Source organism: Aulonocara stuartgranti (assembly GCF_965226115.1).
Source record: "Aulonocara stuartgranti genome assembly, chromosome: 12".
Lineage (NCBI taxonomy): Eukaryota > Metazoa > Chordata > Actinopteri > Cichliformes > Cichlidae > Aulonocara > Aulonocara stuartgranti.
This window is the reverse complement of record NC_138948.1, coordinates 1,915,855-2,060,033: the sequence shown is the minus strand read 5'-3', so window position 1 is coordinate 2,060,033 and position 144,179 is coordinate 1,915,855. Positions and strand designations below refer to the sequence as shown.

At 39.4% G+C, this 144,179-nt stretch overlaps 5 protein-coding genes and 2 long non-coding RNA genes across 8 annotated transcripts in view; 4 read left to right on the top strand and 3 right to left on the bottom strand.

Moving 5' to 3' along the window:
* The window catches only part of LOC309719490 (transmembrane protease serine 9-like), an 11,090-nt gene extending 4,152 nt beyond the window's left edge, over window positions 1-6,938 (bottom strand). Inside the window, exons 1-5 of the mRNA XM_082555645.1 lie at window positions 6,867-6,938; window positions 6,537-6,675; window positions 5,037-5,175; window positions 4,352-4,618; window positions 4,120-4,262 (exon numbers count right to left, since the gene is read on the bottom strand). Of these exons, the coding sequence (XP_082411771.1) occupies window positions 4,120-4,262; window positions 4,352-4,618; window positions 5,037-5,175; window positions 6,537-6,675; window positions 6,867-6,930 (752 nt within the window). The 5' untranslated portion in view covers window positions 6,931-6,938. The remainder of the gene's footprint in view (window positions 1-4,119; window positions 4,263-4,351; window positions 4,619-5,036; window positions 5,176-6,536; window positions 6,676-6,866) is intronic.
* Window positions 6,939-62,339: 55,401 nt separating this feature from the next.
* On the bottom strand, window positions 62,340-65,865 carry LOC309719141 (uncharacterized protein). 2 transcript variants are annotated; one of them, XM_082555050.1, is made up of 2 exons: window positions 62,745-65,865; window positions 62,340-62,655 (listed from the first exon to the last, which is right to left on the bottom strand). In XM_082555050.1, exon 1 carries the CDS (start codon window positions 65,557-65,559, stop codon window positions 63,241-63,243), a length of 2,319 nt encoding a protein of 772 aa, XP_082411176.1. In that variant the 5' UTR covers window positions 65,560-65,865; the 3' UTR covers window positions 62,340-62,655; window positions 62,745-63,240. The 2 variants fall into 2 exon arrangements, with proteins under 2 accessions (XP_082411176.1, XP_082411177.1); XM_082555051.1 differs by having other exon boundaries at window positions 62,750-65,865.
* A 10,007-nt stretch (window positions 65,866-75,872) lies between these two features.
* On the bottom strand, window positions 75,873-79,535 carry LOC309719513 (granzyme K-like; the record flags this gene model as incomplete). The annotated part of the gene is made up of 3 exons (XM_082555675.1): window positions 75,873-76,025; window positions 76,122-76,391; window positions 79,488-79,535. 3 exons carry the CDS (start codon window positions 79,533-79,535, stop codon window positions 75,873-75,875), a joined length of 471 nt encoding a protein of 156 aa, XP_082411801.1.
* A 4,533-nt stretch (window positions 79,536-84,068) lies between these two features.
* On the top strand, window positions 84,069-88,195 carry LOC309719512 (GTPase IMAP family member 8-like; the record flags this gene model as incomplete). Its single annotated transcript, XM_082555674.1, has 4 exons — window positions 84,069-84,129; window positions 84,995-85,618; window positions 85,935-85,979; window positions 86,967-88,195. The coding sequence occupies exons 1-4, from the start codon at window positions 84,081-84,083 to the stop codon at window positions 88,193-88,195; spliced, it is 1,947 nt and encodes a 648-aa protein (XP_082411800.1). The 5' UTR covers window positions 84,069-84,080.
* A 1,599-nt stretch (window positions 88,196-89,794) lies between these two features.
* On the top strand, window positions 89,795-112,335 carry LOC309719511 (uncharacterized protein; the record flags this gene model as incomplete). The annotated part of the gene is made up of 10 exons (XM_082555673.1): window positions 89,795-89,834; window positions 93,353-94,970; window positions 97,651-97,658; window positions 97,819-97,901; window positions 99,461-99,499; window positions 99,589-99,643; window positions 103,214-103,261; window positions 103,845-104,480; window positions 105,165-106,295; window positions 109,920-112,335. 10 exons carry the CDS (start codon window positions 89,795-89,797, stop codon window positions 111,956-111,958), a joined length of 5,697 nt encoding a protein of 1,898 aa, XP_082411799.1. The 3' UTR covers window positions 111,959-112,335.
* A 27-nt stretch (window positions 112,336-112,362) lies between these two features.
* LOC309719162 lies at window positions 112,363-113,176 on the top strand. The gene is made up of 2 exons (XR_014280159.1): window positions 112,363-112,429; window positions 113,041-113,176. It is a non-coding gene; the product is annotated as an uncharacterized lncRNA (long non-coding RNA).
* Window positions 113,177-118,658: 5,482 nt separating this feature from the next.
* LOC309719158 lies at window positions 118,659-120,570 on the top strand. Its single transcript, XR_014280154.1, has 3 exons — window positions 118,659-119,009; window positions 119,176-119,919; window positions 120,453-120,570. It is a non-coding gene; the product is annotated as an uncharacterized lncRNA (long non-coding RNA).
* Window positions 120,571-144,179: the final 23,609 nt, after the last annotated feature.

Sequence of the window (144,179 nt, the reverse complement as noted above, 5' to 3'; positions counted from 1 at the left end):
GTGCAACACTTTGAGCAACACGTATGAATGTTTCTAGCAACAGCTCACAGTTTCAGTGGGTGTGTGTCCACACTGTCAGTTACACTCATGAGTGTTTCTAAATGCCCCATTTTAATTAGAATATTTATGAAAGTAAATGATCTGAAAGGACAGAGCGTACAAACTACTGACCAATACTTCAGAATACAATAACTGAACTCTATTTCCCTCAATCAGCCACACTAATTATTTGATCCTCTGCTGAAACTGATTACAGATTCCTCATTAAGTGTATGAAGCACACCGATCCACTGAATCAATTCACTCCATGCTCACCTCCTATCACTGTGGGTAAGACCGAAGGACATCAGGGACACGACTGAAGACGTACACTGGGATAGACACCAAGATCATCAGCGATAAGCTTGGTGAGAAGGTGACAAGTGTTGGTGTGATTATTCAGAAATGGAGAAATGTCACTTCCTCAGTCTCTCTATGAACCCGATTACAAGCAAAGACTCTTCAAACGCACCACAGCAGCTTCTAGCTTCTCCTTTTCTCCCTGCAGACGCTCCGGGTGTATTCCTACAAACTGTGTTCCTGCCAGCAGCTCACCTTCACTCAGAGAAACCATCACTGCTTTTAATACAACTGCAGTCAGCTGGAGTCTGCTATGAGCTCACTTCAAGCTTAAACATTGTGAGTTTAGTCTCTGTAATAAAAGAATTTACCAAATATGAAATAAAGTTGTTCTTAAATTAAAGGCATAAACATTAAAATCTGACTCTGTGTGTGAGAGAGATGGATGGATACAGTATCTCACAAAAGTGAGTACACCCCTCACATTTTTCATGGGACAACATTGAAGATGTGACACTTTGCTACAATGTAAAGCAGTCAGTGTACAGCTTGTATAACAGTGTAAATTTGCTGTCACCTCAAAATAACTCAAACACAGCCATTATTGCCTAAACCAAGCAAAGGTGGCAGCAACAAAAGTGAGTACACCCCTAAGTAAAAAAGGTCCACTGTCTCATACTCTTATGTGATTGGGAGTCACTTGGGAAGGCAGTGTAGTAACATCCATTTCATTCAAAGGTGTGGACGGAAACAAAGCAAAACCTAAACTGGAGAAAAAACACAACACAGAACTGAAATGGCAAAGCAGGCAGACGCAGGTAGATGACACAGAACGAACACAGACGACAGAGGGAGACAACCCGGCAACAGGCAGGAGAACACACAGGGCTTAAATACACACAGCAGTAATCAGGGGATGGGAGACAGGAGGGAAGCACACCTGGGTGAAATCATGACTGACGAGGCAGGTGAAACGTAAGCTGAACACACTCACATAAGAAAAGGACCTTCAGAACAAGACAGGAACACATACACGTAATGACACAACACACACAAACAACAGAACATAGGAACACGAAACGTGAAAAAAGGACAGTACAACACCCCAGAATAACAATAAACTAAAACATAAACATGGAGTCACAGACTCTGGACCATGACAAAAAAAGCTAAACATGAGAGGGTTTTGGACAAAGTGTGTGTTCTCCATTCTTTAAGCATCGGTTCGAGCACCGTTTAAGCACCGGCACCGTTTCAAAATTACCGGTTTGGCACCGGTATCAGACAAAACCTAAACGATACCCATCCCTAGTGTCACTGTCACCTCTAACAGACTGTGTGCACGTAGCAGGCTGGTTTTGTCGCTGTAGATCATCCTGGACTGTTTGTCTTCCTGTGTCCTATTTAGACCGTGTTAAAGTTAAAACTGCTCATGTGACAGGATGTGAGTTAGAGTGCCGTTCCTTCTAAAGTTTGGAACATGCAAACAGCCATGAGGGACTCCTTCATTAAACTTTTGCCTAGCAACCTGGACTGAAGCTTACAGCGGGACTAAGGGACCCAAACAGGAAGTTTGCAGCCTGATAAATAAAGGCCCATAAACAGGTGACAAACAACAAACCGGTTGGACTGTGTACAAAACTGAAAGCTGTGAATAATGATAACATCACCTAACATGTCGCGGTCCTGAGTCTTTGACCAGAAGTTTGATTTTTTTTAATTTATTATTTATTCTTTTGGATGATTTACTTTCACTCTGTGGTATTTAGTGTTGAGTATGATAGTCTAGTCCAGGGCCGGTGTCCTGCAGGTTTTAGATCTCACCCTGGGTCAACACACCTGAATCACATGATTAGTTCATTACCAGCCTCTGGAGAACTTCATGACATGTTGTGGAGGTCATTTAACCATTTAAATCAGCTGTGTTGGATCAAGGACACATCTAAGACCTGCAGGACACCGGCCCTCGAGGCCTGGAGTTCCCCACCCCTGGACTAGTCCTTAGTTCCTGATGATGTCAGTTCTTTTCTGTGTCCAGTCTGTGTCCGTCATGTCTCCATGTCAGTGTCACGTGTCTTAGTCCTGGTCTCTGTGTTGGTTTCTTTTCTCTCGTCCTGTGTGCATTGTGTCTCTTTACTCTGTAATTAGTTCCAGTTGTCTTCCCACCTGTTAGTCATCGTCTTGTTAGCTGCTGTGTCCTCAGTTTTCTCTGTTCCTTGTTGCATCATCTCAGCTGGCTGTGTGTCCAGTTTTCTCCTTGCCTGAGTTTTTGTATTTCCTGTAACAGCAACGAGGCTTCATTTAATTTGTCTTTGGTTCCTACTCTGCCTGCACACAGTGCACCATGACACAACAGGCTAAAGTAAATGCATAAAGCATTATCAGCAAAGTGATCACATTCAGAAGCAGGGTCAATCATGCAGTTAGAACAGATGGACAGTTTAATGCCTCGAACAGGTTATTGCTCAACAAGCCAGATCTGTCATTGTCGCTCTGCACGAGTGTTATTGTCCTCGTTCTGTTTTTGTTCTCCTCAGAGGTTACAGTTACAGGACACTGGATCGCTCCTTGTGTCTGTATCACTGTGAAACTAAGCTTAGATTGTCATTTTCATTCTGTGCTCTAAAGACTGACACACATCATGTCAGGGTGTTGTTTAAGGATGTTTGTGGTGAGTGATGTGTTCAGGGTCCAGGCCAGGGGACTTCTTGCTCTGTGGCTTGTGGTCATAAAAAAACACTAAAAATGGAGGACTGAAACAATTCCTCATTGCAAAATAATGTGAAAGATTTAGGAGTTTGGTTTGGGCTCGTCGGCAGGTGAGGCCGAGACACACCGGAGCTCCATCAGCTCATCACACCTCCCTGCATCAACGACTGTGACCTGAGGTTGTGGCTGTGTGTGAGACAAAACTGCAGCCACGTGTTGTTAGAAGTGACAATCGAAAAAAGAAAAGTGTGAAAGAGTGAAGTATGTGGTGCAAAAAACAGGACGCTTTGGAAGAACCATGAATGAAAGAAAGAGCCACGAGCTTTATTCGAAAGTAGAAAGAATAGAAAATGTGTCAGGACAAATTGTTGTTTTAGGATTGTTTGTTTGTTTTTGTTTTTTAGCACAAATATTCAAAGAGCAATAAAATACACAAGAATTTATGCTTAAAAATTCAGCATAAAAACATTCTGGCCACAATTTTTAGTTTCTAACACAGGAGATGGTGACAAACCATGACTGACAGACTGAATAAACTCACTTTGTTTTATGTTCATGGATTATGTGTGATAATTAAAAATAATTGAAAAAGAGAAATTACAAATTAAAATTTGAGTGAAAATAACATCTTTTCACAAATCAGTAAATTGCAGGGTAAAAAAAGCTCATTTTCCCCTGTAGAAATGTGAAGATTGCTTTTGGAGCTGTCGTGATCGTTGCGAGGTCATCACACTTATACAGGGTTGTGTATACACGTGTAATTACAACAGCTAAAATGAAAAACAGCAATCCATAAACCATCACAGTGGCTGTGCCTTTTTTAATACTGAATGGCTAAAAAACGTGTTCAGGTCAGTCCAGTTAATGTTCCCGCCTTCAGTTCCTGCAGTGGAAACGACTGACCGTGACAGCACCGCTACATGTGCAGAATGTGAGCAAGCTAGCAGAAACTAAAAAATGAGAAATGATAAAATGGATAATGGTCTACAGAGACATCACCGAGAGATTTAACATGAAAGCATCAAAGCTCGTAGAGATTCACGCCTGTGCTTTCATGACATTTAAGCTGACTTTAATGTTTCCTTGATCCACTTCAGTTGTTTCCTTGAGACAAACGAGTAGACTCCAGGTTTTTCAATGACACCACAACCCCGTCCAAAAGAAGTGACTCCAACCAGCGCTCCATCGCACAACAGCGGCCCTCCTGAATCCCCCTGCAGCAAGAACAAACACATGACAGTGTTTCAGGTGTTGAGCTGAATGCAAGGAAACAAGGAAAAATACATGTATTCTTCATACGTACCTGACAGGTATCAGCGACGTTTGTACCATCTGAACCAGCACATATCATGTCATCAGTGATAACAGGGTCGTGGTCGTAATAATCACGAGAGTTGCACGTCTGCCTGTCCACCACAGTCACATTGACAGACTTGAGGACGTCTGATGGTCGTTTTGTTTCGGTTATTCCCCATCCAGCCACCAGACACCTGCTGCCAGCTGCCGGGTCTCTGGCTGTGCGTAACTTGAGCCATTTGACTGCCCCGGTTTTCTTTGCTGGTTTGTTAAGCTAAAAAAAAAAAAAGTATACATATAATTAAGTTAATTCTTATTATTAATTATCTAATTAAGTCAATTAATTTAATCTTGTTAAAATGATGTGGCTAACATGTTAACGAGCTAACCAGCCCCGCGTGGCGATCTGTGTTAACGAGGTATTAGAGATTTGCCGCTTTAATGCAGTTTTGGCGTTAACGTCATTTTATTGAGATTAACACTGGCAGCACTAATATATACATAAATATGCAGCATTGTGCTGAACTTTTGCACCATCAGTCATTCACTCATTTATTTTTATATTTTCCTGAAATATCTGCAGTGATTTGTTGAAATGTGTGTGAACGTGTCTAAAGAGAAAATACTTTATTTAATATGAAAATGTTGCATTTTTTCTTTACTTGCTTTTGGACACTGAATCATCTCCTTACCTTGAGCAACATGAGGTCGTTGCCCAGAGCGACACTGGTGTAGCTGGGATGAGGAACGTGTGTCACAACCTCTCGGATCTGTTTAGAATTTTCTTCCCGTTTCTTGATAGAGTGTGCTCCCAAAGTCGCCTTATTCATACTGCAACACACACACACACACACACACACACACACACACACACACACACACACACACACACACACACACACAAGTGATGACTGTTTACATGTTTTAAAAGTTAAAAGTTCAGGTTCAAAAACAATAATCATAATTGTCTCATTGCATGTGTGTTAATATATAGCACAGGGGTGTCGGACTCCAGGCCTCGAGGGCCGGTGTCCTGCAGGTCTTAGATGTGTCCTTGATCCATCACAGCTGATTCAAATGGCTAAACGACCTCCTCAACATGTCTCGAGGTTCTCCAGACGCCTGGTAATGAACTCATCATCTGATTCAGGTGTGTTGACCCAGGGTGAGATCTAAAACCTGCAGGACACCAGCCCTCGAGGAGCTTCCACCTCTGGCCTACAGGAGAGAGGAAAACTCTGAAGCAGCTGTTATACATAACACCTTCAAAGAGGATCAGCTCTACTCTCTAAGAAACAGCTTTCCTTTGGGTTTGTGAATGTTATTAATTTAAATTACAAACATATTTTGTGTAGCATCATTTTTTGGACTGTGATCACGTTCTCGTTTCGTTAAAGTGCAAACCTGTCTACTTGTTTTCTAGTTTTTTTCCTGTCATGTAAAGTTGCAAAGATGTTTATACTGCTCATATCAGTAAAATGTTTGCTGACATTATTTTTTGCTACGATAAATATAAATCCAGCAACATCATGTTGATGTCCTCACTCACAGTCAGTATATCAAAGTGTGCAGACATGTGATCCCAAGCTCTAAACTATCGAAATTTAAGAAGGTCACAATACATTCTCTTCACAGTCTGTTAAAAACAAATATAATAAATATTTAAAGAATAAGAAATGTCTTTTTTTTTTTGCCTGTCCTGTTTGGCACTGTAACAATCAGTATGACTGTCTGAAGGCCAAAAAAAGCCCAACAGACTGACTTTCACAAGTGGATCATTACAGTTTTTGTCATATTGGTCCACTTGATTGTCATAGTTCATTCGATCTTCAGTATTTACTTTTTTTACTTTAAGGTTATTACAGTCAGAATGGAGAGGAGCGGGGAAGGGAAAGACAAAGGAAAGAGAGACACAGCAGAAACACAGAAACAACCAACATGAGTCATCATGTAGCAGTAAATAATAAATATTGAATGCTACACAAGGCCGACAACACACGATTATTTAGAGGCAGCAGCCACCAAAGATAGTGTGTGTTTGTGAGCACGTTTTGTATTCATAAGGTTTCTTCGTGTAACTGTCTAAGAGTGGGTATGGGGCGCCATAGCCCCGCCCCCAGGGACATGAAGTAGGTGTGGTAGAGATCCAGACCCCAGACAGTTCGAGGCTCCTTAAAGCATGGGATTCTTACCCAGTGCAGTGGGCAGCTGTCAGGACCCACTGTGGATGGATTAATGTCCCTCCACAGGAATATTCACCTGTCACATGAGCCATGAAAGGCAGTGAGTGTGGCTCGACTTCTTTCCCATTGATAATCTCAGAACCACGACCTGAAGCAGAAACCAAACATCAGGACGCATAAATCAGCAGATGATGAAGTGAAGAACAGATGAGTGAAACAAACACTGCACCAACTGCTCTGTAGCACTGAACAATATCAGGAACTTTGTGTTACGCTTGTTTACATGAAGATTTAAATTATCAACAAATAAATTAAATTACAATAGAAAACATCACTCACCTGGCTGGATGATGAAGAGGAGCACGCATGAGATGAGAAGACTGAAATTCTTCCGGCAGGACATTTCTTCTTCTTCCTTTGATCTGTTGAATGCACTGAAACCCACTGTGATGCTTTATGTGCTGAGCTGAGGGGGCGTGGTCTGAAAATGGTGGGTAAGATAAATGGACACACACACACACACACACACACACACACACACACACACACACAAAGTGTTTTATTATTCTGATTATGAAATAGTATCAATACTATGAACAAGCACAAGTTAAACCACGCCCACAAAATATAGCAGAGAGCCCCGTCTCGTGAGCCCAGAGTTATTTACTCCAAGAAATCTTTGAGGCTGAATCTCATTTACAGTCATGTTGAGTTACATTTAGAGCAGAAGTGACAACAAGCACAACATATAACAAAAAAACAAAAACAAAAAAAGAACACACAAATGAACACGAACATGTGAGTCACGTGCAACAACAGAGTGACATTAAAAACAGTTCTCCTCTCGCTCGTTTGGTCTGTGTCACTGAAAATGATACCTCAAAGGTTTCTACAAACTGTGTTCGAGAAAAAAAAGGATAAAAAGGAGACAGCTTGAAACAAATGAAAGAGCATTTCTGGAAGTAAATGATGACAAAAGACGCAGTGTCCTAATATTTACAGACGTTGTCAACACAGTTTCACCAAAGGTTGCAAAACTATATCGCTGACAGTTTTTCCCAATCGAGCTGCCACAGAAATGCTGCTGCAGTTTTTTTAAATTGACATTGAAATTGAAAGCCTTTATTGTCATTATACACAGTTTAACGAAATTGGAAACAGCTCTATAAAAGTGCACACATGCTTATAGCACATTATAAAAACTATACAATAATTTAAATATACACTTTTGCCTTCCTTCAGACAGGTTTGCTTAATTGTTTTGCTTCGGTGGTTTCTTAAGCTCAGAAAGAGTTAAAACAAAATAATATATAATTATATAAGGTGACAACAGGCATTGGCAATTATTAGCTTTAAATAATTTCTTTGAACTTTTGCTTTTTCAGGGTGGAATTATTATACAACGTACATTATTAGTGTCTTTAAAAGTCGCACAGTCACAAGTTTACACACTAATGTTTTTATCTCGAGGAGTGTGAAGAGCACAACCAGCCTCGCTCCTCTCAGCCAAAACCAGTACAGTTATAAGAACAAGAACCTTTACAGAATACAGACCAGTGTTCAAACGGTAACATGCTACTTATGGACTTTGTACATGTGTGAAACCACTTGGGCAGCGGTTGTCCTTCTCTCCCGGATCGGCTGGAACTTTCTTTTGGCGCCTTACCAGCTTTGACAAAAGTCCAGCTGGGATAACCACATTTCTCCCAGCTGGACATCTACAAGCTGACGTGTACCATAAACCTACACATACAGATCAGTATCTTTGTCTCATCATCCACTGGAGCACAAACTGGGTGTCATCAGGACGCTACAACACAGAGCGAACATCATGCCCACAGACACAGCAGCCAGGGAGGCAGAAGAACATCAAGAAGGCCCTGAGTAAATGTGGTTTGGAGTGTCTGGACGTCTTTAAGTTGCTTAAAAAAACCCAAAAAACTAACAAGCACGACATCCCAGTGTACTTCAGACCCAGCCATACACTCAGATAAAACAAAACGCCAAAACACAGACTTAACAATGTGGTGTATGCTGTACAGTGCAGCGAGGAATGCTCAGACCTCTGCATCGGAGAGACCAAACAGCCACTTCACAAGCGCATGGCACAACACAGAAGAGCCACCTCCACAGGACAAGACTCAGCAGTCCATCTGCATCTTAAGGATAAAGGACACTCTTTTGAGGATGCCAATGTTCACATTTTGGACAGAGAGGACAGATGGTTTGAAAGAGGAGTGAAAGAAGCATCTATGTCCACTGTGAGCGACCATCTATGTCCACTGTGAGCGACCATCTTTGAACAGAGGCGGGGTTTATGACATCAACTGTCTGCCATCTATAATCCAGTTTTGAGATCCTTCCCAGACGCCTTAACGCCCACTCACATCCTGGGCCATCTGACCTCAGGAATTCGCATGATAAGGTGGGGCCAGGTTTCACAATGAACACACCCGAAACTCTGGCTGATTGGGACCCACACCCAGTTTCACACCTTGGCTCAGGCGATTAGAGGATCATCAGGGGTCCTTTTGTCCCTCTGTGGGGGGTCACTCCCACTAGGTTTATATCTGGGACTCTCCACCATTTGACCTTAGAACTGAAGAAGCTTCTCGGATGAGAGGTGAAACGTCTTCAAGCTACTTAAAGAAGTCCAGACGCTTTTCTTTGCAAGTCCTAATATTGACAAAGAATTGTTGTTGACACGTTTGTTTCACTAAAAGGTTGCAAAACAATACGGTTTACAGATGTACAGATATGTCGCCAGCTGCATGGTTTTTTTGCCCAACTTCAGGCAGTTTCATTATATTGGTTTGCTTCAGTGGTTTCTTGGGCTAAGAAGAGTAAGACATATTACATATTAATTATGTGGGAAATATGTCCAGTGATTATTTAAAAACTATGTAAGGCTAAGGGGGTTAGGGTGCAAAATGTTGAATTTATTTGGGATTTTCTTTAATTCACACAGGATCAAATTTGTACATATTCAGTTAGAATATTGATATAATGTGTGCATGCGGGTGGGCATGCATGTTTGTGTCTGTGTGTGCCTGTTTGTCTGTGTCTATATGTCAGGTCGGGTCTTAGACTCCACCTCTCTGGGAACTCCCAGGCCCTCCAAGGCCTATCTCCCCTCACCACACTCCCTGCCGGTGACTGATGCCCTCAGGGGTCAGTGCGTTGGTGGTTCTGGGTGTCCGGGGCTGGGCGCTCAGGTATGTACCGGCTCACTCCCGGTGACTACTTGGCGGGGGCTGGCGCCTGTTGCTCGGTCAGGCCTCTTCCGGGGCAAAGGGGGCCCTCGGGCCTCCGGGCCTGCGGCTCGGTTCACTCTGGCACAGCTGGCTGCCGGCGGGCACACCACTGCAGCCCCCTCTGGCTTCTGCTCCATGGCTACTGGGTGACCCCTCATCTGGGGTTCTCCTCAGCTCTTCCCAGGAGGGTGGCACGGATGCCCCTCCGGTGGTCCTCCTTGGGCTCTCGCACTCTGGGGCCTCTGGATGTCTGGGCCTTGGATCTCCTCCATGCCTGCTTCATCCCCTGGGGGGCGGGGCTATGGCTCTCTACATCCTCTAACAGACCATTACATTCAATTCAATTCAATTCAATTTTATTTATATAGCGCCAAATCACAACATAAGTCGCCTCAAGGCGCTTCATAGATACAGAGAAAAACCCAACAATCATATGACCCCCTATGAGCAAGCACTTTGGCGACAGTGGGAAGGAAAAACTCCCTTTTAACAGGAAGAAACCTCCGGCAGAACCAGGCTCAGGGAGGGGCGGCCATCTGCTGCGACCGGTTGGGGTGAGAGAAGGAAGACAGGATAAAGACATGCTGTAGAAGAGAGACAGGGGTTAATAACAGATATGATTCAATGCAGAGAGGTCTATTAACACATAGTGAGTGAGAAAGGTGACTGGAAAAGAAAAACTCAATGCATCATGGGAATCCCCCGGCAGCCTACATCTATTGCAGCATAACTAAGGGAGGATTCAGGGTCACCTGGTCCAGCCCTAACTATATGCTTTAGCAAAAAGGAAAGTTTGAAGCCTAATCTTAAAAGTAGAGATAGTGTCTGTCTCCTGAATCCAAACTGGAAGCTGGTTCCACAGAAGAGGGGCCTGAAAACTGAAGGCTCTGCCTCCCATTCTACTTTTAAATACTCTAGGAACAACAAGTAGGCCTGCAGAGCGAGAGTGAAGTGCTCTAATAGGGTGATATGGTACTACAAGGTCATTAAGATAAGATGGGGCCTGATTATTTAAGACCTTGTATGTGAGGAGCTGGATTTTGAATTCAATTCTGGATTTAACAGGAAGCCAATGAAGGGAAGCCAAAACAGGAGAAATCTGCTCTCTCTTTCTAGTCCCTGTCAGGACTCTTGCTGCAGCATTTTGGATCAGCTGAAGGCTTTTCAGTGAGTTTTTTGGACATCCTGATAATAATGAATTACAGTCGTCCAGCCTGGAAGTAATAAATGCATGAACTAGTTTTTCAGCGTCACTCTGAGACAGGATATTTCTAAATTTAGAGATGTTGCACAAATGGAAGAAAGCAGTCTTACATATTTGTTTAATATGTGCTTTGAAGGACATGTCCTGGTCAAAAATGACTCCAAGGTTCCTCACAGTGTTACTGGAGGCCAAGGTAATGCCATCTAGGGTAAGAATCTGCTTAGATACCATATTTCTAAGCTTTTCAGGGCCGAGTACAATAACCTCAGCTTGATCTGAATGAAGAAGCAGAAAGTTAGCGGCCATCCAGGTCTTTATGTCTTTAAGACATTCCTGCAGTTTAACTAATTGGTGTGTGTTATCTGGCTTCATGGACAGATAGAGCTGGGTGTCATCTGCATAGCAGTGTAAATGTATGCTATGTCTTCTAATGATGCTGCCTAAGGGAAGCATGTATAATGTAAACAGAATTGGTCCTAGCACTGAACCCTGTGGAACTCCATAATTAACCTCAGTGTGTGAAGAGGACTCTCCATTTACATGCACAAACTGGAGTCTATTAGATAGATATGATACAAACCACTGCAGTGCAGTACCTGTAATACCTACAGCATGTTCTAATCGCTCTAATAGGATATTATGGTCGACAGTATCGAACGCTGCACTGAGGTCTAGCAGGACAAGCACAGAGATGAGTCCACTGTCAGAGGCCATAAGAAGATCATTTGTAACCTTCACTAAAGCTGTTTCTGTGCTGTGATGAGCTCTGAAACCTGACTGAAACTCTTCAAATAAACCTCTGCAGATGATCTGTTAGCTGTTTGACAACTACTCTTTCAAGGATGTTTGATATGAAAGGAAGGTTGGAGATTGGCCTGTAATTAGCTAAGACTGCTGGGTCTAGAGATGGCTTTTTGAGTAAAGGTTTAACTACAGCTAGCTTGAAGGCCTGTGGTACATAGCTGATCATTAGAGATAGGTTGATCATATTTAAGATCAAAGAATTAATTAATGGCAGGACTTCTTTGAGCAGTTTTGTAGGAATGGGGTCTAAAAGACACGTTGATGGTTTGGAGGAAGTAATTATTGAAGTTAACTCAGAAAGATCAATTGGAGAAAAAGAGTCTAACTTAACATCAATGGTACTAAGAGTAGCTGTAGATAATATTACATCTGTGGGATGATTATTGGTAATTTTTTCTCTAATGATAAAAATTTTATTTGTGAAGAAGTTCATGAAGTCATTACTAGTTAACGTTAAAGGGATGGTTGGCTCAAAAGAGCTCTGACTTTTTGTCAGCCTGGCTACAGAGCTGAAGAGAAACCTGGGGTTGTTCTTATTTACTTCAATCAGTGATGTGTGGAAACCTTTTGAATACAAGCGCGCTGATCCACACAGGTGTGCACACGGGTGTTCACTACTCGTAGACTTAAATTACACCTCTATTGGCTGCTACTTCAAGGCACATTGTGCGCTGTCGGTCCTGCGTGCTGCACAACAACATTGAATATTTAGTATTTACTGCTGTTTACACTTAGCTAGATTAATGTGATGGTGTTGTGTTTAGTATGTTGCTCTGTTTTTTGTTGCTTGTTTTCTCGTCTTTTTCTCTCAACAGGTGATCCAGGAGATTTTTTTTCTTCCCCCCTTTCTCACTGTCCCTCTCCCTTCTGTTTTTCTTTTCCTTCCTCTTTCTTTCTCCCTTTCCTATCCCTCACTCATGTCTGTCTCGTCTGTAACAACTGAAAATAAAATAAAATAAATAATAACAAAAAAAAAAGAATATTGATATAATATTATTATTATAAGAAGCCTTTACTGGGTTGTAAATTCTGTTTCACTGCTACATTGAACCATTTAGTGACAGTACAAAGACCGAGAGCGTTAGAAGGAGTGGGAGCTCGATGAAGTCAGCAAAGGGAGAGAGAGAGGAAAAAAAACAGATAAACGGGTAAGACTTTTAAAAAGCCGACAAAATTATAAAGCCAAGATAGTTTTGCCCACATTCATTGATGACTTCAAATTCTCAATTTAGCATATGAATGAAATTAGCATTTAACAGGATTCTCTCTAAGCATGGCTTGAACAGGTTGGCTGCAAAATATTTTCTCACTGGACTCTGCATACTGCTGTGGCCTGAAACCATGTGGTGAAGTTACACAAGTCAGCAAGTGAAGTAACACTTCAGATGTGATGCATGGAGGCACAGAGTGTTAGGAGTATGTGAGCCTGGAGTAAACATTTAAAGCCAGTTTATTTTCTCTTTATTTTACTTCCTGTAGGATCCTCTGACAGGATCAGGATCTCAGTCCACGTCTTCCAAATGAATTATCAGCTCACCAAAAGTTTTATCAGCATGTTTAAATGACATTAAAGCCTGGAGCGCCTTATTTGTTTTATGAGAGGGAGGCTGAGGTCCTGATCCTCAGACTCAGTTGTTCCCACAATGCAACAAAATTGGACCTGTGGCCAATCACATCCTTCTGTTAAGCCCAGTGTAAAAAACAAACAAACAAAAAAAAATTTATCATGACGTAACACTGGACAAAGTGATTATTTTTGTTTCAAAGGTTTGAGGTTTGTATCAAATGAGGCTTTTTAAAAGGTTAAACCCTTCTTATATTTTACTTTTTTTAATTAAAGTATTTTTTTTAATTCAAATTAGGCAACAAAATATGTATCTCATTTACAGTGACATAGTTTTTTTTTCTTTTTTCCCCTTCCCTTCCTTCCTCTCCCCGTCCTTTTTACATAAAATATATTTACCATCATATAAACAGTCATATATCTATGTCTATACATACACATTTATATACCTAAATAAGTATATTCAGAGGAGGGAGAGAGGAAAAAAGAAACCCAAAACAAACAACCCCCCCCAAAAAAACAAAAAAAACAAAAAAAACAAAAACCCCCAAAACAAAACAAACAAAAAAAAAAACAATACACCTACCCAGACCAATGTATATAATCTTGGAGCAGATATGGGAGGAGGCCATACCTCCCAGTTTAATTAATGTTTTTAATCACAACTTGACTATTGCACTGCCCTTTAGGTTGGTGTAAATCAGGCCTCCCTTTCACATCTTCATTGTTGTCGTTTTAATTATTAATTTTCTGGTTTTACCAGTATTACTGTGAACTGGGTTCAAGCGACACGTTACCCCAAAATTATAGAAAAGAGCCCCAGCTAGTGGTGAAGCCCGAAAACTGAGTGCCTGTGCCACAGTGAGGGTGATGAAAGTGTAACGTGAGGGTTCACTAGATGGTTTGGAATCTCTCTAAATAATTAGGAACAGCAAGATGGAGACGGATAACTTTTTAGCAGCCACTTTACTCTCAGCACACAGCAACAACAACTCACACTTCCTGTGTGCCGCCCTCATGAATACTTCACTGGCCTCTCAGAAGCCAGGAAATCTTATACTCAGATCAAAACAGGGAAAACAACCAGGTAGATATAACACATACTTATTACTGGTTTGAACATGCATGTCTAAACATTCAAACATGTAAACATGTAAATATCAAAACACGTAACCACCAAATAGCTATATAACTCACTTTATAACCTTTGTAAACACCTCTTTGTATATCAAATTAGATTTAAATTTACTTCTACACTTTACATTTTCCTCCCCCCCTCACATAAGAAACGTCCCCGTTTCCCTACAGAAAAGGAAAAAAACAACATGCTGCGAGCAAAGGGGACAACAATAAAACAACAGCAAAACCAAAAACAAGTTCAGTTCAAAACATAGTCCTTGAGGTATCTGGGAGGCACAACTTGACGTCTCCGACATCGCCGTGAAACACCAGATACTCGATGAGGAGTTGAAGGGACAATGTCTGATTGGTGTATCACCACATGGCCAGAGGGGGAAGTCGTTACAGTCTCAGACCGAGGAGAAGGGGACAAAGGAGAGTGGGAATGGGGTCGTGACTGGTTTAGAGGTGGTGGCTGACAAACCTGAGGGTCTGATGAGGTTGCAGGGCTGCGGCCCTGAACATTCCAGCTCCCTTCAGCTGCAGATTTTGAAGCTGTGAAGGGCAACGCACCTGATAATGCAGTCAACTGTGGAATCTGGGGCTGTACAGGTATGTCACCAGCAGGTGAGTTGGTTCCACCTTTAGGAACAGGTGCTTTGTACGGCCTGAGACAATTGTAGTGAACAATTTGAGTCTTGTCTGATTGGTCCAGGAGGTAGCGAATCCTGTACGTGACACCAGGGTTTTCTCCATCTGTTCCAAGGCACTCCAATATCTCAAAGGGGCCCTTCCAATGTGGAGCAAGTTTCTGCTTTGCTGTAGTGGGGTCATTTAACCACACCAAGTCACCCGGAACATAAGGAGTGTGTTTGATGCCCCTATCGTACAATTGTTTCTGCTGGTTGTGGGCACAATCTCTGTTCCATGCAGCAGTGCTGAAAGCAGACTGAAGTCTCTGAGTCAACTGGGTGATGTAGTCAGCAGGAGAAACAGAAGTAGATGATGCTGGCATGTTGGTAGGCAACAGCATATCAGCAGGCATCCGTGCCTCATGTCCATGCGTGAGAAAAAATGGCGTAAACCCCGTGGTAGAGTGAGGACTGGTGTTGTAAGCCAAAGCAACTTGATTGAGGCAGTCATCCCATTCGCCAGGCTGCTGAAGGAGTAACTTAGCTAACTGGTCAATAAGTGTTCGGTTGAACCTCTCGACCATCCCATCGCATCGAGGGTGATATGGGCTGGTCCGTGTCTTCTGGATGCCTAGCAGCTGACACAGATGTTTCACCAGGTCAGATTCAAACTGACGTCCTTGGTCCGTGTGTAGCATTTCAGGGACGCCGTGCTGACAGATGAAGTTGTCAAACAGGCATTTTGCAACTGTTGTGGCACGTTGGTCTGCAATAGCATAGAGATTGACATATTTCCAGTGTTGGGGAGTAACAGAATACATGTACCGCCGTTACGTATTTAGAATACAAAATATGAGTAACTGTATTCCGTTACAGTTACCGTTTAAAAAGGTGGTATTCAGAATACAGTTACTTTGTTGAAATAAATGGATTACACTGCGGTACTTTCCTGTTTCATTTTGTCACGGGTCAGGACTGTTTGGGTTTTGTTTGACAGCTACGTTCTTTCGTTCCAGGCGGCAGCGTTACGGTTGCCATGGTTACAGGGCGACGCTCTCTCTCTCTTTCTGCGACTGTGTGTTTCCTGGGTGAGAGAGGCCTTTTCGTTGTTGTTGTTGTGCTAAGCTAACGGGCAGAATGCTACAAGCATAGCTCTAAAGAATGCAGCATCATGGGCAGTATAGTCCGTGTTGCAGGGAGAATGGACTGCCATACACGTTATGTGTCTGTGAGCGCGAGGAGGGAGAAAAAGGCGAGTGGAAAGGTACGAGTTGTCGTCGAGGAAAAACGGGAGCTGGAAGCATGTAAATATAATAATAACCACTGCAGCCAAGAAGAGTGCCTGACGAGCCCAGTTGTAAGTAAGCTATTAAGACTCGACTGTACACCGTGTTCGTGTTTTCCTCCGAAAACAATAAGTTCCGTTGGAGCAGTCTTTCAACGCCTCTCTCTGTCTCTCGCAAGAAAAGTTGACCCACACAACAAAGTAAAGCTATTTTTCGGCTACGAGCCGACAGGGACCCCGCCGTATTAGTCAGAGGTCCCTTTACTACAGTTCGGAGTCGCGGACCTTCAGTAATAGTAATAAATCACACAGCAATAGTACATTCACGTTGTTGTAAAAAGCATGATAATATATTAAGTATTCCAAAGTATTCAGAATACGTTACTGTCATTGAGTAACGTAACGGAATACGTTACAGAATACATTTTGGGGCATGTATTCTGTATTCTGTAACGGAATACATTTTAAAAGTAACCTTCCCAACACTGCATATTTCAAGAAATAGTCTTGAACAACGAGCACGTACCTGTTGCCACGACTCGTAATGTGGAGTTCAAGTATGTCAGCTGCCACCTTTTGAAATGGCTCCGCAGCAACAATTGTTTTCATTGGAGCTCTGTGATGAGGTGTGGGATTCCGTCTGGCATCACATGGAGTGCATTGTGTGCACCATATTCTGATGTCACGTGACATGAATGGCCAGTAATATAGCTGCTGAGCACGTTCCAGGACCTTATCTGCTGATAGGTGACCGGACACTGGGTTGCCATGCAGGAGCTTTAGGACAGTGTCTTTTAAAGATTCAGGAACAACCAACTGATGCAACACTGATTTTTGGGACGGGTTGAAAGCTTTACGACAGAGTAAGCCATCGTGAAAGGTAAGTCTAGAGTACTCATCCATAGCACTTTTTCCTGAGGTGGGCATTTTTTCATACGCCAGTAGGGTGGTTTCTGACCCTTAGCTTTCCAGCTAATGACTTCTGACAGTACAGGATCTTTTTGTTGTTCACTTCTGAGATCATCTTCAGGCAGCTCAAGCACAAATGTGGATGAAACAGATAGCGCTGCACACTGCAGTCGTGGATCAGGAAAGTCATTGCATGGAATGTGTCTTTGGTCAGTACTGCAGGGACTATGGTTGGGCGGGCCTGCAGGACCTACGCACCTCTCTTCAGGTTTCAAGGTAGCAGAAGCAGTGCAGACTGTGTCCTGCTGTACGGTTTCACCAGTGACAGGGCGACGTGACAATGCATCCGCATTGAGGTGGCGGTGGCCATCTTTATGAATCACAGTCCCCTCAAAAGGATCGAGTTCAAGAGCCCAGCGAGCACGGCGACCAGTTCTATCACTGTCAATGGGTATTTTCCGAAGACCCAGGAGGGGCTTGTGATCAGTGACAATAACAAATGGCTGCTTGTAGAGATAATGACGAAAATGTCTAACTGCCCAAACAATGGCCCAGAGTTCTCGATCATAAGTCGACCACTTTCTTTCTGCCTTTGTAGGCGCATGGCTAGCATAGGCAATGACTTTCTCTTGCTGTCCCTGTTTTTGAGCTAGTACACTGCCAATAGCTGTGCTTGAAGCATCAGTATACAGAGAAAATGGCAATGTGAAGTCAGGGAATGAAACCACTGGAGGGTTTGAGAGGGCATGTTTCAGATACATGAATGCATCCTGGCACTGAGAAGTCCATTGAAAAGTTGCATGCTTTTCAGTGAGAGCATGTAGGGGGACACTGTGGTGTGCAAAGTTTTGAATGAACTTGCGATAATATGAACAAAGTCCAAGGAATGACCTTACTTCTGTCGCTGTTTGTGGAATAGGCCAGGCTTGCACACTGTTCACATTTCCCATGTGGCCCAGAAATTGTACCTGATCTTTGGCAAAACAGCATTTTGAGGGGTTTAGCTTCAAGCCACTTGCCTGGAATCTGCTGAAAATTTCTTCCAGGTGCTGGAGATGTTCTGCGAAAGAGCGGCTGTAAATGAGGACATCATCCAAATACACTAAGCAGGTTTTCCAGGGAAGGCCACGAAGTACCATCTCCATTAACCGCTGACATGTGGCTGGAGCGTTTGTGAGTCCCATGGGCATAACAGTGAATTGGTAAAGTCCACTGCCGGTTGTGAAAGCAGTTTTCTCACGATCCTTCTCTTCTAGTTCAACCTGCCAACAGCCATGTTGAAGGTCCATTGTGGAGAACCAGGCAGAACCTGACAGTGCATCCAGTGCATCATCAACCCTTGGAAGAGGATGAGAGTCTTTGATTGTCACTGCATTGAGTTTCCTATAGTCGAGACAGAAACGCCACGTACCATTTTTCTTTCGCACCAGAACAACTGGGGCGGCCCATGGGCTGTAGCTTTCTTCGATGACACCTGCAGCGCCGCCACCTGCAGCGCCGCCACCTGCAGCTCCCGTGCCTCAGCCTGAGGACGACGCCTCGCCTGGTTCTGCCTCGCCTCAGCCAGATGTAACACAGTAAGGGGAATTGTTGAAAAGAATATATCAATGGGCCAATAGGCTCGACTATAGGAGCACAGGGGTGTGTTCAAATGAGACACAGAGACAAGAATGTAACTCAAAAGAACCAGCCAACTTTAGTGACATAAACCATAAGGTTGACAAGCACAGGTTAAAGACACTTTACAATGGTAGAAAGGAAACTTACAAAAATTAAAAGAAAAGTAAAAACACAAACTACTAAAGCAATGACTTGGCCAAGTGTTATTTTCGGTTTTCAATGTTCGGGTTTCAATGCTCGGGTGCACCCTAGTAACCTGACTCCTTAACTCTTATAGAAACAGATTACACAAATCCAATGTACATTCAAATGAAAATCTCACACTCTTTTCACATGTGGAGAATGCTCTACACAACAGCTCATTATTTAAAGTCCCAAATAAAAAATGTCCAAGGGGTAAAGTCCAAAAAATTCCCAGGGTGTGAAAGAAAATAGGGATGAAAGAATGTCAGTCAGTGGTCTTATGTATAACCAGCTGTGCGTGAAAGTGTGAGTGATACAGTCCTACCACACCGCAAGGTGCAGCAGATCATCAAGTGGAAAAGAAGCGAATCTCAGTCTCTCTAAGTTCAGGTGGGAAGGCTCGCCATCTATTTCACTGGAGGAATCCTATTTCACTGGAGGAATCCACCTCAGGAACAATTCAGCATACAAAAAAAACCTGACCTGTCAACAGACAGGGTCAGAAGAGCAATTCAAATATTAACTAGAAAGTGCATTTTCTGAAGAAACTGCAGTGTGAATGCTTGAATCTGAATGTATGGACTGAAATGAATTAATTGCTGAATTTTGAGTTAAAAATTTTGAATGAGATAAAAAAACAAAAAAACAACCTGAATTTAACCTGAAAACAAAAGTGCTGAACTGCTAAAAGCTGAAGGTTACACAGAAGAAGAAGTTGGAAAAAAGCTGAAAATGTTTTAATTGTAAATTAGAAAAACCTAAGAAATGAGAAAAGAACATTTAGAGTCAGAAAACATCTGAAAGAATATTAAAAGGTCATATTCTTTGAATCACTGAATGACTAAAATGTGATCCCTCCACTTGGACCCACACAGTTTAAAAAGTTTACATCTCTGAGCTTTGAAAGACAAGATGTTGGAAAAAGAACAACGATGGCGACGTTTTGAGGGTAAAATGATGGCTTTAACACTGTGGACACAGCAGCAGTTGAAAGAGAAGTGCTTAAGATGAATCTTGGCACAGTGGCAGGCAGAGCTCGTTAAGCAGGCAGGTGTGAGCCTGGTTGCTATAGTGACCGCACCCAATGGCTCCATACACACGTACACAGACATGCGCCTCACTTTTGCTGCTTAAAATGAACAGAAAAGTCAGGCCCAAACAAATTCTTCCCAAATGAAAAGTACATGTCGTATTGACGAAATTCTTTCACTGTGAGCGACAGCCATGTCTAGTCTACCTAATTCTCAGTTTTCATGCCTGTGGAGTTTATTATATGGACGTGGTGACAGTGGAAAGACACCATGCTCTTCTGATTTTCAAACGAACCTTCTGAGCCATTTTAACATTAGAGTCTATGGAAGAGTTGGAGGGAGGAGGCTGTGCATTGGTGACATTTACGAAAGAACCATAACACCTAGGACAATAGTAAACACATTGGATGAAAGAGGACAGCCATGGCTACGTTTTGAGGGTAAAATCATACCTGTAGAGCAAACGCTGTGGACACAGCAGCAGTTTTAAAAAAGATTTTAAGATTAATTTTTTTGCTCCTCTCACTCTAGCAGTTGAGCTGCCTCACTCTAGCCCCAACATTCCGTCCCATACACACCCATTATAAACTTTGAAACGGGTGAAAAAACATCATGAAACTTAAACTGGAACTGAAGAAAAAGTATAATAGATATTGAAAAGATAAATACAAGTTGAATAGTTGAATGTCTTGTCTTCGTTTTAAAGTTTGAATGGTGGCTCTATGTCAATGTATGTGGAAGTAGTAAGAGTTTAAAAATGAGTAAGTTGAATGAGGATTTGAAGGTTCTCCCCATTGAAATACATTATAAATTTTTGTTGAATAAAGTTGAATAAAATTAAAAATATAAATGTTAAAAATATGAAAAATAGAAGCAGTGTTGTCCAAAAGAATAGGAATCTAACGGTGTTTGAATGGTTTTTCTAAGTTGAACGGTTTTGAAGGAGTAGGATTACAAAAAATGTACGGAATACAGAATAAACTAGAAAAATTTGCATTTCCTGCGAAAATGCAGTGTGGATGCTTAAAGCTGAAGCTGTATGCAAAAAGTAGCTGAAAAAGCTGAAAAGTTGCAGAAATTGTAAAAACTTTGCAGAAGCAAAAGAAGTTTGCTAAAATGGAATAACTTAGCAGAACTGCAATATCTTAGAGGAAACATAATACTTGGCAGAAATACAATAGCATAGCAGAATTTAGCAGAAATATTGTAACTTACCAGAAACATGATAACTTCTCAAAAATACAAGAATTTAGGAGAAATAGTATAAGATAACAGAAAGAATATATTTAGCCAAAAATACTTAAACATTACAGAAACACTATGATTTAGAAAAATAGTACAACAGAGCGGAAATATTGTGATTTACCAGGAGACACTGTGATGAACTATGAATATTGTAATTTTAAATTGAGACTATGTTTTAGCACAAATATTATAATTTGGCAGAAATACTATAATTTAGCAGAAATACTATATTAAGCACAAATCCTATAAAAAGCAGAAATGGTATGATTAAGCACAAATACTACATTTAGTAGAAATACTTTGTTTTAGCACAAATCCCATAAAAAGCAGAAATACTGTACTATGATTTAATAGAAAAACTATAATTAATCAGAAATACTAAATTTAGCAGAAATACTATATTAAGCACAAATCCTATGAAAAGCAGAAATAGTATGATTAAGCATAAATACTACATTTAGCAGAAATACTATATTAAGCACAAATCTTATAAAAAGCAGAAATACTATATTAAGCACAAATCCTATAAAAGCAGAAATAGTATATTAAGCACAAATCTTATAAAATAGCAGAAATAGTGTGATTTAGCACAATAGTAATAAGTTAAACAGAAAAATTGGAAAAGCAAAATGGACAGCTGAAAAAATGCTGAACATGCTGAGGTTCCCTCAAATATACTTGTTAAATGACAAAAATCAGCAAAAAAATTTATGACTGCCACACAATTACAAATATGTACACATGAGGAAACACACATGCACAGAGAGACACACACACAAGATCCAATTCAGTCAACCAGTCTAAATATATTGAATTTGAATCTTACAATGGGATCATCCCATTAAAAGGCTTTCTCTCTCTCTCTCTCTCTCTGTCACACACACACACAAACACACACACACACACACACACACACACACAGGGAGAGAGAAGTAAGTTTCTAGGTCAGCCTGGGAGCTGCTGAATTTGAATCCACCAATCAGAGAGGCTGTGCACTTTTCCCCACCAAAACAGGTGCATCTGTTTACACACGCAGCAGCACAGAGAGACACAGGATTTTTGCAGTCTATTTCTCATAGTGACGACTCCCCTCAAACAAATGACCGTAATTTCCTAACCGTAGGGGCTAGAACGGTCATTCTTACACCGTTTTGTTCAGAAGAGATGGGGGAATCTTCAAGTGTTGACAATTTAATATTAAAATATGAATTTTTAGAGATATATGACATGGATGACTTGTTGACTTAGAAGCCACGAATTCCCCAATATGCAAATTTGAATGCCTGAGACCACATATGTGATTGGCTGGCTGGGAAGCCGTGCAGGCCCTGATTTGTGGATTTGAATTCCTCAGCCCTCAGATATGATTGGCTGGCTTAGAAGCCACGAAGGCCCCAATATGCAAATTTGAATGCCTCAGGACACTTATTTGATTGGCTGGGAAACTGTGCAGGCCCTGATTTGAAAATTTGAATGTCTCAGTCCTCACAGAGGATTGGCTGCCTGGGGACCTGGCAGAAATATATAGAAATACTATTATTAAACATAAATACTACATTTAGTAGAAATACTATGTTTTAGCACAAATACTATAAAAAGAAGAAAAACTATAATTTAGCAGAAATACTATATTAAGCACAAATCCTATAAAAAGCAGAAATACTATAATTTAGAACAAATAGTATAAAAAGCAGAAATACTATAATTTAGCAGAAATACTATGTTAGGCACAAATCCTATAAAAAGCAGAAATACTATATTAGGCATAAATCCTATGAAAAGCAGAAATAGTATGATTTAGCAGAAATACTGTATTTAGCACAAGTACCGAAAAGTACCAGAAATACTATGATTTAGCAGAATAGTAATAACTTATTGAAACACAAATGCACAGAGGGACACACAAACACAGGCTCTAATCCAGTCAACCAGTCTAACTATGTTCAATTTAAATCCTACAATGACATGCTGCCAAATAAGGGCAGGGTCCTCTCTCTCCCACTAAACACACACACACACACACACACACACACACACACACACACAGGGAGAGAGGACTAAGTTTCTAGGTCAGCCTGGGAGCTGCTGAATTTGAATCCACCAATCAGAGAGGCTGTTTACGTTTTCCTGCCAAAACAGGTGCATCTTTTTACACACGCAGCACAGAGACATAGACCTGCTTCTTTCAGTTTATTTCACATAGTGAGGATTCCCCTCAAACAAATGACCATAATTTCCTAACCATAGGGGCTAGAGCGGTCATTCTTACACCGTTTTGTTCAGAAGAGATGGGGGAATCTTCAAGTGTTGACAATTTATCATTAAAATATGAATTTTTAGAGATATATGACATGGATGACTTGTTGACTTAGAAGCCACGAATTCCCCAATATGCAAATTTGAATACCTGGAGCCCACATACATGATTGGCTGGCTGGGAAGCTGTGCAGGCCCTGATTTGTGGATTTGAATTCCTCAGCCCTCAGATATGATTGGCTGGCTTAGAAGCCATGAAGGCCCCAATATGCAAATTTGAATGCCTCAGGACACATATATGATTGGCTGGGAAACCGTGCAGGCCCTGATTTGAACATTTGAATGTCTAAGTCCTCACAGAGGATTGGCTGCCTGGGGACCTGGCAGAAATATATAGAAATATATAGAAATACTATGATTAAGCATAAATACTACATTTAGTAGAAATACTATGTTTTAGCACAAATACTATAAAAAGCAGAAATACTATAATTTAGCAGAAATACTATATTAAGCACAAATCCTATAAAAAGCAGAAATAGGATGATTAAGCATAAACACTACATTTAGTAGAAATATTATGTTTGAGCAAAAATCCTATAAAAAGCAGAAATACTATATTAGGCACAAATCCCATAAAAAGCAGAAATAGTATGATTAAGCATAAATACTACATTTAGTAGAAATACTATGTTTTAGCACAAATAGTATAAAAAGCAGAAATACTGTAATTTAGCAGAAATACTATATTAGGCACAAATCTTATAAAATAGCAGAAATAGTATGATTTAGCACAATAGTAATCAGTTAAACAGAAAAATTGGAAAAGCAAAATGGACAGCTGAAAAAATGCTGAACATGCTGAGGGTCCCTCAAATATACTTGTTAAATGAAAAAATCAGCAAAAAAATGCACAGGGAGAGAGAAGTAAGTTTCTAGGTCAGCCTGGGAGCTGCTGAATTTGAATCCACCAATCAGAGAGCCTGTGTACTTTTTCCCGCCAAAACATGTGCCTCTTTTTACACACGCAGCACAGAGAGGCACAGGATTATTGCAGCCTATTTCTCATAGTGAGGACTCCCCTCAAACAAATGACCATAATTCCCAAACCGTAGGGGCTAGAGCGGTCATTCTTACACCGTTTTGTTCAGAAGAGATGGGGGAATCTTCCAGTGTTTACAATTTATCATTAAAATATGAATTATTAAAGATATTTGACTTCTAATGCACCATAACTGAGTAGAGCGAAGCAAAAACTGCCTTGACTTGCCCTCAAACAACGCTTTGTAACTCGAAATCTATTTGGAGTATCGATATCATTCTTTCACCGTAAGAGACAGCAGGCTTTGGTGAACAGTCATGGAAATTTTCAGGTCTCTGTGGAAATCCAAAAAAAAATTATGACGAGAGAAAAAAGTGGTTCATTTCCAGAGTTTTAAATCTGAAGAAATCTGAGCGAAGGACGAATTTCCTACCCTCAAACAAGTCCAACTCATTTCAGAACGGTAATAGGTGAGAAAGAAATTCTTGAATTGTGAGCGTCAGGGGTGTCTGAAGATATTCGGGGACAAGCCTCATGTCTTAAAGTCGCTTCGTTAAGGAGATATGACGATTCGAATATGCCTCTCATTACAGAAATCCAGCGATGATTTTGAACAAGCTCTCCATTGACTTTATATGGAGAGTTTTGAGACCTTGTGTTGGTCTGAGGAGATTTGCAAAAATTCTATAAATCCCACAACAATGATAGTGACATTTTCTGAAAGCCAGCAAAAATACCTACGTTTTGATGTATAATTTGTGGAAGTTGAGTGAAAATTGAGCAAGTAGCAAGAAGTTGTTCGGACATGAAGTGAAAATTGCAAAACCTTCAGTGGCACACTGGAAGCCAAGAGCATAGCAACCATAACAACGCATGTATTTTGTGAAAAATCACAATTTTGCAACTCAAAACTTTAAGAGGCATAAAAGTAAAACAGTAAAACATTTGAAAAAGCTGAATCATACCTGAATAGCCCAATAATTTGTGAACATTTTAAAGTTTGAATGGTTGTTCTAGGTGAAAATATGAGGAAGTAGTTAAGTTTCAAAAACAAGCAAATTTTAGCAGAATTGCAGAAGTTTCCCATTCATTTCAATGGGACAAATTAAAGGAAAAAAGCTTAATATTTTAAAAAGTATAATAGTTAAAAATAGCAAAAATCGTAGCGTAAATTAGCAGAAATAGCAGAATAGTTTAAAATTTGAACGGTGAAAATCGGCTGAAAATTGTGGAAGTAGTTAAGTGCCAAAAAGTGTACGGAAGCAACTAGAATAATAATAATAACTAGAAAAATTTGCATTTCCTGCGAAAATGCAGTGTGGATGCTTAAAGCTGAAGCTGTATGCAAAAAGTAGCTGAAAAAGCTGAAAAGTTGCAGAAATTGTAAAAACTTTGCAGAAGCAAAAGAAGTTTGCTAAAATGGAATAACTTAGCAGAACTGCAATATCTTAGAGGAAACATAATACTTGGCAGAAATACAATAGCATAGCAGAATTTAGCAGAAATATTGTAACTTACCAGAAACATGATAACTTCTCAAAAATACAAGAATTTAGGAGAAATAGTATAAGATAACAGAAAGAATATATTTAGCCAAAAATACTTAAACATTACAGAAACACTATGATTTAGAAAAATAGTACAACAGAGCAGAAATATTGTGATTTACCAGAGACACTGTGATGAACTATGAATATTGTAATTTTAAATTAAGACTATGTTTTAGCACAAATATTATAATTTGGCAGAAATACTATAATTTAGCAGAAATACTATATTAAGCACAAATCCTATAAAAAGCAGAAATGGTATGATTAAGCATAAATACTACATTTAGTAGAAATACTTTGTTTTAGCACAAATCCCATAAAAAGCAGAAATACTGTACTATGATTTAGTAGAAAAACTATAATTAATCAGAAATACTAAATTTAGCAGAAATACTATATCAAGCACAAATCCTATGAAAAGCAGAAATAGTATGATTAAGCATAAATACTACATTTAGCAGAAATACTATATTAAGCACAAATCCTATAAAAGCAGAAATAGTATATTAAGCACAAATCTTATAAAATAGCAGAAACAGTATGATTTAGCACAATAGTAAGAAGTTAAACAGAAAAATTGGAAAAGCAAAATGGACAGCTGAAAAAATGCTGAACATGCTGAGGGTCCCTCAAATATACTTGTTAAATGACAAAAATCTGCAAAAAAATTTATTACAGCCACACAATCACAAATATGTACACATGAGGAAACACACATGCACAGAGAGACCCACACACAAGATCCAATTCAGTCAACCAGTCTAAATATATTGAATTTAAATCTTAGAATGAGATCATCCCATTAAAATCCTTCTCTCTCTCTCTCTCTCTCTCTCTCTCTCTCTCTCTCTGTCACACACACACACACACACACACACACACACACACACACACACACATACACACACACACACACACACACACACACACACACACACACACAGGGAGAGAGAAGTAAGTTTCTAGGTCAGCCTGGGAGCTGGTGAATTTGAATCCACCAATCAGAGAGGCTGTGCACTTTTCCCCACCAAAACAGGTGCATCTGTTTACACACGCAGCAGCACAGAGAGACACAGGATTTTTGCAGTCTATTTCTCATAGTGACGACTCCCCTCAAACAAATGACCGTAATTTCCTAACCGTAGAGGCTAGAACGGTCATTCTTACACCGTTTTGTTCAGAAGAGATGGGGGAATCTTCAAGTGTTGACAATTTAATATTAAAATATGAATTTTTAGAGATATATGACATGGATGACTTGTTGACTTAGAAGCCACGAATTCCCCAATATGCAAATTTGAATGCCTGAGACCACATATGTGATTGGCTGGCTGGGAAGCCGTGCAGGCCCTGATTTGTGGATTTGAATTCCTCAGCCCTCAGATATGATTGGCTGGCTTAGAAGCCACGAAGGCCCCAATATGCAAATTTGAATGCCTCAGGACACTTATTTGATTGGCTGGGAAACTGTGCAGGCCCTGATTTGAAAATTTGAATGTCTCAGTCCTCACAGAGGATTGGCTGCCTGGGGACCTGGCAGAAATATATAGAAATACTATTATTAAGCATAAATACTACATTTAGCAGAAATACTATGTTTTAGCACAAATATTATAAAAAGAAGAAAAACTATAATTTAGCAGAAATACTATATTAAGCACAAATCCTATAAAAAGCAGAAATACTATAATTTAGAACAAATAGTATAAAGAGAAATACTATAATTTAGCAGAAATACTATGTTAGGCACAAATCCTATAAAAAGCAGAAATACTATAATTTAGCAGAAATACTATGTTAGGCACAAATCCTATAAAAAGCAGAAATACTATAATTTAGCAGAAATACTATATTAGGCATAAATCCTATGAAAAGCAGAAATAGTATGATTTAGCAGAAATACTGTATTTAGCACAAGTACCGAAAAGTACCAGAAATACTATGATTTAGCAGAATACTAATAACTTATTGAAACACAAATGCACAGAGGGACACACAAACACAGGCTCTAATCCAGTCAACCAGTCTAACTATGTTCAATTTAAATCCTACAATGACATGCTGCCAAATAAGGGCAGGGTCCTCTCTCTCCCACTAAACACACACACACACACACACAAACACACACACACACACACACACACACAGGGAGAGAGGACTAAGTTTCTAGGTCAGCCTGGGAGCTGCTGAATTTGAATCCACCAATCAGAGAGGCTGTTTACGTTTTCCCGCCAAAACAGGTGCATCTTCTTACACACGCAGCACAGAGACATAGACCTGCTTCTTTCAGTTTATTTCACATAGTGAGGATTCCCCTCAAACAAATGACCATAATTTCCTAACCATAGGGGCTAGAGCGGTCATTCTTACACCGTTTTGTTCAGAAGAGATGGGGGAATCTTCCAGTGTTGACAATTTATCATTAAAATATGAATTTTTAGAGATATATGACATGGATGACTTGTTGACTTAGAAGCCACGAATTCCCCAATATGCAAATTTGAATACCTGGAGCCCACATACATGATTGGCTGGCTGGGAAGCTGTGCAGGCCCTGATTTGTGGATTTGAATTCCTCAGCCCTCAGATATGATTGGCTGGCTTAGAAGCCATGAAGGCCCCAATATGCAAATTTGAATGCCTCAGGACACATATATGATTGGCTGGGAAGCCGTGCAGGCCCTGATTTGAAAATTTGAATTTCTCAGTCCTCACAGAGGATTGGCTGCCTGGGGACCTGGCAGAAATATATAGAAATACTATGATTAAGCATAAATACTACATTTAGTAGAAATACTATGTTTTAGCACAAATACTATAAAAAGCAGAAATACTATAATTTAGCAGAAATACTATATTAAGCACAAATTCTATAAAAAGCAGAAATACTATATTAAGCACAAATCCTATAAAAAGCAGAAATACTATATTAAGCACAAATTCTATAAAAAGCAGAAATACTATATTAAGCACAAATACTATAAAAAGCAGAAATACTATAATTTAGCAGAAATACTATATTAAGCACAAATCCTATAAAAAGCAGAAATAGGATGATTAAGCATAAACACTACATTTAGTAGAAATACTATGTTTGAGCAAAAATCCTATAAAAAGCAGAAATACTATATTAGGCACAAATCCCATAAAAAGCAGAAATAGTATGATTAAGCATAAATACTACATTTAGTAGAAATACTATGTTTTAGCACAAATAGTATAAAAAGCAGAAATATTGTAATTTAGCAGAAATACTATATTAGGCACAAATCTTATAAAATAGCAGAAATAGTATTATTTAGCACAATAGTAATAAGTTAAACAGAAAAATTGGAAAAGCAAAATGGACAGCTGAAAAAATGCTGAACATGCTGAGGGTCCCTCAAATATACTTGTTAAATGAAAAAATCAGCAAAAAAATGCACAGGGAGAGAGAAGTAAGTTTCTAGGTCAGCCTGGGAGCTGCTGAATTTGAATCCACCAATCAGAGAGCCTGTGTACTTTTTCCCGCCAAAACATGTGCCTCTTTTTACACACGCAGCACAGAGAGGCACAGGATTATTGCAGCCTATTTCTCATAGTGAGGACTCCCCTCAAACAAATGACCATAATTTCCAAACCGTAGGGGCTAGAGCGGTCATTCTTACACCGTTTTGTTCAGAAGAGATGGGGGAATCTTCCAGTGTTTACAATTTATCATTAAAATATGAATTATTAAAGATATTTGACTTCTAATGCACCATAACTGAGTAGAGCGAAGCAAAAACTGCCTTGACTTGCCCTCAAACAACGCTTTCTAACTCGAAATCTATTTGGAGTATCGATATCATTCTTTCACCGTAAGAAACAGCAGGCTTTGGTGAACAATCATGGAAATTTTCAGGTCTCTGTGGAAATCCAACAAAAAGTTATGACGAGAGAAAAAAGTGGTTCATTTCCACAGTTTGAAATCTGAAGAAATCTGAGCGAAGGACGAATTTCCTACCCTCAAACAAGTCCAACTCATTTCAGAACGGTAATAGGTGAGAAAGAAATTCTTGAATTGTGAGCGTCAGGGGTGTCTGAAGATATTCGGGGACAAGCCTCATGTCTTAACTTTGCTTCGTTAAGGAGATATGACGATTCGAATATGCCTCTCATTACAGAAATCCAGCGGTGATTTTGAACAAGCTCTCCATTCACTTTATATGGAGAGTTTTCTGACCTTGTGTTAGTCTGAGGAGATTTGCAAAAATTCTATAAATCCCACAACAATGATGGTGACATTTTCTGAAAGCCAGCAAAAATACCTACGTTTTGATGTATAATTTGTGGAAGTTGAGTGAAAATTGAGCAAGTAGCAGGAAGTTGTTCGGACATGAAGTGAAAATTGCAAAACCTTCAGTGGCACACTGGAAGCCAAGAGCATAGCAACCATAACAACACATGTATTTTGTGAAAAATCACAATTTTGCAACTCAAAACTTTAAGAGGCATAAAAGTAAAACAGTAAAAGATTTGAAAAAGCTGAATCATACCTGAATAGCCCAATAATTTGTGAACATTTTAAAGTTTGAATGGTTGTTCTAGGTGAAAATATGAGGAAGTAGTTAAGTTTCAAAAACAAGCAAATTTTAGCAGAATTGCTGAAGTTTCCCATTCATTTCAATGGGACAAATTAAAGGAAAAAAGTGGAATATTTTAAAAAGTATAATAGTTAAAAATAGCAAAAATCATAGCAGGAATTAGCAAAAATAGCTGAATAGTTTAAAATTTGAACGGTGAAAATCGGCTGAAAATTGTGGAAGTAGTTTAACGGCGAAAAGTGTACGGAAGCAACTAGAATAATAACTAGAAAAATTTGCATTTCCTGCGAAAATGCAGTGTGGATGCTTAAAGCTGAAGCTGTATGCAAAAAGTAGCTGAAAAAGCTGAAAAGTTGCAGAAATTGTAAAAACTTTGCAGAAGCAAAAGAAGTTTGCTAAAATGGAATAACTTAGCAGAACTGCAATATCTTAGAGGAAACATAATACTTGGCAGAGATACAATAGCATAGCAGAATTTAGCAGAAATATTGTAACTTACCAGAAACATGATAACTTCTCAAAAATACAAGAATTTAGGAGAAATAGTATAAGATAACAGAAAGAATATATTTAGCCAAAAATACTTAAACATTACAGAAACACTATGATTTAGAAAAATAGTACAACAGAGCAGAAATATTGTGATTTACCAGAGACACTGTGATGAACTATGAATATTGTAATTTTAAATTAAGACTATGTTTTAGCACAAATATTATAATTTGGCAGAAATACTATAATTTAGCAGAAATACTATATTAAGCACAAATCCTATAAAAAGCAGAAATGGTATGATTAAGCATAAATACTACATTTAGTAGAAATACTTTGTTTTAGCACAAATCCCATAAAAAGCAGAAATACTGTACTATGATTTAGTAGAAAAACTATAATTAATCAGAAATACTAAATTTAGCAGAAATACTATATTAAGCACAAATCCTATGAAAAGCAGAAATAATATGATTAAGCATAAATACTACATTTAGCAGAAATACTATATTAAGCACAAATCTTATAAAAAGCAGAAATACTATATTAAGCACAAATCCTATAAAAGCAGAAATAGTATATTAAGCACAAATCTTATAAAATAGCAGAAATAGTATGATTTAGCACAATAGTAATAAGTTAAACAGAAAAATTGGAAAAGCAAAATGGACAGCTGAAAAAATGCTGAACATGCTGAGGGTCCCTCAAATATACTTGTTAAATGAAAAAATCAGCAAAAAAAATGCACAGGGAGAGAGAAGTAAGTTTCTAGGTCAGCCTGGGAGCTGGTGAATTTGAATCCACCAATCAGAGAGGCTGTGCACTTTTCCCCACCAAAACAGGTGGATCTGTTTACACACGCAGCACAGAGAGGCACAGGATTATTGGAGTATATTTCTCATAGTGACGACTGCCCTCAAACAAATGACCGTAATTTCCTAACCATAGGGGCTAGAGCGGTCATTCTTACACCGTTTTGTTCAGAAGAGATGGGGGAATCTTCAAGTGTTGACAATTTAATATTAAAATATGAATTTTTAGAGATATATGACATGGATGACTTGTTGACTTAGAAGCCACGAATTCCCCAATATGCAAATTTGAATGCCTGAGACCACATATGTGATTGGCTGGCTGGGAAGCCGTGCAGGCCCTGATTTGTGGATTTGAATTCCTCAGCCCTCAGATATGATTGGCTGGCTTAGAAGCCACGAAGGCCCCAATATGCAAATTTGAATGTCTCAGGACACTTATTTGATTGGCTGGGAAACTGTGAAGGCCCTGATTTGAAAATTTGAATGTCTCAGTCCTCACAGAGGATTGGCTGCCTGGGGACCTGGCAGAAATATATAGAAATACTATTATTAAGCATAAATACTACATTTAGTAGAAATACTATGTTTTAGCACAAATATTATAAAAAGAAGAAAAACTATAATTTAGCAGAAATACTATATTAAGCACAAATCCTATAAAAAGCAGAAATACTATAATTTAGAACAAATAGTATAAAAAGCAGAAATACTATAATTTAGCAGAAATACTATGTTAGGCACAAATCCTATAAAAAGCAGAAATACTATAATTTAGCAGAAATACTATGTTAGGCACAAATCCTATAAAAAGCAGAAATACTATAATTTAGCAGAAATACTATATTAGGCATAAATCCTATGAAAAGCAGAAATATTATGATTTAGCAGAAATACTGTGTTTAGCACAAGTACCGAAAAGTACCAGAAATACTATGATTTAGCAGAATAGTAATAACTTATTGAAACACAAATGCACAGAGGGACACACAAACACAGGCTCTAATCCAGTCAACCAGTCTAACTATGTTCAATTTAAATCCTACAATGACATGCTGTCAAATAAGGGCAGGGTCCTCTCTCTCCCACTAAACACACACACACACACACACACACACACACACACACACACACAGGGAGAGAGGACTAAGTTTCTAGGTCAGCCTGGGAGCTGCTGAATTTGAATCCACCAATCAGAGAGGCTGTTTACGTTTTCCCGCCAAAACAGGTGCATCTTTTTACACACGCAGCACAGAGACATAGACCTGCTTCTTTCAGTTTATTTCACATAGTGAGGATTCCCCTCAAACAAATGACCATAATTTCCTAACCATAGGGGCTAGAGCGGTCATTCTTACACCGTTTTGTTCAGAAGAGATGGGGGAATCTTCAAGTGTTGACAATTTATCATTAAAATATGAATTTTTAGAGATATATGACATGGATGACTTGTTGACTTAGAAGCCACGAATTCCCCAATATGCAAATTTGAATACCTGGAGCCCACATACATGATTGGCTGGCTGGGAAGCCGTGCAGGCCCTGATTTGTGGATTTGAATTCCTCAGCCCTCAGATATGATTGGCTGGCTTAGAAGCCATGAAGGCCACAATATGCAAATTTGAATGCCTCAGGACACATATATGATTGGCTGGGAAGCCGTGCAGGCCCTGATTTGAAAATTTGAATTTCTCAGTCCTCACAGAGGATTGGCTGCCTGGGGACCTGGCAGAAATATATAGAAATACTATCATTAAGCATAAATACTACATTTAGTAGAAATACTATGTTTTAGCACAAATACTATAAAAAGCAGAAATACTATAATTTAGCAGAAATACTATATTAAGCACAAATCCTATAAAAAGCAGAAAAAGGATGATTAAGCATAAACACTACATTTAGTAGAAATACTATGTTTGAGCAAAAATCCTATAAAAAGCAGAAATACTATATTAGGCACAAATCCCATAAAAAGCAGAAATAGTATGATTAAGCATAAATACTACATTTAGTAGAAATACTATGTTTTAGCACAAATAGTATAAAAAGCAGAAATATTGTAATTTAGCAGAAATACTATATTAGGCACAAATCTTATAAAATAGCAGAAATAGTATTATTTAGCACAATAGTAATAAGTTAAACAGAAAAATTGGAAAAGCAAAATGGACAGCTGAAAAAATGCTGAACATGCTGAGGGTCCCTCAAATATACTTGTTAAATGAAAAAATCAGCAAAAAAATGCACAGGGAGAGAGAAGTAAGTTTCTAGGTCAGCCTGGGAGCTGCTGAATTTGAATCCACCAATCAGAGAGCCTGTGTACTTTTTCCCGCCAAAACATGTGCCTCTTTTTACACACGCAGCACAGAGAGGCACAGGATTATTGCAGCCTATTTCTCATAGTGAGGACTCCCCTCAAACAAATGACCATAATTTCCAAACCGTAGGGGCTAGAGCGGTCATTCTTACACCGTTTTGTTCAGAAGAGATGGGGGAATCTTCCAGTGTTTACAATTTATCATTAAAATATGAATTATTAAAGATATTTGACTTGTAATGCACCATAACTGAGTAGAGCGAAGCAAAAACTGCCTTGACTTGCCCTCAAACAACGCTTTCTAACTCGAAATCTATTTGGAGTATCGATATCATTCTTTCACCGTAAGAGACAGCAGGCTTTGGTGAACAATCATGGAAATTTTCAGGTCTCTGTGGAAATCCAACAAAAAGTTATGACGAGAGAAAAAAGTGGTTCATTTCCACAGTTTGAAATCTGAAGAAATCTGAGCGAAGGACGAATTTCCTACCCTCAAACAAGTCCAACTCATTTCAGAACGGTAATAGGTGAGAAAGAAATTCTTGAATTGTGAGCGTCAGGGGTGTCTGAAGATATTCGGGGACAAGCCTCATGTCTTAACTTTGCTTCGTTAAGGAGATATGACGATTCGAATATGCCTCTCATTACAGAAATCCAGCGGTGATTTTGAACAAGCTCTCCATTCACTTTATATGGAGAGTTTTCTGACCTTGTGTTAGTCTGAGGAGATTTGCAAAAATTCTATAAATCCCACAACAATGATGGTGACATTTCCTGAAAGCCAGCAAAAATACCTACGTTTTGATGTATAATTTGTGGAAGTTGAGTGAAAATTGAGCAAGTAGCAGGAAGTTGTTCGGACATGAAGTGAAAATTGCAAAACCTTCAGTGGCACACTGGAAGCCAAGAGCATAGCAACCATAACAACACATGTATTTTGTGAAAAATCACAATTTTGCAACTCAAAACTTTAAGAGGCATAAAAGTAAAACAGTAAAAGATTTGAAAAAGCTGAATCATACCTGAATAGCCCAATAATTTGTGAACATTTTAAAGTTTGAATGGTTGTTCTAGGTGAAAATATGAGGAAGTAGTTAAGTTTCAAAAACAAGCAAATTTTAGCAGAATTGCTGAAGTTTCCCATTCATTTCAATGGGACAAATTAAAGGAAAAAAGTGGAATATTTTAAAAAGTATAATAGTTAAAAATAGCAAAAATCATAGCAGGAATTAGCAAAAATAGCTGAATAGTTTAAAATTTGAACGGTGAAAATCGGCTGAAAATTGTGGAAGTAGTTTAACGGCGAAAAGTGTACGGAAGCAACTAGAATAATAATAATAAAGAATAAAGAGAAACAGGAACTCAATAGTGTGGATGCTTAAGCATCCACACAATAATAATAATAATAAAGAATAAAGAGAAACAGGAACTCAATAGTGTGGATGCTTAAGCATCCACACAACTAGAAAAATTTGCATTTCCTGCGAAAATGCAGTGTGGATGCTTAAAGCTGAAGCTGTATGCAAAAACTAGCTGAAAAAGCTGAAAAGTTGCAGAAATTGTAAAAACTTTGCAGAAGCAAAAGAAGTTTGCTAAAATGGAATAACTTAGCAGAACTGCAATATCTTAGAAAAAACATAATACTTGGCAGAAATACAATAGCATAGCAGAATTTAGCAGAAATATTGTAACTTACCAGAAACATGATAACTTCTCAAAAATACAAGAATTTAGGAGAAATAGTATAAGATAACAGAAAGAATATATTTAGCCAAAAATACTTAAACATTACAGAAACACTATGATTTAGAAAAATAGTACAACAGAGCAGAAATATTGTGATTTACCAGAGACACTGTGATGAACTATGAATATTGTAATTTTAAATTAAGACTATGTTTTAGCACAAATATTATAATTTGGCAGAAATACTATAATTTAGCACAAATACTATAAAAAGCAGAAATACTATAATTTAGCAGAAATACTATATTAAGCACAAACCCTATAAAAAGCAGAAATACTGTACTATGATTTGGTAGAAAAAACTATAATTAATCAGAAATACTATATTTGGCAGAAATACGGTATTTGGCACAAATCTTATAAAATAGCAGAAATAGTATGATTTAGCACAATAGTAATAACTTAAACAGAAAAATTGGAAAAGCAAAAATGGACAGCTGAAAAAATGATGAACATGCTGAAGGTCCCTCAACTATACTTGTTAAATGAAAAAAATCAGCAAAAAAATCTATAACAGCCACACAATCACAAATATGTACACATAAGAAAACACACATGCACAGAGAGACACACACACAAGATCCAATTCAGTCAACCAGTCTAAATATATTGAATTTGAATCTTAGAATGAGATCATCCCATTAAAAGCCTTTCTCTCTCTCTCTCTCTCTCTCTCTCACACACACACACACACACACACACACACACACACACAGGGAGAGAAAAGTGAGTTTCTAGGTCAGCCTGGGAGCTGCTGAATTTGAATCCACCAATCAGAGAGGCTGTGCACTCTTTCCCTCCAAAACAGGTGCATCCTTTTTACACACGCAGCACAGAGAGACACAGGATCATTGCAGTCTAGTTCTCATAATGACGACTCCCCTCAAACAAATGACCATAATTTCCTAACCGTAGGAGCTAGAGCGGTCATTCTTACACCGTTTTGTTCAGAAGAGATGGGGGAATCTTCAAGTGTTGACAATTTATCATTAAAATATGAATTTTTAGAGATATATGACATGGATGACTTGTTGACTTAGAAGCCACGAATTCCCCAATATGCAAATTTGAATGCCTGGAGCCCACATACATGATTGGCTGGCTGGGAAGCTGTGCAGGCCCTGATTTGTGGATTTGAATTCCTCAGCCCTCAGATATGATTGGCTGGCTTAGAAGCCATGAAGGCCCCAATATGCAAATTTGAATGCCTCAGGACACATATATGATTGGCTGGGAAGCCGTGCAGGCCCTGATTTGAAAATTTGAATTTCTCAGTCCTCACAGAGGATTGGCTGCCTGGGGACCTGGCAGAAATATATAGAAATACTATGATTAAGCATAAATACTACATTTAGTAGAAATACTATGTTTTAGCACAAATACTATAAAAAGCAGAAATACTATAATTTAGCAGAAATACTATATTAAGCACAAATCCTATAAAAAGCAGAAATAGGATGATTAAGCATAAACACTACATTTAGTAGAAATACTATGTTTGAGCAAAAATCCTATAAAAAGCAGAAATACTATATTAGGCACAAATCCCATAAAAAGCAGAAATAGTATGATTAAGCATAAATACTACATTTAGTAGAAATACTATGTTTTAGCACAAATAGTATAAAAAGCAGAAATATTGTAATTTAGCAGAAATACTATATTAGGCACAAATCTTATAAAATAGCAGAAATAGTATTATTTAGCACAATAGTAATAAGTTAAACAGAAAAATTGGAAAAGCAAAATGGACAGCTGAAAAAATGCTGAACATGCTGAGGGTCCCTCAAATATACTTGTTAAATGAAAAAATCAGCAAAAAAATGCACAGGGAGAGAGAAGTAAGTTTCTAGGTCAGCCTGGGAGCTGCTGAATTTGAATCCACCAATCAGAGAGGCTGTTTACGTTTTCCCGCCAAAACATGTGCATCTTTTTACACACGCAGCACAGAGACATAGACCTGCTTCTTTCAGTTTATTTCACATAGTGAGGATTCCCCTCAAACAAATGACCATAATTTCCTAACCATAGGGGCTAGAGCGGTCATTCTTACACCGTTTTGTTCAGAAGAGATGGGGGAATCTTCAAGTGTTGACAATTTATCATTAAAATATGAATTTTTAGAGATATATGACATGGATGACTTGTTGACTTAGAAGCCACGAATTCCCCAATATGCAAATTTGAATGCCTGGAGCCCACATACATGATTGGCTGGCTGGGAAGCTGTGCAGGCCCTGATTTGTGGATTTGAATTCCTCAGCCCTCAGATATGATTGGCTGGCTTAGAAGCCATGAAGGCCCCAATATGCAAATTTGAATGCCTCAGGACACATATATGATTGGCTGGGAAGCCGTGCAGGCCCTGATTTGAAAATTTGAATTTCTCAGTCCTCACAGAGGATTGGCTGCCTGGGGACCTGGCAGAAATATATAGAAATACTATGATTAAGCATAAATACTACATTTAGTAGAAATACTATGTTTTAGCACAAATACTATAAAAAGCAGAAATACTATAATTTAGCAGAAATACTATATTAAGCACAAATCCTATAAAAAGCAGAAATAGGATGATTAAGCATAAACACTACATTTAGTAGAAATACTATGTTTGAGCAAAAATCCTATAAAAAGCAGAAATACTATATTAGGCACAAATCCCATAAAAAGCAGAAATAGTATGATTAAGCATAAATACTACATTTAGTAGAAATACTATGTTTTAGCACAAATAGTATAAAAAGCAGAAATATTGTAATTTAGCAGAAATTCTATATTAGGCACAAATCCTATAAAATAGCAGAAATAGTATTATTTAGCACAATAGTAATAAGTTAAACAGAAAAATTGGAAAAGCAAAATGGACAGCTGAAAAAATGCTGAACATGCTGAGGGTCCCTCAAATATACTTGTTAAATGAAAAAATCAGCAAAAAAATGCACAGGGAGAGAGAAGTAAGTTTCTAGGTCAGCCTGGGAGCTGCTGAATTTGAATCCACCAATCAAAGAGCCTGTGTACTTTTTCCCGCCAAAACATGTGCCTCTTTTTACACACGCAGCACAGAGAGGCACAGGATTATTGCAGCCTATTTCTCATAGTGAGGACTCCCCTCAAACAAATGACCATAATTTCCAAACCGTAGGGGCTAGAGCGGTCATTCTTACACCGTTTTGTTCAGAAGAGATGGGGGAATCTTCCAGTGTTTACAATTTATCATTAAAATATGAATTATTAAAGATATTTGACTTGTAATGCACCATAACTGAGTAGAGCGAAGCAAAAACTGCCTTGACTTGCCCTCAAACAACGCTTTGTGACTTGAAATCTATTTGGAGTATCGATATCATTCTTTCACCGTAAGAGACAGCAGGCTTTGGTGAACAATCATGGAAATTTTCAGGTCTCTGTGGAAATCCAACAAAAAGTTATGACGAGAGAAAAAAGTGGTTCATTTCCACAGTTTGAAATCTGAAGAAATCTGAGCGAAGGACGAATTTCCTACCCTCAAACAAGTCCAACTCATTTCAGAACGGTAATAGGTGAGAAAGAAATTCTTGAATTGTGAGCGTCAGGGGTGTCTGAAGATATTCGGGGACAAGCCTCATGTCTTAACTTTGCTTTGTTAAGGAGATATGACGATTCGAATATGCCTCTCATTACAGAAATCCAGCGGTGATTTTGAACAAGCTCTCCATTCACTTTATATGGAGAGTTTTCTGACCTTGTGTTAGTCTGAGGAGATTTGCAAAAATTCTATAAATCCCACAACAATGATGGTGACATTTTCTGAAAGCCAGCAAAAATACCTACGTTTTGATGTATAATTTGTGGAAGTTGAGTGAAAATTGAGCAAGTAGCAGGAAGTTGTTCGGACATGAAGTGAAAATTGCAAAACCTTCAGTGGCACACTGGAAGCCAAGAGCATAGCAACCATAACAACACATGTATTTTGTGAAAAATCACAATTTTGCAACTCAAAACTTTAAGAGGCATAAAAGTAAAACAGTAAAAGATTTGAAAAAGCTGAATCATACCTGAATAGCCCAATAATTTGTGAACATTTTAAAGTTTGAATGGTTGTTCTAGGTGAAAATATGAGGAAGTAGTTAAGTTTCAAAAACAAGCAAATTTTAGCAGAATTGCTGAAGTTTCCCATTCATTTCAATGGGACAAATTAAAGGAAAAAAGCTTAATATTTTAAAAAGTATAATAGTTAAAAATAGCAAAAATCGTAGCGTAAATTAGCAGAAATAGCAGAATAGTTTAAAATTTGAACGGTGAAAATCGGCTGAAAATTGTGGAAGTAGTTAAGTGCCAAAAAGTGTACGGAAGCAACTAGAATAATAATAATAACTAGAAAAATTTGCATTTCCTGCGAAAATGCAGTGTGGATGCTTAAAGCTGAAGCTGTATGCAAAAAGTAGCTGAAAAAGCTGAAAAGTTGCAGAAATTGTAAAAACTTTGCAGAAGCAAAAGAAGTTTGCTAAAATGGAATAACTTAGCAGAACTGCAATATCTTAGAGGAAACATAATACTTGGCAGAAATACAATAGCATAGCAGAATTTAGCAGAAATATTGTAACTTACCAGAAACATGATAACTTCTCAAAAATACAAGAATTTAGGAGAAATAGTATAAGATAACAGAAAGAATATATTTAGCCAAAAATACTTAAACATTACAGAAACACTATGATTTAGAAAAATAGTACAACAGAGCAGAAATATTGTGATTTACCAGAGACACTGTGATGAACTATGAATATTGTAATTTTAAATTAAGACTATGTTTTAGCACAAATATTATAATTTGACAGAAATACTATAATTTAGCAGAAATACTATATTAAGCACAAATCCTATAAAAAGCAGAAATGGTATGATTAAGCACAAATACTACATTTAGTAGAAATACTTTGTTTTAGCACAAATCCCATAAAAAGCAGAAATACTGTACTATGATTTAGTAGAAAAACTATAATTAATCAGAAATACTAAATTTAGCAGAAATACTATATTAAGCACAAATACTATGAAAAGCAGAAATAGTATGATTAAGCATAAATACTACATTTAGCAGAAATACTATATTAAGCACAAATCCTATAAAAGCAGAAATAGTATATTAAGCACAAATCTTATAAAATAGCAGAAATAGTATGATTTAGCACAATAGTAATAAGTTAAACAGAAAAATTGGAAAAGCAAAATGGACAGCTGAAAAAATGCTGAACATGCTGAGGGTCCCTCAAATATACTTGTTAAATGACAAAAATCTGCAAAAAAATTTATTACAGCCACACAATCACAAATATGTACACATGAGGAAACACACATGCACAGAGAGACACACACACAAGATCCAATTCAGTCAACCAGTCTAAATATATTGAATTTAAATCTTAGAATGAGATCATCCCATTAAAAGCCTTTCTCTCTCTCTCTCTCTCTCCCTCTCTCTCTCTCTCTGTCACACACACACACACACACACACACACACACACACACACACACAGGGAGAGAGAAGTAAGTTTCTAGGTCAGCCTGGGAGCTGGTGAATTTGAATCCACCAATCAGAGAGGCTGTGCACTTTTCCCCACCAAAACAGGTGCATCTGTTTACACACGCAGCAGCACAGAGAGACACAGGATTTTTGCAGTCTATTTCTCATAGTGACGACTCCCCTCAAACAAATGACCGTAATTTCCTAACCGTAGGGGCTAGAACGGTCATTCTTACACCGTTTTGTTCAGAAGAGATGGGGGAATCTTCAAGTGTTGACAATTTAATATTAAAATATGAATTTTTAGAGATATATGACATGGATGACTTGTTGACTTAGAAGCCACGAATTCCCCAATATGCAAATTTGAATGCCTGAGACCACATATGTGATTGGCTGGCTGGGAAGCCGTGCAGGCCCTGATTTGTGGATTTGAATTCCTCAGCCCTCAGATATGATTGGCTGGCTTAGAAGCCACGAAGGCCCCAATATGCAAATTTGAATGCCTCAGGACACTTATTTGATTGGCTGGGAAACTGTGCAGGCCCTGATTTGAAAATTTGAATGTCTCAGTCCTCACAGAGGATTGGCTGCCTGGGGACCTGGCAGAAATATATAGAAATACTATTATTAAGCATAAATACTACATTTAGTAGAAATACTATGTTTTAGCACAAATATTATAAAAAGCAGAAAAACTATAATTTAGCAGAAATACTATATTAAGCACAAATCCTATAAAAAGCAGAAATACTATAATTTAGAACAAATAGTATAAAAAGCAGAAATACTATAATTTAGCAGAAATACTATATTAGGCATAAATCCTATGAAAAGCAGAAATAGTATGATTTAGCAGAAATACTGTATTTAGCACAAGTACCGAAAAGTACCAGAAATACTATGATTTAGCAGAATAGTAAAAACTTATTGAAACACAAATGCACAGAGGGACACACAAACACAGGCTCTAATCCAGTCAACCAGTCTAACTATGTTCAATTTAAATCCTACAATGACATGCTGTCAAATAAGGGCAGGGTCCTCTCTCTCCCACTAACACACACACACACACACACACACACACACACACACACAGGGAGAGAGGACTAAGTTTCTAGGTCAGCCTGGGAGCTGCTGAATTTGAATCCACCAATCAGAGAGGCTGTTTACGTTTTCCCGCCAAAACAGGTGCATCTTTTTACACACGCAGCACAGAGACATAGACCTGCTTCTTTCAGTTTATTTCACATAGTGAGGATTCCCCTCAAACAAATGACCATAATTTCCTAACCATAGGGGCTAGAGCGGTCATTCTTACACCGTTTTGTTCAGAAGAGATGGGGGAATCTTCAAGTGTTGACAATTTATCATTAAAATATGAATTTTTAGAGATATATGACATGGATGACTTGTTGACTTAGAAGCCACGAATTCCCCAATATGCAAATTTGAATACCTGGAGCCCACATACATGATTGGCTGGCTGGGAAGCTGTGCAGGCCCTGATTTGTGGATTTGAATTCCTCAGCCCTCAGATATGATTGGCTGGCTTAGAAGCCATGAAGGCCCCAATATGCAAATTTGAATGCCTCAGGACACATATATGATTGGCTGGGAAACCGTGCAGGCCCTGATTTGAAAATTTGAATGTCTAAGTCCTCACAGAGGATTGGCTGCCTGGGGACCTGGCAGAAATATATAGAAATACTATGATTAAGCATAAATACTACATTTAGTAGAAATACTATGTTTTAGCACAAATACTATAAAAAGCAGAAATACTATAATTTAGCAGAAATACTATATTAAGCACAAATCCTATAAAAAGCAGAAATACTATATTAAGCACAAATTCTATAAAAAGCAGAAATACTATATTAAGCACAAATCCTATTAAAAGCAGAAATACTATATTAAGCACAAATCTTATGAAATAGCAGAAACAGTATGATTTAGCACAATAGTACTAAGTTAAACAGAAAAATTGGAAAAGCAAAATGGACAGCTGAAAAAATGCTGAACATGCTGAGGGTCCCTCAAATATACTTGTTAAATGAAAAAATCAGCAAAAAAATGCACAGGGAGAGAGAAGTAAGTTTCTAGGTCAGCCTGGGAGCTGCTGAATTTGAATCCACCAATTAGAGAGCCTGTGTACTTTTTCCCGCCAAAACAGGTGCCTCTTTTTACACACGCAGCAGAGAGAGGCACAGGATTATTGCAGCCTATTTCTCATAGTGAGGACTCCCCTCAAACAAATGACCATAATTTCCAAACCGTAGGGGCTAGAGCGGTCATTCTTATACCGTTTTGTTCAGAAGAGATGGGGGAATCTTCCAGTGTTAGCAATTTATCATTAAAATGTGAATCTTTAGAGATATACGACATGGATGACTTGTTGACTTAGAAGCCACGAATTCCCCCAATATGCAAATTTGAATGCCTGAGGCCACATACATGATTGGCTGCCTGGGAAGCCGTGCAGGCCCTGATTTGTGGATTTGAATTCCTCAGCCCTCAGATATGATTGGCTGGCTTAGAAGCCATGAAGGCCCCAATATGCAAATTTGAATGCCTCAGGACACATATATGATTGGCTGGGAAACTGTGCAGGCCCTGATTTGAAAATTTGAATGTCTAAGTCCTCACAGAGGATTGGCTGCCTGGGGACCTGGCAGAAATATATAGAAATACTATGATTAAGCATAAATACTACATTTAGTAGAAATACTATGTTTTAGCACAAATACTATAAAAAGCAGAAATACTATAATTTAGCAGAAATACTATATTAAGCACAAATCCTATAAAAAGCAGAAATACTATATTAAGCACAAATTCTATAAAAAGCAGAAATACTATATTAAGCACAAATCCTATTAAAAGCAGAAATACTATATTAAGCACAAATCTTATAAAATAGCAGAAATAGGATGATTAAGCATAAACACTACATTTAGTAGAAATACTATGTTTGAGCAAAAATCCTATAAAAAGCAGAAATACTATATTAGGCACAAATCCCATAAAAAGCAGAAATAGTATGATTAAGCATAAATACTACATTTAGTAGAAATACTATGTTTTAGCACAAATAGTATAAAAAGCAGAAATATTGTATTAAAAGCAGAAATACTATATTAGGCACAAATCTTATAAAATAGCAGAAATAGTATTATTTAGCACAATAGTAATAAGTTAAACAGAAAAATTGGAAAAGCAAAATGGACAGCTGAAAAAATGCTGAACATGCTGAGGGTCCCTCAAATATACTTGTTAAATGAAAAAAATCAGCAAAAAAATGCACAGGGAGAGAGAAGTAAGTTTCTAGGTCAGCCTGGGAGCTGCTGAATTTGAATCCACCAATCAGAGAGCCTGTGTACTTTTTCCCGCCAAAACATGTTCCACTTTTTACACACGCAGCACAGAGAGGCACAGGATTATTGCAGCCTATTTCTCATAGTGAGGACTCCCCTCAAACAAATGACCATAATTTCCAAACCGTAGGGGCTAGAGCGGTCATTCTTACACCGTTTTGTTCAGAAGAGATGGGGGAATCTTCCAGTGTTTACAATTTATCATTAAAATATGAATTATTAAAGATATTTGACTTGTAATGCACCATAACTGAGTAGAGCAAAGCAAAAACTGCCTTGACTTGCCCTCAAACAACGCTTTCTAACTCGAAATCTATTTGGAGTATTGATATCATTCTTTCACCGTAAGAGACAGCAGGCTTTGGTGAACAATCATGGAAATTTTCAGGTCTCTGTGGAAATCCAACAAAAAGTTATGACGAGAGAAAAAAGTGGTTCATTTCCACAGTTTGAAATCTGAAGAAATCTGAGCGAAGGACGAATTTCCTACCCTCAAACAAGTCCAACTCATTTCAGAACGGTAATAGGTGAGAAAGAAATTCTTGAATTGTGAGCGTCAGGGGTGTCTGAAGATATTCGGGGACAAGCCTCATGTCTTAACTTTGCTTCGTTAAGGAGATATGACGATTCGAATATGCCTCTCATTACAGAAATCCAGCGGTGATTTTGAACAAGCTCTCCATTCACTTTATATGGAGAGTTTTCTGACCTTGTGTTAGTCTGAGGAGATTTGCAAAAATTCTATAAATCCCACAACAATGATGGTGACATTTTCTGAAAGCCAGCAAAAATACCTACGTTTTGATGTATAATTTGTGGAAGTTGAGTGAAAATTGAGCAAGTAGCAGGAAGTTGTTCGGACATGAAGTGAAAATTGCAAAACCTTCAGTGGCACACTGGAAGCCAAGAGCATAGCAACCATAACAACACATGTATTTTGTGAAAAATCACAATTTTGCAACTCAAAACTTTAAGAGGCATAAAAGTAAAACAGTAAAACATTTGAAAAAGCTGAATCATACCTGAATAGCCCAATAATTTGTGAACATTTTAAAGTTTGAATGGTTGTTCTAGGTGAAAATATGAGGAAGTAGTTAAGTTTCAAAAACAAGCAAATTTTAGTAGAATTGCTGAAGTTTCCCATTCATTTCAATGGGACAAATTAAAGGAAAAAAGCTTAATATTTTAAAAAGTATAATAGTTAAAAATAGCAAAAATCGTAGCAGGAATTAGCAAAAATAGCTGAATAGTTTAAAATTTGAACGGTGAAAATCGGCTGAAAATTGTGGAAGTAGTTTAACGGCGAAAAGTGTACGGAAGCAACTAGAATAATAATAATAATAAAGAATAAAGAGAAACAGGAACTCAATAGTGTGGATGCTTAAAGCATCCACACAATAACTAGAAAAATTTGCATTTCCTGCGAAAATGCAGTGTGGATGCTTAAAGCTGAAGCTGTATGCAAAAAGTAGCTGAAAAAGCTGAAAAGTTGCAGAAATTGTAAAAACTTTGCAGAAGCAAAAGAAGTTTGCTAAAATGGAATAACTTAGCAGAACTGCAATATCTTAGAGGAAACATAATACTTGGCAGAAATACAATAGCATAGCAGAATTTAGCAGAAATATTGTAACTTACCAGAAACATGATAACTTCTCAAAAATACAAGAATTTAGGAGAAATAGTATAAGATAACAGAAAGAATATATTTAGCCAAAAATACTTAAACATTACAGAAACACTATGATTTAGAAAAATAGTACAACAGAGCAGAAATATTGTGATTTACCAGAGACACTGTGATGAACTATGAATATTGTAATTTTAAATTAAGACTATGTTTTAGCACAAATATTATAATTTGGCAGAAATACTATAATTTAGCAGAAATACTATATTAAGCACAAATCCTATAAAAAGCAGAAATGGTATGATTAAGCATAAATACTACATTTAGTAGAAATACTTTGTTTTAGCACAAATCCCATAAAAAGCAGAAATAATGTACTATGATTTAGTAGAAAGACTATAATTAATCAGAAATACTAAATTTAGCAGAAATACTATATTAAGCACAAATCTTATAAAAAGCAGAAATACTATATTAAGCACAAATCCTATAAAAGCAGAAATAGTATATTAAGCACAAATCTTATAAAATAGCAGAAATAGTGTGATTTAGCACAATAGTAATAAGTTTAACAGAAAAATTGGAAAAGCAAAATGGACAGCTGAAAAAATGCTGAACATGCTGAGGTTCCCTCAAATATACTTGTTAAATGACAAAAATCAGCAAAAAAATTTATGACTGCCACACAATTACAAATATGTACACATGAGGAAACACACATGCACAGAGAGACACACACACAAGATCCAATTCAGTCAACCAGTCTAAATATATTGAATTTGAATCTTACAATGGGATCATCCCATTAAAAGGCTTTCTCTCTCTCTCTCTCTCTCTGTCACACACACACACAAACACACACACACACACACACACACACACACACACACACACACAGGGAGAGAGAAGTAAGTTTCTAGGTCAGCCTGGGAGCTGGTGAATTTGAATCCACCAATCAGAGAGGCTGTGCACTTTTCCCCACCAAAACAGGTGCATCTGTTTACACACGCAGCAGCACAGAGAGACACAGGATTTTTGCAGTCTATTTCTCATAGTGACGACTCCCCTCAAACAAATGACCGTAATTTCCTAACCGTAGGGGCTAGAACGGTCATTCTTACACCGTTTTGTTCAGAAGAGATGGGGGAATCTTCAAGTGTTGACAATTTAATATTAAAATATGAATTTTTAGAGATATATGACATGGATGACTTGTTGACTTAGAAGCCACGAATTCCCCAATATGCAAATTTGAATGCCTGAGACCACATATGTGATTGGCTGGCTGGGAAGCCGTGCAGGCCCTGATTTGTGGATTTGAATTCCTCAGCCCTCAGATATGATTGGCTGGCTTAGAAGCCACGAAGGCCCCAATATGCAAATTTGAATGCCTCAGGACACTTATTTGATTGGCTGGGAAACTGTGCAGGCCCTGATTTGAAAATTTGAATGTCTCAGTCCTCACAGAGGATTGGCTGCCTGGGGACCTGGCAGAAATATATAGAAATACTATTATTAAGCATAAATACTACATTTAGTAGAAATACTATGTTTTAGCACAAATACTATAAAAAGAAGAAAAACTATAATTTAGCAGAAATACTATATTAAGCACAAATCCTATAAAAAGCAGAAATACTATAATTTAGAACAAATAGTATAAAAAGCAGAAATACTATAATTTAGCAGAAATACTATGTTAGGCACAAATCCTATAAAAAGCAGAAATACTATAATTTAGCAGAAATACTATGTTAGGCACAAATCCTATAAAAAGCAGAAATACTATAATTTAGCAGAAATACTATATTAGGCATAAATCCTATGAAAAGCAGAAATAGTATGATTTAGCAGAAATACTGTATTTAGCACAAGTACCGAAAAGTACCAGAAATACTATGATTTAGCAGAATAGTAATAACTTATTGAAACACAAATGCACAGAGGGACACACAAACACAGGCTCTAATCCAGTCAACCAGTCTAACTATGTTCAATTTAAATCCTACAATGACATGCTGCCAAATAAGGGCAGGGTCCTCTCTCTCCCACTAAACACACACACACACACACACACACACACACACACACACACAGGGAGAGAGGACTAAGTTTCTAGGTCAGCCTGGGAGCTGCTGAATTTGAATCCACCAATCAGAGAGGCTGTTTACGTTTTCCCGCCAAAACAGGTGCATCTTTTTACACACGCAGCACAGAGACATAGACCTGCTTCTTTCAGTTTATTTCACATAGTGAGGATTCCCCTCAAACAAATGACCATAATTTCCTAACCATAGGGGCTAGAGCGGTCATTCTTACACCGTTTTGTTCAGAAGAGATGGGGGAATCTTCAAGTGTTGACAATTTATCATTAAAATATGAATTTTTAGAGATATATGACATGGATGACTTGTTGACTTAGAAGCCACGAATTCCCCAATATGCAAATTTGAATACCTGGAGCCCACATACATGATTGGCTGGCTGGGAAGCTGTGCAGGCCCTGATTTGTGGATTTGAATTCCTCAGCCCTCAGATATGATTGGCTGGCTTAGAAGCCATGAAGGCCCCAATATGCAAATTTGAATGCCTCAGGACACATATATGATTGGCTGGGAAACCGTGCAGGCCCTGATTTGAAAATTTGAATGTCTAAGTCCTCACAGAGGATTGGCTGCCTGGGGACCTGGCAGAAATATATAGAAATATATAGAAATACTATGATTAAGCATAAATACTACATTTAGCAGAAATACTATGTTTTAGCACAAATACTATAAAAAGCAGAAATACTATAATTTAGCAGAAATACTATATTAAGCACAAATCCTATAAAAAGCAGAAATAGGATGATTAAGCATAAACACTACATTTAGTAGAAATATTATGTTTGAGCAAAAATCCTATAAAAAGCAGAAATACTATATTAGGCACAAATCCCATAAAAAGCAGAAATAGTATGATTAAGCATAAATACTACATTTAGTAGAAATACTATGTTTTAGCACAAATAGTATAAAAAGCAGAAATACTGTAATTTAGCAGAAATACTATATTAGGCACAAATCTTATAAAATAGCAGAAATAGTATGATTTACCACAATAGTAATCAGTTAAACAGAAAAATTGGAAAAGCAAAATGGACAGCTGAAAAAATGCTGAACATGCTGAGGGTCCCTCAAATATACTTGTTAAATGAAAAAATCAGCAAAAAAATGCACAGGGAGAGAGAAGTAAGTTTCTAGGTCAGCCTGGGAGCTGCTGAATTTGAATCCACCAATCAGAGAGCCTGTGTACTTTTTCCCGCCAAAACATGTGCCTCTTTTTACACACGCAGCACAGAGAGGCACAGGATTATTGCAGCCTATTTCTCATAGTGAGGACTCCCCTCAAACAAATGACCATAATTCCCAAACCGTAGGGGCTAGAGCGGTCATTCTTACACCGTTTTGTTCAGAAGAGATGGGGGAATCTTCCAGTGTTTACAATTTATCATTAAAATATGAATTATTAAAGATATTTGACTTCTAATGCACCATAACTGAGTAGAGCGAAGCAAAAACTGCCTTGACTTGCCCTCAAACAACGCTTTGTAACTCGAAATCTATTTGGAGTATCGATATCATTCTTTCACCGTAAGAGACAGCAGGCTTTGGTGAACAGTCATGGAAATTTTCAGGTCTCTGTGGAAATCCAAAAAAAAATTATGACGAGAGAAAAAAGTGGTTCATTTCCAGAGTTTTAAATCTGAAGAAATCTGAGCGAAGGACGAATTTCCTACCCTCAAACAAGTCCAACTCATTTCAGAACGGTAATAGGTGAGAAAGAAATTCTTGAATTGTGAGCGTCAGGGGTGTCTGAAGATATTCGGGGACAAGCCTCATGTCTTAAAGTCGCTTCGTTAAGGAGATATGACGATTCGAATATGCCTCTCATTACAGAAATCCAGCGATGATTTTGAACAAGCTCTCCATTGACTTTATATGGAGAGTTTTGAGACCTTGTGTTGGTCTGAGGAGATTTGCAAAAATTCTATAAATCCCACAACAATGATAGTGACATTTTCTGAAAGCCAGCAAAAATACCTACGTTTTGATGTATAATTTGTGGAAGTTGAGTGAAAATTGAGCAAGTAGCAAGAAGTTGTTCGGACATGAAGTGAAAATTGCAAAACCTTCAGTGGCACACTGGAAGCCAAGAGCATAGCAACCATAACAACGCATGTATTTTGTGAAAAATCACAATTTTGCAACTCAAAACTTTAAGAGGCATAAAAGTAAAACAGTAAAACATTTGAAAAAGCTGAATCATACCTGAATAGCCCAATAATTTGTGAACATTTTAAAGTTTGAATGGTTGTTCTAGGTGAAAATATGAGGAAGTAGTTAAGTTTCAAAAACAAGCAAATTTTAGCAGAATTGCAGAAGTTTCCCATTCATTTCAATGGGACAAATTAAAGGAAAAAAGCTTAATATTTTAAAAAGTATAATAGTTAAAAATAGCAAAAATCGTAGCGTAAATTAGCAGAAATAGCAGAATAGTTTAAAATTTGAACGGTGAAAATCGGCTGAAAATTGTGGAAGTAGTTAAGTGCCAAAAAGTGTACGGAAGCAACTAGAATAATAACTAGAAAAATTTGCATTTCCTGCGAAAATGCAGTGTGGATGCTTAAAGCTGAAGCTGTATGCAAAAAGCAGCTGAAAAAGCTGAAAAGTTGCAGAAATTGTAAAAACTTTGCAGAAGCAAAAGAACTTTGCTAAAATGGAATAACTTAGCAGAAATGCAATATCTTAGAGGAAATATAATACTTGGCAGAAATACAATAGCTTAGCAGAAATATTGTAACTTACCAGAAACATGATAACTTCTCAAAAATACAAGAATTTAGGAGAAATAGTATAAGATAACAGAAAGAATATATTTAGCCAAAAATACTTAAACATTACAGAAACACTGTGATTTAGAGAAATAGTACAACATAGCAGAAATATTGTGATTTACCAGAGACACTGTGATGAACTATGAATATTGTAATTTTAAATTAAGACTATGTTTTAGCACAAATATTATAATTTGGCAGAAATACTATAATTTAGCAGAAATACTATATTAAGCACAAATCCTATAAAAAGCAGAAATACTATAATTTAGAACAAATAGTATAAAAAGCAGAAATACTATAATTTAGCAGAAATACTGTATTTAGCACAAGTACCGAAAAGTACCAGAAATACTATGATTTAGCAGAATAGTAATAACTTATTGAAACACAAATGCACAGAGGGACACACAAACACAGGCTCTAATCCAGTCAACCAGTCTAACTATATTCAATTTAAATCCTACAATGACATGCTGCCAAATATGGGCAGGGTCCTCTCTCTCCCACTAAACAAACACACACACACACACACACACACACACACACACACACACACACACACACACACAGGGAGAGAGAAGTAAGTTTCTTGGTCAGCCTGGGAGCAGCTGAATTTGAATCCACCAATCAGAGAGCCTGTGCACTCTTTCCCGCCAAAACAGGTGCTTCTGTTTACACACGCAGCAGCACAGAGAGGGACAGGATTATTGCAGTCTATTTCTCATAGTGACGACTCCCCTCAAACAAATGACCATAATTTCCTAACCGTAGGGGCTAGAAGGGTCATTCTTACACCGTTTTGTTCAGAAGAGATGGGGGAATCTTCAAGTGTTGACAATTTATCATTAAAATATGAATTATTAGAGATATATGACATGGATGACTTGTTGACTTAGAAGCCACGAATTCCCCAATATGCAAATTTGAATACCTGGAGCCTACATACATGATTGGCTGGCTGGGAAGCCGTGCAGGCCCTGATTTGTGGATTTGAATTCCTCAGCCCTCAGATATGATTGGCTGGCTTAGAAGCCATGAAGGCCCCAATATGCAAATTTGAATGCCTCAGGACACTTATATGATTGGCTGGGAAACCGTGCAGGCCCTGATTTGAAAATTTGAATGTCTCAGTCCTCACAGAGGATTGGCTGCCTGGGGACCTGGCAGAAATCTATAGAAATAGTATGATTAAGCATAAATACTACATTTAGTAGAAATACTATGTTTTAGCACAAATACTATAAAAAGCAGAAATACTAGAATTTAGCAGATATACTATATTAAGCACAAATCCTATAAAAAGCAGAAATAGTATGATTAAGCATAAATACTACATTTAGTAGAAATACTATGTTTTAGCACAAATCCTATAAAAAGCAGAAATACTGTACTATGATTTGGTAGAAAAACTATAATTAATCAGAAATACTATATTTGGCAGAAATACTATATTTTGCACAAATCTTATAAAATAGCAGCAATAGTATGAATTGGCACAATAGTAATAAGTTAAACAGAAAAATTGGAAAAACAAAATGGACAGCTGAAAAAATGCTGAACATGCTGAGGGTCCCTCAAATATACTTGTTAAATGAAAAAAAATCAGCAAAAAAATCTATAACAGTCACACAATCAGAAATATGTACACATAAGGAAACACACATGCACAGAGAGACACACACACAAGATCCAATTCAGTCACCCAGTCTAAATATATTGAATTTGAATCTTAGAATGAGATCATCCCATTAAAAGGCTTTCTCTCTCTCTCTCTCTCTCTCTGTCACACACACACACACACACACACACACACACACACACACACACACACACACACACACACAGGGAGAGAGAAGTAAGTTTCTAGGTCAGCCTGGGAGCTGCTGAATTTGAATCCACCAATCAGAGAGCCTGTGCACTTTTCCCCACCAAAACAGGTGCTTCTGTTTACACACGCAGCACAGAGAGGCACAGGATTATTGCAGCCTATTTCTCATAGTGAGGACTCCCCTCAAACAAATGACCATAATTTCCTAACCATAGGGGCTAGAGCGGTCATTCTTACTCCGTTTTGTTCAGAAGAGGTGGGGGAATCTTCAAGTGTTGACAATTTATCATTAAATAATGAATTATTAGAGCTATATGACATGGATGACTTGTTGTCTTAGAAGCCACGAATTCCCCAATATGCAAATTTGAATACCTGGAGCCCACATACATGATTGGCTGGCTGGGAAGCCGTGCAGGCCCTGATTTGTGGATTTGAATTCCTCAGCCCTCAGATATGATTGGCTGGCTTAGAAGCCACGAAGGCCCCAATATGCAAATTTGAATGCCTCAGGACACTTATTTGATTGGCTGGGAAACTGTGCAGGCCCTGATTTGAAAATTTGAATGTCTCAGTCCTCACAGAGGATTGGCTGCCTGGGGACCTGGCAGAAATATATAGAAATACTATTATTAAGCATAAATACTACATTTAGTAGAAATACTATGTTTTAGCACAAATACTATAAAAAGCAGAAATACTATAATTTAGCAGAAATACTATATTAAGCACAAATCCTATAAAAAGCAGAAATACTATATTAGGCACAAATCCCATAAAAAGCAGAAATAGTATGATTAAGCATAAATACTACATTTAGTAGAAATACTATGTTTTAGCACAAATAGTATAAAAAGCAGAAATACTGTAATTTAGCAGAAATACTATATTAAGCACAAATCTTATGAAATAGCAGAAACAGTATGATTTAGCACAATAGTAATAAGTTAAACAGAAAAATTGGAAAAGCAAAATGGACAGCTGAAAAAATGCTGAACATGCTGAGGGTCCCTCAAATATACTTGTTAAATGAAAAAATCAGCAAAAAAATGCACAGGGAGAGAGAAGTAAGTTTCTAGGTCAGCCTGGGAGCTGCTGAATTTGAATCCACCAATCAGAGAGCCTGTGTACTTTTTCCCGCCAAAACATGTGCCTCTTTTTACACACGCAGCAGAGAGAGGCACAGGATTATTGCAGCCTATTTCTCATAGTGAGGACTCCCCTCAAACAAATGACCATAATTTCCAAACCGTAGGGGCTAGAGCGGTCATTCTTACACCGTTTTGTTCAGAAGAGATGGGGGAATCTTCCAGTGTTTACAATTTATCATTAAAATATGAATTATTAAAGATATTTGACTTCTAATGCACCATAACTGAGTAGAGCGAAGCAAAAACTGCCTTGACTTGCCCTCAAACAACGCTTTGTGACTTGAAATCTATTTGGAGTATCGATATCATTCTTTCACCGTAAGAGACAGCAGGCTTTGGTGAACAATCATGGAAATTTTCAGGTCTCTGTGGAAATCCAACAAAAAGTTATTACGAGAGAAAAAAGTGGTTCATTTCCACAGTTTGAAATCTGAAGAAATCTGAGCGAAGGACGAATTTCCTACCCTCAAACAAGTCCAACTCATTTCAGAACGGTAATAGGTGAGAAAGAAATTCTTGAATTGTGAGCGTCAGGGGTGTCTGAAGATATTCGGGGACAAGCCTCATGTCTTAACTTTGCTTCGTTAAGGAGATATGACGATTCGAATATGCCTCTCATTACAGAAATCCAGCGGTGATTTTGAACAAGCTCTCCATTCACTTTATATGGAGAGTTTTCTGACATTGTGTTGGTCTGAGGAGATTTGCGAAAATTCTATAAATCCCACAACAATGATAGTGACATTTCCTGAAAGCCAGCAAAAATACCTACGTTTTGATGTATAATTTGTGGAAGTTGAGTGAAAATTGAGCAAGTAGCAAACAGTTGTTCGGACATGAAGAGAAGACTGCAAAACCTTCAGTGACACACTGGAAGCCAAGAGCATAGCAACCATAACAACGCATGTATTTTGTGAAAAATCACAATTTTGCAACTCAAAACTTTAAGAGGCATAAAAGTAAAACAGTAGAAGATTTGAAAAAGCTGAATCATACCTGAATAGCCCAATAATTTGTGAACATTTTAAAATTTGAATGGTTGTTCTAGGTGAAAATATGAGGAAGTAGTTAAGTTTCAAAAACAAGCAAATTTTAGCAGAATTGCAGAAGTTTCCCATTCATTTCAATGGGACAAATTAAAGGAAAAAAGCTTAATATTTTAAAAAGTATAATAGTTAAAAATAGCAAAAATCGTAGCGTAAATTAGCAGAAATAGCAGAATAGTTTAAAATTTGAACGGTGAAAATCGGCTGAAAATTGTGGAAGTAGTTAAGTGCCAAAAAGTGTACGGAAGCAACTAGAATAATAATAATAAAGAATAAAGAGAAACAGGAACTCAATAGTGTGGATGCTTAAAGCATCCACACAATAAAGAGAAACAGGAACTCAATAGTGTGGATGCTTAAAGCATCCACACAACTAGAAAAATTTGCATTTCCTGCGAAAATGCAGTGTGGATGCTTAAAGCTGAAGCTGTATGCAAAAAGTAGCTGAAAAAGCTGAAAAGTTGCAGAAATTGTAAAAACTTTGCAGAAGCAAAAGAAGTTTGCTAAAATGGAGTAGCAGAAGCAAAAGAAGTTTGCTAAAATGGAATAACTTAGCAGAACTGCAATATCTTAGAGGAAACATAATACTTGGCAGAAATACAATAGCATAGCAGAATTTAGCAGAAATATTGTAACTTACCAGAAACATGATAACTTCTCAAAAATACAAGAATTTAGGAGAAATAGTATAAGATAACAGAAAGAATATATTTAGCCAAAAATACTTAAACATTACAGAAACACTATGATTTAGAAAAATAGTACAACATAGCACAAATACTGTGATGAACTATGAATATTGTAATTTTAAATTGAGACTGTTTTAGCACAAATATTATAATTTGGCAGAAATACTATAATTTAGCAGAAATACTATATTAAGCACAAATCTTATAAAATAGCAGAAATAGTATGATTTAGCACAATAGTAATAAGTTAAACAGAAAAATTGGAAAAGCAAAATGGACAGCTGAAAAAAATGCTGAACATGCTGAGGGTCCCTCAAATATACTTGTTAAATGACAAAAATCTGAAAAAAAAATTTATTACAGCCACACAATCACAAATATGTACACATGAAGAAACACACATGCACAGAGAGACCCACACACAAGATCCAATTCAGTCAACCAGTCTAAATATATTGAATTTAAATCTTAGAATGAGATCATCCCATTAAAAGCCTTTCTCTCTCTCTCTCTCTCTCTCTCTCTCTCTCTCTGTCACACACACACACACACACACACAGGGAGAGAGAAGTAAGTTTCTAGGTCAGCCTGGGAGCTGGTGAATTTGAATCCACCAATCAGAGAGGCTGTGCACTTTTCCCCACCAAAACAGGTGCATCTGTTTACACACGCAGCAGCACAGAGAGACACAGGATTTTTGCAGTCTATTTCTCATAGTGACGACTCCCCTCAAACAAATGACCGTAATTTCCTAACCGTAGGGGCTAGAACGGTCATTCTTACACCGTTTTGTTCAGAAGAGATGGGGGAATCTTCAAGTGTTGACAATTTATCATTAAAATATGAATTTTTAGAGATATATGACATGGATGACTTGTTGACTTAGAAGCCACGAATTCCCCAATATGCAAATTTGAATGTCTGAGACCACATATGTGATTGGCTGGCTGGGAAGCCGTGCAGGCCCTGATTTGTGGATTTGAATTCCTCAGCCCTCAGATATGATTGGCTGGCTTAGAAGCCACGAAGGCCCCAATATGCAAATTTGAATGCCTCAGGACACTTATTTGATTGGCTGGGAAACTGTGCAGGCCCTGATTTGAAAATTTGAATGTCTCAGTCCTCACAGAGGATTGGCTGCCTGGGGACCTGGCAGAAATATATAGAAATACTATTATTAAGCATAAATACTACATTTAGTAGAAATACTATGTTTTAGCACAAATACTATAAAAAGAAGAAAAACTATAATTTAGCAGAAATACTATATTAAGCACAAATCCTATAAAAAGCAGAAATACTATAATTTAGAACAAATAGTATAAAAAGCAGAAATACTATAATTTAGCAGAAATACTATGTTAGGCACAAATCCTATAAAAAGCAGAAATACTATAATTTAGCAGAAATACTATATTAGGCATAAATCCTATGAAAAGCAGAAATAGTATGATTTAGCAGAAATACTGTATTTAGCACAAGTACCGAAAAGTACCAGAAATACTATGATTTAGCAGAATAGTAATAACTTATTGAAACACAAATGCACAGAGGGACACACAAACACAGGCTCTAATCCAGTCAACCAGTCTAACTATGTTCAATTTAAATCCTACAATGACATGCTGCCAAATAAGGGCAGGGTCCTCTCTCTCCCACTAAACACACACACACACACACACACACACACACACACACACACAGGGAGAGAGGACTAAGTTTCTAGGTCAGCCTGGGAGCTGCTGAATTTGAATCCACCAATCAGAGAGGCTGTTTACGTTTTCCCGCCAAAACAGGTGCATCTTTTTACACACGCAGCACAGAGACATAGACCTGCTTCTTTCAGTTTATTTCACATAGTGAGGATTCCCCTCAAACAAATGACCATAATTTCCTAACCATAGGGGCTAGAGCGGTCATTCTTACACCGTTTTGTTCAGAAGAGATGGGGGAATCTTCAAGTGTTGACAATTTATCATTAAAATATGAATTTTTAGAGATATATGACATGGATGACTTGTTGACTTAGAAGCCACGAATTCCCCAATATGCAAATTTGAATACCTGGAGCCCACATACATGATTGGCTGGCTGGGAAGCTGTGCAGGCCCTGATTTGTGGATTTGAATTCCTCAGCCCTCAGATATGATTGGCTGGCTTAGAAGCCACGAAGGCCCCAATATGCAAATTTGAATGCCTCAGGACACTTATTTGATTGGCTGGGAAACTGTGCAGGCCCTGATTTGAAAATTTGAATGTCTAAGTCCTCACAGAGGATTGGCTGCCTGGGGACCTGGCAGAAATATATAGAAATACTATGATTAAGCATAAATACTACATTTAGTAGAAATACTATGTTTTAGCACAAATACTATAAAAAGCAGAAATACTATAATTTAGCAGAAATACTATATTAAGCACAAATCCTATAAAAAGCAGAAATACTATAATTTAGAACAAATAGTATAAAAAGCAGAAATACTATAATTTAGCAGAAATACTATATTAAGCACAAATCCTATAAAAAGCAGAAATAGGATGATTAAGCATAAACACTACATTTAGTAGAAATACTATGTTTGAGCAAAAATCCTATAAAAAGCAGAAATACTATATTAGGCACAAATCCCATAAAAAGCAGAAATAGTATGATTAAGCATAAATACTACATTTAGTAGAAATACTATGTTTTAGCACAAATAGTATAAAAAGCAGAAATATTGTAATTTAGCAGAAATTCTATATTAGGCACAAATCCTATAAAATAGCAGAAATAGTATTATTTAGCACAATAGTAATAAGTTAAACAGAAAAATTGGAAAAGCAAAATGGACAGCTGAAAAAATGCTGAACATGCTGAGGGTCCCTCAAATATACTTGTTAAATGAAAAAATCAGCAAAAAAATGCACAGGGAGAGAGAAGTAAGTTTCTAGGTCAGCCTGGGAGCTGCTGAATTTGAATCCACCAATCAAAGAGCCTGTGTACTTTTTCCCGCCAAAACATGTGCCTCTTTTTACACACGCAGCACAGAGAGGCACAGGATTATTGCAGCCTATTTCTCATAGTGAGGACTCCCCTCAAACAAATGACCATAATTTCCAAACCGTAGGGGCTAGAGCGGTCATTCTTACACCGTTTTGTTCAGAAGAGATGGGGGAATCTTCCAGTGTTTACAATTTATCATTAAAATATGAATTATTAAAGATATTTGACTTGTAATGCACCATAACTGAGTAGAGCGAAGCAAAAACTGCCTTGACTTGCCCTCAAACAACGCTTTGTGACTTGAAATCTATTTGGAGTATCGATATCATTCTTTCACCGTAAGAGACAGCAGGCTTTGGTGAACAATCATGGAAATTTTCAGGTCTCTGTGGAAATCCAACAAAAAGTTATGACGAGAGAAAAAAGTGGTTCATTTCCACAGTTTGAAATCTGAAGAAATCTGAGCGAAGGACGAATTTCCTACCCTCAAACAAGTCCAACTCATTTCAGAACGGTAATAGGTGAGAAAGAAATTCTTGAATTGTGAGCGTCAGGGGTGTCTGAAGATATTCGGGGACAAGCCTCATGTCTTAACTTTGCTTTGTTAAGGAGATATGACGATTCGAATATGCCTCTCATTACAGAAATCCAGCGGTGATTTTGAACAAGCTCTCCATTCACTTTATATGGAGAGTTTTCTGACCTTGTGTTAGTCTGAGGAGATTTGCAAAAATTCTATAAATCCCACAACAATGATGGTGACATTTTCTGAAAGCCAGCAAAAATACCTACGTTTTGATGTATAATTTGTGGAAGTTGAGTGAAAATTGAGCAAGTAGCAGGAAGTTGTTCGGACATGAAGTGAAAATTGCAAAACCTTCAGTGGCACACTGGAAGCCAAGAGCATAGCAACCATAACAACACATGTATTTTGTGAAAAATCACAATTTTGCAACTCAAAACTTTAAGAGGCATAAAAGTAAAACAGTAAAAGATTTGAAAAAGCTGAATCATACCTGAATAGCCCAATAATTTGTGAACATTTTAAAGTTTGAATGGTTGTTCTAGGTGAAAATATGAGGAAGTAGTTAAGTTTCAAAAACAAGCAAATTTTAGCAGAATTGCTGAAGTTTCCCATTCATTTCAATGGGACAAATTAAAGGAAAAAAGCTTAATATTTTAAAAAGTATAATAGTTAAAAATAGCAAAAATCGTAGCGTAAATTAGCAGAAATAGCAGAATAGTTTAAAATTTGAACGGTGAAAATCGGCTGAAAATTGTGGAAGTAGTTAAGTGCCAAAAAGTGTACGGAAGCAACTAGAATAATAATAATAATAATAATAATAATAATAAAGAATAAAGAGAAACAGGAACTCAATAGTGTGGATGCTTAAAGCATCCACACAATAAAGAATAAAGAGAAACAGGAACTCAATAGTGTGGATGCTTAAAGCATCCACACAAATATAATAACTAGAAAGTGCATTTTCTGAAGAAACTGCAGTGTGAATGCTTGAATCTGAATGTATGCACTGAAATGAATTAATTACTGAATTTAAGTTAAAAATCTTGAATGAGATAAAAAAAAAAAAAAGAATTTAACCTGAAAACAAAAGTGCTGAACTGCTAAAAGCTGAAGGTTACACAGAAGAAGAAGTTGGAAAAAAGCTGAAAATGTTTTAATTGTAAATTAGAAAAACCTAAGAAATGAGAAAATAACATTTAGAGTCAGAAAACATCTGAAAGAATATTAAAAGGTCATATTCTTTGAATCACTGAATGACTAAAATGTGATCCCTCCACTTGGACCCACACAGTTTAAAAAGTTTACATCTCTGAGCTTTGAAAGACAAGATGTTGGAAAAAGAACAACGATGGCGACGTTTTGAGGGTAAAATGATGGCTGTGACACTGTGGACACAGCAGCAGTTGAAAGAGAAGTGTTTAAGATAAATCTTGGCAGAGAGAGAGAGAGAGAGAGAGAGAGCTCGTTAAGCAGGCAGGTGTGAGCCTGGTTGCTATAGTGACTGCACCCAACGGCTCCATACACACGTACACAGACATGCGCCTCACTTTTGCTGCTTAAAATGAACAGAAAAGTCAGGCCGAAACAAATCGCTCCCAAATGAAAAGTATAGGTCGTATTGACGAAATTCTTTCACCGTGAGCGGCAGCAATGTCCAGTCTACCTAATTCTCAGTTTTCATGCCTGTGGAGTTTATTATATGGACGTGGTGACAGTGTAAAGACACCATGCTCTTCTGATTTTCAAACGAACCTTCTGAGCCATTTTAACATTAGAGTCTATGGAAGAGTTGGAGGGAGGAGGCTGTGCATTGGTGACATTTATGAAAGAACCATAACACCTAGTACAATAGTAAACACATTGGATGAAAGAGGACAGCCATGGCTACGTTTTGAGGGTAAAATCATACCTGTAGAGCAAACGCTGTGGACACAGCAGCAGTTTTAAAAAAGATTTTAAGATTAATTTTTTTGCTCCTCTCACTCTAGCAGTTGAGCTGTCTCACTCTAGCCCCAACATTCCGTCCCATACACACCCATTATAAACTCTGAAACGGGTGAAAAAACATCATGGAACTTAAACTGGAACTGAAGAAAAAGTATAATAGATATTGAAAAGATAAATACAAGTTGAATAGTTGAATGTCTTGTCTTCGTTTTAAAGTTTGAATGGTGGCTCTATGTCAATGTATGTGGAAGTAGTAAGAGTTTAAAAATGAGTAAGTTGAATGAGGATTTGAAGGGTCTCCCCATTGAAATACATTATAAATTTTTGTTGAATAAAGTTGAATAAAATTAAAAATATAAATGTTAAAAATATGAAAAATAGAAGCAGTGTTGTTCAAAAGAATAGGAATCTAACGGTGTTTGAATGGTTTTTCTAAGTTGAACGGTTTTGAAGTTATAGGATTACAAAAAACGTACGGAATACAGAATAAAATATAATAATAATAAAGATTAGAAGAACAATACTGTGAATGCTTTTCAAGCATTCACACTAATAATAAAGATTAGAAGAACAATACTGTGAATGCTTTTCAAGCATTCACACTAATTATGCTGTTCTAGCTATAATTCACAACTTAGGATTTTGTTTAAATCACATTCAACATAAATTTGCAATAAAAATACTCAAATTTGCAAAAATAAAACATTTCTCTTACACAAACTGCATTAAACCAAGTAAAGTCAGTGCATATGCATATATGTCACATATGCGGCAATTATTAATCAAACAATTGAGATTAATTCAGTTTCTCAACGATAAAATGTGAAACAGACATGAACTAACTGAGACATACAACATGTGCTCACCGATCTCAGCGCATCACGGCCGAAGACAATGGCATAGTGTCTCTCGGTCGGAAAATGCAGGGCTCTAAATAACGTAACAGGACATGTTTTCTCTTTAATAACCGTAATACGACATGAAGGAAAAATAAACATAAGTTGCGCTTCAAGTGTTACCTTACTTCTGGAAGCAGATTGAGATGAACTTCCAGGCAGTTGATAGCAACCAGAGCTAACAAAGGCTAACAGTTTACCTCCACGTGGTACTTTCTAAAGTCACCAGAAAAATGCAGCATTTGCCTGTTTACTCACTGCGGCTACTTCTAACATGAAAGTTAGCTGATAACCAGTGAACTTATGTGCAACACAGTTGGTTGCAACTTATATCTAATACTTTTTTCCAGCTCAAAAGCTTCAGTCTCTCTTTTCTCCTGCCAGCACGCGACTACCTCCACACATAGCAGCAAACACAGAGCACGTAGGTGGGACATACAGCGGCAGACTGCTCTCCCATTGGTCAAAACATACTGGGACCTGTGCATTTCGATTGGTTGGGCAGGCTGTCCATCTCTCCTCATATCAGTCCTTAAAGTGGTACCCTCATTGTATGTGGGTTACACCCTCCCCTCTTGATGGTATGCCCGTCCCTGGGCATCTGCAGGGTGGCACTGAGTTACACTGCTTTGACCTTTCCAACATAATTACTAGTTGGATCTTCAAATCCATTTAAAGAGCTAGTCAATGCCTCACTTAGGCCTTGAAAAAGAGAATTCACCACCGTTATCAGAGGATTCCCAAGTGTCACATAATGCAGTCTCTTGGGCTTTGCTTGCAATCTGTTAGAACGACGAAGAGATGGCTCAGCATCTTGAAGTCCATTATTCTGGATCATCACAGGTTCAGGCTGTTCAGTAACAGGTCTGTTCACATCACTTAATCCTTCTTCACATGCTGCATCAGAGCTCATCCCATCATCTTGAGGAGCTTCCTCAGACTGCTGCAATTCTGAACTTTGAGGAAGTCCTTTGGCTGAGTCAAGCCCATGCAGTATGTTTGCTTCAGGTGAGTTGTCACGGTCAGGTGAGTTGTCACGGTCAGGTACATCCTGAATCATTCCTTCACCTTCCTCTACAAGGGATTCAGTGGCAGGAGGATCAGGTGGAAGTGAAACTGTAGGCACCTCTGGTTCTGCTGATCTTCTGACCACACAAGGAGGTTTACTCAACTTGTGAGTTTCATGTACTGGGACATATACGTCGGACTTTGATGTAATGAGAGGGCGAAATGTCCAATCAGATACATCATCCATATCAGAGGGAATTTCATCTTCCCCCTCGACAACAGAACACTGCCTTGTTCTGGGTCTCCTGTTTGGATGGGTTTTGACTGTCTCGGGTTCTGCAGCTGCTGACAGAAATCCACATGGGAGAAGCAAGTCACGATGTAGAGTCCGCACAGGTCCATCTTTACCCTCAGGTTTAACTGTGTAGACCGGCATTTCTCCAGCTCGCTTAAGGACAATGTAAACATCCGTTTCCCACTTATCTGCCAGCTTATGTTTTCCACGCAGCTTCACATTTCGTACAAGAACTCTGTCTCCACTCTGCAATGTTGATTCAACCACTCGTCGGTCAAATCTGGCTTTGTTGCGACCTGCATTCTTTTGTGCATTATTGGTGGCAATCCGGTAGCTTTCTTCCAAACGAGATTTTAGGTTACCGACGTACTGGGAATGAGTCTGCTTAGTAGCATTAGTGGGCAACCTAAAGATTAAGTCAATGGGCAGTCTTGGTTGCCTCCCAAACATCAATTCATAGGGGGAAAATCCAGTCACGTCACTCTTCGTACAATTATAAGCATGTACCAGAGACTTGACGAAGTCTCTCCAGTGGAGTTTATCTGACCGATCCAGTGTCCCAAGCATCTGGAGAAGAGTGCGGTTGAATCTCTCAACCGGATTCCCTCTAGGGTGGTAGGGGGTTGTACGCACTTTCTTCATGCCAGTAAGTTCACAGAGTTCCTTGATGGTCTTTGATTCAAAGTCAGGACCCTGATCACTAAGAAGCTTTTCGGGAAAACCATAATGGACAATGAAGTTGTCCCAGAGACACTTTGCTACAGTCTGTGCTCGTTGATTTGGAGTTGGCACTGCCACAGCATACTTTGTGAAATGGTCAGTTATGACCAATACATCTTTCGTGTTTGAGCGATCTGGCTCTATTGATAAAAAGTCCATGCACACTAGTTCGAGAGGTCTGCAGGTCTTAATGTTTATCAATGGAGCAGCTTTCTCTGGAGGTGTTTTTCGACGAATACATCGCTCACAAGATTTGACCATTTTTTCTATGGTCATGTGCATTTTCGGCCAATAAAATCTGGCCCTTGCCAAGTCTACTGTTCGTTCGACTCCAAGATGGCCCATATCATGATGAAGGCTTGTAAGTGCTGTGGCTCTTAGCTCCTCAGGGAGCACAAGCTGATATGAGGTGTTGGGACCATCTTGCCGCTTACGGTAGAGCACCCCGTTCTGTATTTCAAGCCGATTTAACTCTCTGAGTAACAGGGGAAGTTCTGGTAGCTCTAACCTAAGGCTGGGAGGTGGAGTTTCGCCAGTCTCCAAGAGTACAATCACTGCATTGATAGCAGGGTCCAATGTCTGCTTTTGCCTCAACTCCTTCTCAGAAATTGAGTGGACAATGGGAAGCCCATCCACTTGCTCCTGTTGGAAGCAGTCGGGAATAGCTGTGGACTGGTGAGTGAGGGATTCAACTAAGGTCAACCCAGAAGTGGTGGATCCAACATTAGCTACGGCTGAGGTGACCATATGGCGCTCACAAATAGCCTGAATTACATCCAAGGGAACAGTCTCTGGACTCTCAGGGTTGCTCAGATGGTACAGTGTGAACTGCCGGATTCTCTCACTCTCCTTCTTAGATGCATAATCATCCTCTGGTGGACTGTGAGGACGACGCGAGAGCGCATCAGCATCCATATTTTGTTTTCCCGCTCTGTACTGAAGACTAAATGAATAGGTGGAAAGACTGGACAGCCACCTATACCCTGTTGCATCAAGCTTTGCAGAGGTCAAAATGTATGTAAGAGGGTTGCTGTCAGTCACTACTACAAAGTCTGTACCATATAGGTAGTCAGAGAATTTTTCCGTGACTGCCCACTTAAGGGCCAAAAACTCCAGCTTATGGGCTGGGTACTTTCTCTCACTCTTTGAAAGACCACGACTTGCAAAAGCTATGACCCTGGACTGTCCATCTTGTACCTGATATAAGGCAGCACCAAGGCCAATGGTACTGGCATCCGTATGTAAAACATATGGAAGCTGGGGGTCTGCAAATCCCAAGATTGGAGCGGAGGTTAGCTTTGCTATTATTTGGTCAAAGGCCTCCTGACATTGAGGTGTCCAACGCTGACCAAAAGGTTCCTTTGGGTTGCGATACTCTGAATTTGCGTGTGTCCTTGGCTTGTTGTTCCGCTTCCTAATTGGTGGGTAGCCCGAGGTTAGTTCGTTAAGTGGTCTGACAATGATAGAGTAGCCCTGAATAAACCTTCAATAATATCCAGCAAATCCTAAAAAGGACTGAAGTTCCTTAAGATTTGTGGGGATAGGCCAGGTCTTTAAGGCCTCAACTTTGTCAGGGTCAGTCTCTACTCCTCTTGCGGAAACAATGTGACCAAGGTATTTTACCGAGGTCTGAAAGAATTTGCACTTTTCTGGTGCCAGTTTCAAGCCATATGACATCAGTCGTTGCAGGACATGTTTCAAACGCTGTTCATGTTCCTCCAGGGATGATGAGAAGACAATCAGGTCATCAATGAACACCAGAACCTCTTTGAGATTCATATCTCCTACACACTTCTCCATCAATCTCTGGAACGTCGAAGGCGCATTTGTGATCCCCTGGGGCATCCTATTAAATTCCCAAAATCCAAGTGGGCAAACAAATGCGGTCTTATTCTTGTCCGCTTCCTCCATCTCGACCTGGTAGTATCCAGACTTGAGGTCTAGGACCGAAAACCACTTAGAACCTGCAAGAGCACTGAATGCATCTTCCAATTTTGGAAGGGCATAAGCGTCTTTGATGGTCTGCAGGTTCAGCTTTCTGTAGTCTACACACAGACGAACAGAGCCATTCTTTTTACGAACGACAACAATGGGGGAAGCAAACGGGGACTCAGATTCTCGTATAACACCAGAATCAAGGAGTTCCTGTAGATGTTGTCTCACAGCATCCACATCATTGGGGTGTATGGGACGTGCTCTCTGTTTAAAGGGTGTCGCATCACTGAGTTTGATATGGTGTTTGACTTTGTCAGTGTGTCCAAAGTCCAATTCGTTCTGAGAGAAGACATTTGGCATGTCGTTTAACATGTTTGTAACTCGCTCCTTCCATTCAGTGGGTAAGGGCGAATCTCCAAAATCAAAGCTCAGTTCTGAGGAAGACTTAGCTTGAAATTTAGAGCAGTCTGGTTCTCTGACAGTTTGCTCTTTGTGTAGCACTTGCAAGATAGCATTAACATCTGCCAAAGGTGTTTTGGGGGGTATGACAATGTCATGGTTGGTTTCATTTCTCACTACGACAGGGAGAAGACACTGACGTTTGCGTGGTAAAGTGACTGCAATTGCTGAAACTAGCAAGCCATTTGGTAGTGAAGAGGCTGAAGGATGTTCAAGGACAACATCTCTTTGCATGTTCACGGGATTTACATTGACAGAGGCCTCCAGGACAACAGTCTGTCCTGCAGGAACGACTGCAGGCATCTTACCTGTCAGTTTTGCACAACCAAGGCTACCAGAGTTAAAGTTTCTTTGTCGCATCTCAAGTATTTGGAGAACTGCTTGATACCCATTAAACAAAGGCTGAAAGGGTGAAAGCTTCTGGTAATTAGCATAGAGGGCATCAAGGGTGTTTGTGCCTATGAGTACCTGCTCATGGGCTGTAGAGCGGAGATGGGGGATAACCAAGGCCAGAGTGTGAACATCAATATCAGAGCCTACAAACTCTTTAGGAAAGGTGATGGTAAGCTCAACATATCCTAAGTAAGGGACAGACTGGCCATTGGCACCCTCCACTTCAAGCAACTCATTTAAGGGATGAATGGTCAGATCTGCAAGATGTTCTTCATAAAAAGACTGGGGTACAGTTGTGACTTGTGAACCCGTGTCCAAAAGACAGTTTGTGTCTCTTCCTGCAATAGTTACTTGAGCTGTGGTCTTAGTTCCTACAAGGCCATGTGGAAATTTTGATCCTTCCACTTTAACGTTTTTAATGGCAGGTTTCAGGATTTTGGGACTGACATTGCGAGACTCCACTCCCATATGTCCCTCTATGGGAGTAGGCTTCAGTTTAAATGTGCCTCACTTCGAGAAGCATTAGAGGCTTCCCAAGCAGCCTGTTTTTCTTTCAGCTGTCTTTTCTTAGCTGCTACAAGGGAAGGGTTTGGCGCTTTATCACAAACTGAGACGACATGGCCATCCTCCCCACACTGGAAACAGTACCATGGACGTGGTCTACTGTTAGCTTTAAATGTGGAGGGATGCTGACTGGCCACTTTTGGTTTCACACCGTGGGTGTCAGGTGTGACGGACCTCGCTTTTTGCTGCTTAGGTTGTTTCGTCTTATGATTCTCAGATACAAGACTGTTAAGCTGAATGCTGAGGTCAGCAACTTGTTGCTTTAGCGTCTCAAGATCAGATTTGTCCACCAGATTATTGGTGGTGTGAGCGAGTTGCACGTGTGACGTGGCGTGCTGCTTTCTAGAGTTTTGGGCAGACTTAGCATGACTAAAATGCTGCCTCATGCGGCTCAGTTTTGCAGCCTGTTTATCTTCTTCTGTCCTAAGAAGAAGCAGCAGCTCTGCAAAGGAAGGTGGGTTTTCTTTTTTTTGTTCTAGCTGAAGATCGATTATTAGTGCATTCTCCCAACAACCTCGAATGAACTGCTTTAAGAGCTGTTGGTTAAAATCATGAGCGGACACACCACCACGTCTCATGGCTCTACTTAATGCAGTGTGCAGCCTCTGCAGGAAAACAGAAGCTCTCTCTCCATCATTTTGAAATGTGCTCATGAACCTAGCATGCAGCTCATCACCATCTTCGACTGTTCCGTAGGCAGAGTCAAGCAACTCAAGATAGGCAGAGGGTCTAGACTGTGGACTCAGATGTTTAATCATCTCGGAAGCAGGAGGAAGCAGACTGTCAAGTATACGATGTGTGCAGTGCAGATCAGACACAGAAGGATCTCTAATAAGGATTTCAACACTAGCTCGCCACGTATCATAATCTGCCTCATGGCTAGGACGTGGGCTCTTGCCCGAATAAGCCCTGAGTCTACCAGATGATGCGAACTGGGGTGAGCTCTCATTGCTGCGCACTACATGCTCAACAACTACTCGCTGAACAGCAGTTGGATTAACATCAATTATGGGGCTAGAAGCGGCCCCAGAAGAAGCTGGAAGAGTCTGTGAGGGGCTGAAATCAGTCAGGTTTTCACTGAAATTGGGAGAGGTAAGAGATTTACTTGCGTTATTTGGTGATGTCAAAACTGTGGAGTCTAGAGGTACACCTGATTGAGGGTCCTCAGAAAATGAAACGTCTCCCTTGCTGGTTAAGTCTTTCTGTGGAAGTGGGCTCTGTACAGTTGAGGATTCTGGACCAGTTTGAGATGACTGGGAAATAGCACTTCCTGCCGATGAAACCAGATTTTTAAGTTCTTCCTTTAACATCTCCTCTAATGAATTTCCACTCAGTTTGGCAATTTCACGGAGCTGTTCCATGTACATTTTAGTGGCTTTGTTTCTGGCATCAAGGGAGTAAACACTTCCTAAGGCCTTTAACTCATACACGATGCCTGCTTGGGTTGTACTTGGAAGCCGCAGAGGTAACAGTGGCTCCAATGTGTGCATGGCAGTCTCATGTGTAAACTCGATGATCATGTGCTTATGGTAATCTGACTCAGGATCGTCTAGACGAAAGTAACGGTTGATGGAACCATATTTTTGGAGGAAAGTGGACACTTCCTCATCAGTCTCTGATCCTGTGATCCCACTAACAACTACAGAATTGGGAATTCTGACGGATTCACTTAGCACAACATCCATTTTCTCTCTAGAAGTTATAGCTCAGATTAAGCACTTTTAAACACCACACACAAATTGTCTAGCACTTAAACACACACAACCATGCTCCTGGCTGGTTCGCCAAATCTCTCCTTGTAACACAGTAAGGGGAATTGTTGAAAAGAATATATCAATGGGCCAATAGGCTCGACTATAGGAGCACAGGGGTGTGTTCAAATGAGACACAGAGACAAGAATGTAACTCAAAAGAACCAGCCAACTTTAGTGACATAAACCATAAGGTTGACAAGCACAGGTTAAAGACACTTTTCAATGGTAGAAAGGAAACTTACAAAAATTAAAAGAAAAGTAAAAACACAAACTACTAAAGCAATGACTTGGCCAAGTGTTATTTTTGGTTTTCAATGCTCGGGTGCACCCTAGTAACCTGACTCCTTAACTCTTATAGAAACAGATTACACAAATCCAATGTACATTCAAATGAAAATCTCACACTCTTTTCACATGTGGAGAATGCTCTACACAACAGCTCATTATTTAAAGTCCCAAATAAAAAATGTCCAAGGGGTAAAGTCCAAAAAATTCCCAGGGTGTGAAAGAAAATAGGGATGAAAGAATGTCAGTCAGTGGTCTTATGTATAACCAGCTGTGCGTGAAAGTGTGAGTGATACAGTCCTACCACACCGCAAGGTGCAGCAGATCATCAAGTGGAAAAGAAGCGAATCTCAGTCTCTCTAAGTCCAGGTGGGAAGGCTCGCCATCTATTTCACTGGAGGAATCCTATTTCACTGGAGGAATCCACCTCAGGAACAATTCAGCATACAAAAAAAACCTGACCTGTCAACAGACAGGGTCAGAAGAGCAATTCAAATATTAATTATGCTGTTCTAGCTATAATTCACAACTTAGGATTTTGTTTAAATCACATTCAACATAAATTTGCAATAAAAATACTCAAATTTGCAAAAATAAAACATTTCTCTTACACAAACTGCATTAAACCAAGTAAAGTCAGTGCATATGCATATATGTCACATATGCGGCAATTATTAATCAAACAATTGAGATTAATTCAGTTTCTCAACGATAAAATGTGAAACAGACATGAACTAACTGAGACATACAACATGTGCTCACCGATCTCAGCGCATCACGGCCGAAGACAATGGCATAGTGTCTCTCGGTCGGAAAATGCAGGGCTCTAAATAACGTAACAGGACATGTTTTCTCTTTAATAACCGTAATACGACATGAAGGAAAAATAAACATAAGTTGCGCTTCAAGTGTTACCTTACTTCTGGAAGCAGATTGAGATGAACTTCCAGGCAGTTGATAGCAACCAGAGCTAACAAAGGCTAACAGTTTACCTCCACGTGGTACTTTCTAAAGTCACCAGAAAAATGCAGCATTTGCCTGTTTACTCACTGCGGCTACTTCTAACATGAAAGTTAGCTGATAACCAGTGAACTTATGTGCAACACAGTTGGTTGCAACTTATATCTAATACTTTTTTCCAGCTCAAAAGCTTCAGTCTCTCTTTTCTCCTGCCAGCACGCGACTACCTCCACACATAGCAGCAAACACAGAGCACGTAGGTGGGACATACAGCGGCAGACTGCTCTCCCATTGGTCAAAACATACTGGGACCTGTGCATTTCGATTGGTTGGGCAGGCTGTCCATCTCTCCTCATATCAGTCCTTAAAGTGGTACCCTCATTGTATGTGGGTTACACAGAGGTCTCCGCACCTGCTGGCCCTGCCTCGCCTGGTCCTGTTGCGCCAGCTGGAGGTTCAGCCAAGCCCGTCCAGCATCCTTCCACGCCGTCGCCTGCAGCACCGCCACCTGCGGCTTCCACGCCGTCGCCTGCAGCGCCATTATCTGGTCCTGCCTCGCCTGGTCCTGCCACGACCCAGCCAGAAGTCGACGCCACGCCTCTGCTCGTCTCGCCTGCCAAGCCACGTCCAGCATGGCTGTTTCCGGGGCCTGTCAAAACAGCCTGTTCACGGAAACCCACCCGAGGGGTCACGTCCACATCCACACTACCGTCGACCGCCAGCCAAGCCACCCGACAGGTCTCGTCCACATCGCCGCCGGCCACGAGCCAAGCCGCCCGAGTGTGGCCAGCCATACCTGCTTCACCACTGCCACCTTCCTCGTGGCTGGCTCCCAGAACCTTTGAACTATGAACTGCTATGCTGTCGACCTCCAGGACGGCCCGCTGATCTGCCTGACTTTAGATTCTTGTGCCATCGGCCTCCAGGTCGGCCACCTGAACTACTTCGCCATGAACTCCTTTTCTGCCGAGATCATGGTCGCCCTCCTGAAACAGGGTCTCAGACTCTTAAGCCCTTGTGTTTGGACTGAGTGCTTCAGATTCTTTGTTTTTTGTGGTTTTGTTTCATGTTTGTTTTCTTGTTGCTTCTTTTCTTTGTTCATGGTTTTGGGCGTCTGGAATCCGCCCTTGAAGGGGGGCTCTGTCATGATCCTGGGTCTTTTGACCCAGCGTTTTAAGTTTGAGTTTATTTTGTTCATTAGGTTATCTAAGTTCATTTGGTTATTAGACTCCTTGTGTTTTCTTCGACTGTATTTAAGTTTCCCTTCACCCTTCGTGTTTCATGCTGCGTGTCTTATGTTATCAAGTTTGTATTATCATGTCTGTCTCATGTTTCCTGTTTTATTTTGAAGGAGTCGTGTGTTCTTTGTTCATTGTATTTAGTTTCACTTCCCTTAGGCTCATGTCAGTCAGCTGTTCCTCCATGTGTTCCCACTTCCCCTAATCACCTCCTGTGTACTTAAGTCCTCTGTTTTCAGTGTGTGATTGTCAGGTCGTCTGTTGTCCACGCCATGTTTCCCATTCCATGCTTCCAAGTTTCTTGTCTAGGTTCTTATTGTTTGTTTAGATTCCCCAGTTTAGGTTTGTGTTAATTTTGCTTCAGTTTGCCTTGCCCTTTGTTTGTACCTTTTCTACCAGCCATATTAAACGGCTCGCCTTTTGTTAACATTTCAAGTTCTGTTCCCTGTTCCTTGGAGTCTGCGTTTTGGGTCTTTTTGTCAACCCCTACAGTCTGCCCTCGCCAGACTGTGACAGATAAATTCTTGAACATGCTTCCTTGTTTGTTTATGTCTAAATTTGAGTGTTTGTGCTTGGAAACATCAAAACAAATACATTTTTACGTATATTCTATGCTTTTCAATAAAGCGAGACACAGAAGTAAAAAAACGAATACTTTCTTTGTTTGTACGAGAACTCTTTCAAAATGCTGCTGTCATGACCAATTTAGCCACATGAGGCTGAAGTAAGGACTACTGCTCTAATGACTCGTAACAACCCAACAAATTGATCCAGTTTCCAAGAACTGGTCCATAAATTGTTTATTTGCATGTTTAATAATCCATCAATGCTGCAGTCAAGCCCGAGCAAAAGGAAGCTACTCCAAGGTGCTCTGAACTTATCAAGATGACTGACAGCCGTCAACAAGAAACACCCTCCCCTTACTCACCCAGCCTCCCTGCTGACACACCAGCGACCGAGTGAACACATGTCCTGCTCGTTCAACACTTTCCAAATGACAACCGTAAATCCAGGAATAGACACGCAACAACATACACCACAAACTTTATATGGTTGCTACAGCAGCTACAAAGTCTTTCTGTGGCATCAAAAATTAATGTCACTGCCTTTGTTTTAGATTTTAAGTTCAGTGAAACAATAATTTGTTCGTTTGTTTTCTTCTAAACATATTTATGAAAAGGTTTCGTGCAAAAGACAACTACATGTAACTGACATGTAGTTTTTATACTCCACCATTAGGTGGCAGTCTCTGCTATATTTTGGGGGGCACTGGCTGTGTCCCAATTCAGGGTCTGCACGCTTGAAGTACGCGCACTACGTGTACTACGTACGGTAAGTGAGGAAGTGAGAGGCTTGTGAAATGGGATGGTCTAGCCTTCGTCGCGCTGTTGAGGTTGCCTAGCAACCATGATACTAACCGCGAGAAATGCGAGATTGTGTGACATAAATGAAGGAGAAAAAAATGTTTTGTTGGTCATTCATTTTTGTCATGAAATCACTTTGATTAGTTGAGTATCTGAGGCTGAGACCACGGGACTGTAAAACATGATTGTTGGGCTTCATTTCTGTGCTGAACAGTCATTTAAGATTAGCTAGTAAATAACAATTAGCTGATGTTGTTCATGAGACCAAAGTCATCTCACTGTGGTAATGTAAATATAATATGGCCAATATTATAGTACTGTCAGATTATTATGATATATATATATATATATATATATATATATATATTTATTTATATATAAAAAAACACCCAGCACGCCCCTGGCTTATCCTTCAAGCTCGGGTCCTCTACCAGAGGCCTGGGAGCTTGAGGGTCCTGCGCAGTATCTTAGCTGTTCCCAGGACTGCGCTCTTCTGGACAGAGATCTCCGATGTTGTTCCCGGGATCTGCTGGAGCCACTCGCCTAGCTTGGGAGTCACCGCACCTAGTGCTCCGATTACCACGGGGACCACCGTTACCTTCACCCTCCACATCCTCTCGAGCTCTTCTCTGAGCCCTTGGTATTTCTCCAGCTTCTCGTGTTCCTTCTTCCTGATATTGCTGTCATTCGGAACCGCTACATCGATCACTACGGCCGTCTTCTTCTGTTTGTCTACCACCACTATGTCCGGTTGGTTAGCCACCACCATTTTGTCCGTCTGTATCTGGAAGTCCCACAGGATCTTAGCTCGGTCATTCTCCACCACCCTTGGGGGCATCTCCCATTTTGACCTCGGGACTTCCAGGTTATACTCGGCACAGATGTTCCTGTACACTATGCCGGCCACCTGGTTATGGCGTTCCATGTATGCCTTGCCTGCTAGCATCTTGCACCCTGCTGTTATGTGCTGGATTGTCTCTGGGGCATCTTTACACAGCCTGCACCTGGGGTCTTGCCTGGTGTGATAGACCCCAGCCTCTATGGATCTTGTGCTCAGAGCTTGTTCTTGTGCTGCCATGATTAGTGCCTCTGTGCTGTCTTTCAGTCCAGCTTTGTCCAGCCACTGGTAGGATTTCTGGATATCAGCCACCTCCTCTGTCTGCCGGTGGTACATACCGTGCAGGGGCCTGTCCTTCCATGATGGTTCCTCGTCTCCCTCCTCTTTCTTGGGTTTCTGCTGCCTGAGGTATTCACTGAGCACTCGGTCAGTTGGGGCCATCTTCCCAATGTATTCTTGGATGTTCGTTGTCTCATCCTGGACTGTGGTGCTGACACTCACCAGTCCCCGGCCCCCTTCCTTCCGCTTAGCGTACAGCCTCATATATATATATATATATATATATATGTGTGTGTGTGTGTGTGTGTGTGTGTGTGTGTGTGTGTGTGTGTGTGTAGAGGCTGAAAGTACAAACATCACTAATGTCACATAACATTGCCAACATTGTGGCCGACAGCAATGCTTTCAAAAAGCAGTAAAAATGTTTCTTGGGCCTCAAACTAGACTGTAACTGTAAACTCATTATATTAACGATGATACTTTGAAAGGTACAGTTTGAAACTGCAGTACAATCAAAGAAAAAGAGAGCAAATGTGTTTTTTTTATTCATGCCTCCAGCTTTATTAGAAAGTAGAAAAGATGTTTGTTTTTTTGGTTTTCAAGCAACAGTAATGCAAAATGAAGAAAACAAGTTTTTGTTTGTGTCTTTTTCAACAAACCTGTCCACAAGCCTCATCTTCAGTTTCAGTTGGTTGTATATGAGCTGCTGAATCTGTCTGTTTGACAGTCTGAATAATCTCTCTGTTTCATATTACAATCGTGGGTTTTGTGTGTACATAAAAATTGCTTCTCCCTGGTTTTACTGCAGCCGCACTCATCTGCAACAACCAGGAGCACTCATGTCTGGGAGTTCTTTGAATTATTTGGAAAAATGATGATTAAATATAACCATGTTTCTGTCTGGTTTGTGTGGTGAAAGATGGTAAAATTTCAAACAGTGTTTCCAATTTTGTTCACAGTAGGACTAAAATGTGGTTCATGCAGTGGACTAACCAAGTGCAGAATCTATTTAAAAAAAAGTATAGCAAGCTGGCAGAAACTAAATTATCATAAACTGTAAGAGGAACAATGAACTGATAAACTGAATAATGGTCTACAGAGACAACACTGACAGATGTAACATCAAATCATGCAGACTGATGCTGGTGGTTTCACACATTTAGAATAACTTCATCGTGGTTTTGATCCAGTACAGTTGTTTCTCTGAGATAAACGAGTAGATTCCAGGTTTTGTAATGATACCGCAACCCCGTCCAAAAGAAGTGACTCCAACCAGCGCTCCATCACACAACAGCGGCCCTCCTGAATCCCCCTGCAGCAAGAACAAACACATGACAGTGTCTCAGGTGTTGAGCTGAATGCACATTTACTTCAAACAAGGAAAAATACATGTAATCTTCATACGTACCTGACAGGTATCAGCGACGTTTGTACCATCTGAACCAGCACATATCATGTGTTTGGTGATCTCAGGTTTGTGGTTGTAATAATCACGAGAGTTGCACGTCTGTCTGTCCACCACAGTCACATTGACAGACTTGAGGACGTCTGATGTTTGGTTGTTTTCGGTTTCTCCCCATCCAGCCACCAGACACGTGCTGCCAGCTGCCGGGTCTCTCACAGTGTTGCCAACCTCGAGCCACTGCACTTCCCTGGTTTTCCTCACCGGTTCTTTAAGCTGAAAAAAAGTTAAAAAGAATATCAGATACTGTGATCTATCCTTATAAAGTTTATGAACGCTGCGTTATAATCTAGAAATGAAAAAGAAGACAGGTTGAAAAATCAAAAGAACATTTTGTGTAAGTAAATGTTGATGAAAGACACAATGTCCTAACATTGGTACAAAGAAAGGTTTTGAAACAGTAATTTCCCCAAAAGGTTTCAGAACGATATTTTCCCTGTCAGGTTGACACATCTTTGCTGACAGTTTTTAGCCCATCATGAGTCAGTTTCATTATCTTGGTTTGCTCTTTGATATTGACCAACATAAATCATTTTTATCAGGAAGTCCTAAAAACTCAATGAAAAGCCTTCAGTTCATCCAAAATGCTGCAGCAAGAGTCCTGACAGGGACTAGAAAGAGCGAACAGATTTAAACCATATGTCTTAATGACCTTGTAGTACCATATCACCCAATCCAGTCTTTAAGTGATGACGTGACGAATCCTACTTCCGGGCCTAAAGTAGTCTGCGTTTATTATGGCTTTTGTGTTGTTAACATGTTTAATGTTTTGTATTTTCTTCTATTTAATCTCAAAAAGCTCCTAAAAACAGTCAGTGATCACTAGGGATGGGTATCGAAACCCGGTTCTTGTTGAGAACCGGTTCCCACTGTTTCTCTTCCTTGGAATTGTTTGCCATTTTTGCAAACGATTCCCTTATCGATTCCAGTCGCCCCGAATGACGTCACCACGTTGCGGAGCGTCATTTACCTGGCAGGAAACATGGCGGCTCAAACGCTCAAAAGTTTGGTCATACTTTACGAGAACGGATGACAACAGGGCAACTTGCAATACTTGCAAAGTAGATATTTCATTTAAGGGAGGAAACACTACGAATATGCAAAAGCATTTGCTCACAAAACACACGATGACCTTAAATGAATGTCGTGTTTTTAATTCCGCTCCGGACTCGTGAATCTCAACCAGCAGCAGCGGTAATGTTTGCACGTCCTCTCCCGTTAATGCGGCAGGTAAATAATCAACTAACAGTGCATATTATGTTAGCGCGATCTGCCTTATTACAAACCTGCCATTACTGTGCGTTAAGGTGACCATGATGAGAGACAGAGTCTGGCTCAGATGCTGGCAGTTCTCGCTGCAGTCTACCGTTAGCGTCTCCTTTCAGGCCGGGATAGACGAATGTCACCAAGCAGTGACTCAGTTTGTGGTCAAAGGCTTGCACCCATTTGCCACAGCAGATGCCCCCGATTTTCGGTAAGTGAATGTGTTTAATTGTAGGCAGGGACATTACTGGATATTCTTGTGTAATTGCTACAGAATAATTTATGTTATACTTTGTTATTGCTGCAGAAGAATATTTATTTTATTATTTTACATTTACAATTTTTTTCCCCGGGGACCCTGTGACACCCCATTGAAGAGCCGTAGGCTGGATCTCTTAAGATCTCACTGTTGGGTTTGTAAGGCCATGTTACTCCTCAATTTCTATCTTGTTCAAAGAGAAGATATAAAACAAAGTTCTAAGCTAAGTGACCTTAGTGTCCTCCTTTTTTAAAAAGAATCGAAAAAGAATCGAATCGTTAAAAAGAATCGAAAATGGAATTGTGAAAATCTTATCAATACCCATCCCTAGTGATCACTGTTGACCTCCCTCGGCTTTTATTACCGCTAATCATTTATTTAAGCTCAGTTTTTAAAACCTTAGGATGTAACTACAGCCCAGCCCATGCAGCAGTATATGAATGACTAACCTCGTATTGTGGATGGATTATCTCAGTTGTTCTCCTGGCTGAAGTTTGGTCCTTTTACAGCATCCTGCCATGCGATTACATTTGTTCCTGACCACCGAGAACACTCACGTTAACTTTTATCGAGTGGAAAAAAAGTTAGCTTGTTTACATTATGCTAACATAGCTGTGTCGCTAGCGGTCACGTAGCACATCATTATATAGCAGCTAGCCAAACTTCAGTAACCCTACAAACGTCACTGCTGTTTAGTTTCTGTCTTCATTTATGTTGGAAGTGATAACAGAGCTGTACGTTTGAATTTGTTTCCAAAACCCCGCAGTCAGGACATGCTATATTGTATTTAGATGGAACCTAGCGAGCTAACTTGTTGTTCCTACAGTATTTAAAAGTAGAATAGGAGGCAGAGCCTGTCATGGTTCTGATTCCTTTCGACGCAGTATTTTTAGTTCTTGTGTTTCGTTTTAGTTTTGAATGTTGGATCGTTTTTTTTCCCTGGTGCTTTGTTGATTATTATTGTTATTATTATTATCAATAATCTGTTTTCAGTGATTCTGGTTTAGGGTTTTGTGTCTCATGTTTTGCATAGTTTGAGTTTCATGTGTTATGTTCTGTCTGCCTCTCTGTGTCGAGTCTGCGTCCTTGTGTGATGGTTTCTTGTTTCCTGTTTTATTTTGATAGTCACAGTCTGATGTCAGTGTGTTCAGTTTTACTTTTCCACTTTCTCGTTAGTCTAACTTCTCCCAGCTGTGTCTCCCTCCTGTTTCCCATTCCCTGATTAATCCCCTGTGAATATAAGCCCTGAGTTTTTCTGTGCTCTCTGTCGTGTCGTACCCTCAACTTGCTGTATGTTTGTTATGTCCAGTCCTCCAGCACCTCTGTTTGGAGTCTTGTTTTTGTGAGTTTTATTTTATGAAGACTTGATCCAGCAATAAAGCTGTATTTTCAGTTTAAATCCCATCTCCAAGAGTCCTGCATTTTGGGTCCACCACTTCTGCCTGCCTCCCACACAGCCAACCATGACAGAACGATGTGACCAGTACATGGACCCAGCAGCACTTGCCCTGTCTGATGAGCTGAAGGAGGATATCATTTATTCAGTAAACAAGCTATGTGACCTGTGGCTGAATCACCCAGAGGAGGAGTTTCAGCGTGCTGTAGCCAACCGGCTACAACGACTGGCTTCCGGTCTTCGATGGCTTTTGGACTCGATTCACCCACTCATACAGGATTTCTTTCTAAATCAGCTTTATCTTCACCCCCCAGCTGCTACCGCTTGGAAAAAGATGAGCAGCCCAGTCCGCCGGACTTGGAGTTGCCCGGCCCATTAGAGCCATCACCATCACCTGCTCCTTCTTCCACGAGGAAGCGAGGTCCACGTCACCGGCAGTCATCAACAGATGCGATGAGTCGGAAAGACCGTGTTCATTTTGCTCCTTCCGAGCCTGGACTTACAACCTGATAGGTTTGTAGCTTGAACCTATCCGCTGGAACGTTGAAGACAATATAATTACACAGCAAAACAAGTCACGAGTAGGCAAAGTTCTTCATGTTTCTCGTGCACGGGAGAGAACCGGACAAACGCCGTTCCTTTGCTTGACCCCAGTTGCTCTCTCCGTTCTCCCGTAACACTGTTCTTTTATTGAGGCTACATGAATATGCATAGGTTCATTAACATATGACGTCTACATACAAACAAAGAGTACCGTGTGTGTGTGTGTGTGTGTGTGTGTGTGAGATTCTTGGAAAGGTGTGTAAATAACACTCCAGTTTCCTGAAGTTATGTAATTTCGAGTAAGGACGATGTAGCTCATCCCGAACATCCTCACACCTTAGGATAAAAGGCTCAACACACACGATCATTTTCACTCCACTCAGAAGGAAAATATTTCGTGTGAACTGAGAAACACATCAGAGCTGCGTGAGAGGAGGGTGAAAGGTAAGACAGAGATGATGTGTTCATGTTCATGTCAGTGTGAACAGCAGTCAGCTGCTGTGATCTCAGTCAGAAGAACTCAGGACTGTCTGACCTGTTTCATGTTTGTCTTTCTGGACTCATTCTTAATATGAGGTCTATATGAGAGTCCTGTCTGTACTCAGTATGTGTTTGATCTTATTTTAACAGCACTGAACGTGATTATTAATAATACATAACAACCATTCACTGATAATCCCACTGAAACAGAAGAAGAAAGACTGAAGCTGTTTTATTTCCAGTCAGCTGAACGAAATCTGAATGTTTGTCTCCTACTGCTGATGTAATTTTAACTGTCATTATTTCTTTACATAGATTTATAAAGTAATTTCAGCTAATGTCTCTGTGCTTTAGACATTAGTGGCTCATGTATTTTCAGCGCAGAATAAAACAACAACTCAGTGTCAAAGCAAAGCTGTTTGTCTCATGTTTAAAGCTGAGGTGTGCGTCTCACAGTTTGTACACACAGCGTGATGAGGCAGTGATCTCATGGACTGGAATTACACAGGAAATGAAAATAAAGATTAACACATGTGGTCATAAACTATCATCAGATAATAATCTGTACTTTGTTTAAACATGAACTTATAATGGAAAGTCCACTTGATATTATGTCACTCACAGAAAATAGTGAGATAATCATTTAAGCAGGTGGAGACATTAAACGTGTTCCCACAATAATATTCTGTAATTCAAACCATGCACTCTTAGAGACACAAAAACTTTAATGTGTATTTTCTGTCACACTAACAAATGTTAAGAGTACAAACACTGAAGTCTGAGTGGCATCAGATGATGACATGATTCAGTTTCATAGGAACGTCTAAATGTTTGAACATTGAGCATTAAAGTAAAAGTTTCAAGCAGACTTTTACTTTCAGCTGTGAACTGTTTCATTTGGGAGGTTCAGAGCAGCGACAGGATGAAGCTGTTTAACTGGCTCAGCTGGGATTAGTTTTATTTTTAGTCGCTCCTTTGTTTGTAATTACTTTAATTACACAGCTTCAGGTTTTCAGTAAACTGGATATAATTATCTGACTTTATTCAGAAAAATATCCAAGAAATTTCCTGAATTCCTTAACATGAGTCCACAAAGTTCTCAAAGCTGAACATCAGGTATGATTGATCAGCGATTGTGTGAACGCTGTACTGCTTTGAAGCCAACAGTCCAGCAAACTGAAAAACTGCGACCTGAGCCACACCTCAGGGTTTCTCCATGATGTAAAACAAGCAGAGCAAATCCTGTTTCCACAAATACAGATTCATCTCAGTTAAAAGTCTGAAAGTTTAAGCAGGAAATGTCCAACAGAAATGATCAACACAGCTTTTCTCCATCAGTTCAGTCAGTTTTGTTAATGTGGCAATAATTCATCACCGCAGTCATCTGAGGGCAGTTTACACTGTAAATATTTTATCATAATATGGACCGAAAATCAAAGCAAGAGCTTGTTTGAAAGAAACACATGATGTCTGAGCCTGTAGCTATTGGAGGGTCCGGGGTCACCTGACCCTTCTAGCCCCTGTCAGTTCATCCACTGCAGTATTTTACAGGGAGCCTTTAATAATATACGGAAGCAACAGAGATGTTCACTCTGATTCACTCTGAGACAGATGTTGCTAATTTTGGCAATACTCCCTGTTTTTTTAATTGTTTATTGATCGCTGAATAAAGTAGTCAGACTTAGTTATAAACAGGCAATCTTGTTAATCTGTTCAGATGAAAGTTTTCTTTCTAAAGACTGTCAAAGTTTGGTGAGCTTGAGATCAGTAATCTGTTTGGTGAAAACGACCCAAATGAAGAAGAAGAGAGGAAGTAACAACTTTATTGAGATGGTGCTATATAAGAACTAGGGGTGGAGGCACAAATAACGTGTTTTTTCCGAATACTTATTTCGAACAAATACTTTAAAAAATATTTGTATTCGGGAACAAAAAAAGGTTATATCAAAAAGCTGAGTTTCCTTATGAGACCGCAGTGCATGAGTGAGTGACTCCGGCTGCTCCACACAGCAACAGAGAGGCTCAGCTGAGCGAAAAAAGATTGAAGATCGGGAGTTTATTCAATTACGCTGCATTACTGACGTCTGCAGTTACGTAGCTCTGTCAGCTCAGTAATTTAGACAACAGACTGTTGACAGAGTAAAGTTAACGTTCGGTTTAAAAGGTTAAAACAATGCTTGTGTAGTTGTGTCGAATTGTATGCACTTGTGGGAGTTATATGGTACGTTTAAGTTACTCTGTCTTTTGCAGACAGGAAGATGTAGACTATAGGCCACTTAACCTTAGCATAGCTTCCCTTCACTCATTAACTTCACTGTAAAAATAAATCCTATTATAAAAGTATTTTACAGTTTTGTACTGTTCTTCTAGAATATCATTCAATTCACATCAATAGACTGATTTTACATTTCAAATGTAAATTAACGTAAAATCACTGTAAATGTAATAAAACATAATTTTCTTGTATTTTTAAATGTATTTGTCTGTACATATGCATACTTAGATTGTTAAAATACATTCACAAATGTATCATAATTTCACAAATATTTGTCTGTTATTTGAAAGATTGAACTGTTAAATTCAAATGTAATGCTGTGGAAAACTATATAAAATTATTCTTATAAACTTTTTTTTACATCAAATAATAATAATTATTATTGTTATTTAGGGCAATCGTGGCTCAAGAGTTGGCAGTTCGTCTTGTAATCAGAAGGTTGCCGGTTCGAGCCCAGGCTCCAACACTCTCGGTCGTTGTGTCCTTGAGCAAGACGCTTCACCTGCCACCTACTGGTGATGGCCAGAGGAGAATTATAAAGTGGAATTGTAAAACGCTTTGAGGGTCTCATAAAGCACTACGTGAATGCAATCCATCCATTCGCTTCCGCTTATCCTTTTCAGGGTCGCGGGGGGCGCTGGAGCCTATCCCAGCTGTCATAGGGCGAGAGGCGGGGTACACCCTGGACAGGTCGCCAGTCTGTCGCAGGGCTAACACACAGGGACAGATAACCATTCACACTCACATTCACTCCCACATTCACAGCTAGTGGCAATTTGGATTATCCAATTAACCTATCCCCACAAGCTGCATGTCTTTGGACGGTGGGAGGAAGCCGGAGTACCCGGAGGGAACCCACGCAAACACGGGGAGAACATGCAAACTCCACACAGAAAGACCCCGGCCTGATGGTGGAATTGAACTCAGGACCTTCTTGCTGTGCGGCAACAGTGCTAACCACCGTGCTGCCATTGAATGCAATCCATTATTATTTAAACCAACTGTTAACTGTATATTTCTGTACATTTAAGTATTATTATTCATATTGCCGCATTCATTGACCTTGTTTATAGGTAATTTCATTGTTCAATCACATTAAAATGTTCCTAATTTAATGTTTAAAAGCACTTGAAAAAGGTAAAATCCCATGTAAAAGTAGGGCAACAAACTGTATTGTCATTACCAAAAATAACCGTATTTTCATGGGAAAGTTATTCTCTGTTATTTTCTGGTATTATTTTGGCGCCCCAGCTGCCCGAATATTACTGGTATTTTGGATTTTTTTTTTTTAACGGTGTTGGCTGAAACTGCTCACATGGATTTGGGCAATCAAATAGAAAAGAGTGCTGCTGCTGCTGAGCCACCTCTTGGTCCTCCACCAGCCAAAAAAACTCAAGTTCTGTGTGGAAGCTTTTTACAGTCAGTGCTGCAGATGAAACCAAAGTGATATGTAATGTGTGCAAAAGTCAAATCAGCAGAGGCAGAGATAACAAACATCTGTCAACATCTGGTACGCATAATCACATGCACCTGAAGCATCCTGGTACCCCCCCCCCCCCCCCCCCCACACACACACACACACAAGCACCAAGCCCCCACCTGTTTCATGTTTTTAAAAAACAAACAAACAAACAAACAAACATGAAACATGTAAAGATTCCACTTGTTGTTTCTTAGGTTCCTTATTTAATGGCAGCAGGTCCACAGCTGAATGACGTAATGGAGACCGCAGCGCCTGGTAAGTAACGAGTATTTACTGTGTGCACAAACTTATTCAGGGATGTTGTGTGAAGAAGAAATTAAAAACAAAACGCAATAAGTGGCAAATCTCACAAATGCTTATTTTATTTACAATTAAAAATAAAAACCACATCGAGTGTTTAAAGTGAGAGAATTTACTTTTTTAACATAAATATTACCTGGAAAAATATCCAACTACAGTCTTTAAACCTTCCCTTTCACTCTTGCTCACAAATCCCTCGACATTCTCCACCCACTCCACCCTTCCTTCTTCACCTGCCCTTCACTACCTGCTGTTTCAGACAGTCACAGATGTTTTCTTCTTCGCTGTGATTTAATTGTTTGTTGGCAGGTTACATACAGTGATGCTCTATCGGTAACTAAAACCATGCATGATTACACTGTCAGCCGGATTTATGGCTGTAGTTATTCAGCTGATGATGAGTCTCTGCATGTTTCTGTTTTTCGATCATTCTCAGAATGAAACTTCAAAAAATGCATTTTGGTTAAAGTTCAAGGCTCATTTCTCCAGATGGGATACAAGTCCCAGCATGAGACTTACACCCCAGAGTTGTAATAACTCTGATATTTACTGTCTGTGCTGGCAGTTTGTCCCATTAGTTGTTTGGAGGTTATTGAAACCCTGCTGTGCTTAACTCTTGTTACGACTCAATGAACAGATACAGCACAGACTGTGGATTAGGAGAGTTTCAGGTAAATGATCTGTGCCACAGAGCAAAGAAGGGAGAATTGGTGCAGGGCAGAAACTCAGTTTCTTTCATCTGTAAATGTACATCACTATATTATTTTGTGATATTAATCTTGTGGTATTTTATTTTGTGTCCTGATTTTTTTTTTGTCAGTGTCTGAACTTAGGGTGGTTCTCCTGTGGAATAACTGGCGTGAGAGGAGAGTGGTGGAGAGCTTCATACTGGGAGTAACTGGGTTAAAAGCTGAAAGAGCAGACTGCTGTTTTCGAGTCAGAGAACAGCTGGGAGAGAATGAAATTCTTCTCATCAACAGCCCAGACATGATGTCTTCCAACATCTCTGAACAAAAACTAAGAGAACATGTAGAAACATGTGTGAGGCTCTCTGATCCTGGACCTCATGTGTTCCTGCTGGTTCTGCAGCCTGAAGACTTCACTGAGAACCACAGAAAGAGACTCTGCAGAGTCCTCCAGCTGTTCAGCGATCAGTCATTTGAGCATTCACTAATTCTGATGTTAACACCCAAAGGAGAAGAGAAATTAGATTACATGGAAAGTTATGAGAACCATCCACCCTTAAAGGACATGATAGAAAAATGTGCAGGCAGGTTTCTGTGGCAGAAGAACCTCGAGCGCTCACAGCTGTTAACACGCATGTTTCAAATAGTCAAAGAGAACAATGGAGAGTATGTGAGCTGTGATCTATATGTGGATGCTTCACCGAATGTTCACTGGAGTCTAAAAAACACTGAAACACGAACTGTTGTGTCAGATCCTGGTAAGTGGGACGTGTGAAATAAATATAAACATTACTGCTGTCAGCGTTAATCTCACTAAAATGACGTTAACGCCATAACTGCATTAATGCGGCAAATCTCCGTTAGCGAGTTAACGCCCGGTGGGAGGGCTGCACAGTGTTAATGCGTTAGCACGGTTAGCTTGTTAACTTGTTAGCCGCGCAAATGTGGTTATGCCATTAACGTCATTTTAACAAGATTAACGCTGACAGCACTAATAAATAAACATCATTATGTTTGATTATTGGATGACATTAATTTTTTGGTTGATTGATTTGTGTCCGTGTGTCATCTTAGGACGGAGCTCTAACACTGAAGGTAAAAGGAAACTTTTGCCCAGAGGTACGTGACTACTTCGAGAAACTTCAAGATTTGTTTATTGTCATTTTGTTGCTAGATCATAACAAAAATTACAGTGGTGCTGTCAAAAATATATAAAATACAAAAATTATAAATAAATAAATGAGATTTTTATTAGAAAGATATAAAAAATAGATGCAGAAATTTTTAGCAGTCTGCAGGGGAGCAGAGGGAAGGGCAGGGGGATGGCTTTCACAGCTCTTGGGAGAAAGCTTTCCTCAGCTGGGTGGTGTTTATGTAGAGAGACACTGACACTTCCTTTGCAGTCTGCCAGAGTTAGTAATTATACTGAATTGAGGTTTGTTAGCTGTCGTCCACCAATCCGCTGGGCAGTTTTCACCAGCCGGTCCAAGTCTTCTGTCCTGGACTGTGCAGTGGCCGTACCACACCATCATGCTGTGGCAGAAGATGCTCTCCATCACATGTTCTGGAGCAACTGAAGGGAGAGTCCACTCTCTTAAGTTTCCTGAGGAAGAAGGTTCTTTGTTGGGCCTTCGTCATCAGAACGAAGGTGTTCAGTGACCAAGTCAGAGCCAAGGTGATGTGGAGGCCCGGGAATTTGATGCTATCCACACACTCCACCCACCTCACACAGATCCAGTTGACGGGTGTTGGACCTCTAAAGCTTTTTTTTGTCAGCTCAGAGCAACGTTTTGAAGTATTTTGGTAATTTTTAAACATATGTTTGATGCTATTGTGTTTTTATTAGTGCAGTCACAGTTTAGGAAAATCACTTTTGACTGATGACAGAAAACTATGAATGTGAGAAGTGAAATGGAAAAAAGCAGAAGTGAAAAACATTTGGTTTGGTTTCTCTGCTGTTAAATCCGTTATACAAAAGTACATCATAGGTTTATCAAGTTTCTGGGATGAGACTCACTGGATTTGAAATCTTTCTGAAGCCACCTGACAATTCTCCAAAAAATGTTTTCCCAATATCAATCAAACAATATTCACATTTTCTTACAGCCTCTGCTCTCAGGATTGTGCTGTTGGGAGAAAAAGAGGATTTGAAGAGGACACTGAGCAGCTTCATCACAGGAAAAGTTCAGAAACCTCCACGAGCTGATCACTGTGTGGCCATCTCTGGAGAGTGGGAGGGAAACAGTTTAACAGTCATTCAAACTCCAAACATCTTCAGTCTGTCTGAGGAGACGGTGAGAGAGGAGATGAAGACCTGTGTGAGTCTTTGTCCTCCTGGACCACATGTTCTGCTGCTGATAGTGGAGCCTTCAGTCACTGAGGAGAAGAAACGAAGGCTGAACTTCATCCTGGGTTTGTTTGGTGAAGATGCCTTTAAACACTCAATGCTCATCACTGCACAGGAGGGGGTGGAGGCAAACTTCACTGTAAATCAGCTGCTTAAGAAGTGTGAAGGAAAACACTATGGCATGTATAAAAATGACCTCAAACTGTTAATGAATAAGATTGAGGCTATCATGCATGAAAATAGAAGGAATTTCCTCAGATTAACTGAAAAGACCACAGAACCAAAGTCTGAACCGATCAAACCGTCTCTGAACCTGGTTCTGTGTGGGAGGAGAGGAGCAGGGAAGACGTCAGCAGCCAAGGCCATTTTAGGTCAGACTGAGCTTCATTCAGCCTCCAACTCATCAGAGTGTGTTAAACATCAGGGAGAGGTGTGTGGACGTTGGGTTTCCCTGGTGGAGCTGCCTGCCTTGTATGGAAAACCTCAGGAGGCAGTGATGGAGGAATCACTCAGGTGTATCTCCCTCTGTGATCCTGAGGGTGTCCATGCCTTCATCCTGGTCCTACCTGTGGCTCCCCTCACTGATGAAGACAAGGGAGAGTTAGAGACCATCCAGAACACATTCAGCTCTCGGGTCAATGACTTCACCATGATTCTGTTCACTGTGGACTCAGATCCTACAGATCCAGCTGCTGTTAACTTTCTAAAGGATAATGAAGACATCCAGGAGCTCTGTGAGAGCTGTGGAGGAAGATCAGTTGTTCTCAACATGAAGGACAAACAGCAGATCACTCAGATTTTTCATCATGTGGATCAAATGAGACACACCGTGGCCAGATCATACTGCTATACAACAGAGACATTTGCACATGCTCAAATAGAAAAAATCAGAGAGCAAGCAAAATGTATCAACATGCAACAAGCTGAACTTCTGACACTGAAAAAAACCATCACCAACTGTAAGTATAAATGGAGAATCAAAGATTGACACTATACTCATTCATGTCAGCAGTAATAGATTAGAGCATGTAAAACCCATCCATTTTCTTCCGCTTATACGTGTCTGGGTCATGGAGGCAGCAGCCTAAGCAGAGAAACCCTCCCTCTCCCCGGCCACCTCTTCTAGCTTATTCAGGGGAGCACCAAGGCATTCCCAGGCAAGCTGAGAGATACAATCTCTCCAGCATGTCCTGCCCACAGGCCTCCTGCTGCAGGGAGATGCCCAGAACACCTCACCCAGGAGGCATCCTTGTCAGATGCCCAAACCACCTCCAGTCAACTTTGGATGTGAAGTAGATGCTCTACTCTGATCCCCTCCTGAATAGCCAAACTCCTCACCTTATCACTAAAGGAGAGGCCAGCGAATCATTGGAGAAAGCTCATTTCCACCACTTCTATCCTCATTCTATTACATAACTAATTACAAAACTATGAATGAACACATAAGGACTTATGTAGTAAACAAAAATGTGTGAAATAACTCAAAACATGCTCGCACTGGAACGCTTCGCAGCCGAGTGTGAAGCAGCGGGAATGAGAATCAGCACCTCCAAATCTGAGGCCATGGTTCTCAGCCGGAAAAGGGTGGAGTGCCCACTCCGGGTCGGGGATGAGTTCCTGCCACAAGTGGAGGAGTTCAAGTATCTCGGGGTCTTGTTCGCGAGTGATGGGAGAAGGGAGCCGGAGATCGACAGACGGATTGGGGCTGCAGCTGCAGTAATGCGGACGCTGCACCGGTCCGTCGTGGTGAAGAGGGAGCTGAGTGTAAAAGCGAAGCTCTCAATTTACCGGTCGATCTACGTCCCTACCCTCACCTATGGCCACGAGCTGTGGGTAGTGACCGAAAGAACGAGATCGCGGATACAAGCGGCAGAAATGAGCTTCCTCCGAAGGGTGGCTGGCCTCTCCCTTAGAGATAGGGTGAGAAGTTCAGCCATCCGGGAGGGGCTCAGAGTAGAGCCGCTGCTGCTCCACATCGAAAGGAGTCAGCTGAGGTGGTTCGGGCATCTGACAAGGATGCCCCCTGGGCGCCTCCTGGGTGAGGTGTTCCGGGCATGTCCCACCGGGAGGAGGCCCCGCGGCAGACCCAGGACACGCTGGAGAGATTATATCTCTCGGCTGGCCTGGGAACGCCTTGGTATTCTGGAGGAGGTGGCTGGGGAGAGGGAGGTCGGGGCCTCTTTGCTTAGGCTGCTGCCTCTTTGCTTAGGCTGCTGCCCCCGCGACCCGGCCTCGGATAAAGCGGATGAGCTGGATGGATGGATGTTTTATATGTTAGATTCTTACAAACACGCTTTGATTCCTGCTTCGCTCACTCTTGGCGTTCTCTCGATGAGCTTCATGAGGTCGTCACCTGAAATGGTTTCCAACAGTCTTTAAGGAGTTCACAGAGAAGCTGAGCACTTGTTGGTCCTTTTGCCTTCCCCTGCGGTCCATCTCATCCCAAACCATCTCCACTGGGTTTAGGTCAGGTGACTGTGGAGGCCATCAGCACTCCATCTCTCTCCTTCTTAGTCAAACAGCCCAGACACAGCCTGGAGGTGTGTTTGGGGTCATTTTCCTGTTGAAAAACACATGATGGGATGGCATGTCGCTGCAGGATGCAGCGGTAGCCATGCTGGTTCAGTGTGCCTTCAGTTTTGAATAAATCCTCAACAGTGTCACCAGCAAAGCCCAAACAAATCTCTTCTGCTTGTTGCTTTTCCTTAGTCGTGGTTTCTTAGCAGCTATTTGACCATAAAGGCCTGATTCACACAGTCTGAACAGTTTATGAAGAGGAGGTCTTCCTTTCCTGGGGCGTCCTCATGTGAACCAGTTTCCTCATAGCGCTTAATGGTTTTTTCGACTGCACTTGGGGGACACATTCAAAGTTTTAGCAGATTTCCAGACTGACTCTCCTTCAGTTCTTAAAATAATGATGCACTATTGTTTCTTTTTACTTTGATGTTTGGGTCTTGCCATAACATGAATTCTAACAGTTGTCAAATAGAGCTGTCAGCTGTGCACCAACCTCATTTTTCCACTACACAACTGATGGTCCCAACCACATTTAGGCAAGAAATCCCACAAATGAACCCTGACAGGCACACCTGTGAGGTGAAACCATTTCAGGTGACGACATCATGAAGCTCACTGAGAGAAGGCCGAGGGTTTGCAGTGCTGCCAACAAAGCAAAGAGAAGCTACCAGTGTGTGAATGTGTGTGTGAATGGGTGAATGACTGAATGTAGTGTAAAGCGCTTTGGGGTCCTTAGGCACTGAGTAAAGCGCTATACAAATGCAGGCCATTTACCATTTATTTACGATTTACTTTCAGGAATTTGAAATATAAAACATGTTTAGTGTTATGTATCATTTTTTTCTTTGCTACACAATTCCCAATATCTTCCTTTATATATTTGATGTCTTTAGTATGTGTCTACAATGTCCAAAGTAGTAAAAATAAAGATAAACATTAAAGCAGTGGGTGTACAAACTTTTGACTAGTGTAGGTGGAGCATTACAGAGACCACATGACATTCTTTCAAACTCAAATAACCCAATGGGGGCAGTAAATGCAGTCTTCTCCCTTTCGCTTGGGTTCATCTCGATCTACCAGTGGCCACTGGCTAGGTCAAAAGTGGAAAACCACTTAGCTCGGGTTAGTTTGGTCAGTGTCTCTCTTATTTGGGGTAAAGGGAAAGCATCCTTGTGCGGCACAGGATTTAGTTTCCTCCATCCTCCTTCCTTCCATCCTTTTTTCTCCCCAAGACAAAATGTGGCCCATAGACCACAACTATCTCACATAACTGCCTTACACACAGACCTGGTAGGAGGCAGGGGTTAACACCTCTCCCTAACACCAGCTCCCCTGCTGGGACTCAGACAGATCAAGTCTTTTAGTCATTTTGCACATCTCTGCTGACGATTCCTTGTTTTCTGAGGTGGCGACATTGTCCATGACTCTGCCTGCTTCAAGGGAAAAACCCAGGTCACCAGGGCCATGCACATTTGACTCATTCACGCAGTATATCTTACCCAGCTTCTGGTAGACCTATTGATTATAGGAGTGTAGGTTATAGGCTGGCACTGGGACTCTACCATTCTTTAACACTCTCAGGGCTCTGGCCACCCAAATCCTTTTATCTGTGACTAAACATCCTCTAATATCTCCAGTTTAGCACCTCTCTCCAGGTTGCTTCCTGCTCAGATTTAATGGGACCACATACATTATTACACATATGTCAATTTACCTCAGATTGGGCATGTCCATGCTCTGAATCCAGCAGCAGCTTCTCCTGGCATATGGCAGCAAAATCTCCTTGGGTTCTTGCATACCTTCAAGGCCAGAGCTATGGGGCTCTCCTGTAGTCCCAACAGCAACTGATCTCACAGGGCAGCATAAGAAGGGGCATTATCTGGGGCATGTCTCTGCAACCTGCACTATAGCTCCATCAGTAGCAAAATAAATGAAGGCAGTGTCTCTGAAGCAGTGTAAGTACCCAAATCTAACAGTGTCTGTTAATTAACCCATTTATGATTTGAATACAGAGAAACAAAAGGGAAGACAGAGAAGGGGACAAAACAAGAAAAGAGAGCTATAGAAAAAAGATACTGGTGGGAAATTATCAGATTGCTGATGATGTTGTTTCCAGAATGTCAATAAACCTAACTGGACTCTTCAGTAGGACTCAAAACAGACACATTTAAAGTTCACAAGGTTTATTAAATGAAGCCACACAGTAACTGGAGGTGAACTTAGCCATGTGAATTCCTGGGGCCATGGTCACTGAGAGAGAGGACAGGCGGGCTAGCTTTGAGGAGTCCACAGAAAAGAGATCCACTGAATTGATCCAGAGAGCTGGTTCAGAACTTGAAAGGAAGCCACTGGTCTGTTTTCCCCTGGTGAGTTGTGTCATAGGGTAAACATCAACACTTTCATGTGTGGGGAATTATTCTTAGAATGAAGACACAACTGCTTAAGACAGAATTTTTCATTTTGTGTTGGAACTGAAATCAACCAGTTGTGTGAATCATTTGGATGTTTGTTGCTTCTATAGCTGCAGATGACCATTCGATTCCACTGGTAAGGTCTGACTTTAAGGCTCTGAACTTTTTCAGAGCAACAATCAGGAAATAGCCTCAAAACCTTCACAAGGCTCCATCTGCCCATCTCTAACTTAATAACTCAAGTGGGATTAATAAGTAGCACTGGAAATGAAGCCGCTCTTTGGTCAGACAGAGAGTCCTGGGGGAAAAACACAGGAGAAACAAGGAGATGCCAGATTACCAGTCTAGAGAGCCAGATTGGCATAGAGTGATCATTGGAGTTGGTTGTTAAGTACTGGCAGAAGATGAAGACAATCAGGAACAGATGTGGCCGCCTCCTGGCAGATTTTAACCTGCTTAGCTCAGCTTAGACAGAAAGGAGAACCCAAAACAGCAAACAGCGTGCTGGACCATGAAAATAAAGTCTTTGGATGTGGCAACCTGTTTGAAGTGGAGATTAAAAGGTGGAAAGATGCATGGCCTTAAAAATTCAGTAAAAGCTTGAAATGAATATAAAGATAGTGTACAAGGTGCTAACTGACTGGGAGACAAAAATGCAAAAACAGTGAAAGCAAGATTTTGAATTAGATGAATTTGAAAGTGTAATTGAAAAATAGGGACTAAATGTAACAGAATTCAATTATAAGATCATAAGATTTTCTTTGACATGGACAGACACAATGTTTATCTGTAGCAGATTTAGGTCGTAAAATAACAGTTTTTGTTTTCTTTTACATTCCTCGTGTCCCCTGAGATCCTCCTACATCTTTCTAGCCATTATTCAATAATCTTGTTTAATGTTTGATTTGTTGTTGTTTGTTCTTTTAATAATTACATTAAGAGCAACCTTAAGTGCGGATTGTGTAAACTGTTTGTGGATTCCTCCTTCTTTGTATTTTCGTGTGTTCCTTCTTTATTTTTCTGGTGCTGCTGGTGGAATTGAATAAAAAATGAGATAAAAGCAGCGTGGAGCTCCCATTAAGCCCTTGCACTGATTATTAGATTCAACTTTAGACACAAAGACAAAAAGTAATGACATCTAAAATATATTGTGCTTTCAGCCCCACATTATCTATTGGACTGTCCTGCCATTTAACTAATGTGTTGTTATTTCACAGGTAATGAAGAGAAGCAGAGCTCAGAGCCTCTCAGAATTGTCTTGCTAGGTAAGACTGGCAGTGGAAAGAGCTCTTCTGGAAACACCATTCTAGGACGAAGAGCGTTCAAAGCTGAGAATGACCCCAGATCTGTCACCAAACATTGTCAGAAAGAATACGGTGAAGTGGACGGTCGTCCTGTTGTTGTGGTCGACACTCCTGGACTGTTTGATAACAGTTTGTCACATGAAGAGATCAATGAGGAGATGCTGAAATGTGTCAGCCTTCTGGCTCCAGGACCACACGTCTTCCTGCTGGTTTTAAAGACTGAGAGAATCACACCAGAACAGAAGGAAGCATTAAAACTTATCAAGGAAGGCTTTGGGAAGAATTCAGAAAAATTCACCATCATTCTTTTCACAAGAGGAGATTCACTGGAACATGAGGGGCAGTCCATTCATGATTACATTGCAAAATCTGATGATTCCTTTAAGAAGCTGACTGATGATTGTGGGCAGAGATACCAGGTGTTTAATAACTTAGATGAACAAAACCAGAAACAAGTCACTGAGCTGATAACAAAGATCGATGACATGGTCAAAAGAAATGGTGGAAGTTGCTTCACCAATAAGATGCTGCAAGAAGCTGAAGCTGCGATCCAGAAAAAAACAGAGACGATTCTGAAAGAGAAGGAGGAAGAAATAAACAGAGAGATGGAAGACCTTAAAAGACAACATGAGGAGGAAATGCAAGAAATGAAGAACAAAATGGAAGAACAGAAAACAGAAATTGAACAAGAAAGAAAACAAAGAGACAAAGAGCTTAAAAAAGTGAAGAAACAGCTTACCACAAGAAAGAGAGAACAAGAATCAAGAGATGAAGAAGACAGAGAGAAGAAAGAAGAGGAAGAATCACAGCGTAGGGATTGGGAACAAAGGTTTTTAGATTTAGAAGTAAAAATGAAAGAAGAACTGGAATCAAAACAAATCATTGACAGACAACTGGAGCAGAGCAAAGCAGAAATGAAAGAGAAACAGCAGGCATGGGAGAATGAACAAAAAGAGTGGTGGCAGAAAAGAGAGCAGGAAAATGAAGTGAGGCAACAGGAGGAGCAGAAAATGATGAACAAATTGAAAGAATATGAGCAGGAAAAAGAAGTTCTTGAGAAAGAAGTAAAAGAAAAGGATTTGATGTTAACAGAAAAGGGGGAGAAAGAGAAAAGGGAACTGGAGGAAAACTATGAGAAAAAAATGATGGAAATGAAGGAAACATTTGAAGAAAAAGCCAGAAAACAAGCAGAGGAATACAACGAATTCAGGGAGAAATGCATGAAAGAGTTAGAGGGTAAGGACTGGACAGCCGAAGATGAGCAATATGACATCTTAAAAGCACTAAAAGCTGAGAAAGAAGAACAAATGAAAAAACACAAAGAAGAGATATATAACCTAATGAGATGTTTCACCAAAAAGAGGGCAAACACAAAAAGAGTCCGCAAGCTACTGAAAAAGCATGAACAGGAAATGAAGCATGTGGACGATCCAGAGGAAAAGGAGGACCTCGAGGAAAAACACGACAAAGAAATAAATGAACTGATACAAGAACTTATAAACAAAAGCAATGATGATTGTCATATTTTTTAGTCTATTGTAAAAGCAAGGCCAGACTTACCTGTGTCCAACACTTCTGCTCACACTGAAAGTCAACAAACACTGGATAGATTTTCATGAAATTTGGCTGAAACATTTTGGGAATCAATCACACCTCCAGTACAGATTAATTTATAAGTTCATGTAAACATAAAAGTACAGAAATTCAGGATGGCGAAATTGTGTATGGGATTTAATGATCGGCTCAGCTCTGCTCGAGCAGATAAAAACACAATGTAAGTTCTTAATGTTTCTTAATTTCTCAAAGACGTATTGATGGCTATGTTTTTATGGTGTAACACATTGTCAGGGGTCTCAATAACTGTATACTTCTTCATTGGTTCATTTGGTTTATATACACTACAGGTCAAAGGATTTAGAACACCCCAATTTTTCTTATTGAAAATTGTGCAGTTTAATATCTCATTGCACTCTGAAATGAAAGCACAGTACAAATAAGCAATTGGAGGTGTTACAGCAATTCCTGTAAATGTAGCACTTGTAGGTTGCTTTGCTTTTACTCTTCTGTCCAGTTCATCCCAACCCTGCTCGATGGGGTTTACGTCTGGAGACTGTGGAGGCCAAGCCGTGTTTACCATCTTATACTTTTTTCCTGAGGTAGTTCTGGCATAGCTTGGACTTATGTTTTTTGGTCATTATCTTGCTGTAGGATGAACCTCTGATCAACTAAGTGCATACCAGAGGGTTTTGCAGATGATCTGATATCCTCGTGTTGGTGTTGTTCCCTCATCAACATAATAAATGTTGTTCCAGGTTCAACATTGCAAGTGACCAATCACCTTCTCCTGACGTCATCCGCGACCTCGAACAAAAACAAACGCCTTAAAAAAATCTACTTCACTTGCGAGAAGAGAAACCGCCTCTGCAAGGACAATATGTATAATGTTTACCGTTTATTAAAGAAAAGTATCCTGAAATGCAAAGAATTCAAGTTCCTGGATCGGCGGACAGAGGCGGTTTCTCTTCTTGCAAGTGAAATTGACTTTTTTTAAGGCGGTATTTTTCAAAGGGACAAAAGGAGGACTCACAACAATGTGATTGGTCACTTGCAATGTTGAACCTGGAACAACATTTATTATGATGATGTGGGAACGTTGTATAAAAAAATTCAACGAAATATTCAAGTACATCCCTCCACAGCTTCTGATGAATTCTTAAAAACAAGAAACTGTTTGTCAAAAACTAGTGATGGCTTGAAGCTGACGCTCCGGTGCGTGTGTCAAATAAATCGACACACTGCTTCAGAAGCTCTGTGTCGAAGCTTGATTCGTTTGGCCAGAGTCACGTGATCAGTGACGTCCGAAGCTTCATTTAGAGCCTAACTGCTTCGGTGTCTGATTCAATGGTTTATAAGGAAATGAATCATTCGTGGGATTTGTGGAGTGTTTTGATGGTGACAGCGAACCACTGATCATTCCACTGAGAGATTTGGAGCCAGCGAGGAATAGAGGAGGTTCTGTTGTGTGGGAGGATTTTGAGTTGATTTTGCTCAGTCGGGTGGGTTTTCCAGCTTTGTGTTCTTGTTGTTTGCTTTTGTTTTGTGCGTGTTTATTTTATCTTATAATGGGAAAAACTTAAAATGTCAAAAAAAATCTGCTTCCATAATATAAATATCATTAAATAACTTTAGAAAAACTTCCACTTGACTCTTTACATGTAATGTTGTAAAAATATATATTTTATTGTTTAATTAATCTGAAAATGTTAGTCTGCCAAATGTGCAGCAATTTAATCTATTTATTCTCTTTAGCTGATAGTTTGTGGGGCCCAGGTAGACTGTATACCTGCATCTCTACCCGTTTCTCTGCACTCCAGCCTCCTCTGTTCCATGTGAAGGGATTTGCCTTAAGGCAGGAGAAATTATCTCCATGAAAAGGAACAGGTTCGGCCATCGCACAGTGGAACAAATTCTCTTCTTAAATAAAAATGAAAAAGGGTTACTTTAAATGCATCATGTTTTTAATTTGCAAGTTCATAAGCATTTTCCATTTCACAATCAATTCTACCCCCAGGTCAAAAATATGTCTGGGAAAATTTCCCTAATATATAATATTATTTATAAATACACCCGTCTAGTGATTAACTGCATAAGTGCATGGAGGCAGGACCTCAGAGCAGAAGCATACTCCATAATGTGTTGTACATTATTATATGTATATTATATGTAACGTGGTATTTTTCAATTATTGTATTTACTAACATCAAGAAGTCACAAGCAAAGAAAGACCACACCATGGTGCATGTTTAAACAAGGAGAGTTTACTGGTCAAAATTATTTATTAAACAAATAAAACACATTTTTTAACCACCAAAAATACACGTTCAAAGCAACACAACGGCGGCCCAATATCAGACAGGATTCCACTCTGTGGGCAGTCATAATGGAGCAGTTGTTTTTATTTTGTGGATTCAAGCTGCTCTTCATATTTGTGGCCACCAGATGTCACCAGAGAGGACTGTGTTGAAAAGCTTCGAGTAATGAACCGTTTTTCTATACAAGCTTCAGAAAGCTTCATCTGCCCATCACTACTGTATGCTCTTCAACTTCCTCTGGAAAAACAGGACACATTACATCAGAGACAGTGTAATGATGAATGATTATGAACACAGTGGTCTCAATGCTTTTGTCATGATCCTGTGTCTGTGACCCAGCGCTTTGAGTATATTGTTATTATTTTCTTGTTCATTCTGATTTTGTATTAATTCTTTAGGTTGGGTTCTCGTGTCTTGTGATCCCTACCTGTGTCTTCCCTCTGCTCTGTTTGTGTTCCCGAGTTTGTGTTGTAGAACAGTCTGTGAGTTTCCTGTTTTGTTTTGTAGGTTTGTGTCCCGTTATGCCTTCTGGCATCATTGATCACGTGACTCTATCCAGCCGAACCAAGCATCGAGACACTTCTGGAGCAGTGTGTTGTCTTTTTGGATACACGCGCCCGAACTGCAGCTTGAAACAGAGCGTGGAAATGAGCAGGTTGCGTTTTTTTTCTTTAATTAATCGATTTATTTTACTTCTTCTATAAAATTACAGGAAAGACACGCTGACACTGCTCAGGTGAAAACAGCTTTAACCTGGTTAGGGTATGTAGTCGTGCGGAAATAAATAAACTATCCGCAAACTAAAGAAACATGTGAAAAGATAGTTTTACATTTTCAGACAGTTAAAATGGACAAAAATCTCAGTCTGATTCGAGTCGGTACTAAAGTGCTTTCACTTTCGCTTTTATAGTCGAATGCCCTAAGAACGTACGATTGTAAAATGTTATTTACGTTTCTCACCGTTATACACACATTCATTAAATAACTTATTTCCTTCCTTTTATTTCCAAACTCCTTTTTTAGCAAAGTTTTTGTTTTGTTTTGTTTGTTAGTTTTTGCTGCAGGAAACAATGCATAAGTTGTAGTTTGACAGATCATTTAAAATGTTTGGGTTTTTTTGACATGTCATATTCTTTTACTGAGATGGCCTACAAAGAATCATGGCTATGATAATATTTTGATGTCTGCAACTCTTTGGGATTATATCTGACTGTTTAATAACTATTTCTAACTATTTCTTTATATTCAGCATAACAGACTCGCCTGTCTCATAACTGTGAGACACACTGAAATATGTTGTGATAATTATAGTTACATTTCCCCCACATATAAGCATGGTAATGTTTTCTCATTTAATCTACACAGACTTTGATAGTGTTGAGGTTTGTCTGTAACAGTTTTTTATTTTTATTTTGTAAAAACGTACATGTATATTAAGCATATGTATTTTTGCATAAGCAAAAAAAAAAACCTATAAAAAACAAAACTAGTCACAGACTTTATTTCTTTGGACTGCTTTTAGCTTTGATGGCATACATTCATCATGGGATCAAATAGATGAGTTAATACAACGTCACAACATTCATTTTCATCCAGAGTTACATTAACTGTTCCTTAATATCTTGTAATAATGAGGGAGAGTATATTCATTTGACCTCATTTTTGGGGGCATAACGTTAATAAACCTAGACTTGATCAACTGATTCTTTTGCAGGTTTTATTAATGTGTTAGACAGTTCTTAGCCTAGTTTTAGTCATTTCAGCTTCTCCTTGCTCGATGCAGGCTAATACTTTGTTTCAGAAAGGTAAAATTAACATCTGTCCCACAGCCAGTTTTAAACTATCTTCTGACAAAGTTCTCTAAGACCCCCCCCCCCCCCCCCACCTCCTGAGTTTTTCATTCCCACTGCCACCTACTGCTTGCTCATAGTGAGTCATATGATCACTGGGTTTTTCTCTATATTAATGAAGGCCTTTATGTTACAGTATAGTGCCTTGAGGCCGCTGCTGTGATAAGGCACTGTATAAATAAAACTGAATGGAACATTTTTCATTTAGTTTATTAACTCTAACTCACATCTAAAACGTATATCTGCTGTTCTTCTTCTTGTGCTGTAAAGTTGGTGTAAAGATGACAACGCTTTTTTAGAAATCCTTCAGATCTGAGACCTCGGGAACACCCAGAGAAGTAAGTGTTTACTTGCGGAGCTTTAACACTCATTCATTATATTCAACTATGGCTTTTAAAGCACTAAATAGTTTTTTTCTTCCCACCAGCTGAACCACTCAATGATGTTTTCAGCAGAGTCCATTTCGGCAACTTATGAAGCTGGTAAGTGCAGTTCTGCATCCATTATAGCACATTTCCTCATGCATGAACACTTCCACTGAATTATGCAGCTGTAACCAATTCTTCAACTTTATACCTAAGTTATACCTAAGATTAAATGAGATAACATTTCCATGCTTACTCCAGCCAGCGGGTGGTGACAGTGTACATTTAGCTGTTTGGTTATGGCTCAAAGTGCTAGAAGAAAAAAACACATACAGGGTGGAATTCGCAATTCACCTGAGCCTACTGCACCACACTCCAACAAATGCGACTAAGCTGGCAGTAGGAGGAATAATCAGCTGGTATCAAGAACCTGGCAGTATCATTAATCACATGTGTCCATTGCAGTGGATATTGATAGATTTTTGCAAAAATATAAAGGTGCTGGATTTGAGTAAAACTTAATTTCATCCAGCGTTCCTGTAGGTCACATAAAAATATACTGCTGTACAAAAGTCTTAAGCATCTACTAGTTTCTTTATATTTTGGTAAGAAAATTGGAAATAAGTGCAGCAATTTTTCAATTGTGCAATTATAGATTTTTATTTAAGTATGCAAGGCAGAAAGCAAGTTTGTATAAATCTAATGAGCCTGAAACTTCTGAAGCAGCTTTCTGTAATGTCTTTAAGTAATCTTCAGGAATATTTCTCCAGGCTTCCTGACAGACATTCAAAGCTCTTCTTTGGATTTTTCTTTCTTTTGTTCTGTTTTCTGTCAAGATGATCCCACACTGCTTCAGTAACGCTGAAAAATGAAGCCATTAATTGTCAGTTTTCCAGATGATATCGCATGATAGATCAAAATCTGATGGTATATTTATAATTTCAATAAATTCTGACAAGATCCCCAACACCACTGGATGAAATACAGCCTCAAATCATAATAGAGCCTCCACTGTGTTTTACAAATGGCTGAAGACTCCCTGCTGAACTTGTTTCCTGACCTCCTCTGCACATACTGATGATAATTTGATCCAAAATGTTGAATTTTGCAAGCCAGCAGTAGAGTGACAGCGTCTAGGTACCAGATTGAAATTCTCGGCACATCTGCAAGCCTTATAAATATATATCACCTTATAAAAAAGGGTTTGATTAGCTTGTGATTTCAGTTTATAACTTAATTTTGGTGTGATTTTATTCTCAGGAAATTGCATGGTGTTAATTGATAAAGATTTTTAACTTTTACATTTTATTCATTCAGAGCTAATATAAATGTTTCGGGGGGGTTTAAACATTTTACATACATGAATTAACAGAATTCGTACGGGTGCTTAAACTCCTTGAAAATGCTTAGATTTTAATATTGTCTTTTCAAGGTTTGAAAAGTGCTTGAATTTTAGATGTGGTTCTTCAAACTGCTTGAAGTTGTAACTGTATTTCATTCACCACAAATAACTATCTGATTGCAGCACATCAGATAGAAAAATAAAATGAGTCGCAAAGTCTGAAAGCAAAATTTCTCCTCCTGGGCTGCCTTGCACCACTGCATGGCAGCGCTAGTACAGCAGTTAGTTATGGCATGATAATGTGAGTTATTTCCCTCAAGTGAAAGTTATAAACATTAGCCCGATACATAACTAGCCAACTTAAGGTTTTCTGATTAAAGGGTAAAAGTGAAGTTGTCAGTAGTAAGTAAATAGAATACTGTTTATATTTATGTGCATTGCTGCAGCTTTTTCATTAACTTGGTGCTTTTATGACACCTTAGGGAGGAAATGATGGTAACGTAACGGACCGATCCATATGGGCACAAAGAATAGTCCCTTTTTTGTGCTACCAAAGTTCCCTGACTTTCATTCAAAACTGTTTATCGTGAGCACCTGCACATTAAACAACTTAAACATTATAATGGCTTCAAGCTGACATTGAGGCCTGTGGGGCTCTATCAGCCCCTGAGACTCTAATAGACAAATTTCATATATGAATATTTCATACTTTAAGGCTGCCTGTTTATTTAACAGAGATGAACAATAAATTATAATTGTACACAATAATATCACAGATGATAGATTAAATAAATAGATATTAGGTAGATGCTTGTGCATTCTTAAAGTCTGTTCTCCATGTCTGTCTTACTGCACTGATGTTATTAGCACAAACATTTTAAAGGTCATAATTTAGGACTTCAACAATAATATAGACAGCAACAGTGGCAGTCCTAGCCTGTTTGGCGCCCTGATGACTTTGAACTTTTCTTGTCCATCTTCCATTGGTTTTAATTTTGCACTCCAGTATGAACACAAATCCCCCAACGAGGATCACCACAACATGATCTAACAGACCTACACCTTAGTTCACAGATTCACTTTGTCTAAGGTTTATTTCTGGGATTTCGCACAACCCAGGATTCCAATCATGAGTAGATAATGGGCTTGTATTTACAACATTATGAATGAAATGTGCTCCACTTGGAAGCAGCCGGCCCCCTTTCGACAGCTTGTGTGTGAGACTTTAAATCATCAAACTGTAAATTATAAATTGTTATTGATCCTTTACCCCGAGTCCTAAAGTGTAGATTTATTTTCTTACTCTTCTTATATTTATTGTTTGTTTACTTGCACTGCTGTAACTCGTCGTCTCGTCTCTATATATACTGGACTGTATGTAGCAGAGATGACAATAAAGTTTACTTTGACTTCAGCAGCGAGCACGCACACTGAGGGCTCTCGCGCTCACTTTTCGCTTATAGAATTTCGAAAAAACATCGGTGCAGATTAAAAGTCTGTATTATAATGTCTGCTGTTTTCGTGTTTGTTGGTTTGTTTTTATTTTGTTTTATTTTGCGAGCTCCAGCCGACCAGAGAATTCCCGCCCTCTCCTCCCTGTGCAACTAGCAGCAGGCGCACCTCGCAAACGGAGGGCGCCCTTACTCCCAGCAAATGGGCGATAGAAAGCCGATCGGTGCCTGTGACATTCCCAATATGCGCTGGCTGATGTCGGGGCAGCATGGGTACGAGCAATTTTTTATTTATTTTTTTGCTGATGCCCGTGTTGCCGCCCCCCACCCCGGGCAACGCCCCTATCAAAAACCGCTACTGGACAGCAAGTAAACATCTTACAGTTACTTTTATTGAGAATTAACTTTAAAGAAACAAAAATCAGTTTCCTATTTTTTGTGTCAAATAGGAAAGAAGCATCAATATCTGATGAGAAGTGGTGTTGTATTTTTTGTATTTTTTCAAGAGGAGATGAATATCTCTAACAAGTTGATTTTTTTTCTCATTTGCTCATCTTAATGTTTAAGTGAAATGTGCTTTTTGAGTTTAAACACTATATGCACATAAGGCAACCTTTTCCTTTTGCAGTATTTTTGTGTGGTGTGTTTTTCTATGTTTTAACATTTTCACATTGTCTTACTGAGGTGATGCAAAGTGAAACATGCATATTTTTTTTTGGTATTGTGCTGGAAAAGCTTGAAAATGGACCTTGAAAGTATTTAAAAAGTGCTTGAATTTGACCCTGAAAAAGGTGTATGAACCTTAAGTTGTTTTAAAAATATTCCAGTGCCATATGGGAAAGGAAGTTGACCTCCCAAAGAATGCATAAGAGTGACATTTATGTATACTTACAGGTCAACCTCTGAAGCGCAGCAGCAGCTATGGAGTTCTGCCACCTGATAGTAAGTCAAAGTAAACAAGATCAGAGTACTACTGTGCTTAATTAGGTTTGCATGTATAGTGTTCATTTGATTGTTCTTCTTTAGTTGTAAAAATTCATTATAAATGTTTTTTTATTGTCACTGCCGACTGCACAATAGAGTTTCTTTATTAACTCAGATTAATGAAGAAACATAACTTATCAACTTTGCGTACCATCTGCAGGATTTCTGATCAGGGTGTACCTGTTTTAATCTCTTTACAAATTAAATCCCAAATGCACAGAATGACAATAACATGTCCTTTATTTTGTTTGTTTTCTGGATCACCAACAACTACTCAAAGTATTTACAGTGATTCCAGTCATTGTTCAGGTATCAGGGTTTACATTGTCTTGTATGAAGCATTTTTATGCATTGATCATTTTTTATCAGATTTTCTTAAATGAAAAATCAATTAAAAAAAACATAAACAAATGTTGCAACAAACTGCGAGATCAGATTTGTATGACACCATAATGGACATATAATGTGGATATAGTTTGATAGGTTTTTGAATATTTTTAATAATAATGTGATTCTTTACATATCTGAATTTTCTTCTCAGTGTCTGAGCTGAGGGTTGTTTTGCTGGGCAACAGCTGGTCTGAGAGGAGTTCAGTGGGAAATGTTCTCATCGGAGAGACCGTGTTCAATGCTGAGAAAGAATGGAATACCTGTCTGAGAGTCAGTGGACCTTTGGGAGACAAAACCATAGCTCTCATCAATGCTCCTGATCTGCTGGATCCAAACATGTCTGATGACCAACTGACAGAGATTATAGACAAATGTAAGAGTCTCTCTGAACCGGGACCTCACGTCTTCTTGTTGGTTATACAGCCTGAAACCTTCACTGGGGAAAACCAGAAGAAGCTACAATCAGTCCTGGAAAACTTCAGCGATCTATCATTTGATCACTCATTGATAGTGATATCATCGCCTGGTGGTCAGAGCTCTGGTTCCACTGAAAACTATCTGCAGCATCCACCGGTAACAGATATGATCAAGAAATGTAAAGACAGCTTGTTTCGGCAGAACCTTGAACAACGTCAACTGGTAAAAGCCATGGGAAAAATTGTACAGCAGAGTGATGGAGATCACGTGAGCTGTAATGTTTCCACAGCCACTACATCTGGTTTGCCCAGTTACCGACCAAGCCTGACACAAGGAGAAACGGTCACTGTCAACCAGGATCCTGTAAAAGGTACTTTTTTCATTTAGTAGTATTCTTCATAAATTGCTTTTGTTGTATAACAATCATGCATTACAAATATTTTACCAACTCCCACCATGCATCTGAGAGGCAGCTGATTGGTTGTCATTAGTGGTGGTTAGCATTTTCTTTCTTCACCATTCGAACAGCCAGTATAAATGACTTCAGTAAACCTAAGAATGTCTTCCTTACAGGCTGACAGTTTTTTGTTACAACAACAAATGGTGTAAGTCATAATAAAATGTGATTTAATAATCACACTATAGCTGCTCAGTGAGGTTCAATATAGAAAAAGCAAAGTTTTATTACAGCCACTCTAAAATGCTGCCCCAGAAAACATCCATTTAGCTGGCAGTCAGTTGTTAGTCACTTTATAGTTCATTTGAACCTTGAGGCCAGTTCCACTGTATTTTACAAAAACATGGAAATGAGCTAAAACGCTGGCATTGTCATATTAATGTTGTTTCCACAAACGATAGTGGTCTAATCAGACCATCTCTCACAAAGAAAAAAATTCACTTAACTAATCAAATGCTTTGCGTTCTGTTTGAGATACATAGCCTTTAGAAAGGACTCTTGATTTATGTCAAACTACCAGCATTGTCATAGTTGGAATTTTAGCAAGTGAAAACCAACTCTGAACTGTGACTTTGTTTTTTCTCTTTTTCATTTCAGCATCTTCCTTCAGGATTGTACTTTTGGGGAGAAATGAGGACAAAAAGGGAAAACTGTTTAATTTGATTCTAAAAACTCAAGATTCTTATTTGAAAAGATTCCAAACAACAAAACAATGTGTGGCCTCCTGTGGGGAGTGGAGAGGAAACTCTGTAACAGTCGTGAAAACTCCAGACATGCTCAGTCAAACTGAAGATGTAGTAAGAACACAGGTGGAGAGGTGCATCAGACTTTGCTCACCTGGACCAAATGTTCTTCTGCTGCTAGTGGATTCTGATTTCAATGAGAAGAAGAGAGAAAGACTGAACTTCATCCTGAGCTTGTTTGGTCATGACGCCTTTAAATACTCGATGGTCATCCTGACAGAAAAGAAGATCAGTAACAGTGTAAATAAGCTTGTTAAGGAATGTGGGGACAGAATGTGTGGAATAAATGACGCTACACGTAAAACGCTAATGGTTGAGATTGAGAAAATCATTCCTGGGCACAACAAGCCTTCTTTAAACCTGGTTCTGTTTGGGAGGAGAGGAGCAGGGAAGACGTCAGCAGCCAAGGCCATTTTAGGTCAGACTGAGCTTCATTCAGCCTCCAACTCATCAGAGTGTGTTAAACATCAGGGAGAGGTGTGTGGACGTTGGGTTTCCCTGGTGGAGCTGCCTGCCTTGTATGGAAAACCTCAGGAGGCAGTGATGGAGGAATCACTCAGGTGTATCTCCCTCTGTGATCCTGAGGGTGTCCATGCCTTCATCCTGGTCCTACCTGTGGCTCCCCTCACTGATGAAGACAAGGGAGAGTTAGAGACCATCCAGAACGCATTCGGCTCTCGGGTCAATGACTTCACCATGATTCTGTTCACTGTGGACTCAGATCCTACAGATCCAGCTGTTCTTAACTTTGTAAAGAAAAACCAGGACATCCAGGAGCTCTGTGAGAGCTGTGGAGGAAGATCTGTTGTTCTCAATGTCAAAGACAAAGGGCAGATATCAAAGCTGCTGGAAACAGTGGAAAAGATGACATCTGGCAACGATGAATCAAGCTATACACTCACCATGTTTACACGTGTCTATGTGGATAAAATCACCACGCTCCAGGCAGAACTGAAAAACTTGAATCTACATGACATAGGCCTTTGTAAGTATTTTATATATATTTTCATAGGTTTTATAAAACTTATAAATATGCCAAGGTTGAAGATCCTGTCTACACACATAAAATCCAGACATTAGAACAGACATTATTCTTACTCAACCTCCAGTTCTCATTCATCATATTAATTAGACTTATACTTGGTTGTATTTTTGATTAAGAATAAATATTTTTTGATATTTACAAAAGTACATACAAACTACATTTAGCATTATAATTTTAAACATGAAAGACTGGATGTTAAGGCCTTATACCCTCTCTCAGATGTAATGAGAGGTGAGCCAGGGCATCTCCTGTCCCTTTGAATTGCACTGTTCTCGATACCTGCAGGCCAAATAGTTCAATGTTTGTTTCATCAGGCCAGAGAATTTTGGCCTTATTGCAAACTCCAGGCTGAGGTCTGGACTTTGGCAGGACTATTGCAACACTTTCATTTCATTTTCTTTTTCAGCCATTCTGTGGTAGATGTCTGGCTGTGCTTGGAATCATCGTCCTGTTGATGACTCAGTTTGGTCCAAGTTTTAGCTCTCAGACAGATCTCACATTTTGTATAAGGTGTTTGTGCTGATATGCTTGGTTTGGTTTTCTCCAAAAGGATTTTTGTGCATTATGTCCATACATCTCTGCTTTGGCCACATCTGTCCACACTAGATTGTTCCATAAATTTTTGGTTTGTTTAGATTAGAGATGGACCAATCCGATATTGCGTATCGGTATCGGTCCATCTCTAGTTTAGATGCATCTTTGAAAATCTCATACATACTACTTTGTTCTTGAAAACAGTCTTGAATAAGAGGTAGATCACATTATTCGGAAAGGGCCTAATAACACTTCACAGATTGATGAGCAGCAACAGTCTGAAATCAATGCTGATGTTTTTCCTCTTTGCTACTTGTCCTCTGAATTCTTCGGAAGCATAAAGGTGTATTTATGAGATCTTGGCACTGAAGTTGTTGTAAACATTTTCCTAATCTTGTGGATTTTGGCTTTTATTTTTTGTGGGGGCTAATTCTCATTTGATTTGACGTCTCCCTCTTGAGGCTGATGACAGAAGAAATATATTGTCAAAATTACATAGCGGTTATTGTTTAGAGAGGTTATGACAATAGTGAGAGAGGTCTGTCTTAGACATACACTGATAGACTGGCCAGGGACCGTCAGCTGATCGGAATCAGCAAAGCTCTATATCACCAGGTCCTTACATTAAAACCCACCATTATAATTGCAATCGGTGTGTTTCCCAATTCCTTACGTATTGATACTTGTGTAGGACAATTTGTTGTCACATTTAATGTAACTGGTAAGCATAGTTTTACATTTTTTATTAATTTTTAGGGCCCGGGCACTGACAGTGCAAAGGCCCTATTGTATCTGCTCCGTTTCTTCTTATTATTATTATTCAGGCAAAACAAGGGCCTTTTTGAGGGCTTTAACATGCTCAAAAACTCATGAAATTTTGCACACATGCCAGGTCTGGTGAAAAATTTTGTATTTTAATGGTTTTACATATGAGCACTAGGAAATGGCTCTAGAGCGCCACCTATGTGTTGTTAAATGCAGCCCTACAAACACATTGTTTGAGCTACATGTATGAAATCTGGCACACATGTGTACCATGCCGAGACAAACAAACAAAAAAAGTCTGTTGGCCCATTGACGCAAACCCAACAGGAAGTCCGCAATTTGGAAGTGAAGGTGACATTTTGGCTCTAATTTTGCCATTTCCATGCCTCGAACTTTTTCGAACTCCTCCTTGGGATTTGGTCGTATAAGCTTCATCTTTGGTCAGTGTCAACTACACACCTGGACCATGTTAAATTGCGGAGCTTTTGAGTTTTCGTGATACGGTGAGGGGGTGACGCCATGGCGAATTTTGATGACTCGCCATGAAAATCTTGTTGCCTCTCATTCTATCATACATTGTCCGATCTGGACCAAAGAGCACACATATGATAAGGCTCCAGCCCTGAACATATTTCAACTGCCATATTTGTTATCGGGGACAGCGCCACTTAGTGGGAACAGGAAATGTCATGTTTTACACTTTGGGGTACAGTATTGTGATGGGTGACATCTGCAGCCTCAAATTTCTCCAGGAAAGCCTTAAGGAGTTGGTCTTGTGTTACAGTGAAAACTGTGAGTTTTCGCGAAAGGGTGTGACCCCAGCAGCATGGCGAACTTTGATGTCACGCCATGAAGAAACAAATTAGTATAACTCAATGAAATCCAGTCTGTACCAGTACCAGACTTTACAGGCATGATGTCAGACCCGCCCTGAACAGATTGATGTGCCCATTGTCAGGAATACGCACAGCGCCACCTAGTGGGAACAGGAAATGTCATGGCTTTCACTTTGTTGTACTGATTTTCACAGGTTCATCGTGGCCACCTCAAAAGCGGTGAATATCACCATGAGTCCCTCGTGATGCTTCAGTGAGAAAATTGTGACTTTAAACTGAACGGCGCACCCTGGTGGTAACGCGGTTCACCATGAAAAATGAAGTAGCTTTTGAGGGGCTTGGAAAGTTTAAAAAGTCTTGAAATTTGGCACACACCTCCAATGTGATGAAGGCTTTGTTGTTATGTGATCACTTTCCTTGAATAGCGCAAAATGGCTCCACAGCGCGTGTTTTATCTATGAGTCTGAAACCTCGTAAGCTTATGGAAGATATCAAGATGTACAAAAAAGTCTCTTGGAGCAATATCCCAAATCCAACAGGAAGTCAGCCATTTTAAAATTAATGTGTAATTTTGGCGACATTTTCCCCTCCTTTCAGGCCTCGTACTTTGACGAACTCCTCCAAGGGATTTCATCAGATTGAACCAATTTCCAGTGTGTGGAATCTAAAGACCTTTGTGATGTTAAATTGCGAAGCTTTTTACGTTCAGGAAAACGGGGTGGTCATGGCGGTACTTGGGGTTTCAATCACTCGCCAAAAAACAGTAATCTGCTGTCACTCAAAAACACAATGTCCAATCTCTCCCAAAGGTCGCAGGTGTGATGAGACTCGACCTCGGAAATGTTTGTTATGCCATTTGTCAGTAATGGTTAGAGCGCCACCTAGTGGGACAACTATAATCATGGTTGAATGAGATGAAATGTTAGCTGGTGGTTAAATGCATGAATTCCATCAATGTGACATCAGATCGGACGTGCTGGTTTTAGGTGTTGGGCGTGGCTCGACACACCGGGGTGCTCATAACGCTGCTTGCAGTTTTCATTTTTTTATTGTAATTGTGTGAAGGGATGGATGGTAATCTAAACAACAACCTTTTGAAATTATTTAACATGGTCTTTAATACCAAACATGACCTGTGAGCTAAAAGAATAAGCGATTGAGAAAAACAAAACTTGTTCCAAGGGCATACAGTGTACGCTTGGCTGACTGTTTTGACTTTGTTCTCATTCATCACTAAGTCATGTATCACAGTTTTTGTCTTTTAGTTGGGGTTTTTTGTAACGGAGAACAATAATGTTCAGTCAGTGGCAGTATTTGATGTCCTGGTATTAAATGTTTTTGTACATCTAACTCAAAATTAGAAGGTACTGAAAGATTATTTCAGTTAGTTAGGATTACCTTTCAATAACTATGTACTCTTAACTTACAGTGGATGAAGAGAAGCAGAGCTCAGACCGTCTCAGGATTGTGCTGATCGGAAAGACTGGCAGTGGAAAGAGCTCCTCAGGAAACACCATCCTAGGAAGAAAAGAGTTCACAGCTGGCGCAAGCCAGACATCTGTTACCAAATGTTGTCAGAAAGCAGAGGGTGACGTGGACGGTCGTCCTGTTGTCGTGCTCGACACTCCTGGACTCTTTGACTCGACTTTGTCACATGAAGAGGTCTGTGAGGAGATGACTAAGTGCATCAGTCTTCTGGCTCCAGGACCACATGTCTTCCTGTTGGTGTTGCAGATTGGCCGACTCACAGCAGAGGAGAAGGAGACTCTGAAGCTGATCAAGAAAGTCTTTGGGAAAAATTCAGAGATGTTCACCATCATTCTTTTCACAGGAGGAGATACACTCGAACATCATGAACAGTCTATTGAAGATTACATTAAACATGCATGTGATGATTCCTTTAAAAGTCTGATCGCTGACTGTGAATCGAGATACCATGTGTTCAATAACCGTGAGAAACAAAGCTGCACACAAGTCAGTGAGCTGATAAAAAAGATTGACACCATGCTTAACAAAAATGGAGGAAACTGCTTCACCAATGAGATGCTGCAAGAAGCTGAAGCAGCAATAAAGAAACAAATGGAGAAGCTGCTGAAAGAGAAGGAAGAAGAGATGAAGAGACAGAGGGAGGAACTCGAAAGAAAACACCAGGAAGAAATGAAATCAATGAAAAGACAAATGGAAGAGCAAAGAAAAGAAAATGAACAGAGAGATGAGCAACTCAGACAGTTACAGGAAAGCATTGACTTTCAGTCTGAAGAGAGAAAGAAAGAACAAGAAACTAGAAAGAAAGAGAGAGAAACAGAAGAACTTAAAAGACAAGGATGGGAACAAAAAATTCAAGAACTGGAGAAAAAACTACGATCAGAGTCAGAATCAAAGGAAATGATTAACAGGGAGCTTGAACAGTACAAAGAAAATATAAGAGAGCAGGATCAACTGAAAGAAAAACAAAACCAAGATGATGAACAGAAAGAGCAGAAACTCAGGAAGCTCCAAGAAGAATACAACCAAGTAAAAGAAAAATTTAAATGTGAAAAAGAAAAAGAGGATCAAATCAAAATAGAACAAGAAGAGAAACTAAAAGAGTTGGAGGAAAACTATAAGAAAGAAATTGAAAGCATGCAGGAAGACATGGAGAAGTTTAAAGAAGAGGCCAGACAAACAGCTGAAGAGTTCAACGAATTCAGAGAAAAAAATGAAGCTGTGATAGAAAAACTCATGGAGGAGGTGACGGATCTAAAGGAGCAACATCAGAAAGACCTGCTGGGAAAAATGGAGGAATATGAAAGATTAAAGGATCTGTCAGACTACAAAGAAAGTCTGAAGCAGGAAATAGATGTTCTGCAGGGTAAACATAAATCAGAAATGGCTGATTTAGTCCTGATGCTCCTGAGTCAAAAGCAGGAAAACAAGAAAAAAATTACAAGTATGCAGGAATCACACAGAAAAGAGGAAGAGAAGCTTAAAAAGGATCTTTCAAATGAGAAAAAGGAAGAAGAGAAGGAAGAAATTGGTAAACTAAAGAAGAAACAAAAAGAAAAAATGAAAGGATTCAGGAAACAGCTTTTGACCCAAAACAAAGACGACTGGGAGACAGAAAGGAGAAAGCTGTCCATCCAACATGAAAAAGAAATTTGTGATTTGAAGCAAACTCTTTTAACAAAGCAGCAACAAAATAAAAAGGAAAAATTGGGTAAACTAAAAGAAGAACACGAGCAAAAGCTGGAAAATTTCAAACAAAAGCTTCTGAAAGAAAATGAAAAAAATGAGAAAGAACAACTTGATGAGCTGCAGAAGAAACAGGAAAAAGAAATTAATGAACTAAAACAGAAACTCGGGACCCAAGATGACGACAGTACCAGGAAGGAACTGGAAGAAATGCAGAAAAAACACGAAACAGAAATTAATGCGCTGAAAGAAAAACTTCTGACTACAGACGAGAAACAGTCCTGCTTTGTCTCATGAGCAAAACTGCAGACATCAAGAGAGACATTCATGTCCTTTAATGATGCCAAGTATCACTATAACACATTATTGGGGACATTTTGGGAGTCTGTGGGGACTGAAGCACTTCTGGAACCAGCTTCAAGTGGACTAAAACTAAACTAAACTGGACTAACTAAGACAGATATAGCTACCTTAATTCTACCGTAAAACAATAAGACAAGCTACGCCCTCTCCCATGCTCCCAGGATGTGGGGTGAAGCCAGAACACCCTAGAATGTTACAGACCTCCATGAGACATTCTTTCAATATGCCACCAACTACATACTTCTACACACAAGTGATTACATGCAGTATTCTACCATATGCAAACTTATATCATTAAAAGATTATACTGACTACTAAGTACAATTTTCCATTGACAGTATTCTTTTATACTTTTGAGTTGTGGAATAGTTTCTGATTGTCATTTTACAGATGTACTGAACATCAGTTAATAGTCTTCTTGTCATGATCCTGGGTCTTCTGACCCAGCGTTTTAAGTTTATTTTGTTCATTAGGTTATCTAAGTTCATTTGGTTATTAGACTCCTTGTGTTTTCTTCCCCTGTATTTAAGTTTCCCCTCACCCTTTATGTTTCATGCTGCGTGTCTTATGTTATCAAGTTTGTATTATCATGTCTGTCTCATGTTTCCTGTTTTATTTTGGAGGAGTCGTGTGTTCTTTGTTCATTGTATTTAGTTTCACTTCCCTTGTCCTGTCATTAGGCTCATGTCAGTCAGCTGTTCCTCCATGTGTTCCCACTTCCCCTAATCACCTCCTGTGTATTTAAGTCCTCTGTTTTCAGTGTGTGATTGTCAGGTCGTCTGTTGTCTATGCCATGCTTCTAAGTTGCTTGTCTAGGTTTGTCTTATTGTTTGTTTAGATTTCCCAGTTTATGTTTGTGTTCATTTTGCTTCAGTTTGCCTTGCCCTTTGTTTGTACCGTTTCTACCAGCCATATTAAACGGCTCGCCTTTTGTTAACATTTCAAGTTTTGTTCCCTGTTCCTTGGAGTCTGCGTTTTGGGTCCTTTTTTCAATTCATACAGTCTGCCCTCGCCAGACTGTGACACTTCTCCCCTGGTTAGGGTGTTTTTCCTTTTCACCAAACTGTAAATTTTTATGTTGTATCATTTTTATTAATGCTTGTTTTATATGAATTCTTTTGATATTTTAGAATTAAAGAGGATTTGAAGTTATGATTCGCATGGAGATTTAACATTAATTACATTTTATTATAAGATAAGATAAGATAACCTTTATTAGTCCCACACGTGGGAAATTTGTTTTGTCACAGCAGGAAGTGGACAGTGCAAAAGTTATGACGCAAAAATTAGAATACAATAAGAATAAATACAGTACACAGCTGTACAGAATAGAATAAAATAATATACTATATACAGTAGAATAAAATAGAATAAAAATATACAATAAGATAAAAATAGAATACGAATGCTATATACAACTGAGTAAAAATACAACGATGACAGAAAAGATTATTGCACTTAGTGTTATTGCACATGTGTGGATGTGTGTGCTTGATCAGTTAAAGTCTTTATTATGGAGTCTGACAGCAGTGGGGAGGAAAGACCTGCGAAATCTCTCCGTCCCACACCGTGGGTGCCGCAGTCTCCCACTGAAGGAGCTGCTCAGTGCTGTCACAGTCTGCTGCATGGGGTGGGAGATGTTGTCCAACAGGGATGACAGCTTAGCCGCCGTTCTCCTGTCACTCACCACCTCCACTGGGTCCAGAGGGCATCCTAGAACAGAGCTGGCCCTTCGGATCACCCTGTTCAGTCTCTTCCTGTCCCCAGCAGAGATGCTGCCGCCCCAGCAGACCACGCCATAAAAGATAGCAGAAGCCACAACAGAGTCATAGAATTTCTTCAGGAGTGGGCCCTCCACTCCAAACGACCTGAGTCTCCGCAGCAGGTACAGCCTGCTCTGCCCTTTCCTGTAGAGGGCGTCTGAGTTATGAGTCCAGTCCAGTCTGCTGTTCAGATGAACACCAAGGTACCTGTAGCTGTCCACAGCCTCAATGTCCATACCTTGGATGTTCAGTGGTTGCAGTGGAGAATGCTTGTGCCTGTGGAAGTCTACCACCAGCTCCTTGGTTTTACTGGCGTTGATCTGGAGGTAGTTCTGCTGGCACCAGTCCACAAAGTCTTGAGTCAGTCCTCTGTACTCCTTGTCGTCCCCATCAGTGATGAGGCCGACTTTTGCAGAGTCATCAGAGAACTTCTGCAGGAAGCACTGGGTGGAATTGTGGGAGAAGTCTGCAGTGTAGATGGTGAAGAGGAACGGAGCCAGAACCGTTCCCTGTGGGGCCCCCGTACTGCAGACGACCCTGTCCGACACACAGCCCTGAGTCCTCACATACTGTGGTCGGTCGGTGAGGTAGTCCAGGATCCAGGTAGTGAGGTGATGGTCCACTCCAGAGTTCACCAGCTTGTCCTTTAGAACCGAGGGAAGAATAGTGTTGAAGGCACTGGAGAAATCAAAGAACATGATTCTCACAGTGCTTCCAGCGGTCTCCAGGTGAGCGAGGGAACGATGTAGGAGGTGAATGACGGCATCATCCGCTCCAATGCCAGGCTGGTAGGCAAACTGAAGTGGGTCCAGTGATGAGCTTGTTAGGCGCCGAAGCTGAGCCAGGACCAACCGCTCCAGGGTCTTCATCAGGTGGGATGTCAGAGCCACCGGCCTGTAGCTGTTGAGGTCCTTGGGGCGTGAAGTCTTTGGCACTGGTACAACACAGGAGGTTTTCCAGAGCTGTGGGACTCTTCCCAACCTCAGGCTCAGGTTGAAGAGGTGCTCCATCACCCCACACAGTTGGTCCGCGCAGGACCTGACGACCCTCGAGCTGATGCCATCTGGGCCCGCTGCCTTCTTGCCATTAATCCTCATTATCCTGTTTGTACGGTTTTCACCTGCTCTGTTGAATGATCCAGAAAAATGTAGTTTTGGCTTTTTTCTGCATTGATAAATACTGACTGAATACTGTGTTCCATTTGTGTTTACACAATAAAAACAAAGAAAATGAAAACTGAGGATATGTTTTTCAGAATGAAAGTAATGAAATGAAAATAAAGGACAGAAAATATTCAAAAACTATTTAGCAGAGAAAATAGATTGTGGATGATCGTGATCAGCTGAAGAAACACTTTGGGAAGCGTCGTGGGCAGATGTTGTTGCTTTCAGGATTTTACTGCTAGCACACACTAATACCATATAGTAAACAACACAACTACACCCAAACAGGTCTAAATAAAACAGCTAACTGAGGCTTAACAGTGTTGGAATATAACTGGAATAAACCCCGAATAACAATGTTCATTATTAGAGTCAGGTCTATGAAACAGAAACAAATGGAGTATAGTTTACACTAGGATGTGCCAGAGGGTCAGAGAATATCCATCAGTGTGCAACCATCAAAGGCCCTTATTACAGAAACCGTAGACTAATGAGTCAGTTATGTTACAGTGTGACCAGCTGATGCTGTTAAAATGATCACGATATGTAGGAATGTGACTCAGACATGAAGCTCACATACTGTATGCTCTCTGACTCTCCCACCATCAGAGCCATAAATCCTTTTTTAGACGTACTTGTTGGGATCTACTTGCAAAGTTACGCTGTGTGTGATCATGAGCTCAGCTCCAACACAGGCAGTGGAAATGATTAAAACAGCTGCATTTAGTAGTCATATTGTTGACATATTAATCTAAATATTATCGATTGTAGGATTACTACTGATATATCACACCTACAGAAACAGCCAGATTAAAAATGGTGTGTCAGTCTTTTGGCTCGCAGGCTGCAGAAACTTGTTTCTACTGGAAACTTGGTGGTTTTTGTCTGTTTTTCAGACGTGTATGATTTGACTCACTGTAAGAAAACCTTTGCTAAATGTTTCTGTTTACATGAAGATGCCATTCCAGACCTCAGAAGATGAGGCACATAATAATTCATTTATAAGTGTAATACAGGTAAATAAACTGGTATTTGTGTGTTTGTGCGAACTAAGCATTAAGAAGACTTTTACACTGCAAATCTGTTGGTTTCTCTGTGAGTGACATTTAAACTTGGAGCCTTGTGGGCACTGTTCATAGACTGTATATAAAGGATGGACACAGCCACCGTGAACAATGGGTTTCTGAACTCAGAGGCGTTTTAGAACGCATGGCTGCTGCCATGTTGGATTTTTGGATGAGTCAGTGAAGTGCCAAGCTATCAGCAACAGCCGGCAAGCTTAGAGCTCATTAGAGCAAAAGATAAAAATAAAATCACAAAATTTCACTCGCCAAAATTAAAGCGCAGACTTTTTAATGACATTTTAATGTTGTAATGAATGAAATCCTGAAACCAAACTAAAGAGAATAAAACTTGAAAGGTGACAAGTTATCAACATTTTATTGTTCATATAATTCTGAATATATAATATCTGACTGTTTCACTGACAGAAAGCTTCAGTATGTACCTCGGTACATTTCTGTGTAGAGTCCCATAAAGAACAAGAAGAAGAAGGGAGAGAGAGCCGCTGTGAGGAGAAGAAGCTCGAGCTGAATGATATTCATGATGAATGAACTGTAAACTGGTTTAACCGATGGACTCAACACCCTCACTTCCTGTTTTCTCTTCTTTCACTTTTATCAGACATGTTGTGTTTTGTCTTTAATAAGATGACCTTTGAACACAGAATACTGACAGCAGGAAGAATTATCAACATGATGATATTTAGTCATTTTTCAGCAACTCTGGATTACTGGGTTTGTTGTATAAAAGACCAGAAACACGTCGTAACTTTGGACATCCAATGCACACATAATTACAAACTATTTCAACACACGTTAAACTATTTTACAAATGCATAACCCAACACTAATCCAATTCAGGGTTGCTGGAGGCTATCCCACGTGTTACACCTATGGTCACTTTAGTAAAACACATGAAGAAAGAAGCAGTGATGAATCTTCATGCACAATAAAGTCCAACACACACGGTTAGTGCAATAATTTACATGCAAGGATGTAAATTGTTTGTAGGGTGGATGCTTGTCTGTTTTGAAGAGACTGATCACTGTCCATTAGTCAGGTTTCATGCTTATTGTGTATTTCTTTCATGGACAGCCAGGCCGACCACATAAAGGGAAAAGACCACCTGCAGTCTCTGGGCAGGTATAAAGCAGTGAGATGTGTGGGTCACACTGTGAGAAGTGGAGAACAAGGCAAAATGTAGGTCTTTGAAATTGATGCGATTGGTGTATCTACGAGGAGGCTGAGGGGTACCGAGGCTGCTGCCAGTATTTTTATATTTACACTTTTCAGCCAAGTAAACAGCTGTTGATATGCTGTATCTACGACCTTCTTCTTTTTCTTTCCCTTTAAAGCTCACCACAGCAGGTCATCCTCCTCTCTCTCCTCCTCTGTCACACCAACACTCTGTTCTTCTTCACTACATCCATGAATCTTCTCTGAGGTCTTCCTCTTTTCCTCCTGGCAGCTCTGCCTTCACATCCTTTCCCAGTCTATCCTCTATCCCTCCTCTGCACACGTGCAGCTTTGTCTCCAAACTGCTGAACCTGAGCTGTCCCTGTGATGCAGTCCTCTCTAATCCTGTCCATCCTGATCATTCCCAGTAAAAATCCTCCCGTCCTCTGCCACCTCCAGCTCAGCCTCCTGTCTTTTTGCATCACAGCAGCTCTCACAGGAGACCATTCTCAAAGTCATCTTGTAAATTTTTCCAATTAAATTTATCAAGAGGTGTAAGACCTTTAGGGTGCTCTGCTTCACACATCTTCACTTGTATTCCTTTCTTCTCCAGTAGCTCCCAACATGTACTCTGAGTGATACAGGTCCTTTTGTGGGCCTCAGCTCCACAGTTATGTCTTCTCTTTGGAGGAAGCTGGGATCCTCAGTTCAGGATTATGCAACCTAAATGATTCTGTTAACGTTACACCTCCTGTGCTGAGAGAGTCCAAAAATCCACTTTGTTCAGTCACGTGTTTGTGGGATCTTCCTGCCAGTTTCGTGTTTCATTGTATAGCAATGTTTGTGTTTCAAGTATGTTTGTGTTCTTGCTTTCAGGTCCTTTCAGTGAACATTTCAAAGCAGTCAATAATACAGACACATCTATGATGGGCACTGACACAAGTCTTCAGTGGTGCTCCTGGAACTGAGATCTTAAACAAAAAACAATCAGGGATGAAGAAGATTCATTTCAGTCTCACAAGCAGTTTTTTAAAGGAATCAGGTTTGTTCCAGTTTGCAGAAAAGACACCAAACATGTTAAAACTACTTGTAATGATGTGGGCACTCCTATCACTGCCTCGACTTCATCTTCATCCTTTTCAAATGCAGATTCATCAAATGTTCCTGATCTAACGGTTTCTTTAAGCTCACGGTTCTCCTCACTTCACTGCATCTCTTTTGTAAACTTTCACTCGTGTCTTTTTTGTTTTGCTCATCATCAACACCTGGAAGTGTCACAGATGATTTAAATCTGAGAGCCGCTGCATCCTGCTACATCTTTTCCTCCATCCTCTTTTCCTGCAGCGTGCTGTGCTGCTCACACCTCCGCACGTCTTCCTCCCTCTTCCTCTTGTTGGTGGCTGTTGTGCTTGAGGAGATGGGAGGAGCTCAGACAGAGGACACATCAGGTGTGTCACCTAAAAAAAAAAACGCTTTCTGTTCAGTAAATGCTGAAGTATGAACATGTGTGACAGATTTCCTGAACATCTGTTCTTCATCAGAGAGAAATCATCTGATGGAGAGTTTTTACACGGACAGAGTAAGCGCACATCTGAGCGCGCAGTGACGCACTTCTCTTTTTTCTCCTGCGGGTGGGCGTGTCCTCTGACGTCACATGAACCTGAACCGTAGAAACTTCAATCCTGCAGCTCTGAACCTGCGTGACAGCGGCTTCATCCAGGTAACATTTATCACGGACAGCACAGAGAAGCAGGCTCAGACCCGCCGTCAGACTTTAACTGTGAGAAACTTTCTGTGACCTCGAGGTGAATTTTCGGTTCAGGTAATAAACGCGGAACATTTGGACCGGAAGTAAACGATATAGTTCATGTCGTATTTTTGTCTGTAAATCTGTGTGAAAGTAAGATTGAACCGGTGACTTAATTAAAAAACGGGATAAAGTACAGAAAAACTGCTCACCTCATGATTACATCATATCTCTGTGACAGTAACGCAGCCGAGGTGCGATGGGAAGACGCGGAAATGGAAGACGCGGAAATGGAAGACGCGGAAATGGAGCGCCATAACACAAGAACACTTGCTTTCACTTCTCTGCTCGCTCTTCGTCGTTTAAACCTGGTTAAAGTTAAAGCTGAGGAGTGCAGTGCTGTTGTGAAAGGTTTGATCAGGAATCAGGAAAAGTAAAGTCTGTCACTGTGTCCTGATACAGGCCTGTTCTGTGGGCTGTGTTCTTTGGATCAGAGGCTGTAGAACCAGCTTGGACCGTGTTTGGTGGTCCTGATATGGTTCATGGACCTTAATCTGCTCTCTCTATAATCTGCTGTATAATCTCTCTGAAATGATGCGACTCAAGGATTAAACTGAGATAAATATCTCTGTTAACTAGGCCTCCGACACCATTTTAGGTATTAGAGTAGGAGGAGCCAATGCTTTTTTTTTTTCTTGAACTTTATTAACATGTATACTTAAACATTATTGTCCATTTTTACCTGCGATAATCAATTTATTATTTATTTTTTCTATATAACTAAGTTCTGTTTTACTTTTGTCTGTTAATATATTTTTCAAATGTGACTACTGAATAAAATAAACAGACTGAAGCTCTGACTGTAAACAGCTGCTTTTGGCTCAGTGGGGTCACCACAGGGTCGCTCCACCTGTTTGGCTTGGCAGATCGTGGGGTTGTCCGATGCCTCCCCACAGGAATCACATCAGGCAGGGCTCACACACAGGTTAGAAATAAAGTTTCAGAGAAAAAATAAAAAAATAAATGTTCATATAAAAGAGTACTGTGAGAAGCAGTCCTGTATAATTATAACCTGTATGCACACTTGGCCACCTTTACATGATCTAAAAGTACAAGTGAAAACAACCTGCTTTAAAACACATCATGAAGCGATATGCATAATTACACAACAATAAGCTCACACTACTCTCACAGAACAACAGTTATAAACTGGTGCTTCAGGGTCTGTCCTTAACAATGATGCTGTGTTTGTGTGAAGGCTGCTTGTGTGCAGCAGCATCTATATTTGAAGCACCATCTGCTGTGATTTCTACAACCTGGTGTTCAGATTCACTTTTACAGCTCAGATGTAAATAGACTTTATACCTTGTGAATAAATTACTTCAGGTTTTCACTCCATATGATACAGAGGTGGAAGTCACCTGCAGCTCGACTGGTTTCTGAAGATACAACATGAGGTGTTGTGTTTGTGAGTTCGACGCATTAACAAATTAACATTTTGAACTTTTCTCTCCTCAGGTTCTTAAACCCGACAGTTTGTCTCCAGATGAGTTAATAAATATCTGCTCATCTCGTCTGTTTCCAGCAGAGCGGCAAAATGGCAACTGCAGAAACAGGTGAGTGAGTGATGCAGACCCATCCAGAGTCAGCCTGGATGATGTAATGTTTCTCACTGTGCGTATATTCACCGCATCAGTGTCTGATGTTGTGTTCGTTACCTCTAATCACATGTGTAGGCCTTGTTTCTCAGTAGGAAAGTGTTCTGTTACTCTATAATAAATACATCTGGCTTTCTCCAGCTCTCAGCTTCAGTGGCGTGTATTTCAAAATGAAGGAACTGCATATTTGATTTGGCATCGATTTTTGCATCAGATGAAACCTACCTGTGTAACCAGAGTTTGGAGCAACAGGGACAGCGTACTAGCTTGTGCACTGCACAAGGTTGGGATTGTGTTGCCTCCTTGTTGGAACTGGGACCTTTTGTAAGGTGTGCATGCTAAACCTACAGTATAGAAATGAACAGTGCATCAGCTAACCTTGAGCTGTGTCCTCTTCTTTTTATTTATCCAGCATTCCTTTGATACTTGCTTTGTAAAAACAAAGTTAAATTTTTTTTCCATAGTGTAGGGTTAGAATGATTGCCTAACACATGAAAGGTCTCCAGTTTGTATTATTATAGGATCTTTACCTTACACTATAGAGCGTCTTGAGGTGACTGTTGTTGTGATTTGGTGCTATTTAAATTGAATTAAATTGAAAAGTCTGAAAATGCCAAATAAACGCTTTATTTTTGAAAGCGTGCCTCTGGGGCAACAATTTTATTGTCAATGTCAATATTGTAGTTAAGTGAACACGAAACTCCAAGTCCCCAGAACTCTGGATCTTAATAAAGTTAACAACAGTCACAAGTGTTGTAGTTGGGAAGAACTATGACCCCAGTGCAGACTGACAGGCAGACTTGAAGCTTAAAACAACCTTTCATTAAAGGTGTAAAAAATTCATGGAACACAAGGGACTAAGATCATGGCAGCAGGCAAACAGTTTGATGTGACCAAGGGTTAAGGAGAGATAAGGGCTATAAACACACTAAGAGTAATTAGGGAGGTTGGACAAGCCAAGTGAGCACAACTAAAACTCAAAGGAGAACAAGACTGAGGGAAATAAAACTGGACACTGAACACATGAAGCAGGAATTACCAAAATAAAACAGGAAATAAATATTGAAGCAAGGACTCAGCATATGAACTTGACAGAAGGAAAACCATGAAGACGGAGGGCACAGAAAGGAAACACTAGGAAGTCTATCAAACCAAGGTCATCAGTAACTAAAGATTAAAGACACCAATACTAGGCCATAGAACACCAATATTAAAGGAGCATGCTACAATAATAATAATAATAATAATAATAATAATAAAAGTCAAGAACACAGGGAAGCATGATTTACCATTTTATGAAATTAACCATTTTAGGAAAATAAAATGCCCGAGGGCCCGCATCTGGTAGCCGGGCCTTAGTCCAGGGGCTCGGCCGGGCACAGCCTGAAAAAGGGACTTGGGCCCATTCTCCTGTAGGCTCACCACCTGCAGGGGGCGCCATAGTGGTTGGGTGCAATGTGTGTCGGGCAGCAGGCAGGAGTGGAGGAACTGGCAGACTGATCCCCGGCTACCACGACTAGCAATTGGAACATGGAATGTCACCTCCCTGGTGGGAAAGGAGCCTGTCGATGAACGATTTTGTAATTGTATCACCAGACCTGTGGCCATATGTTCTGGACACTCGGGTAAAGAGATGGGCTGAGCTGTCAACTGATCACCACCTGGTGAGTCGGATCAGGTGGCGGGGGAAGATGCTGGACAGAACTGGCGGACCCTCACTATACATTTATAGTGAGGGTGGTGGCTCCCATCTTTTAGAAGGGGAACAGATAGTGTGTTCCAACTATAGGGGGAATCACACTCCTCAGCATCCCCGGGAACCTACACAGCAAAATCTCTAGTGTTAAATTAACACTGGAGAGTGTCTATATGGGTCCACACCTCTGAGTGTTAAATACAACACTGTTGAGTGTTAAATTAACACTTTTGACAGTGTTATATGTGTAAAAGTAACCTAGTCAGTTTTGAAGATTAACAAAGACTAACACTGAGCAGTGCTGATTTTCTAACACTGGAAAATAACTCAAAATGTTAGAAATATTCCAGTGTTAGAAAATCAGCACTGCTCAGTGTTAGTCTTTGTTAATCTTCAAAACTGACTAGGTTACTTTTACACATATAACACTGTCAAAAGTGTTAATTTAACACTCAACAGTGTTGTATTTAACACTCAAAGGTGTGGACCCATATAGACACTCTCCAGTGTTAATTTAACACTAGAGATTTTGGTGTGTAGGGATCAATAAAGTATTCTGAAAGTCTATGCCAGGGTGCTTTAAAGGAGGGCTGCCCTTTGTCACCGATTCTGTTCATAATTTTTATGGACAGAATTGCTAGGGGTAGCCATCACCCGATGAAGCCTGTTGGCGAATATACGAATACTACATATATATAATATATAATATACGACACGAATCGTGTCGAAATCAGTTTTTTTATTGTGTAATTTAATGTGGGATCAGTTTATCTAAAATGAGACATTACATTTTTCATCTTTTTCTTTTCAAGTTAATAATAATAAAATATAAGTGTGGAAACTGTGGAAGCTAAAATAAAAACGGATTTCCACCATTTTGTGTTTGGCACAATCAGGAAGTAGAAGTCAAAGGAGCTTGCAAAGAAAAGCGTCTGAACTTCAAATGGTGGAGTCCCAGATACCATTTGACCTTAGAACTGAAGAAGCTTCTCGGATGAGAGGTGAAACGTCTTCAAGTAACTTAAAGAAGTCCAGACGCTTTTCTTTGCAAGCTCCTTTGACTACGATGACCTGGATGACTGTAAACCTTCACAGTCAGGAAGTAGAACTTACAACAACACAAAGCTGCCTGTAAATTCCAGTGCCTTCAGTCTGTTAACAATAAATGCTCAATAAAGGCTTAAAAACTCCACCTATGTGCCTGTAGGTAGGCATTTTATTTTAAATTTGTCATATCAGAAAAATATAGCACAACTCATCAGAAAATTTTTATGTCTTAACAATGATTGTATTTGGAACATTTGCTAACCTTTTTCCCCTTTCTTAAGTAAAATAAGATCATGTTTTGTCAAAATAACAATAATAACAAAGCAAAACCCTTATGCATAGCCTTTAAGACAACCATTAAATGTTGTTACTTCAGTTAAAAAAATTACATATTGTTGGAATGGAGATCGCATCATGAAATGCAATACAACTTTAAAAGAGGAGTTCATGGAAAAACAAAAAAAGTTTTTATCGTAACATTACCCACTGGTTTTTACACTTTACATTTTGAAGACTGGATCAAATGGCCTGTAGCAATGGGCCAGACATCTCATAATCCTGAAACCTCCCACACGACACGCCAAGGGACACAGTCAAAAGCCTTCTCCAAGGCCACAAAACACATGTAGACTGTTTGCACCCTCAAGTATCCTTGAGAGGATAAAGAGCTGGTCTAGTGTTCCACGATCAGGATGAAAACCACATTCTTCTTCCTGTGTCTTAGATTCGACTAATGGACGGACAGTGTTGGGGAGTAACAGAATACATGTACCGCCGTTACGTATTTAAAATACAAAATATGAGTAACTGTATTCCGTTACAGTTACTGTTTAAAAAGGTGGTATTCAGAATACAGTTACTTTGTTGAAATAAAGGGATTCCATGGCGGTCTTTTCCTGTTTCATATGTTCGGCTACGCCCTCTCTGTTTTTGGTAATTCCACTCCGGTGGAATCCCAAACAAAACACACATTAAGAGGCTCTCATGTCTGTGTCTCAATCTCGTGGCCCATGTCACCTGTACTTGCGGACCGCATAATGACGTGAAGAAATATTTTTAAAAATTATTATTCAAAAAATGATTTAATATGAAGGCAATAGCAGAGTGTTGCAGGCGTCGCCCTAAAGCATGTAGCCTGATGGGCATGTAGTCCGTGCTGCAGGGAGAATGGACTGCTGTACCCGTGATGTGTCTGTGAGCGCGAGGGAGGGAGAAAAAGGAAAAGTATGAGTTGTAACTGACCAGAAACGGGAGCTGGAAGCATGTAAATATAATATTCACCACTGCAGCCAAAAAGAGTGGAATGGTGCGGAATAGTTTTCTATACAAGATCGCTGCAAAAAGTGCAGCCTTACCTAATGTCCACCTACTGTTACTCATTTATATTAAGATTTAAACATCTAGTTGGTATTGGTGTGGAGAGTAGCCTTCAGTAATAGTAATAAATCACACAGCAATAGGACATTCATGTAGTTGTAAAAAGCATCATAATATAATAAGTAATCCAAAGTATTCAGAATACATTACTCTAATCGATTAACTTAACGGAATACGGTACAAATACATTTTGGGGCATGTATTTTGTAATCTGTAGTGGAATACATTTTAAAAATAACCTTCCCAACACTGTGGACGGACTCTCCTTTCCAGCACCCTGGCATGGACTTTCCCAGGGAGGCTGACGAGTGTGATTCCCCTATAGCTGGAACACACCCTCCGGTCCCCTTTCTTAAAGATGAGAAACACTGCCCCGGTCTGCCAATCCAGAGGTACTGCCCCTGATTTCCATGCAACATTGTAGAGGCGTGTCAACCAGAACAGCCCTACGACATCCAGAGCCTTCAGGAACTTAGGGTAAACCACATCCACCCCAGGGGCCCTGCCACCAAGGAGTTGTTTAATAATTGCCTCAGTGACCTCACCCCTGAAGAAAGATGAGTCGTCCCCAGAGCAGGTCTGGTGATATGATTACAAAATCAATCATTTCATTTAATTTTCATTTATTTATTTATTTCACACTTGGTACAACAATTCAAACAAACCAATCACACTTTCTATCAATAAAGCACTGCAACCATGTGTGAAAAGGAGCAGGAAGAAGAAAATATTCTTATTAAACCCTGCCCCCTATCTACAATCCAACTTATATTACAAGTGGGCACCAAAAATCAGGGAACAAACTAACATTAACATTTATCTCCAGTCGTAACCCAAACCAAACAACAAATTTACAATCAGAATATACCACTCCACATAGTAACAAGGAGAAAATAAAACAAAAAACAAAAAATTATAATGGATCCTTTTTCAATGAACTCCAATTTCATTCACATTCTTCATATTGAGTTATCATTTTAAGCATGTAACACTTTTTAAAACAATGTAAATTTATACAATTCTTTAAATTATAATGAAGAGAGTTCCACAGTCGTATACCGTTGGACTCTTTAATCTTTGTGTAGTGCTAGCTAACTGATGCTTAAAATAAAATTTCCTTCTGCTATGTTCTCCCCCTGAACACATTAAAAATACTCTTTGTAACTTAAAGGGCAAAATATTATTTTTAGCCTTAAACATAATTAATAGTGTCCGTAATTTCACTAAATCTCCTAATTTTAATAATTTCGATTTTATAAATAATTTATTTGTATGTTCTCTATATTTAACGTTATGAATCATTCGTATCACTTTCTTCTGTAACAAGTTTAGAGGTTTTATAGTATTCTCATATGTATTCCCCCAGACTTCAATACAGTAACTAAAATATGAGAAAAACAATGAAAAATATAAAATGCGCATTGTTTTATAATCTAATAAATCTTTTACATTTCCCAAAATATAAATGTTTTTAACAATCTTCTTTCTAATATACTCAATATGCGATTTCCACATCAAATTTTCATCTACTATTACACCCAAAAAACGAAATTCAGTAACTCTATCAATCAATTCTCCATCAATGGACATAATGAGTTCATCCTCCTTTACACGATTGCCAAATATCATGAATTTCGTTTTTGTCAGATTCAAAGATAATTTATTTACATGAAACTGTTTTTTTAATCTTAACATCTCAGAAGTCATAATTTCAACCAAATCTTTCAAATTCTCTCCAGAACAATAAAAATTTGTGTCATCTGCAAATAAAATAGAATTTAACCTTTTTGATACGTCACAGATATCATTAATATATAAATTTAAAAGTTTAGGTCCCAAAATAGAACCTTGAGGAACGCCACATACAATCTTCAATCTTTCAGAGGTGTTACCGAGATAATGTACATATTGCGACCTATTTTCTAAATAACTCCTTAACCAAATTCAATGCCACTCATCTCACACCATAGTTATACAATTTAGAAATCAAAATATAATGTTGTAACGTGTCAAAAGCTTTTTTTAAAATCAACAAATACCCCAACTGTATATTTATTATTATTGGATGCAGATGAAATATCGTCAATGAAAGTCAACAATGCTAATGCCGTTGATCTATTTTTACGAAATCCAAATTGATTTTCATTTATTAGTTGATATTTTTCAATAAAACTATCAAGTCTTTGCGCAAGAAGTTTTTCGAGCACTTTTGAAAACTGTGATAAAAGAGACACTGGCCTATAATTGTTAAAACTATGCTTATCTCCTGATTTATATAAGGGTATCACTTTTGCCACTTTCATTCGATCAGGAAATACTCCTGATTGTAACGAGAGATTAAAAATATAGCAAAGAGGAATACTTATACAGTCTTTTTAATTATAACCATGTCTATACCATCACAGTCAGTAGATTTTTTATTTTTACAATTTTCTACAATTGCTACTATTTCTTTTAGGGTAGTATCAGCCAAGAATATAGAATTAACCATTCTATTTTCTCCTTTCCAGGCTTCCTCATATTCTGGGTCGTCATTTTTTCTAATTAAATTTGCTAAAGTGGGTCCGACATTTACAAAAGAAGAAGCGTTAGCTTACACAGTTGTATAACAATTTCTTGCAGAAAACACTTTCTGAAACCAGACTTATTTATATGAAAGATTTACTGTGAACCAATCATGCACTCCTAAGAGAACTGTTTAACTCTACAATGTTCATTAGACTCCAAAACTGTGTCCTCACAGGAAGTTTTATTCTTGTCCTGTGTAGGTGGTGAAATGTTCCAGAAAGTTTTGAGAACTCTTTAGGATCAGAGGATATATAACACAAGTAAGTATCTGTTGCTGGACCAAACACAATATATTAAAGGTGAATATGGCTGTAATATTATTTTACAATAGTACAACTGTAAGTGTACTGTAACTCTTTCCTCAGGTGAATTAGTCTGATTTTTTTCTGCTAAACGCATTATGGCAACTGCAGCATCTGGTAAGTTCAGTCAGACTTTATTATTCTGGATAGAACTCTGTCCTCTCCCACTATCCACATATTACACAGACGTATGCAATTGAAAATGTTCAGTAAATACAAGTTTTAGTACAACAACATGCTGCAGCTGAATTAAACTTACTCTGAACATTCATCATTCACCTGTCCCGGTTGTCATCCAAGAATAGGAATCGGTTGAGTGAAAAAGTATTTCAGTATTTGCAAAAATAAATAAATAAAATAAAATTTAAAAATTGAGCTAAATTAACCTGTTTGTGACTCGAGGAAGGTACCCGTTACAAGAGGAATGATATTCGTAGGCATACAATCAGTTCAGGTTTAATGCTAAAACAAAATCTTTCTAAACATGTAACAGTAAATGGTAAAATGATAAATGGCCTGTATTTGTATAGCGCTTTACACATTCGGTCATCCACCCATTCACACTCACATTCACACACTGGTGATGGCAGCTACATTGTAGCCACAGCTGCCCTGGGGCACCACCGGGCCCTCTGACCACCACCAGTAGGCAACGGGTGAAGCATCTTGCCTAAGGACACAACGACCGAGACTGTCGGAGCCGGGGCTCGAACCGGCAACCTTCCCATTACAAGGTGAACTGCCACGATTGCCCCCAAGACAATTAAAATATCTACTTTATTAAATACATTTAAAACTATAACATTTTAAAATTGTAGTTGGAAGACAGGATAAGCGCTGTGGGGAATCTATTAAAAACGAAAACCATGTGTCACACGTTAAAGGCATGGCGATCTATACTTCACCCCAACTGCGCAAAGAAAATCTTCAATGCCTGTTAGCGCTCAACCTCACCGCGGTACATGCAAAAGCAGCAAGAAACAGATCACACAGTTCCACACAGCGCCTTCACTGTCTGCAACGATAAGAAATTATTAAACCACTCTAAAACACAATCAATACATTAAATGGCGCCTGCTGATACAGTGAAATAACAATAAACAAATAAATAAACAATCACAATCACACAAAATAGTGCTCAGCTCTTTGTTGTCAACTTAAACTAGACTAAACCAAATTAAGGTAGCCACTGGTGTATAAGGACCTTGGCCCAGCAACCAGAGATCCACCCCGGCAAAGCAGCAGCTTGGAAATCTGTAAATTAAAACAGGCATCACTTACACTGAACAATTTACCTCAGAATGACTATCCGTCCCACTTTGCTTCATGTCTGTTTTTCAGTTAGGTTAGGGTTGCACCTTAATAAGTACCGGCAAGAGGTGGCAGAGTCCACTACAAGTTTCCCCACAGGCATAGAACAATGTTTTTCCTACAGGGGTAGAAATAACTCGAGCAGAACATTTTCTGTGACCTACGGCTCCAGTAAGAGGCCATGCAACCCACATCAAGCTGTCATAGAAAAGTTAAAAAGGCCAAATAGCACAGCTTACACCAGGCATTTGCACAGATCCAGGTTCACACAACAGATGCACTAATTACCTGCACCTGTGCTTATAAAAGTGAAAAAACCCAGCCCCGCGTACCAGAGGTGGTTCCCAGAAGCGGGTCTCACCTGTCACACATAGAAACACGGAAAACATATGCAGAAATTTCATAAACTTGTTTAAATGTTAAAACATAGACACTGAGAAAGTAATTGTCCAACAAATGTCATTCTCTTAAGATAAAAGAATGATTGCTTGATAAAAGTTGGAAAAGAAATGAAACTGAGATCTTCAAATTAGGTTGCTGTACTTCATAAACAAATACTCCATCACAAGTGAAAGTTGGGCATTCATATTTTTACTTAAGTAAAATTAAAGAACCAGTTCAAATATACACAAATACTGCATTTTTGGTTTCATGAAACAGAGTGAACTGCACTGAATTTTTGTTACACACTATCACTTAGTATAAGTTTGTAGTTAAATTTAGCAAATTTATATGGCAATCAAATGTTTTATAAACTGATATGACAAATCTATCTGAATACATAATTTATAATAATATTCACGACCAGTTAAAAGTTTTACAAATACATATATTTATTTAAATTGTATTTATATGGTACCAAATCACAACATAAATACTGATCATTTACACTTTTTTTTAAAAAAGTCCCACTTCACACATCTGATCATCGTTGCTTTCAAAAAGTGTCCTTTACATACAAATGTGTAAAAATACACATAACTACTGTTTTACTTAATTACAAAATCTTAAATGTGTGTGCAGGAATTGCCTGATATTCATGGATCAAATCACATGGATCAAATCACATGCCAAAGTGGGGTTTTGAGGCAAATTTCACAGATTCACAAATATAAGCTACATGTAAGGCCCAGTGTAAAACTGGGACATTTGGACTTCCACTGTATTTCTGCGCTTGTTATCAAATGAAACAGTAAAAAATGGTAGTTAAAATTACAGGAAAAAGACATTCTGTGCTCAGTTGCAGATGGGGGAAAGATCATGTTGCATATCAATGTGGCTCATCACCTGAAGTGATATAACTCATACACTGCCTGGCCAAAAAAAAAGTCGCCACCAAAAAAGGTCACATGCTCTAATATTTTGTTTGACTGCCTTTAGCTTTGATTATGACAAGCATTCGCTGTGGCATTGTTTCGAAATGCTTCTGCAATGTCACAGGATTTATTTCCATCCAGTGTTGCATAAATTTGTCCCCAAGATCTTGCATTGATGGTGGTAGAGTCTGACCACTGCACAAAGCCTTCTCCAGCACATCCCAAAGATTCTGAATGGTGTTAAGGTGTGGACTCTGTGGTGGCCAATCCATGTGTGAAAATGATGTCTCATGCTCCCAGAACCACTCTTTCACAATTTGAGCCCGATGAATCCTGGCATTGTCACCTTGAAATATGCCCGTGCAATCGGAGAAGAAAAAACCCATTGATGGAATAACCTGGTCATTCAGTATAGTCATGTAGTCAACTGACCTGGTTCTTGGAGCACATACTGTTGCTGAACCTAGACTTGACCAACTGCAGCAACCCCAGATCATAGCACTGCCCCCACAGGCTTGTACAGAAGGCACTAGGCACGATAGATCATTTTATCTGCCTCTCTTCTACCCTGATACGCCCATCACTCTGGAACAGGGTAAATCTGGACTCATCAGAACACATGACCTTCTTCCATTGCTCCCCAGTCCAATCTTTATGCTCCCTAGCAAATTGAAGCCTTTCTTTCTAGTATGCCTCACTGATTAGTGGTTTTCTTACAGCTACACAGTCCCAATTGCTTGAGTTAAGGTAACTCAAGGGTAACTTACGCTCACATTGAACATAGCCCTGAGTTCTACTGTCGTTTTTCTTTGATTTGATTTCACCAAACGTTTAAGTGAACGCTGATCACGATCATTCGGAATTTCTTTTCCCGAAGATGATGGGTCCCCATTATCCTTCCACTTTTTAATAATGCATTGGACAGTTCTTAACCCAATTTTAGTAGTTTCTTTTAATAGTTTCTGCAATCTCCTTACAGATGCATTGCTTGATGCATGCCAATGATTTGACCCTTCTCAAACACACTAACATCTTTTCCACAACCACAAGATCTGTCTTTTGACATGGTTGTTCATGAAATGAGAAGCAACTCATTGCACCAGCTGGGGTGAAATAACTTGGTGCCAGCTGAAAGATAATCGCACATGCAGTAATTGTCCAGTAGGAGGCTTGTACCTATTTGCTTAGTTAAATCAAGGTGGCGACATTTTCTTTGGCCAGCCAGTGTATCTGTATGTTTTAAATGATGGCTGCTTAAAATATTTATTTATTTATTTAAATATTTAAGAACAATTTTTAAATAAAATACAGTGGTCCCTTGTTAATCGTGGGAGTTACTTTCTAAAAATAGGCGAAAGTCAGCTTTATTTTTTATAATTACAGTGGTCCCTCGCTATAACGCGGTTCACCTTTTGCAGCTTCGCTCTTTCTCGGATTTTTTGGGGGGGGAACTTTGCATTTTGCATGCTCTCCTCCGTGCTGTGTCTCCTGTCCAGTACAGAATGCGTTCAGCTTGTCAAATTTACATAAATCTTCAATCGCTAGCAGCGTGACTCTGTGCTGTACTATATGTTTGGAAGGTTGCTCCAGAACAAACAGAACAATGATGATGAAACGTTTTGCACCATCAAAGGCAGCTGCGGTAGCACCCAAAAGGCAGAGGAAGATGCTAAACAAAAAGTTGGACTTCTGGACATGCTAAAGGGAGGTAGAAGTTACCGTATTTTTTGCACCATAAGGCGCGTTAAGTGAAATGAAACAGTCAGATAAGTCAAACTTTACCCAACTCATTCTTCTTGCTTCCCCTACTTTCGTACAATTGATTCATTAATGTTGAATTCTCTGGTAGCTGCTCTATTCCCATGTTCTGGACCTGAAAACAGGGTATAATCTTTAGTTTCATTCTATAATTCATTTGGTTTCATTCTATAATACTGGACTTATTTTTCTATGAAGGTTTGAACTTTGAGAGTTTAAACAAGAGAGAAAAGTGTTAAAATGATCATGTCTGTCTGAGAAAAGTGTATAAAGTGTGTAGTGAGGGGTTTTACAGACTTAAAACGTCTATAATAATTGTAAAAAATAAAGGTGACTACTTCGCGGATTTCACCTATTGCGGGTTATTTTTCAAACGAAACTCCCACGATAAACAAGGGACCACTGTGTTATGTTATAAGGCTGTAAAATCCCTCACTAAACACTTTATACACTTTTCTCAGACAAGATCAAACCCTGTTTTCAGGCCCAAACATTTGTTTGAGAAATAAAAATGTAATAATAAATATAATAAAAATATAAATGCTTTTCTATAAATAATAATGACGGTGAAAAACGTTTCGTCAACATTGTTGTTTGTTGGGAAGAGAACTTACAAACGTACAGTACGGCACTTCAGAGTCACACTGCTAGCAATCAAAGATTCATGTAAATTTGACAAGCTGAACGCATTCTGTACTTGACCGGAGACACAGCACGAGATTTATTGACAATGGTCTACAGCCAATCAGGATGCAGAACACAATGCACTGTAAAAAAAAAAAAAGCATGCAAAAATGTTATAACGAGGGACCACTGTATATCATAAATTTCCTGACGTCTTTGTGAAGTTCCAATCAGCAACTAAACGGCTGATTGCTTTTTATGAGTCACAGTAAAGTAAACCCACGCCTCAAAATCTGAAGAGTGCTACAAAGGTTGAGAACAACTGCATTAGAGAGCAGATGTAAAAAATATTGATTTGTATATTTCTTTATTATTCAGTGACAAATGATGAGCAATCCAGAAAGCGCAGAAACAGCAATGGATTTCTGCCACCTCTGAGTGAGTCTGAAAAAAGTGTTAAAACTTTTGTAGTGTAATTAAGTTTCAATTTCAAATGTTGGAATTGTTACTTTTAAAATAGTATCTAAAAAACTTGTAAATAACTTTCTTCTTTTCAGTGTCTGAGCTGAGGGTTGTTCTGCTGGGAAACAGCTGGTCTATGAGCAGTTCAGTAGGGAACCTTCTACTGAGAAAGACCATGTTCAACACTCAGGTAGCATCAGATTGCTGTGAGAAAAGAATTGAAACCATTGAAGAGAAAAAAATAGCTGTCATCAACATTCCAAATCTGCTGCAATTAAGCCTTTCTGAAGAAAAACTAACACAACTGATTGAAGACTGTGCAAGATTCTCTCATCCTGGACCGCATTTGTTATTGCTGGCTCTACAATCTGAAGACTTCACTGAGGAGCACAAAATGAGACTACAAACAGTCCTTACAAAACTTGGTGATCCATCATTTCAGCATTTATTGGTACTGATATCTATATCCACAGAGGAGAATTCAGGTCAGGAAGAAAATTTCCTAAAAGAATCACCTTTAGGAAACGAAATCAGAAAATGTAAACACAAGTTGTTGTGGAAGAAGAACATGAAACATTCAGATTTGTTAGCAGAAATGGAATATATCATGAAAGAGAATTCCGGAAATCATGTGAATTGTGAAGTATTTGAGGATGCACTGTCTGAGCCACATAGTAGTGCGGGAAACGTCTGCTTGAATGAAACAAAAGTTTTTGGTAAGTTCAACAACATGTTTCGACTATGATAAATAGAGTTAATCCTTGTTGGTTTTTTTCTCTTTTCTTTTCTTTTCTTTTTTTTTTTACGGAGGTAATGGGGAATTGATTTGCAGTCTGTCCATACAGAGAGACAAAAACAAAGAAACACAACACAAAAAAAACCAAAACTCTGACATGGGTTGTAAGCGGACAAATTTAAGTATAAAATTTAGTTGATCTTGTCATGTGCATAGCACAGGTAGTCAAGTGTACCTAAATTAAGTAACTTCACCTAAATCATTAAGTATTGTGACTTTTGTAATTCAAAATCCAACTGCTCGAAATATTTGTGGTGAGATTTATCATAAAACTATTTACTAATGTTATAGTACTAAACTAAAGTAGAATCCTCTTTTTTTGTATATTTGTAGGCATATTATACCAAGTGGATACCACTGTAGGAAACCCTACTTTATTACAGTATTACTGTATTATTGCCAGGTAGTGCACCTGAAAAGACACTACTGGCATTCAAAAGTAAAATGCATCCCAGTATTCCCAGTGTTTCAGTAGTTCTACTTTTGGTCATGTTACAGCCTTGTTCCCAAATTAAATCGATTCATTTTTTACCTAACTTTTTTTACACACAATACCCGAAAATGACAAGTAGAAAAAAGTTTTCTTGAAATTCTTGCAAATGCATTAAAAATAAAAATGCTTTTATAAAATGTACGGTACATAAGTATTTTCAGCCTTACAATCAAATTCGAGTTCAGGTGAAACCTTTTTCCACTGATCATCTGTCAGATGTTTCTGCGTCTTGGAGTCCACCTGTGGTAAATTCAGTTGATTGGACATGATTTTGGAAAGGTATACACCTGCCTCTATTCAGTTTTATTTATATAGTGCCAAATCACAACAACAGTCACCTCAAGGTGCTTTTAAATTGTGAGGTAGACCCTACAATAATAATATATGTAAAGGGGACTATATAAAGTCCCACAGTTGACAATGGACAAACCAAACCATGAAGTCCAAAGAAATGTCTGGATCTATGAGACAGTATTGTATTGTATCAAGGCACAGATCTGCCGCACTGAAACTCTGTGGATCTACCAGTTTACTCCTATACAGGAAATTTAGAACAAGAGCTGGTCCAAAGGGTTCAAGTTTCTGATCCCAAAAGAATAGGCCCCAGGGATCCATTATTTTTAAAGGCGAAGAGCAGCCTATAAGAACCATTTAAGTGATGCAATACTCATACACAAGTTTTTACCTGTATTGTTCCTCAAAGAGATAAAAAGTGAATGTACACAAATTATTTAAGCAATTCAGCAGGGGCTGAGCAAAAGCTCAAATAGTAATGATCACTTAATCAAATCACCAGCATTTTATGCTAATCAAACCAATTTACTTTATTCTAATGCTTATTTCTGATATCAGTCTTGCAATGAATGAGAGAAAGGAGAAGGGGTAAATCCTGGCTACCGATGCACTCCTCTTCAACTCCTGACAGATAAAGTCCAAATAGGAAACTAGTGACTCTATACCAAGTCTTCAAACTCCTTTGAGATTATAATTCCACTCATCAAAAATGAGCCAAAAATTATAACTCCATTTCACAGTAGTTGGGCAGTAGTTAATCCTCAGGTGCTTCTCACTGAAATTTTTGACCTAAAACTCCAAAGTCCTCTCTTCTGTTGTTGTTCTTTCTACTCATTCATGGAAAGCTAGAGAAAGAACCCTGAACCTTCTTAACAGCACTCGTTTATACTCATTTGACCATATACTTCTCCTCCTGTTTCTTTCTTTCTCTCCTCTCACTCATCTTTTACATGCCTCACATCCATCAATCAATCAATCTTTATTTATAAAGCACTTTTCATACAGGAAAAAATGTAGCACAAAGTGCTTTACATAGTTAAAAGCAGCCCACCCTCCAACTCACTCCCCACACTCTCAATACACATATATCCCCCCCCCCCCCCCCCCCCCCCACACACACACACACACACGCGCACACTTAAAGAGTAAAAATTGGGCTGGGCTCGCATGAGCCAAGTGAGGAAACACTATAACAGGGAGCCGTCTGCACCGGGAGCCGGTCACAGACCGCAGCCTCCAGGCTGGGCACACAGCAGGAGGGAGGCCAAGGAGCCCCCCAGCCAGGCTGAGAGGACCCCCAGAGACCCAGCAGCCACGGTCGATCACAGCCCCGGTGCAGAGAGCGCCCTCCGAGGAAACACTGGAGATATGACGCAATACGATATATACAGGGTAAAATGATAAAATAAATAAGAACAGGACACAATATAAATATAAATATAAATAGAGTAAGAAGATTAAAAAATGAATAAGAATAAAATCAATAAATATTAGGTAAATCCTAAATTAATAATAGAATAACAGGATAGAATAAATAAGCATAAAATAAATAAACGCTAAGTAAAAGCTAAATTAAAAAGGTGGGTCTTGAGCCTGTTCTTAAAAACATGTACGTTCTCTGCGGCCCTGAGCTCCTCCGGCAGGCTGTTCCACAGACGAGGACCATACCAATGAAAAGCTGCCTCTCCGTGAGTATGTGCCCTGACTTTAGGGACAATCAAAAGGCCAGTACCAGAGGACCTCAGGGTCCACGAGGGTTCGTATGGTAAAAGCAGATCTGAGAGATAAGAAGGCCCAAGACCATTAAGACATTTAAAAACCAATAAAAGAACTTTAAAATCGATCCTGAAACACACGGGGAGCCAATGCAGCGATTCTAAAACCGGTGTAATGTGGGCCCGCCCTCTGGTCTTCGTCAGCACACGAGCTGCCGAGTTTTGCAAGAGTTGTAAAGTTGAAATATTCTTCTTAGGAAGACCAGAGAGCAGGGCATTACAGTAATCAATGCGACTGGTAATAAAAGCATGCATCAGCATCTCCGTGTTGGCCCGAGAGAGAATAGGGCGGACTCTGGCTATATTTTTTAGATGATAAAATCCAATTTTGGTTACATGTTTAACATGTGGGATAAAACCAAGCTCAGAGTCAAAAATAACACCCAGGTTTTTCACTTGTAGCGAAGGACATAGTGAAAATGCCTCTAATTTAGACAAGAGTTTCTCTCTCTGAGCCTCAGGACCGACAATTAAAACTTCAGTCTTGTCCTGGTTAAGCTGTAAAAAGTTTTCTGCCATCCAAGATCTTATATCCAAGATACAGTTAAAAAGGGCATCCATTGGTCTGGTGTCATCAGGAGACACGGAGATGTACAGCTGCGTGTCATCAGCGTAACTGTGGAAGTTCACTCCATGCCTCCTGATGACACTGCCGAGAGGGAGCATATACAAATTAAAAAGTACAGGGCCTAGAACCGACCCTTGAGGCACACCACATGTCATTTTATGGATCTTAGAGGAGCATGTATCCATACTCACCATAAAAGTTCTGTCAGAGAGATAGGAAGTGAACCAGTTGTGTACAGCACCAGAGAGGCCCACCATGTGTTTCAGTCTGTTTAAAAGAATAGCGTGGTCAACTGTATCAAAGGCTGCGTTTAGATCCAGTAGCACCAGGACTGAGAGCTTTTGGGAGTCCCAGTTACATCTAAGATTATTTAAAACCTTTAGGAGAGCCGTCTCTGTGCTGTGGTTCACCCTAAATCCAGACTGGAATATCTCCAGGATCTGTCTATCATTCAGAAAATCAGTAATCTGAGTAAAAACAAGTTTTTCTAAGATTTTACCTAAAATGGTGAGTTGGCTACAGGTCTGTAGTTATTAAAATCATTACAATCCAAATTGCTCTTCTTCAGAAGGGGTCTCACCACCGCCGTTTTAAAGGCAGCAGGGAAGACACCCAACTGAAGAGAGCAATTCATCATGTATAAAAGCTCAGCCTCAAAAAATCCATAAAGTGTTTTAAAGAGTGAAGAAGGAATTGGATCTAAAAGACATGTGGTGGGTCTCACTGTGGAGAAAACCTTCTGAAAGTTCTCAGCATTAACCAGGACAAAGCTGTCCAGTGTCTCCTCAGGTACAATCGAGCCCTCAGATGTGTTTAAAATCATATGGCGATTAGATAAAATATCAGATCTGATGGCGCTGATCTTTCCCCTGAAGTGGTCTGCAAACTGCTCACAGAGCGAGTCTGTGGGGGTTCTTTGGGAGCTTTTAAAATCAGGGTTAAATAAATGATCTATGGTGGAAAAGAGGACCTTGGGATTACTTTTGTTATTACTGATTATTTTGGCGAAGTATGAATTTCTTGACTCCCTTAATGTATTATTGTACATTTTAAGTTGCTCGGAAAATATTTGATGGTTGATATTATTTTTATTTTTCCTCCACCTCCTTTCTGCTGCCCTGCAATTTCTTTTGAGTTTTTTGACTTCTTCGTTTCTCCAGGGTGATGCATGCTTTACGTTAATCTTTTTGGTGGTGAGTGGAGCAACGGAGTCAAGGCTTTTCTTCAGTTTGCTGTTAAAATAACTAAAAATCAAATCGCAGGGTGCAGGTAAAATCACAGGGGGGCATTCGTCTAAAACCCTGGTAAAATTTGCAGCCACTTCAGAGGTTAGATAGCGCCTCCTCACAGTTCACACCGAGGTCTCCCGCTGAATAAAACCGGTGATGTTAAAAAACACACAGTAGTGGTCAGAGACAGCCAAGTCAACAACAGAGGACACGCTGGTGGACAGCCCATGGGTGATGACCAGGTCCAGAGTGTGTCCTCTGTTGTGAGTCGGCTGCGTGACGTGCTGGTAAAATCCAAACAGTGAAGAATGTTTAAGAATTATTTTGCTGCAGGGTCAGAAGGATTATCTATGTGCAGGTTAAAATCACCGGTTAAAATTATCATGTTATATTTTGAATGTATGTTTGTTAAAAATTCTGAGAATTCCTTGATAAAAGCAGCGCTGTCTTTAGGTGGTCTATAAATTGTGACAGATAAAACTGGAGGGCTGCTGAAAACAATAGCATGGAATTCAAAAGTGGTAAAATGATCAAATAAAATTTGTTTGTTTGGCCTCACATCCATCCATCCATTTTCTTCTGCTTATCTGGGGACAGGTCGCGGGGGCAGCAGCCCAAGCAGAGAAACCCAGACCTCCCTCTCCCCAGCCACCTCCTCCAGCTTGTCTGGGGGAACACCAAGGCGTTCCCAGGCCGGCCGAGAGATATAATATCTCCAGCATGTCCTGGGTCTGCCCCGGGGCCTCCTCCCGGTGGGACATGCCTGTAACACCTCACCCAGGAGGCATCCTTGTCAGATGCCCGAACCACCTCAGCTGGCTCCTTTCGATGTGGAGCAGCAGCGGCTCGACTCGATCTCCCACTCCATTTACCTGTCACTCGTGAACAAGACCCCAAGATACTTGAACTCCTCCACTTGGGGCAGGTACTTGTCCCTGACCCGGAGTGGGCACTCCACCCTTTTCTGGCTGAGGACCATGGTCTCAGATTTGGAGGTGCTGATCCTCATTCCCGCTGCTTCACACTTGGCTGTGAACCGTTCCAATGCGAGCTGGAGGCCCTCACCTGATGAAGCCAACAGAACCACATCATCTGCAAAAAGCAGAGATGAGATCCTAAGACCACCCAAGTGAAAGCCTTCCGCCCCTAGGTTAAGCCTAGAAATTCTGTCCATAAAAGTTATGAACAGAATCGGTGAGAAATGGCTGCCCTGGCTGAGCCCATCACCCACCGGGAACGAGTCCGACTTATTGCCGGCTATGCAGACCAAGCTCTTGCAATGGTTGTATAAGGACTGAATGGCCCGTAGCAATGGCCAGACACCCCATATTTCCTGATCTCCATGCAACATTGTAGAGGCGTGTCAACCAAGACAGCCCTACAACAGATCTCGCGGATCGGGGCCTCTGCTAGGCGTTCCCACCACACACTGTAGGTTTCAGCGCGCCAGGTCTGCCCAGCATCCTCCCCCGCCACCTGATCCAACTCACCACCAGGTGGTGATTAGTTGACAGCTCAGCCCCTCTCTTTACCTGAGTGTCCAAAACATATGGCCTCAGGTCTCTTGTGATAAGATTACAAAATCGATCATCGACCTGCGGCCTAGAGTGTCCTGGTGCCACGTGCACTTATGGACACTCTTATGTTCGAACAAACTGTGGTTTGCACAGAAGTCCAATAATAAAACACCACTCGGGTTCAGATCCAGGAGGCCGTTCCTCCCAGTCACGCCTCTCCCGGTCTCACTCTCATTGCCCACGTGAGCATTGTGTAAAAACTATGACATAACAAATTTTTTTAAAGATATTTTAAATATATTTTATAACAATATTGTAAAAACTCTAACAAATATAACCTGACACTGATGTCAGTGTTCAATGTTGTGGTTTATGTGCAAGTATACCATCAACACTGACACAAATAGAAGCAAACAGCCATTGAATAGCTGTCAACTGTAGTGACCACTTTGGGTGAAAGGGTTAAATGTTCCCTTTATTTTTTCAGCAGTGTATATTATGCATTTTTCTTCTGTCGGTATTTAATGGAACCAAACAGAGTTAAGTAATAACTCTGCGATGCGTAGGGTCTTAAAGTTTTATGCCGATGTCAAAAATGTATTAATAACAGAGCAAACTGAAGCCAAGCTACTGTTGTGAAAAGGAAACAAATATTAATAATCAAGTTGATATTATTTTTAATTCTTTATTAATTTTTAAATGAATATATAATGACATTTTAATCTCATTGTTTATTACAGCACATGCATTTAGGATTGTCTTGTTTGGAAAGGATGATGACAAAAAGACATCACTGAGAAACCTCATCATTGGGGAAAAAAGTGGATCTTATTTAAAAAAGGTCTTTTGGTACAAACAATCTAAAGTTTCCAATGGTGAATGGAATGGGAAACAACTAACGGTAGTGAAAACTCCAGATGTCTTTGGTCTGTCTGTGGAGAAAGTGAGAAAGGAGATGAAGAGCTGTGTGAGTCTCTGTCCTCCTGGACCAAACGTTCTGCTGCTGTTGGTCAAACCTTCTGATTTCACTGAGGAGAACAGAAAAACTCTGAAGTTCATCCTGAGTTTGTTTGGAGAAGATTCCTTTAAACATTCAATGGTCATTATAACACATAATGAGGAAACAGAAAATGTATCAGTGAAAAAACTCATCCAGGACTCCAAACAAAGGCAGCACACATTCAGATTCGATAAAAACTATCCTTCTGAGGATGACACAGAAGAGTTAATAGAAAAAATGGAAAAAATTGTGAGTGACAACAGAGGAGGATATCTAATGTTTAATGAAGAGGGTAATACTGTGACAGTGCCCACCATTCCTAAACCTCTTCTGAACCTGGTTCTGTGTGGGAGGAGAGGAGCAGGGAAGACGTCAGCAGCCAAGGCCATTTTAGGTCAGACTGAGCTTCATTCAGCCTCCAACTCATCAGAGTGTGTTAAACATCAGGGAGAGGTGTGTGGACGTTGGGTTTCCCTGGTGGAGCTGCCTGCCTTGTATGGAAAACCTCAGGAGGCAGTGATGGAGGAATCACTCAGGTGTATCTCCCTCTGTGATCCTGAGGGTGTCCATGCCTTCATCCTGGTCCTACCTGTGGCTCCCCTCACTGATGAAGACAAGGGAGAGTTAGAGACCATCCAGAACACATTCAGCTCTCGAGTCAATGACTTCACCATGATTCTGTTCACTGTGGACTCAGATCCTACACATCCAGCTGTTCTTAACTTTGTTGAGAAAAGCAAAGACATCCAGGAGCTCTGTGAGAGCTGTGGAGGAAGATCTGTTGTTATTAACGTCAAAGATCGACAAGTTTCCAAGATGTTCAGTATTCTAGAAGAAATGAGTTCTAAAGAAGACAAACTATGCTGTTACACAACTAAAACATTTGCACGTGCACAAATAAAAAAAATTGTGCAACAACAGAAACAAATTAATGAATTGCAGGAGTTGAAGTGCCTGAAAACCGAAATCACATTCAGCTGTAAGTAGTGTAAATATTTATTTTTATTTATTTTTATATATTAATGCCATTATTCTTCTAATTCTTATTCTCTTCTGAACATGATATTGTTCCATCTATACAGTTCAAACTGTCATCTCCTCCTTTTACAGGTGATGATGAGAAACAGAGCAAAGAGCCTCTCAGGATTGTGCTGATTGGAAAGACTGGCAATGGTAAGAGCTCTTCAGGAAACACAATTCTAGGAGCAAAACAGTTCAAAGCTGAATCAAATCAAGCATCCGTCACCAAATGGTGCCAGAAAGCAGAGTGTGAAGTGAATGGTTGTCCTGTTGTTGTGGTCGACACTCCTGGACTGTTCGACTCAACTTTGACCCATGAAGAAGTTCATGAGGAGATGATGAAATGTGTCAGTCTTCTGGCTCCAGGACCACATGTTTTCCTGTTGGTGTTACAAGTTGGCAGATTCACACCAGAGGAGAAGGAGACAATGAAATATATCAAGAAATTCTTTGGGAAGAATTCAGAAAAGTTCAGCATGGTTCTTTTAACTAGAGGAGATTCGCTAGAACATGAGGAGCTGACAATAGAAGATTACATAAAAAAAAAATGTGACGACTCCTTTAAGAAGCTGATTGCTGACTGTGGAGGAAGATACCATGTGTTCAATAACTATGATAAACAAAACCGCACACAAGTGACTGAGCTGATAACAAAGATTGACACCATGGTGAAGAAAAATGGAGGCAACTATTTCACCAATGAGATGCTGCAAGAGGCTGAAACTGCGATACAGAAAGAAATGCAGAGGATCCTGAAGGAGAAAGAAGAAGAGATGAAGAGACAGAAGGAGGAACTTGAAAGAACGTATGAGGAGAAAATCCAGTCGATGAAAAAAGAAATGGAAAAACAGAGAGCAGAAATCGATCTCGAAAAAAATCTGAAAGAGAAACAGCTCAAAGAACTACAGGAAAACATCCGCATTCAGTCTGAAGAGAGGAAGAAAGAACAAAGACTTAGAGAAGAAGAAGACAGGAAGAAAAGAGAAGAGGAAGATCTCCAAAAACAAGAATGGGAACAAAAAATGCAAGAACTGGAGGAAAAACTAAAATCTGAGTCAGAATCAAGGGAAATAATTGACAAAGAGTGTGAACATTACAGAGAAAGAATAAGAGAGCAGCAAAAGACTTGGGAGAAGGAAAGAAAAGAATTGGAAGGAAAACGAAATCAAGAAGATGAAGAAAAAAAACTGAAAATCAGGGAGCTCCAAGAAAAATACAATCAAGAAAAAATAAAAATTGAATGTGAAAGAGAGGAAACAGAGGAAAGAATAAAAGAACAGGAAAAGAAGCTGAAAGAGTTAGAGGAGAACTATCAGAAAAAAATTGAGAACATGCAGGAAGACATGGGGACATTTAAAGAAGAGGCCAGAAGAACAGCTGAAGAATTCAATGAATTCAGAGAGAAAAATGAAGCTAAGCTAGAAAAACTCATAAAGGAGGTGATGGATATGAAACAACAACATGAGAAAGACATGCAGAAGAAGGAGGAGGAATATGAAAGATTAAAGGATCTGTCAGACCACAAACAAAATAGTCTGAATAAACAAATGGATGAACTGCAGGATAAACATAAATCAGAAATAACCAATTTAATCCTGATGCTTCTGACTCAGAAGAAAGAGAACAAGAAAAAATTAAAAATGATGCAGAAATCACACAGAGAACAGGAAGAGTTGCTTAAAAAACAGATTTCAAATGAGAACAAGGAGGAAGAGAAGGAAGAAATTGGCAAACTAAAGAAAACCCAAAGACAAGAAATGCAAGGTTTGAAGACCCAAAACAAAGAAGATCAGGAAACAGAGAGGAAAAAGCTGTCCTTCAAACATGAAGGAGAAATGACAAATTTGAAACAAAAACTTTTAGACAAATACTTAGAAGGACAGAAGAAAAAATTAGATGATTTACACAACAAACAGAAGAAAGAGCTGCAGGAATTCAAACAACATATTCTGAAAGAAAATGAAATTAACAAGAGAGAAGTGGTGAATGAGCTGCAGGAGAAACAGGAAAGAGAAATGAAAGAGTTGAAACAGAAATTTGAGACCCAGGATGGAGACAGTGCCAGGGCAGAACTGGAAGAAATGCAGAAAAAACATGAAAAAGAAATTAATGAACTGAAAGACAAACTTCTGACTCCAGAAGAGGAACAGTCCTGCTTCATCTTATGAGTAAAACTATTGTGTTATAAAGACATTTGGATTCAGGAGATTCTACTTTTCTACCTTGAAGATTAGGCTTCAAACTTTCCTTTTTGCTAAAGCATATAGTTAGGGCTGGACCAGGTGACCCTGAATCCTCCCTTAGTTATGCTGCAATAGGCTGCCGGGGGATTCCCATGATGCATTGGGTGTTTCTTCTTCGGTCACTGTGTTTATGAACCTCTCTGCCTTGCATCATTACTTATTGTTTTTACTCTCAGGTGCTGTTGATATTT

Bases quoted from the DNA above. Each gene is read 5' to 3' on its own strand.
- LOC309719141 (XM_082555050.1), bottom strand. From the start codon at position 65,559: ATGGATGCTGATGCGCTCTCGCGTCGTCCTCACAGTCCACCAGAGGAT.